General features: G+C 48.0%; 2 protein-coding genes and 1 long non-coding RNA gene across 3 annotated transcripts in view; all 3 read right to left on the bottom strand.

Moving 5' to 3' along the window:
• Positions 1–15,789: 15,789 nt before the first annotated feature.
• On the bottom strand, positions 15,790–74,697 carry LOC139415462 (protein phosphatase 1 regulatory subunit 14C-like). The gene is made up of 4 exons (XM_071163555.1): positions 74,464–74,697; positions 44,350–44,433; positions 35,724–35,756; positions 15,790–18,661 (listed from the first exon to the last, which is right to left on the bottom strand). The coding sequence occupies exons 1-4, from the start codon at positions 74,695–74,697 to the stop codon at positions 18,587–18,589; spliced, it is 426 nt and encodes a 141-aa protein (XP_071019656.1). The 3' UTR covers positions 15,790–18,586.
• Positions 74,698–83,351: 8,654 nt separating this feature from the next.
• On the bottom strand, positions 83,352–84,367 carry LOC139415463 (uncharacterized). The gene is made up of 2 exons (XR_011634961.1): positions 84,307–84,367; positions 83,352–83,529 (listed from the first exon to the last, which is right to left on the bottom strand). It is a non-coding gene; the product is annotated as an uncharacterized lncRNA (long non-coding RNA).
• A 3,251-nt stretch (positions 84,368–87,618) lies between these two features.
• Positions 87,619–105,000, bottom strand: part of LOC139415464 (ensconsin-like) — a 59,476-nt gene continuing 42,094 nt past the window's right edge. The window contains exons 6-19 of the mRNA XM_071163556.1: positions 104,409–104,522; positions 103,413–103,508; positions 99,089–99,205; positions 97,290–97,447; positions 95,224–95,366; positions 93,584–93,864; positions 92,009–92,159; positions 91,814–91,931; positions 91,393–91,497; positions 89,549–89,599; positions 89,427–89,460; positions 89,149–89,290; positions 87,810–87,967; positions 87,619–87,659 (exon numbers count right to left, since the gene is read on the bottom strand). Of these exons, the coding sequence (XP_071019657.1) occupies positions 87,652–87,659; positions 87,810–87,967; positions 89,149–89,290; positions 89,427–89,460; positions 89,549–89,599; positions 91,393–91,497; positions 91,814–91,931; positions 92,009–92,159; positions 93,584–93,864; positions 95,224–95,366; positions 97,290–97,447; positions 99,089–99,205; positions 103,413–103,508; positions 104,409–104,522 (1,676 nt within the window). The 3' untranslated portion in view covers positions 87,619–87,651. The remainder of the gene's footprint in view (positions 87,660–87,809; positions 87,968–89,148; positions 89,291–89,426; positions 89,461–89,548; positions 89,600–91,392; positions 91,498–91,813; positions 91,932–92,008; positions 92,160–93,583; positions 93,865–95,223; positions 95,367–97,289; positions 97,448–99,088; positions 99,206–103,412; positions 103,509–104,408; positions 104,523–105,000) is intronic.

Genomic DNA, 105,000 nt, shown 5'->3' on the forward strand with positions numbered 1-105,000 from the left:
CTCTCTCTCTCCCCTATCTCTATCCCTCTCTCTCTATCCCTCTCTTTCTCCCCTCTCTCTCCTCTCTCTCTCTCCCCCCCTCTCTCTCTCCTCTCACTCCCCTCTCCTCTCCTCTCTCCTCTCCCTCCCCTCTCTCTCTCTATCCCTCTCTCTCTATCCCTCTCTTTCTCCCCTCTCTCTCCTCTCTCTCTCCCCCCCTCTCTCTCTCCTCTCCCTCCCCTCTCCTCTCCCTCCCCTCCCCTCTCTCTCTATCCCTCTATCCCTCTCTCTCTCCCCTCTCTCTCCCCTCTCTCTCTCTCTCTCCTCTCTCTATCCTAAATCCAAGCATACATGATCCACCATAGAGGAAAAACAGAGGGAGAGAGGAGGGAGGATGGAGAGAGAGGATGGAGAGAGAGGAGGGAGAGAGAGGAGGGAGAGAGAGGAGGGAGAGAGGATGGAGAGAGAGGAGGGAGAGAGAGGAGGGGGAGAGAGGATGGAGGGGGGAGAGAGGATGGAGAGAGAGGAGGGAGAGAGAGGAGGGAGAGAGAGGAGGGGGAGAGAGGATGGAGGGGGGAGAGAGGATGGAGAGAGAGGAGGGAGAGAGAGGAGGGAGAGAGGATGGAGAGAATGGGGGAGTAATTCTCCTCACATTCACCTTGCAGTCTCAATTATTTAGCTCGTGTCCGCACTCCCCGAAAGCCTCACTCCCCGAAAGCCTCACTCCCCGAAAGCCTCACTCCCAGAAAGCCTCACTCCCAGAAAGCCTCACTCCCCGAAAGCCTCACTCCCCGAAAGCCTCACTCCCCGAAAGCCCAGCCCCAAGAAAGTGGGTCACTGGGTTAAAGGCACAGCTACACGGTTCCCCCCCCTTCAAGCATCTACCGCTCCCCCACTGCACCACAGAGAGCAGTATCACTACACCCCCATCACAGAGAGCAGTATCACTCCTACACCGCACCACAGAGAACAGTATCACTCCTCCCCCACCACAGAGAGCAGTATCACTCCTCCACCGCACCACAGAGAGCAGTATCACTACACCCCCACCACAGAGAGCAGTATCACTCCTCCACCGCACCACAGAGAACAGTATCACTCCTCCCCAACCACAGAGAGCAGTATCACTCCTCCTCCCCACAGAGAGCAGTATCACTCCTCCCCACCACAGAGAGCAGTATCACTCCTCCTCCACACCACAGAGAGCAGTAGCACTCCTCCTCCTCCCCACAGAGAGCAGTATCACTCCTCCTCCTCACCACAGAGAGCAGTATCACTCCTACTCCTCCCCACAGAGAGCAGTAGCACTCCTCCTCCCTCCTCCCCACAGAGAGCAGTATCACTCCTCCTCCTCACCACAGAGTGCAGATTCACTCCACCTCCCCACCACAGAGAGCAGTATCCCTCCTCCTCCCCACCACAGAGAGCAGTATCCCTCCTCCTACTCACCACAGAGAGCAGTATCACTCCTCACCACAGAGAGCAGTATCACTCCTCCCCCACCACAGAGAGCAGTACCACTCCTCCCCCACCAAAGAGAGCAGTATCACTCCTCCCCCACCAGAGAGCAGTAACACTCCTCCTCCCCACCACAGAGAGCAGTATCCACCACAGAGAGCAGTAACACTCCTCCTCCCCACCACAGAGAGCAGTAACACTCATCCTCACCACTGAGAGCAGTATCACTCCTCCCCCACCACAGAGAGCAGTATCACTCCTCCTCCCCACCACAGAGAGCAGTACCACTCCTCCCCCACCAAAGAGAGCAGTATCACTCATCCACCACCACAGAGAGCAGTATCACTCCTCCCAAACCACAGAGAGCAGTATCACTCATCCACCACCACAGAGAGCAGTATCACTCCTCCCCAACCACAGAGAGCAGTATCACTCCTCCTCCCCACAGAGAGCAGTATAACTCCTCCTCCACACCACAGAGAGCAGTATCCCTCCTCCTCCCCACCACAGAGAGCAGTATCCCTCCTCCTCCCCACCACAGAGAGCAGTATCACTCCTCACCACAGAGAGCAGTGTCACTCCTCCCCCACAACAGAGAGCAGTACCACTCCTCCCCCACCAAAGAGAGCAGTATCACTCATCCACCACCACAGAGAGCAGTATCACTCCTCCCCAACCACAGAGAGCAGTATCACTCCTCCTCCCCACAGAGAGCAGTATCACTCCTCCCCACCACAGAGAGCAGTATCACTCCTCCTCCCCACCACAGAGAGCAGTATCCCTCCTCCTCCCCACCACAGAGAGCAGTATCCCTCCTCCTACTCACCACAGAGAGCAGTATCGCTCCTCACCACAGAGTGCAGTATCACTCCTCCACCTCACCACAGAGAGCAGTATCACTCCTCCTCACCACAGAGAGCAGTATCACTCCTCCTCACCACAGAGAGCAGTAACACTCCTCCCCACCACAGAGAGCAGTATCACTCCTCCCCCTCCCCACAGAGAGCAGTATCACTCCTCCTCCTAACCACAGAGAGCAGTATCACTCCTACTCCTCCCCACAGAGAGCAGTAGCACTCCTCCTCCCCACAGAGAGCAGTATCACTCCTCCTCCTCACCACAGAGTGCAGATTCACTCCTCCTCCCCACCACAGAGAGCAGTATCCCTCCTCCTCCCCACCACAGAGAGCAGTATCCCTCCTCCTACTCACCACAGAGAGCAGTATCACTCCTCACCACAGAGAGCAGTATCACTCCTCCCCCACCACAGAGAGCAGTACCACTCCTCCCCCACCAAAGAGAGCAGTATCCCTCCTCCTCCCCACCACAGAGAGCAGTATCCCTCCTCCTCCCCACCACAGAGAGCAGTATCCACCACAGAGAGCAGTAACACTCCTCCTCCCCACCACAGAGAGCAGTAACACTCCTCCTTACCACAGAGAGCAGTATCACTCCTCCCCCACCACAGAGAGCAGTATCACTCCTCCTCCCCACCACAGAGAGCAGTACCACTCCTCCCCCACCAAAGAGAGCAGTATCACTCATCCACCACCACAGAGAGCAGTATCACTCCTCCTCCCCACAGAGAGCAGTATAACTCCTCCTCCACACCACAGAGAGCAGTATCCCTCCTCCTCCCCACCACAGAGAGCAGTATCCCTCCTCCTACTCACCACAGAGAGCAGTATCACTCCTCACCACAGAGAGCAGTGTCACTCCTCCCCCACAACAGAGAGCAGTACCACTCCTCCCCCACCAAAGAGAGCAGTATCACTCATCCACCACCACAGAGAGCAGTATCACTCCTCCCCAACCACAGAGAGCAGTATCACTCCTCCTCCCCACAGAGAGCAGTATCACTCCTCCCCACCACAGAGAGCAGTATCACTCCTCCTCCCCACCACAGAGAGCAGTATCCCTCCTCCTCCCCACCACAGAGAGCAGTATCCCTCCTCCTACTCACCACAGAGAGCAGTATCGCTCCTCACCACAGAGTGCAGTATCACTCCTCCACCTCACCACAGAGAGCAGTATCACTCCTCCTCACCACAGAGAGCAGTATCACTCCTCCTCACCACAGAGAGCAGTAACACTCCTCCCCACCACAGAGAGCAGTATCACTCCTCCCCCTCCCCACAGAGAGCAGTATCACTCCTCCTCCTAACCACAGAGAGCAGTATCACTCCTACTCCTCCCCACAGAGAGCAGTAGCACTCCTCCTCCCCACAGAGAGCAGTATCACTCCTCCTCCTCACCACAGAGTGCAGATTCACTCCTCCTCCCCACCACAGAGAGCAGTATCCCTCCTCCTCCCCACCACAGAGAGCAGTATCCCTCCTCCTACTCACCACAGAGAGCAGTATCACTCCTCACCACAGAGAGCAGTATCACTCCTCCCCCACCACAGAGAGCAGTACCACTCCTCCCCCACCAAAGAGAGCAGTATCCCTCCTCCTCCCCACCACAGAGAGCAGTATCCCTCCTCCTCCCCACCACAGAGAGCAGTATCCACCACAGAGAGCAGTAACACTCCTCCTCCCCACCACAGAGAGCAGTAACACTCCTCCTTACCACAGAGAGCAGTATCACTCCTCCCCCACCACAGAGAGCAGTATCACTCCTCCTCCCCACCACAGAGAGCAGTACCACTCCTCCCCCACCAAAGAGAGCAGTATCACTCATCCACCACCACAGAGAGCAGTATCACTCCTCCCCAACCACAGAGAGCAGTATCACTCCTCCTCCCCACAGAGAGCAGTATCACTCTTCCCCACCACAGATAGCAGTATCACTCCTCCTCCCCACCACAGAGAGCAGTATCCCTCCTCCTCCCCAACACAGAGAGCAGTGTCCCTCCTCCTACTCACCACAGAGAGCAGTATCACTCCTCACCACAGAGAGCAGTATCACTCCTCCTCACCACAGAGAGCAGTAACACTCCTCCCCACCACAGAGAGCAGTATCACTCATCCTCCTCCCCACAGAGAGCAGTATCACTCCTCCTCCTAAGCACAGAGAGCAGTATCACTCCTCCTCCTAACCACAGAGAGCAGTAGCACTCCTCCTCCCCACAGAGAGCAGTATCACTCCTCCTCCTCACCACAGAGTGCAGATTCACTCCGTCCTCCCCACCACAGAGAGCAGTATCCCTCCTCCTCCCCACCACAGAGAGCAGTATCCCTCCTCCTACTCACCACAGAGAGCAGTATCACTCCTCCTCACCACAGAGAGCAGTATCACTCCTCCCCACGACAGAGAGCAGTATCACTCCTCCTCCCCACCACAGAGAGCAGTATCACTCATCCTCCTCACCACAGAGAGCAGTATCACTCCTCCTCCTCACCACAGAGAGCAGTATCACTCCTCCTCCCCACCACAGAGAGCAGTATCACTCCTCCTCCCCACCACAGACAGCAGTACCACTCGTCCTCCTCACCACAGAGAGCAGTATCCACCACAGAGAGCAGTATCACTCCTCTTCCTCACCACAGAGAGCAGTATTCACCACAGAGAGCATTATCACTCCTCCTCCACCACAGAGAGCAGTATCACTCCTACTCCTCCCCACATAGAGCAGTAGCACTCCTCCTCCCCACAGAGAGCAGTATCACTCCTCCTCCTCACCACAGAGAGCAGTATCACTCCTCCTCATCGCATAGAGCAGTATCACTCCTCCTCCCCACAGAGAGCATTACCACTCCTCCTCCTCACCACAGAGAGCAGTATCACTCCTCTTCCCCACCACAGAGAGCAGTACCACTCCTCCTCCCCACCACAGAGAGCAGTACCACTCCTCCCCACCACAGAGAGCCGTATCACTCCTCCTCCCCGCCACAGAGAGCAGTATCACTCCTCTTCCCCACCACAGAGAGCAGTACCACTCCTCCTCCCCACCACAGAGAGCAGTACCACTCCTCCCCACCACAGAGAGCAGTATCACTCCTCCTCCCCGCCACAGAGAGCAGTATCACTCCTCTTCCCCACCACAGAGAGCAGTACCACTCCTCCCCACCACAGAGAGCAGTATCACTCCTCCTCCCCGCCACAGAGAGCAGTATCACTCCTCTTCCCCACCACAGAGAGCAGTACCACTCCTCCTCCCCACCACAGAGAGCAGTACAACTCCTCCCCACCACAGAGAGCAGTATCACTCCTCCTCATCACCACAGAGTGCAGATTCACTCCTCCTCCCCACCACAGAGAGCAGTATCCCTCCTCCTACTCACCACAGAGAGCAGTATCACTCCTCAACACAGAGAGCAGTATCACTCCTCCTCCTTACCACAGAGAGCAGTATCACTCCTCCTCACCACAGAGAGCAGTATCAGTCCTCCTCACCACAGAGAGCATTAACACTCCTCCCCACCACAGAGAGTGGTATCACTCCTCCTCCCCACAGAGAGCAGTATCACTCCTCCTCCCCACCACAGAGAGCAGTATCACTCATCCTCCTCACCATAGAGAGCAGTATCACTCCTCCTCCTCACCACAGAGAGCAGTATCAATCCTCCTCCCCACCACAGAGAGCAGTATCACTCCTCCTCCCCACCACAGACAGCAGTACCACTCCTCCTCCTCACCACAGAGAGCAGTATCCACCACAGAGAGCAGTATCACTCCTCCTCCTCACCACAGAGAGCAGTATTCACCACAGAGAGCAGTGTCACTCCTCCCCCACCACAGAGAGCAGTATGACTCCTCCTCCTCAACACAGAGAGCAGTATCACTCCTCCCCCACCACAGAGAGCAGTATCACTCCTCCTCCTCACCACAGAGAGCATAATCACTCCTCTCCCACCAAAGAGAGCAGTATCACTCCTCCCCCACCAGAGAGCAGTAACACTCCTCCTCCCCACCACAGAGAGCAGTATCCACCACAGAGAGCAGTAACACTCCTCCTCCCCACCACAGAGAGCAGTAACACTCCTTCTCACCACAGAGAGCAGTATCACTCCTCCTCCCCACCACAGAGAGCAGAATCACTGCTCCTCCTCACCAGAGAGAGCAGTATCACTCCTCCTCCCCACCACAGAGAGCAGTACCACTCCTTCTCCCCACCACAGAGAGCAGTACCACTCCTCCCCACCACAGAGAGCAGTATCACTCCTCCTCCCCACCACAGAGAGCAGTATCCACCACAGAGAGCAGTAAAACTCCTCCTCCCCACAGACAGCAGTATACCTCCTCTTCCCCACCACAGAGAGCAGTATCACTCCTCCTCCCCACCACAGAGAGCAGTATCACTCCTCCTCCTAACCACAGAGAGCAGTATCACTCCTACTCCTCCCCACAGAGAGCAGTAGCACTCCTCCTCACCACAGAGAGCAGTATCACTCCTCCTCCTCAACACAGAGTGCAGATTCACTCCTCCTCCCCACTACAGAGAGCAGTATCCCTCCTCCTCCCCACCACAGAGAGCAGTATCCCTCCTCCTACTCACCACAGAGAGCAGTATCACTCCTCACCACAGAGAGCAGTATCACTCCTCCTCCTCACCACAGAGAGCAGTATCACTCCTCCTCACCACAGAGCGCAGTAACACCCCTCCCAACCACAGAGGGCAGTATAACTACTCCTCCCCACCACAGAGAGCAGTATCACTCCTCCTCCTCCCCACAGAGAGCAGTATCACTCCTCCTCCTAACCACAGAGAGCAGTATCACTCCTACTCCTCCCCACAGAGAGCAGTAGCACTCCTCCTCCCCACAGAGCAGTATCACTCCTCCTCCTCACCACAGAGAGCAGTATCCCTCCTCCTCCCCACCACAGAGAGCAGCATCCCTCCTCCTACTCACCACAGAGAGCAGTATCACTCCTCACCACAGAGAGCAGTATCACTCCTTCTCCTCACCACAGAGAGCAGTATCACTCCTCCTCACCACAGAGAGCAGTATCACTCCTCCTCACCACAGAGAGTGGTATCACTCCTCCTCCCCACAGAGTGCAGTATCACTCCTCCTCCCCACCACATAGAGCAGTATCACTCATCCTCCTCACCACAGAGAGCAGTATCCCTCCTCCTACTCACCACAGAGAGCAGTATCACTCCTCACCACAGAGAGCAGTAGCACTCCTCCTCCTCACCACAGAGAGCAGTATCACTCCTCCTCACAACGAAGAGCAGTAACACTCCTCCTCCCCACCACAGAGAGCAGTATCACTCCTCCCAACCACAGAGAGCAGTATCACTCCTCCTCCTCACCACAGAGAGCAGTATCACTCCTCCTCCTCCCCACAGAGAGCAGTATCAGAGAGCAGTATCACTCCTCCTCCCCACCACAGAGAGCAGTATCACTCCTCCTCCCCACCACAGAGAGCAGTATCACTCCTCCTCCTCACCACAGAGAGCAGTATCCCTCCTCCTCCTCCCCACAGAGAGCAGTATCACTCCTCCTCTCCACAGAGAGCAGTAGGTCTCCTCCTCCCCACAGAGAGCAGTATCACTCCTCCTCCCCACCACAGAGAGCAGTATCACTCCTCCCCCACAACAGAGAGCAGTAACACTCCTCCCCACCACAGAGAGCAGTATCACTACACCCCACCACAGAGAGCAGTATCACTCCTCCCCACCACAGAGAGCAGTATCACTACACCCCACCACAGAGAGCAGTATTCCTCCTCCCCACCACAGAGAGCAGTATTCCTCCTCCCCACCACAGAGAGCAGTAACACTACACCCCACCACAGAGAGCAGTATCACTCCACAAAGGAATGATCATGATGCTCCCCAGGTCTTACAGACTGGAATGATCATGATGCTCCCCAGGTATTAAACAGAGGAATGATCATGATGCTCCCCAGGTATTACACAGAGGAACGATCATGATGCTCCCCCGGTATTAAACAGTGGAATGATCATGATGCTCCCCAGGTATTAAACAGAGGAATGATCATGATGCTCCCCAGGTATTAAACAGAGGAATGATCATGATGCTCCCCAGGTATTAAACAGAGGAATGATCATGATGCTCCCCAGGTATTAAACAGAGGAATGATCATGATGCTCCCCAGGTATTAAACAGAGGAATGATCATGATGCTCCACAGGTATTAAACAGAGGAATGATCATGATGCTCCCCAGGTATTAAACAGAGGAATGATCATGATGCTCCCCCGATATTAAACAGAGGAATGATCATGATGCTCCCCAGGTATTAAACAGAGGAATGATCATGATGCTCCCCAGGTATTAAACAGAGGAATGATCATGATGCTCCCCAGGAATTAAACAGAGGAATGATCATGATGCTCCCCAGGTCTTACAGACTGGAATGATCATGATGCTCCCCAGGTATTAAACAGAGGAATGATCATGATGCTCCCCAGGTATTAAACAGAGGAATGATCATGATGCTCCCCAGGTATTAAACAGAGGAATGATCATGATGCTCCCCAGGTATTAAACAGAGGAATGATCATGATGCTCCCCAGGTATTAAACAGATGAATGATCATGATGCTCCCCAGGTATTAAACAGAGGAATGATCATGATGCTCCCCAGGTATTAAACAGAGGAATGATCATGATGCTCCCCAGGTATTAAACAGAGGAATGATCATGATGCTCCCCAGGTCTTACAGACTGGAATGATCATGATGCTCCCCAGGTATTAAACAGAGGAATGATCATGATGCTCCCCAGGTATTAAACAGAGGAATGATCATGATGCTCCCCAGGTATTACACAGAGGAATGATCATGATGCTCCCCAGGTATTAAACAGAGGAATGATCATGATGCTCCCCAGGTATTACACAGAGGAATGATCATGATGCTCCCCAGGTATTACACAGAGGAATGATCATGATGCTCCCCAGGTATTAAACAGAGGAATGATCATGATGCTCCCCATGTATTAAACAGAGGAATGATCATGATGCTCCCCAGGTATTAAACAGAGGAATGATCATGATGCTCCCCAGGTATTAAACAGAGGAATGATCATGATGCTCCCCAGGTATTAAACAGAGGAATGATCATGATGCTCCCCAGGTATTAAACAGAGGAATGATCATGATGCTCCCCAGGTATTAAACAGAGGAATGATCATGATGCTCCCCAGGTATTAAACAGAGGAAAGATCATGATGCTCCCCAGGTATTAAACAGAGGAATGATCATGATGCTCCCCAGGTATTAAACAGATGAATGATCATGATGCTCCCCAGGTATTAAACAGAGGAATGATCATGATGCTCCCCAGGTATTAAACAGAGGAATGATCATGATTCTCCCCAGGTATTAAACAGAGGAATGATCATGATGCTCCCCAGGTATTAAACAGAGGAATGATCATGATGCTCCCCAGGTATTAAACAGAGGAATGATCATGATGCTCCCCAGGTCTTACAGACTGGAATGATCATGATGCTCCCCAGGTATTAAACAGAGGAATGATCATGATGCTCCCCAGGTATTAAACAGAGGAATGATCATGATGCTCCCCAGGTATTAAACAGAGGAATGATCATGATGCTCCCCAGGTATTAAACAGAGGAATGATCATGATGCTCCCCAGGTATTAAACAGAGGAATGATCATGATGCTCCCCAGGTATTAAACAGAGGAATGATCATGATGCTCCCCATGTATTAAACAGAGGAATGATCATGATGCTCCCCAGGTATTAAACAGAGGAATGATCATGATGCTCCCCAGGTATTAAACAGAGGAATGATCATGATGCTCCCCAGGTATTAAAAAGAGGAATGATCATGAGAGAAAGAACAACAGTTCAAAAGTATTTATGTCTCTTTATTGTAACACCACAAATACAGTTAAAAATCAAACAGTCTTGGTGTGAAATAGCAGTATAATCTTCATAATAATGTATAACAAAAGGAAAACTCATTTTGATCAAATAAAATGGTTCTGGGTCATCAAAATGTGTCCTGGATCTTGCTAATAAAACATGCACACTGAAAGCTGGACAGCGGATATCAAGTCTGTACATTGGCTGGCTGGGCTGATGAGACAGTGGAGATCTAGTTTATAAATTGGCTGGCTGGGCTGATGAGACAGTGGAGATCTAGTTTATAAATTGGCTTGCTGTGCTGATGAGACAGTGGAGATCTAGTTCATAAATTGGCTGGCTGGGCTGATGAGACAGCGGATATCAAGTCTATAAATTGGCAGGCTGGGCTGATGAGACAGTGGAGATCTAGTTCATAAATTGCCTGGCTGGGCTGATGAGACAGTGGATATTTATAAATTGCCTGGCTGGGCTGATGAGACAGCGGATATCAAGTCTATAAATTGGCTGGCTGGGCTGATGAGACAGTGGATATTTATAAATTGCCTGGCTGGGCTGATGAGACAGCGGATATCAAGTCTATAAATTGGCTGGCTGGGCTGATGAGACAGTGGAGATCTAGTTTATAAATTGGCTGACTGGGCTGATGAGACAGTGGATATTTATAAATTGCCTGGCTGGGTGGATGAGACAGCGGATATCAAGTCAATAAATTGGCTGGCTGGGCTGATGAGACAGTTAGGAACTAGTTTATAAATTGGCTGGCTGGGTTGATGAGACAGTTGAGAACTAGTATATACATTGGCTGGCTGGGCTGATGAGACAGTGGATATTTATAAATTGCCTGGCTGGGTGGATGAGACAGCGGATATCAAGTCAATAAATTGTCTGGCTGGGCTGATGAGACAGTGAGGAACTAGTTTATAAATTGGCTGGCTGGGCTGATGAGACAGTGGATATTTATAAATTGCATTGGCTGGGTGGATGAGACAGCGGATATCAAGTCAATAAATTGGCTGGCTGGCTGGGCTGATGAGACAGTGAGGAACTAGTTTATAAATTGGCTGGCTGGGTTGATGAGACAGTTGAGAACTAGTATATACATTGGCTGGCTGGGCTGATGAGACAGTGGATATTTATAAATTGCCTGGCTGGGTGGATGAGACAGCGGATATCAAGTCAATAAATTGGCTGGCTGGGCTGATGAGACAGTTAGGAACTAGTTTATAAATTGGCTGGCTGGGTTGATGAGACAGTTGAGAACTAGTATATACATTGGCTGGCTGGGCTGATGAGACAGTGGATATTTATAAATTGCCTGGCTGGGTGGATGAGACAGCGGATATCAAGTCAATAAATTGTCTGGCTGGGCTGATGAGACAGTGAGGAACTAGTTTATAAATTGGCTGGCTGGGCTGATGAGACAGTGGATATTTATAAATTGCATTGGCTGGGTGGATGAGACAGCGGATATCAAGTCAATAAATTGGCTGGCTGGCTGGGCTGATGAGACAGTGAGGAACTAGTTTATAAATTGGCTGGCTGGGCTGATGAGACAGTGGGATCTAGTTTATAAATTGGCTGGCTGGGCTGATGAGACAGCGGATATCAAGTCTATAAATTGGCTGGCTGGGCTGATGAGACAGTGGAGATCTAGTTTATAAATTGGCTGGCTGGGCTGATGAGACAGTGGAGAACTAGTTTATAAATTGGCTGGCTGGGGTGATGAGACAGTGGAGATCTAGTTTATAAATTGGCTGGCTGGGCTGATGAGACAGTGCATATTTATAAATTGGCTGGCTGGGATGATGAGACAGTGGATTGCGCACTCAGATGTAATAGTGAATAGGCTATTCAACGTCATAGCCTTATCCGGTGGTACCTTAAACAATCAGCATCCAGGATTAGACCCACCCAAAAAAATACTACAATAAATAACACTAAAATCCTCCACTATAGAAATCTGAGCTTATTTCACTCTGGATAAGAGAGTCTGCTAAATGACTCACTACTGTAGTGGCTCTGGATAAGAGAGTCTGCTAAATGACTCACTACTGTAGTGGCTCTGGATCAGAGAGTCTGCTAAATGACTCACTACTGTAGTGGCTCTGGATCAGAGAGTCTGTTAAATGACTCACTACTGTGGTGGCTCTGGATCAGAGAGTCTGCTAAATTACTTAATAAATGTAAAAAGTGATTGAACCAGGCATTTAAAAATATCACCTCAGAGTTCTGATAATGTTGTGCTTGAGCTCGCCACAAACCCCATACTGTGGATAAACTCTCAATGACATCAACTATCAACAGGGAATAGCTGTGGAGGAAACAGTGGATGTGACGTGACCAGCTCAGGACCACCAATCATACAGGTACCCTTCAGGAAGAACTAAAGAACTACAGTACCCATCATGCCTCGTGTCAACAAGGACAGTTCTAGAACAGATGACTCTTCAGAACTCCAGTGTGTTCTGAAAGCCCATCTCCCCTTGTGTTTCTGAAGGGGCTGGATAGGTGTTTGTGTTAACGTGTCCAACGTGCTTCTGGTACCCAGTTCCTCTAGATCAGACGTTAAAGGGGCTAGGAGCTTTTCAGACTGAAGACTGGAACGTCCCCCTGGCTTGAGTTAGAACAGGGCATACTGTATATACATCAAAATGGCAAATAAACAACATATATTGTTTGTTTTTTTAGTTTTAGTTTTTTTTAAACACAGGAAAAACAAAACTATGAAGCAGTGTATATTTTCTGTAGCTCCCCAAGCTAGGGCATCGTCTACATACATCCTAATAACAACAGAGGTTTAAAGCCCTTTGGGGGATCTACTAAGAGACCGTAGTTGGATCATGTCTGCTGGGTTACAGTGGAGAGAGAAGTTGACGTGGATATAACGTGGTGTGTTATGGTGTGTTATGGTGTGTTATGGTGTGTTATAGTGTGTTATGGTGTGTTATGGTGTGTTATGGTGTGTTATAGTGTGTTATGGTGTGTTATGGTGTGTTATGGTGTGTTATGGTGTGTTATGATGTGTTATGGTGTGTTATGGTGTGTTATGGTGTGTTATGGTGTGTTATGGTGTGTTATGGTGTGTTATGGTGTGTTATAGTGTGTTATGGTGTGTTATGGTGTGTTATGGTGTGTTATAGTGTGTTATGGTGTGTTATAGTGTGTTATAGTGTGTTATGGCGTGTTATGGTGTGTAAATGGTGCGTTATGATATTCAGTTACGGCTGTAGTGTAGAGATACGGCTGTAGTGTAGGGATACGGCTGTAGTGTGGAGATACGGCTGTAGTGTAGAGATACGGCTGTAGTGTAGAGATACGGCTGTAGTGTAGAGTAGAGTTACGGCTGTAGTGTAGAGTTATGGCTGTAGTGTAGAGTAGAGATACGGCTGTAGTGTAGAGTTACGGCTGTAGTGTAGAGTAGAGATACGGCTGTAGTGTAGAGTAGAGATACGGCTGTAGTGTAGAGATACGGCTGTAGTGTAGAGATACGGCTGTAGTGTAGAGTTACGGCTGCAGTGTAGGGATACGGCTGTAGTGTGGAGTTACGGCTGTAGTGTAGAGTTACGGCTGTAGTGTAGAGATACGGCTGTAGTGTAGAGATACGGCTGTAGTGTAGAGTAGAGTTACGGCTGTAGTGTAGAGATACGGCTGTAGTGTAGTGTAGAGTTACGGCTGTAGTGTAGAGATACGGCTGTAGTGTAGAGTTACGGCTGTAGTGTAGAGATACGGCTGTAGTGTAGAGATACGGCTGTAGTGTAGAGATACGGCTGTAGTGTAGAGATACGGCTGTAGTGTAGAGATACGGCTGTAGTGTAGAGTAGAGATACGGCTGTAGTGTAGAGTTACGGCTGTAGAGCAGTGATACGGCTGTAGTGTAGAGTAGAGATACGGCTGTAGTGTAGAGTTACGGCTGTAGTGTAGTGATACGGCTGTAGAGTAGAGATACGGCTGTAGTGTAGAGATACGGCTGTAGTGTAGAGTTACAGCTGTAGTGTAGAGTTACGGCTGTAGTGTAGAGTTACGGCTGTAGTGTAGAGTTACGGCTGTAGTGTAGGGATACGGCTGTAGTGTGGAGTTACGCTGTAGTGTAGAGTTACGGCTGTAGTGTAGAGATACGGCTGTAGTGTAGAGTAGAGTTACGGCTGTAGTGTAGAGATACGGCTGTAGTGTAGAGTTACGGCTGTAGTGTAGAGATACGGCTGTAGTGTAGAGTTACGGCTGTAGTGTAGAGATACGGCTGTAGTGTAGAGTTACGGCTGTAGTGTAGAGATACGGCTGTAGTGTAGAGATACGGCTGTAGTGTAGAGATACGGCTGTAGTGTAGAGATACTGCTGTAGTTTAGAGTTACGGCTGTAGAGTAGAGATACGGCTGTAGAGTAGTGATACGGCTGTAGTGTAGAGTAGAGATACGGCTGTAGTGTAGAGTTACGGCTGTAGAGTAGTGATACGGCTGTAGTGTAGAGTAGAGATACGGCTGTAGTGTAGAGTTACGGCTGTAGTGTAGTGATACGGCTGTAGAGTAGAGATACGGCTGTAGTGTAGAGTTATGGCTGTAGTGTAGTGATACGGCTGTAGTGTAGAGATACAGCTGTAGAGTAGTGATACGGCTGTAGTGTAGTGATACTGCTGTAGTGTAGAGTAGAGATACGGGTGTAGAGTAGAGATACGGCTGTAGTGTAGTGATACTGCTGTAGTGTAGAGTAGAGATACGACTGTAGTGTAGAGTAGAGATACAGCTGTAGTGTAGAGATACGGCTGTAGTGTAGAGTTACGGCTGTAGTGTAGAGTTACGGCTGTAGTGTAGAGATACGGCTGTAGTGTAGAGATACGGCTGTAGTGTAGAGTTACGGCTGTAGTGTAGAGATACGGCTGTAGTGTAGAGTTACGGCTGTAGTGTAGAGATACGGCTGTAGTGTAGAGATACGGCTGTAGTGTAGAGATACGGCTGTAGTGTAGAGATACTGCTGTAGTTTAGAGTTACGGCTGTAGAGTAGAGATACGGCTGTAGAGTAGTGATACGGCTGTAGTGTAGAGTAGAGATACGGCTGTAGTGTAGAGTTACGCTGTAGAGTAGTGATACGGCTGTAGTGTAGAGTAGAGATACGGCTGTAGTGTAGAGTTACGGCTGTAGTGTAGTGATACGGCTGTAGAGTAGAGATACGGCTGTAGTGTAGAGTTACGGCTGTAGTGTAGTGATACGGCTGTAGTGTAGAGATACAGCTGTAGAGTAGTGATACGGCTGTAGTGTAGTGATACTGCTGTAGTGTAGAGTAGAGATACGGCTGTAGTGTAGAGTAGAGATACGGCTGTAGTGTAGAGATACGGCTGTAGTGTAGAGATACAGCTGTAGTGTAGAGATACGGCTGTAGTGTAGAGTTACGGCTGTAGTGTAGAGTTACGGCTGTAGTGTAGAGTTACGGCTGTAGTGTAGAGATACGGCTGTAGTGTAGAGTTACGGCTGTAGTGTAGTGATACGGCTGTAGTGTAGAGATACAGCTGTAGAGTAGTGATACGGCTTTAGTGTAGTGATACTGCTGTAGTGTAGAGTAGAGATACGGCTGTAGTGTAGAGTAGCGATACGGCTGTAGTGTAGAGTTACGGCTGTAGTGTAGAGATACGGCTGTAGTGTAGAGATACGGCTGTAGTGTAGAGACACGGCTGTAGTGTAGAGACACGGCTGTATTGTGAAATTATAGTTAGCAGCATTTTAGTCACATAAAGACTGTTAAACTAGCTGTTTAGTCTGTGTTTATTAAGTATGCAATAAACATGAACAATTTCTATCAGGAATTGGCAACTCGTTCTCATTCTGAGAAAATAAGGACGACCACTTGATTTCAACATCTGAACAAAGTGGACAGGCTAACATGCTGTTTAAACGGAAAACGGAAGGCAGGGTCATAACAAATCAACTACTGAATGTAGAGCTGGTAAAATTATACCGAGATCCAAGATGGCTGAACTTGGACTGGACTATCACGTGGGCTTGTGGTTGAGAGAGAGTTGATGAGACCAGTGAATGTGCATTATGCAACAACAACAAAAGAAGGGCTATTTTTATAGTCAGTGCTGAAAAGACAGATCAGTGATTATTGCAACAACAAACAAATGAAAGCAGGGACAACTATATTTTTGATAAAATAATTAAATTATTAGTGGGTCTTGTGGTTGTGGAAGGCTTATATTTATCCTGGGTATAATTTCACCAAACCTGAATTCATTACATTATTGCTGACTGTTTTAAATGCAGTGGATTTGAACTTTAATTGCACAACAAAGCGTATTTGTGAATCTCCCTACTAGAAGTTATTGTACAGAGGTGTTGTATCTCAGCTGTAGAGGTGCTGTATCTCAGCTGTAGAGGTGCTGTATCTTAGCTGTAGAGGTGCTGTATCTCAGCTGTAGAGGTGCTGTTTCTCAGCTGTAGAGGTGCTGTATCTCAGCTGTAGAGGTGCTGTATCTCAGCTGTAGAGGTGCTGTATCTCAGCTGTAGAGGTGCTGAGAGGTGCTGTATCTCAGCTGTAGAGGTGATGTATCTCAGCTGTAGAGGTGATGTATCTTAGCTGTAGAGGTGCTGTATCTCAGCTGTAGAGGTGATGTAGAGGTGCTGTATCTCAGCTGTAGAGGTGATGTATCTTAGCTGTAGAGGTGCTGTATCTCAGCTGTAGAGGTGCTGTTTCTCAGCTGTAGAGGTGCTGTATCTCAGCTGTAGAGGTGCTGAGAGGTGCTGTATCTCAGCTGTAGAGGTGCTGAGAGGTGATGTATCTCAGCTGTAGAGATGCTGAGAGGTGATGTATCTCAGCTGTAGAGGTGCTGTATCTCAGCTGTAGAGGTGCTGTATCTCAGCTGTAGAGGTGCTGTATCTCAGCTGTAGAGGTGATGTATCTCAGCTGTAGAGGTGCTGTATCTCAGCTGTAGAGGTGATGTATCTCAGCTGTAGAGAGGTGCTGTATCTCAGCTGTAGAGAGGTGCTGTATCTCAGCTGTAGAGGTGCTGTATCTCAGCTGTAGAGAGGTGCTGTATCTCAGCTGTAGAGGTGCTGTATCTCAGCTGTAGAGGTGATGTATCTCAGCTGTAGAGGTGATGTATCTCAGCCGTAGAGGTGCTGTATCTCAGCTGTAGATAGGTGCTGTTTCTCAGCTGTAGAGAGGTGATGTATCTCAGCTGTAGAGGTGATGTATCTCAGCTGTAGGGGTGCTGTATCTCAGCTGTAGAGAGGTGCTGTATCTCAGCTGTAGAGGGGTGCTGTATCTCAGCTGTAGAGGGGTGCTGTATCTCAGCTGTAGAGAGGTGCTGTATCTCAGCTGTAGAGGTGCTGTATCTTAGCTGTAGAGGTGCTGTATCTCAGCTGTAGAGGTGATGTATCTCAGCCGTAGAGGTGCTGTATCTCAGCTGTAGAGAGATGCTGTATCTCAGCTGTAGAGGTGCTGTATCTTAGCTGTAGAGGTGCTGTATCTCAGCTGTAGAGGTGCTGTATCTCAGCTGTAGAGGTGCTGTATCTCAGCTGTAGAGGTGCTGTATCTCAGCTGTAGAGGTGATGGATCTCAGCTGTAGAGAGGTGATGGATCTCAGCTGTAGATGTGCTGTATCTCAGCTGTAGAGGTGCTGAGAGGTGCTGTATCTCAGCTGTAGAGGTGCTGTATCTCAGCTGTAGAGGGGTGCTGTATCTCAGCTGTAGAGAGGTGCTGTATCTCAGCTGTAGAGAGGTGATGTATCTCAGCTGTAGAGGTGCTGTATCTCAGCTGTAGAGGTGCTGAGAGGTGCTGTATCTCAGCTGTAGAGGTGATGTATCTCAGCTGTAGAGGTGCTGTATCTCAGCTGTAGAGGTGCTGTATCTCAGCTGTAGAGAGGTGATGTATCTCAGCTGTAGAGGTGCTGTATCTCAGCTGTAGAGGTGCTGAGAGGTGCTGTATCTCAGCTGTAGAGGTGATGTATCTCAGCTGTAGAGGTGCTGTATCTCAGCTGTTGAGAGGTGCTGTATCTCAGCTGTAGAGAGGTGCTGTATCTCAGCTGTAGAGAGGTGCTGTATCTCAGCTGTAGAGGTGATGTATCTCAGCTGTAGAGAGGTGCTGTATCTCAGCTGTAGAGAGGTGCTGTATCTCAGCTGTAGAGGTGCTGTATCTCAGCTGTAGAGAGGTGCTGTATCTCAGCTGTAGAGGTGATGTATCTCAGCTGTAGAGGTGCTGTATCTCAGCTGTAGAGGTGCTGTATCTCAGCTGTACTGTTGTAAAGTGATTTAGGGGTAATGGTCACAAAGCTACTGGGTAGCTAAATCCATGTTGACACTAGCAGTTGAGTCCAGTCTGTACTTGTCCATTTGCGGTCTAGCTGCAGTCGTTGTGGATGAACTGCAGCTGGGTCATGGCCGATCCACAGCAGAGTGGGTAGACGACCATTATAGGCCCTTCTTGGTGGGCGCACTGAGTTTCCTCATCCCTCGTATCCTCCCTAACAACTCCCTGACAAAGACCTGCAGAGACAGAGACAGAGACAGATAGATAGACAGACAGACAGAGAGAGAGAGAGAGAGAGAGAGAGAGAGAGAGAGAGACAGAGAGAGAGAGAGAGAGAGAGAGAGAGAGAGACAGATAGACAGAGAGAGAGAGAGAGAGCGAGAGAGACAGATAGACAGAGAGGCAGAGAGAGTGGGGTGTCATTAAAAATGGCCACTCTGAATGGGGTGTCTTTTAGAGTGGACAGTCAGAATGGGGTGTCCTTTAGGGTGGACAGTCAGAATGGAGTGTCCATTAGAGTGGACAGTCAGAATGGGGTGTCCATAAGAGTGGACAGTCAGAATGGGGTGTCCTATAGGGTGGACAGTCAGAATGGGGTGTCCTTTAGGGTGGACAGTTAGAATGGGGTGTCCTTTAGGGTGGACAGTTTGAATGGGGTGTCCTGGTGTCCTTTAGAGTGGACAGTCAGAATGGGGTGTCCTTTTTTAGGGTGGACAGTCAGAATGGGGTGTCCTTTAGGGTGGACAGTCAGAATGGGGTGTCCTTTAGAGTGGACAGTCAGAATGGGGTGTCCTGTAGGGTGGACAGTCAGAATGGGGTGTCCTGATTTCCTTCAGAGTGGACAGTCAGAAGGGGTGTCCTTCAGAGTGGACAGTCAGAATGGGGTGTCCTGATGTCCTTCAGAGTGGACAGTCAGAATGGGGTGTCCTTTAGAGTGGACAGTCAGAATGGGGTGTCCTGTAGGGTGGACAGTCAGAATGGGGTGTCCTGGTGTCCTTCAGAGTGGACAGTCAGAATGGGGTGTCCTGATGTCCTTCAGAGTGGACAGTCAGAATGGGGTGTCCTGATGTCCTTCAGAGTGGACAGTCAGAATGGGGTATCCTTTAGAGTGGACAGTCAGAATGAGGTGTACTTCAGAGTGGACAGTCAGAATGGGGTGTCCTGATTTCCTTCAGAGTGGACAGTCAGAAGGGGTGTCCTTCAGAGTGGACAGTCAGAATGGGGTGTCCTGATGTCCTTCAGAGTGGACAGTCAGAATGGGGTGTCCTTTAGAGTGGACAGTCAGAATTGGGTGTCCTTTAGGGTGGACAGTCAGAATGGGGTGTCCATTAGGGTGGACAGTCAGAATGGGGTGTCCATTAGAGTGGACAGTCAGAATGGGGTGTCCATTAGAGTGGACAGTCAGAATGGGGTGTCCTGGTGTCCTTTAGAGTGGACAGTCAGAATGGGGTGTCCATTAGAGTGGACAGTCAGAATGGGGTGTCCTTTAGGGTGGACAGTCAGAATGGGGTGTCCTTTAGGGTGGCCAGTCAGAATGGGGTGTCCTTTAGGGTGGAAAGTCAGAATGGGGCGTCCTTTAGGGTGGCCAGTCAGAATGGGGTGTCCTTTAGAGTGGACAGTCAGAATGGGGTGTCCTTTAGAGTGGACAGTCAGAATGGGGTGTCCATTAGAGTGGACAGTCAGAATGGGGTGTCCTGGTGTCCTTTAGGGTGGACAGTCAGAATGGGGTGTCCATTAGAGTTGACAGTCAGAATGGGGTGTCCTGGTGTACTTCAGAGTGGACAGACAGAATGGGGTGTCCTGGTGTCCTTCAGAGTGGACAGACAGAATGGGGTGTCCTCTAGAGTGTACAGTCAGAATGGGGTGTCCTATAGGGTGGACAGTTAGAATGGGGTGTCCTTTAGGGTGGACAGTTTGAATGGGGTGTCCTGGTGTCCTTTAGAGTGGACAGTCAGAATGGGGTGTCCTTTTTTAGGGTGGACAGTCAGAATGGGGTGTCCTTTAGGGTGGACAGTCAGAATGGGGTGTCCTTTAGAGTGGACAGTCAGAATGGGGTGTCCTGTAGGGTGGACAGTCAGAATGGGGTGTCCTGGTGTCCTTCAGAGTGGACAGTCAGAATGGGGTGTCCTGATGTCCTTCAGAGTGGACAGTCAGAATGGGGTGTCCTGATGTCCTTCAGAGTGGACAGTCAGAATGGGGTATCCTTTAGAGTGGACAGTCAGAATGAGGTGTACTTCAGAGTGGACACTCAGAATGGGGTGTCCTTCAGAGTGGACAGTCAGAATGGGGTGTCCTGATGTCCTTCAGAGTGGACAGTCAGAAGGGGTGTCCTTCAGAGTGGACAGTCAGAATGGGGTGTCCTGATGTCCTTCAGAGTGGACAGTCAGAATGGGGTGTCCTTTAGAGTGGACAGTCAGAATTGGGTGTCCTGTAGGGTGGACAGTCAGAATGGGGTGTCCTGGTGTCCTTCAGAGTGGACAGTCAGAATGGGGTGTCCTTTAGAGTGGACAGTCAGAATGAGGTGTACTTCAGAGTGGACAGTCAGAATGGGGTGTCCTGATTTCCTTCAGAGTGGACAGTCCGAAGGGGTGTCCTTCAGAGTGGACAGTCAGAATGGGGTGTCCTGATGTCCTTCAGAGTGGACAGTCAGAATGGGGTGTCCTTTAGAGTGGACAGTCAGAATGGAGTGTCCTTTAGAGTGGACAGTCAGAATTGGGTGTCCTTTAGGGTGGACAGTCAGAATGGGGTGTCCTTTAGAGTGGACAGTCAGAATGGGGTGTCCTTTAGGGTGGACAGTCAGAATGGGGTGTCCTTTAGGGTGGACAGTCAGAATGGGGTGTCCATTAGGGTGGACAGTCAGAATGGGGTTTCCATTAGAGTGGACAGTCAGAATGGGGTGTACATTAGAGTGGACAGTCAGAATGGGGTGTCCTGGTGTCCTTTAGAGTGGACAGTCAGAATGGGGTGTCCATTAGAGTGGACAGTCAGAATGGTGTGTCCTTTAGGGTGGACAGTCAGAATGGGGTGTCCATTAGAGTGGACAGTCAAAATGGGGTGTCCTTTAGAGTGGACAGTCAGAATGGAGTGTCCTTTAGGGTGGACAGTCAGAATGGAGTGTCCTTTAGAGTGGACAGTCAGAATGGGGTGTCCTTTTTTAGGGTGGACAGTCAGAATGGGGTGTCCTTTAGGGTGGACAGTCAGAATGGGGTGTCCTTTAGAGTGGACAGTCAGAATGGGGTGTCCTGTAGGGTGGACAGTCAGAATGGGGTGTCCTGGTGTCCTTCAGAGTGGACAGTCAGAATGGGGTGTCCTGATGTCCTTCAGAGTGGACAGTCAGAATGGGGTGTCCTTTAGAGTGGACAGTCAGAATGGAGTGTCCTTTAGAGTGGACAGTCAGAATTGGGTGTCCATTAGGGTGGACAGTCAGAATGGGGTGTCCTTTAGAGTGGACAGTCAGAATGGGGTGTCCTTTAGGGTGGACAGTCAGAATGGGGTGTCCTTTAGGGTGGACAGTCAGAATGGGGTGTCCATTAGGGTGGACAGTCAGAATGGGGTGTCCATTAGAGTGGACAGTCAGAATGGGGTGTCCATTAGAGTGGACAGTCAGAATGGGGTGTCCTGGTGTCCTTTAGAGTGGACAGTCAGAATGGGGTGTCCTTTAGGGTGGACAGTCAGAATGGGGTGTCCATTAGAGTGGACAGTCAGAATGGGGTGTCCTGGTGTCCTTTAGGGTGGACAGTCAGAATGGGGTGTCCATTAGAGTTGACAGTCAGAATGGGGTGTCCTGGTGTACTTCAGAGTGGACAGCCAGAATGGGGTGTCCTGGTGTCCTTCAGAGTGGACAGACAGAATGGGGTGTCCTCTAGAGTGGACAGTCAGAATGGGGTGTCCTGGTGTCCATTAGAGTGGACAGTCAGAATGGGGTGTCCTTTAGGGTGGACAGTCAGAATGGGGTGTCCTTTAGAGTGGAAAGTCAGAATGGGGTGTCCTTTAGGGTGGACAGTCAGAATGGGGTGTCCTTTAGGGTGGACAGTCAGAATGGGGTGTCCTGGTGTCCTTTAGGGTGGACAGTCAGAATGGGGTGTCCTGATGTCCTTTAGAGTGGACACTCAGAATGGGTTGTCCTGATGTCCTTCAGAGTAGACAGTCAGAATGGGGTGTGCTGGTGTCCTTCAGAGTGGACAGTCAGAATGAGGTGTCCTGATGTCTTTCAGAGTGGACAGTCAGAATGGGGTGTGCTGGTGTCCTTCAGAGTGGAAAGTCAGAATGGGGTGTCCTTTAGAGTGGACAGTCAGAATGGAGTGTCCTTTAGGGTGGACAGTCAGAATGGAGTGTCCTTTAGGGTAGACAGTCAGCATGGGGTGTCCTTTAGGGTAGACAGTCAGCATGGGGTGTCCTTTAGAGGGGACAGTCAGAATGGAGTGTCATTTAGGGTGCACAGTCAGAATGGGGTGTCCTTTAGGGTGGACAGTCAGAATGGGGTGTCCTTTAGAGTGGACAGTCAGAATGGGGTGTCCTTTAGAGTGGACAGTCAGAATGGGGTGTCCTTTAGGGTGGACAGTCAGAATGGGGTGTCCTTTAGGGTGGACAGTCAGAATGGGGTGTCCATTAGGGCGGACAGTCAGAATGGGGTGTCCATTAGGGTGGCCAGTCAGAATGGGGTGTCCTTTAGGGTGGACAGTCAGAATGGGGCGTCCTTTAGGGTGGCCAGTCAGAATGGGGTGTCCTTTAGAGTGGACAGTCAGAATGGGGTGTCCTTTAGGGTGGACAGTCAGAATGGGGTGTCCATTAGAGTGGACAGTCAGAATGGGGTGTCCTGGTGTCCTTTAGGGTGGACAGTCAGAATGGGGTGTCCATTAGAGTTGACAGTCAGAATGGGGTGTCCTGGTGTACTTCAGAGTGGACAGACAGAATGGGGTGTCCTGGTGTCCTTCAGAGTGGACAGACAGAATGGGGTGTCCTCTAGAGTGGACAGTCAGAATGGGGTGTCCTGGTGTCCATTAGAGTGGACAGTCAGAATAGGGTGTCCTTTAGAGTGGACAGTCAGAATTGGGTGTCCATTAGAGTGGACAGTCAGAATGGGGTGTCCTTTAGGGTGGACAGTCAGAATGGGGTGTCCATTAGAGTGGACATTCAAAATGGGGTGTCCTTTAGAGTGGACAGTCAGAATGGAGTGTCCTTTAGGGTGGACAGTCAGAATGGAGTGTCCTTTAGAGTGGACAGTCAGAATGGGGTGTCCTTTTTTAGGGGATGGACAGTCAGAATGGGGTGTCCTTTAGGGTGGACAGTCAGAATGGGGTGTCCTTTAGAGTGGACAGTCAGAATGGGGTGTCCTGTAGGGTGGACAGTCAGAATGGGGTGTCCTGGTGTCCTTCAGAGTGGACAGTCAGAATGGGGTGTCCTGATGTCCTTCAGAGTGGACAGTCAGAATTGGGTGTCCATTAGGGTGGACAGTCCGAATGGGGTGTCCTGGTGTACTTCAGAGTGGACAGACAGAATGGGGTGTCCTGGTGTCCTTCAGAGTGGACAGACAGAATGGGGTGTCCTCTAGAGTGGACAGTCAGAATGGGGTGTCCTGGTGTCCATTAGAGTGGACAGTCAGAATGGGGTGTCCTTTAGAGTGGACAGTCAGAATGGGGTGTCCTTTAGGGTGGACAGTCAGAATGGGGTGTCCATTAGAGTGGACAGTCAAAATGGGGTGTCCTTTAGAGTGGACAGTCAGAATGGAGTGTCCTTTAGGGTGGACAGTCAGAATGGAGTGTCCTTTAGAGTGGACAGTCAGAATGGGGTGTCCTTTTTTAGGGTGGACAGTCAGAATGGGGTGTCCTTTAGGGTGGACAGTCAGAATGGGGTGTCCTTTAGAGTGGACAGTCAGAATGGGGTGTCCTGTAGGGTGGACAGTCAGAATGGGGTGTCCTGGTGTCCTTCAGAGTGGACAGTCAGAATGGGGTGTCCTGATGTCCTTCAGAGTGGACAGTCAGAATGGGGTGTCCTTTAGAGTGGACAGTCAGAATGGAGTGTCCTTTAGAGTGGACAGTCAGAATTGGGTGTCCATTAGGGTGGACAGTCAGAATGGGGTGTCCTTTAGAGTGGACAGTCAGAATGGGGTGTCCATTAGAGTGGACAGTCAGAATGGGGTGTCCATTAGAGTGGACAGTCAGAATGGGGTGTCCTGGTGTCCTTTAGAGTGGACAGTCAGAATGGGGTGTCCTTTAGGGTGGACAGTCAGAATGGGGTGTCCATTAGAGTGGACAGTAAGAATGGGGTGTCCTGGTGTCCTTTAGGGTGGACAGTCAGAATGGGGTGTCCATTAGAGTTGACAGTCAGAATGGGGTGTCCTGGTGTACTTCAGAGTGGACAGACAGAATGGGGTGTCCTGGTGTCCTTCAGAGTGGACAGACAGAATGGGGTGTCCTCTAGAGTGGACAGTCAGAATGGGGTGTCCTGGTGTCCATTAGAGTGGACAGTCAGAATGGGGTGTCCTTTAGGGTGGACAGTCAGAATGGGGTGTCCTTTAGAGTGGAAAGTCAGAATGGGGTGTCCTTTAGGGTGGACAGTCAGAATGGGGTGTCCTTTAGGGTGGACAGTCAGAATGGGGTGTCCTGGTGTCCTTTAGGGTGGACAGTCAGAATGGGGTGTCCTGATGTCCTTTAGAGTTGACACTCATAATGGGTTGTCCTGATGTCCTTCAGAGTAGACAGTCAGAATGGGGTGTGCTGGTGTCCTTCAGAGTGGACAGTCAGAATGAGGTGTCCTGATGTCTTTCAGAGTGGACAGTCAGAATGGGGTGTGCTGGTGTCCTTCAGAGTGGAAAGTCAGAATGGGGTGTCCTTTAGAGTGGACAGTCAGAATGGAGTGTCCTTTAGGGTGGACAGTCAGAATGGAGTGTCCTTTAGGGTAGACAGTCAGAATGGAGTGTCCTTTAGGGTAGACAGTCAGCATGGGGTGTCCTTTAGGGTAGACAGTCAGCATAGGGTGTCCTTTAGAGGGGACAGTCAGAATGGAGTGTCATTTAGGGTGGACAGTCAGAATGGGGTGTCCTTTAGGGTGGACAGTCAGAATGGGGTGTCCTTTAGAGTGGACAGTCAGAATGGGGTGTCCTTTAGGGTGGACAGTCAGAATGGGGTGTCCATTAGGGTGGACAGTCAGAATGGGGTGTCCATTAGGGTGGCCAGTCAGAATGGGGTGTCCTTTAGGGTGGACAGTCAGAATGGGGCGTCCTTTAGGGTGGCCAGTCAGAATGGGGTGTCCTTTAGAGTGGACAGTCAGAATGGGGTGTCCTTTAGGGTGGACAGTCAGAATGGGGTGTCCGGGTGTACTTCAGAGTGGACAGACAGAATGGGGTGTCCTGGTGTCCTTCAGAGTGGACAGACAGAATGGGGTGTCCTCTAGAGTGGACAGTCAGAATGGGGTGTCCTGGTGTCCATTAGAGTGGACAGTCAGAATGGGGTGTCCTTTAGAGTGGACAGTCAGAATTGGGTGTCCTTTAGAGTGGACAGTCAGAATGGGGTGTCCTTTAGGGTTGACAGTCAGAATGGGGTGTCCTTTAGGGTGGACAGTCAGAATGGGGTGTCCTGGTGTCCTTCCGAGTGGACAGTCAGAATGGGGTGTCCTGATGTCCTTTAGAGTGGACATTCAGAATGGGGTGTCCTTTAGAGTGGACAGTCAGAATGGGGTGTCCTGTAGGGTGGACAGTCAGAATGGGGTGTCCTGGTGTCCTTCAGAGTGGACAGTCAGAATGGGGTGTCCTGTAGGGTGGACAGTCAGAATGGGGTGTCCTGGTGTCCTTCAGAATGGACAGTCAGAATGGGGTGTCCTGATGTCCTTCAGAGTGGACAGTCAGAATGGGGTGTCCTGATGTCCTTCAGAGTGGACAGTCAGAATGGGGTATCCTTTAGAGTGGACAGTCAGAATGAGGTGTACTTCAGAGTGGACAGTCAGAATGGGGTGTTCTGATTTCCTTCAGAGTGGACAGTCAGAAGGGGTGTCCTTCAGAGTGGACAGTCAGAATGGGGTGTCCTGATGTCCTTCAGAGTGGACAGTCAGAATGGGGTGTCCTTTAGAGTGGACAGTCAGAATTGGGTGTCCTTTAGGGTGGACAGTCAGAATGGGGTGTCCATTAGGGTGGACAGTCAGAATGGGGTGTCCATTAGAGTGGACAGTCAGAATGGGGTGTCCATTAGAGTGGACAGTCAGAATGGGGTGTCCTGGTGTCCTTTAGAGTGGACAGTCAGAATGGGGTGTCCATTAGAGTGGACAGTCAGAATGGGGTGTCCTTTAGGGTGGACAGTCAGAATGGGGTGTCCATTAGGGTGGCCAGTCAGAATGGGGTGTCCTTTAGGGTGGAAAGTCAGAATGGGGCGTCCTTTAGGGTGGCCAGTCAGAATGGGGTGTCCTTTAGAGTGGACAGTCAGAATGGGGTGTCCTTTAGGGTGGACAGTCAGAATGGGGTGTCCATTAGAGTGGACAGTCAGAATGGGGTGTCCTGGTGTCCTTTAGGGTGGACAGTCAGAATGGGGTGTCCATTAGAGTTGACAGTCAGAATGGGGTGTCCTGGTGTACTTCAGAGTGGACAGACAGAATGGGGTGTCCTGGTGTTCTTCAGAGTGGACAGACAGAATGGGGTGTCCTCTAGAGTGGACAGTCAGAATGGGGTGTCCTATAGGGTGGACAGTTAGAATGGGGTGTCCTTTAGGGTGGACAGTTTGAATGGGGTGTCCTGGTGTCCTTTAGAGTGGACAGTCAGAATGGGTTGTCCTTCTTTAGGGTGGACAGTCAGAATGGGGTGTCCTTTAGGGTGGACAGTCAGAATGGGGTGTCCTTTAGAGTGGACAGTCAGAATGGGGTGTCCAGTAGGGTGGACAGTCAGAATGGGGTGTCCTGGTGTCCTTCAGAGTGGACAGTCAGAATGGGGTGTCCTGATGTCCTTCAGAGTGGACAGTCAGAATGGGGTATCCTTTAGAGTGGACAGTCAGAATGAGGTGTACTTCAGAGTGGACAGTCAGAATGGGGTGTCCTTCAGAGTGGACAGTCAGAATGGGGTGTCCTGATGTCCTTCAGAGTGGACAGTCAGAAGGGGTGTCCTTCAGAGTGGACAGTCAGAATGGGGTGTCCTGATGTCCTTCAGAGTGGACAGTCAGAATGGGGTGTCCTTTAGAGTGGACAGTCAGAATGGGGTGTCCTGTAGGGTGGACAGTCAGAATGGGGTGTCCTGGTGTCCTTCAGAGTGGACAGTCAGAATGGGGTGTCCTTTAGAGTGGACAGTCAGAATGAGGTGTACTTCAGAGTGGACAGTCAGAATGGGGTGTCCTGATTTCCTTCAGAGTGGACAGTCAGAAGGGGTGTCCTTCAGAGTGGACAGTCAGAATGGGGTGTCCTTTAGAGTGGACAGTCAGAATTGGGTGTCCTTTAGTGTGGACAGTCAGAATGGGGTGTCCTTTAGAGTGGACAGTCAGAATGGGGTGTCCTTTAGGGTGGACAGTCAGAATGGGGTGTCCTTTAGGGTGGACAGTCAGAATGGGGAGTCCATTAGGGTGGACAGTCAGAATGGGGTGTCCATTAGAGTGGACAGTCAGAATGGGGTGTACATTAGAGTGGACAGTCAGAATGGGGTGTCCTTTAGAGTGGACAGTCAGAATGGGGTGTCCATTAGAGTGGACAGTCAGAATGGGGTGTCCTTTAGAGTGGACAGTCAGAATGGAGTGTCCTTTAGGGTGGACAGTCAGAATGGAGTGTCCTTTAGAGTGGACAGTCAGAATGGGGTGTCCTTTTTTAGGGTGGACAGTCAGAATGGGGTGTCCTTTAGGGTGGACAGTCAGAATGGGGTGTCCTTTAGAGTGGACAGTCAGAATGGGGTGTCCTGTAGGGTGGACAGTCAGAATTGGGTGTCCATTAGGGTGGACAGTCAGAATGGGGTGTCCTTTAGAGTGGACAGTCAGAATGGGGTGTCCTTTAGGGTGGACAGTCAGAATGGGGTGTCCATTAGGGTGGACAGTCAGAATGGGGTGTCCATTAGGATGGACAGTCAGAATGGGGTGTCCATTAGAGTGGACAGTCAGAATGGGGTGTACATTAGAGTGGACAGTCAGAATGGGGTGTCCTTTAGAGTGGACAGTCAGAATGGGGTGTCCATTAGAGTGGACAGTCAGAATGGGGTGTCCTTTAGAGTGGACAGTCAGAATGGAGTGTCCTTTAGGGTGGACAGTCAGAATGGAGTGTCCTTTAGAGTGGACAGTCAGAATGGGGTGTCCTTTTTTAGGGTGGACAGTCAGAATGGGGTGTCCTTTAGGGTGGACAGTCAGAATGGGGTGTCCTTTAGAGTGGACAGTCAGAATGGGGTGTCCTGTAGGGTGGACAGTCAGAATTGGGTGTCCATTAGGGTGGACAGTCAGAATGGGGTGTCCTTTAGAGTGGACAGTCAGAATGGGGTGTCCTTTAGGGTGGACAGTCAGAATGGGGTGTCCATTAGGGTGGACAGTCAGAATGGGGTGTCCATTAGGATGGACAGTCAGAATGGGGTGTCCATTAGAGTGGACAGTCAGAATGGGGTGTCCATTAGAGTGGACAGTCAGAATGGGGTGTCCTGGTGTCCTTTAGAGTGGACAGTCAGAATGGGGTGTCCTTTAGGGTGGACAGTCAGAATGGGGTGTCCATTAGAGTGGACAGTCAGAATGGGGTGTCCTGGTGTCCTTTAGGGTGGACAGTCAGAATGGGGTGTCCATTAGAGTTGACAGTCAGAATGGGGTGTCCTGGTGTACTTCAGAGTGGACAGACAGAATGGGGTGTCCTGGTGTCCTTCAGAGTGGACAGACAGAATGGGGTGTCCTCTAGAGTGGACAGTCAGAATGGGGTGTCCTGGTGTCCATTAGAGTGGACAGTCAGAATGGGGTGTCCTTTAGGGTGGACAGTCAGAATGGGGTGTCCTTTAGAGTGGAAAGTCAGAATGGGGTGTCCTTTAGGGTGGACAGTCAGAATGGGGTGTCCTTTAGGGTGGACAGTCAGAATGGGGTGTCCTGGTGTCCTTTAGGGTGGACAGTCAGAATGGGGTGTCCTGATGTCCTTTAGAGTGGACACTCAGAATGGGTTGTCCTGATGTCCTTCAGAGTAGACAGTCAGAATGGGGTGTGCTGGTGTCCTTCAGAGTGGACAGTCAGAATGAGGTGTCCTGATGTCTTTCAGAGTGGACAGTCAGAATGGGGTGTGCTGGTGTCCTTCAGAGTGGAAAGTCAGAATGGGGTGTCCTTTAGAGTGGACAGTCAGAATGGAGTGTCCTTTAGGGTGGACAGTCAGAATGGAGTGTCCTTTAGGGTAGACAGTCAGCATGGGGTGTCCTTTAGGGTAGACAGTCAGCATGGGGTGTCCTTTAGAGGGGACAGTCAGAATGGAGTGTCATTTAGGGTGGACAGTCAGAATGGGGTGTCCTTTAGGGTGGACAGTCAGAATGGGGTGTCCTTTAGAGTGGACAGTCAGAATGGGGTGTCCTTTAGAGTGGACAGTCAGAATGGGGTGTCCTTTAGGGTGGACAGTCAGAATGGGGTGTCCTTTAGGGTGGACAGTCAGAATGGGGTGTCCATTAGGGTGGCCAGTCAGAATGGGGTGTCCTTTAGGGTGGACAGTCAGAATGGGGCGTCCTTTAGGGTGGCCAGTCAGAATGGGGTGTCCTTTAGAGTGGACAGTCAGAATGGGGTGTCCTTTAGGGTGGACAGTCAGAATGGGGTGTCCTGGTGTACTTCAGAGTGGACAGACAGAATGGGGTGTCCTGGTGTCCTTCAGAGTGGACAGACAGAATGGGGTGTCCTCTAGAGTGGACAGTCAGAATGGGGTGTCCTTTAGAGTGGACAGTCAGAATTGGGTGTCCTTTAGAGTGGACAGTCAGAATGGGGTGTCCTTTAGGGTTGACAGTCAGAATGGGGTGTCCTTTAGGGTGGACAGTCAGAATGGGGTGTCCTGGTGTCCTTCCGAGTGGACAGTCAGAATGGGGTGTCCTGATGTCCTTCAGAGTGGACAGTCAGAATGGGGTATCCTTTAGAGTGGACAGTCAGAATGAGGTGTACTTCAGAGTGGACAGTCAGAATGGGGTGTCCTGATTTCCTTCAGAGTGGACAGTCAGAAGGGGTGTCCTTCAGAGTGGACAGTCAGAATGGGGTGTCCTGATGTCCTTCAGAGTGGACAGTCAGAATGGGGTGTCCTTTAGAGTGGACAGTCAGAATGGAGTGTCCTTTAGAGTGGACAGTCAGAATTGGGTGTCCTTTAGGGTGGACAGTCAGAATGGGGTGTCCTTTAGGGTGGACAGTCAGAATGGGGTGTCCTTTAGGGTGGACAGTCAGAATGGGGTGTCCATTAGGGTGGACAGTCAGAATGGGGTGTCCATTAGAGTGGACAGTCAGAATGGGGTGTCCTGGTGTCCTTTAGAGTGGACAGTCAGAATGGGGTGTCCATTAGAGTGGACAGTCAGAATGGGGTGTCCATTAGAGTGGACAGTCAGAATGGGGTGTCCTTTAGGGTGGACAGTCAGAATGGGGTGTCCATTAGGGTGGCCAGTCAGAATGGGGTGTCCTTTAGGGTGGACAGTAAGAATGGGGCGTCCTTTAGGGTGGCCAGTCAGAATGGGGTGTCCTTTAGAGTGGACAGTCAGAATGGGGTGTCCTTTAGGGTGGACAGTCAGAATGGGGTGTCCATTACAGTTGACAGTCAGAATGGGGTGTCCTGGTGTACTTCAGAGTGGACAGACAGAATGGGGTGTCCTGGTGTCCTTCAGAGTGGACAGACAGAATGGGGTGTCCTCTAGAGTGGACAGTCAGAATGGGGTGTCCTGGTGTCCATTAGAGTGGACAGTCAGAATGGGGTGTCCTTTAGGGTGGACAGTCAGAATGGGGTGTCCTTTAGAGTGGACAGTCAGAATGGGGTGTCCTTTAGGGTTGACAGTCAGAATGGGGTGTCCTTTAGGGTGGACAGTCAGAATGGGGTGTCCTGGTGTCCTTCTGAGTGGACAGTCAGAATGGGGTGTCCTGATGTCCTTTAGAGTGGACACTCAGAATGGGTTGTCCTGATGTCCTTCAGAGTAGACAGTCAGAATGGGGTGTGCTGGTTTCCTTCAGAGTGGACAGTCAGAATGAGGTGTCCTGATGTCTTTCAGAGTGGACAGTCAGAATGGGGTGTGCTGGTGTCCTTCAGAGTGGACAGTCAAAATGGGGTGTCCTTTAGAGTGGACAGTCAGAATGGAGTGTCCTTTAGGGTGGACAGTCAGAATGGAGTGTCCTTTAGAGTGGACAGTCAGAATGGGGTGTCCTTTTTTAGGGTGGACAGTCAGAATGGGGTGTCCTTTAGGGTGGACAGTCAGAATGGGGTGTCCTTTAGAGTGGACAGTCAGAATGGGGTGTCCTGTAGGGTGGACAGTCAGAATGGGGTGTCCTGGTGTCCTTCAGAGTGGACAGTCAGAATGGGGTGTCCTCTAGAGTGGACAGTCAGAATGGGGTGTCCTGGTGTCCATTAGAGTGGACAGTCAGAATGGGGTGTCCTTTAGGGTGGACAGTCAGAATGGGGCGTCCTTTAGGGTGGCCAGTCAGAATGGGGTGTCCTGGTGTCCTTTAGGGTGGACAGTCAGAATGGGGTGTCCATTACAGTTGACAGTCAGAATGGGGTGTCCTGGTGTACTTCAGAGTGGACAGACAGAATGGGGTGTCCTGGTGTCCTTCAGAGTGGACAGACAGAATGGGGTGTCCTCTAGAGTGGACAGTCAGAATGGGGTGTCCTGGTGTCCATTAGAGTGGACAGTCAGAATGGGGTGTCCTTTAGGGTGGACAGTCAGAATGGGGTGTCCTTTAGAGTGGACAGTCAGAATTGGGTGTCCTTTAGAGTGGACAGTCAGAATGGGGTGTCCTTTAGGGTTGACAGTCAGAATGGGGTGTCCTTTAGGGTGGACAGTCAGAATGGGGTGTTCTGGTGTCCTTCTGAGTGGACAGTCAGAATGGGGTGTCCTGATGTCCTTTAGAGTGGACACTCAGAATGGGTTGTCCTGATGTCCTTCAGAGTAGACAGTCAGAATGGGGTGTGCTGGTTTCCTTCAGAGTGGACAGTCAGAATGAGGTGTCCTGATGTCTTTCAGAGTGGACAGTCAGAATGGGGTGTGCTGGTGTCCTTCAGAGTGGACAGTCAGAATGGAGTGTCCTTTAGGGTGGACAGTCAGAATGGAGTGTCCTTTAGAGTGGACAGTCAGAATGGGGTGTCCTTTTTTAGGGTGGACAGTCACAATGGGGTGTCCTTTAGGGTGGACAGTCAGAATGGGGTGTCCTTTAGGGTGGACAGTCAGAATGGGGTGTCCATTAGGGTGGACAGTCAGAATGGGGTGTCCATTAGAGTGGACAGTCAGAATGGGGTGTCCATTAGAGTGGACAGTCAGAATGGGGTGTCCTGGTGTACTTCAGAGTGGACAGACAGAATGGGGTGTCCTGGTGTCCTTCAGAGTGGACAGACAGAATGGTGTGTCCTCTAGAGTGGACAGTCAGAATGGGGTGTCCTGGTGTCCATTAGAGTGGATAGTCAGAATGGGGTGTCCTTTAGGGTGGACAGTCAGAATGGGGTGTCCTTTAGGGTGGACAGTCAGAATGGGGTGTCCTTTAGAGTGGACAGTCAGAATGGGGTGTCCTGTAGGGTGGACAGTCAGAATGGGGTGTCCTGGTGTCCTTCAGAGTGGACAGTCAGAATGGGGTGTCCTGATGTCCTTCAGAGTGGACAGTCAGAATGGGGTGTCCTGATGTCCTTCAGAGTGGACAGTCAGAATGGAGTGTCCTTTAGAGTGGACAGTCAGAATTGGGTGTCCTTTAGGGTGGACAGTCAGAATGGGGTGTCCTTTAGAGTGGACAGTCAGAATGGGGTGTCCTTTAGGGTGGACAGTCAGAATGGGGTGTCCTTTAGGGTGGACAGTCAGAATGGGGTGTCCATTAGGGTGGACAGTCAGAATGGGGTGTCCATTAGAGTGGACAGTCAGAATGGGGTGTCCATTAGAGTGGACAGTCAGAATGGGGTGTCCTGGTGTACTTCAGAGTGGACAGACAGAATGGTGTGTCCTCTAGAGTGGACAGTCAGAATGGGGTGTCCTGGTGTAAATTAGAGTGGACAGTCAGAATGGGGTGTCCTTTAGGGTGGACAGTCAGAATGGGGTGTCCTTTAGAGTGGAAAGTCAGAATGGGGTGTCCTTTAGGGTGGACAGTCAGAATGGGGTGTCCTTTAGGGTGGACAGTCAGAATGGGGTGTCCTGGTGTACTTCAGAGTGGACAGACAGAATGGGGTGTCCTGGTGTCCTTCAGAGTGGACAGACAGAATGGTGTGTCCTCTAGAGTGGACAGTCAGAATGGGGTGTCCTGGTGTCCATTAGAGTGGACAGTCAGAATGGGGTGTCCTTTAGGGTGGACAGTCAGAATGGGGTGTCCTTTAGAGTGGAAAGTCAGAATGGGGTGTCCTTTAGGGTGGACAGTCAGAATGGGGTGTCCTTTAGGGTGGACAGTCAGAATGGGGTGTCCTGGTGTCCTTCAGAGTGGACAGTCAGAATGGGGTGTCCTGCTGTCCTTCAGAGTGGACAGTCAGAATGGGGTGTCCTGGTGTCCTTCAGAGTGGACAGTCAGAATGGGGTGTCCTGGTGTCCTTCAGAGTGGACAGTCAGAATGGGGTGTCCTGGTGTCCTTTAGGGGGGACAGTCAGAATGGGGTGTCCTTTAGGATGGACAGTCAGAATGGGGTGTCCTTTAGAGTGGACAGTCAGAATGGGGTGTCCTGGTGTCCATTAGAGTGGACAGTCAGAATGGGGTGTCCTTTAGGGTGGACAGTCAGAATGGGGTGTCCTTTAGGGTGGACAGTCAGAATGGGGTGTCCATTAGGGTGGACAGTCAGAATGGGGTGTCCATTAGAGTGGACAGTCAGCATGGGGTGTTCTTTAGAGTGGACAGTTAGAATGGGGTGTCCTTTAGAGTGGACAGTCAGAATGGGGTGTCCTGTAGGGTGGACAGTCAGAATGGGGTGTCCTGGTGTCCTTCAGAGTGGACAGTCAGAATGGGGTGTCCTGCTGTCCTTCAGAGTGGACAGTCAGAATGGGATGTCCATTAGAGTGGACAGTCAGCATTGGGTGTCCTTTAGAGTGGACAGTTAGAATGGGGTGTCCTTTAGAGTGGACAGTCAGAATGGGGTGTCCTGTAGGGTGGACAGTCAGAATGGGGTGTCCTGGTGTCCTTCAGAGTGGACAGTCAGAATGGGGTGTCCTGCTGTCCTTCAGAGTGGACAGTCAGAATGGGATGTCCATTAGAGTGGACAGTCAGCATTGGGTGTCCTTTAGAGTGGACAGTTAGAATGGGGTGTCCTTTAGAGTGGACAGTCAGAATGGGGTGTCCTGTAGGGTGGACAGTCAGAATGGGGTGTCCTGGTGTCCTTCAGAGTGGACAGTCAGAATGGGGTGTCCTGCTGTCCTTCAGAGTGGACAGTCAGAATGGGGTGTCCTTTAGAGTGGACAGTCAGAATGGGGTGTCCTTTAGGGTGGACAGTCAGAATGGGGTGTCCTTTAGAGTGGACAGTCAGAATGGGGTGTCCTGGTGTCCATTAGAGTGGACAGTCAGAATGGGGTGTCCTTTAGGGTGGACAGTCAGAATGGGGTGTCTTTTAGGGTGGGCAGTCAGAATGGGGTGTCCTTTAGAGTGGACAGTCAGAATGGGGTGTCCTGGTGTCCATTAGAGTGGACAGTCAGAATGGGTTGTCCTTTAGGGTGGACAGTCAGAATGGGGTGTCCTGGTGTCCATTAGAGTGGACAGTCAGAATGGGGTGTCCTTTAGGGTGGACAGTCAGTATGGGGTGTCCTTTAGAGTGGACAGTCAGAATGGGATGTCCTGAGATGAAATTTAGGTGTGTTCTCCTTTTCACAAAACAGCTTAACCCCTGTTCCACCCAAACACTCACCACCTAAACACACACAAGTCAACTGGGAGATTAACTCACACTCAGTGTGAGTGTTTTGAGGTTATGAACGTATAGAGAGAGGATATGTTCAGTGTGTGTGCGTTATCCATTCAGCACTTGTGTGTATTCAGGTCAGCAGAGAGAGAGGGTGTGTCTGGTTGCCTGTGCGTTGAGCCCGACATCCACCCCCTCCAGTAGCCACCCCCACCAGACCCTCAGGGTGCCGTCCTAGCGAATCCAAAAACCAACATCTAATGGGATTTATTTGGTGCCATTCAGCATTCATGCGCCATCGACAGTTTTCCATAGGAATTCATGGATAACGTCAGCGCTAACAGGAACACACAGGGTCCCTACTCACCTCCGTGGGTTTATAGCAGTCTATTAAGGATTCCTAGAGAGACAGAGAGACACAGACACAGAGACAAAGAGAGACAGACACAGAGAGAGACAGACACAGAGAGAGACAGACACAGAGAGAGAGAGAGAGAGAGAGAGAGAGAGAGAGATACAGAGAGACAAGGAGACAGAAAGACACAGACAGAGGCACAGAGACAGAGACACAGAGACAGAGAGACACAGAGAGACACCAACACAGAGAGACACAGACACAGAGACAGAGAGACAAAGAGACAGAGAGAGACACAGAGACAGAGAGAGAGACACAGAGACAGAGAGAGAGACACAGAGAGACAGAGAGAGAGACACAGAGACAGAGAGAGAGACACAGAGACAGAGAAACACAGACACAGAGAGACACAGAGAGACACAGAGACACAGATACAGAGAGAGAGATACAGAGAGACAGAGAGAGAGACACAGAGACAGAGAGAGGGAGACACAGGGACAGAGAGACAGGGACAGAGAGACAGACACAGAGAGACACAGAGACAGACACAGAGACACAGATACAGAGAGAGACAGAGAGACAGAGAGACACAGAGACACAGAGAGAGAGAGAAAGAGAGAGAGATAGAGAGAGAGAGAGAGAGAGAAAGGGAGGGAGAGAGAGACGTAGATTGTTTACAACGTAAGTGATTAACATTCCATATCAATAAAGTGTATTGAACTAAATAGAGACCAGAGATATTAAGCACAACTGTATATAAACAGCCAGGCACCAAGAGAGCCAGCAAATTACGATAAATTAGTATAATGTTGTTTAAGAAGTATAATGAAGGTCTAGTGAGATATAGATGGTTTAATATCCTGACCTAGTGAGATATACATGGAGGTTTAATATCCTGACCTAGTGAGATATACATGGAGGAGGTTTAATTCCCTGACCTAGTGAGATATACATGGAGGTTTAATATCCTGAGCTAGTGAGATATACATGGAGGAGGTTTAATATCCTGACCTAGTGAGATATACATGGAGGTTTTAATATCCTGACCTAGTGAGATATATACATGGAGGTTTAATACCCTGACCTAGTGAGATATACATGGAGGAGATTTAATATCCTGACCTAGTGAGATATACATGGAGGAGGTTTAATATCCTGACCTAGTGAGATATACATGGAGGTTTAATATCCTGAGCTAGTGAGATATACATGGAGGAGGTTTAATATCCTGACCTAGTGAGATATACATGGAGGTTTTAATATCCTGACCTAGTGAGATATATACATGGAGGTTTAATACCCTGACCTAGTGAGATATACATGGAGGAGGTTTAATATCCTGACCTAGTGAGATATACATGGAGGAGGTTTAATATCCTGAGATATACATGGAGGAGGTTTAATATCCTGACCTAGTGAGATATACATGGATGAGGTTTAATATCCTGACCTAGTGAGATATACATGGAGGAGGTTTAATACCCTGACCTAGTGAGATATACATGGAGGTTTAATATCCTGACCTAGTGAGATATACATGGAGGTTTAATATCCTGACCTAGTGAGATATACATTGGGGCAAAAAAGTATTTAGTCAGCCACCAATTGTGCAAGTTCTCCCACTTAAAAAGATGAGAGGCCTGTAATTTTCATCATAGGTACACTTCAACTATGACAGACAAAATGAGAAAAAAATCCAGAAAATCACTTTGTAGGATTTTTAATGAATTTATTTATGACAGAGGAGCCTCTTAAAGAAGAAGTTACAGGTCTGTGAGAGCCAGAAATCTTGCTTGTTTGTAGGTGACCAAATACTTATTTTCCACCATAATTTGCAAATAAATTCATTAAAAATCCTACAATATGATTTTCTGGATTGTTTTTTCTCATTTTGTCTGTCATAGTTGAAGTGTACCTATGATGAAAATTACAGGCCTCTCATCTTTTTAAGTGGGAGGACTTGCACAATTGGTGGCTGACTAAATACTTTTTTGCCCCACTGTATATATATATATATATGTGTGTTTTTTAGTACCAGTCAAAAGTTTGAATACACCTACTCATTCCAAGGTTTTTCTTTATTTTTACAATTTTCTACAGTGTAGAATGATAGTGAAGAAATCAAAATTATGAAAATAACACATTATGGAATCATGTAGCAACCAAAAAAGTGTTAAATTAAAAAATACATTTTATATTTGAGATTCCTAAAAGTAGCCACCCTTAGCCCTTGATGATAGCTTTGCATACTCTTGGCATTCTCTCAACCAGTTTCCTGAGGTAGTCACCTGGAATGCATTTCAATTAACAGATGTGCTTTGTTAAAAGTGAATTTGTGGAATTTCTTGCCCTATTTGGTAAAAGTCCATATTATGTCAAGAACAGCTCAAATTAGCAGAGAGAAACTTCAGTCCATCATTACTTTAAGACATGAAGGTCAGTCAATTTCAAGAACTATGAAAGTTTCTTCAAATGCAGTCGCAAAAACCATCAAGAGCTATGATGGAACTGGCTCTCATGAGGACCGCCACAAAAATGAAATACCCAGAGTTCCCTTTGCTGCAGAGGATACGTTCATTAGAGTTACGAGCCTCAGAAATTGCAGCACAAATAAAAGTTACACGAGTTCAAGAAACAGACACATCTCAACATCAACTGTTCAGAGGAGACTGTGTGAATCAAATCAAATTTTATTTGTCACATACACATGGTTAGCAGATGTTAATGCGAGTGTAGCGAAATGCTTGTGCTTCTAGTTCCGACAATGCAGTTATAACCAACAAGTAATCTAGCTAACAATTCCAAAAATACTACCTTATAGACACAAGTGTACGGGGAAAAAGAATATGTACATAAAGATATATGAATAAGTGATGGTACAGAGCGGCATAGGCAAGATACAGTAGATGGTATTGAGTGCAGTATATACATATGAGATGAGTATGTAAACAAAGTGGCATAGTTAAAGTGGCTAGTGATACATGTATTACATAAAGATGCAGTAGATGATATAGAGTACAGTATATACATATACATATGAGACGAATAATGTAGGGTATGCAAACATTATATTAGGTAGCATTGTTTAAAGTGGCTAGTGATATATTTTACATCATTTCCCATCAATTCCCATTATTAAAATGGCTGGAGTTGAGTCAGTGTGTTGGCAGCAGCCACTCAATGTTAGTGGTGGCTGTTTAACAGTCTGATGGCCTTGAGATAGAAGCTGTTTTTCAGTCTCTCGGTCCCAGCTTTGATGCACCTGTACTGACCTCTCCTTCTGGATGATAGCGGGGTGAACAGGCAGTGGCTCGGGTGGTTGTTGTCCTTGATGATCTTTATGGCCTTCCTGTGACATCGGGTGGTGTAGGTGTCCTGGAGGGCAGGTAGTTTGCCCCCGGTGATGCGTTGTGCAGACCTCACTACCCTCTGGAGAGCCTTACGGTTGTGGGCGGAGCAGTTGCCGTACCCGGCGGTGATACAGCCCGACAGGATGCTCTCGATTGTGCATCTGTAGAAGTTTGTGAGTGCTTTTGGTGACAGGCCGAATTTCTTCAGCCTCCTGAGGTTGAAGAGGCACTGCTGCGCCTTCTTCACGATGCTGTCTGTGTGGGTGGACCAATTCAGTTTGTCTGTGATGTGTACGCCGAGGAACTTAAAACTTACTACCCTCTCCACTACTGTTCCATCGATGTGGATAGGGGGGTGTTCCCTCTGCTGTTTCCTGAAGAGCACAATCATCTCCTTAGTTTTGTTGACGTTGAGTGTGAGGTTATTTTCCTGACACAACAATCCGAGGGCCCTCACCTCCTCCCTGTAGGCCGTCTCGTCGTTGTTGGTAATCAAGCCTACCACTGTTGTGTCGTCCGCAAACTTGATGATTGAGTTGGAGGCGTGCGTGGCCACACAGTCGTGGGTGAACAGGGAGTACAGGAGAGGGCTCAGAACGCACCCTTGTGGGGCCCCAGTGTTGAGGATCAGCGGGGTGGAGATGTTGTTGCCTACCCTCACCACCTGGGGGCGGCCCGTCAGGAAGTCCAGTACCCAGTTGCACAGGGCGGGGTCGAGACCCAGGGTCTCGAGCTTGATGACGAGCTTGGAGGGCACTATGGTGTTAAATGCCGAGCTGTAGTCGATGAACAGCATTCTCACATAGGTATTCCTCTTGTCCAGATGGGTTAGGGCAGTGTGCAGTGTGGTTGAGATTGCATTGTCTGTGGACCTATTTGGGGGGTAAGCAAATTGGAGTGGGTCTAGGGTGTCAGGTAGGGTGGAGGTGATATGGTCCTTGACTAGTCTCTCAAAGCACTTCATGATGACGGAAGTGAGTGCTACGGGGCTTGGAGGGTAGTCGTTTAGCTCAGTTACCTTAGCTTTCTTGGGAACAGGAACAATGGTGGCCCTCTTGAAGCATGTGGGAAAAACAGACTGGGATAGGGATTGATTGAATATGTCCGTAAACACACCTGCCAGCTGGTCTGCGCATGCTCTGAGGGCGCGGCTGGGGATGCCGTCTGGGCCTGCAACCTTGCGAGGGTTGACACGTTTAAATGTTTTCCTCACGTCGGCTCCAGTGAAGGAGAGTCCGCATGTTTTAGTTGCGGGCCGTGTCAGTGGCACTGTGTTGTCCTCAAAGCGGGCAAAAAAGTGATTTAGTCTGCCTGGGAGCAAGACATCCTGGTCCGTGACGGGGCTGGTTTTCTTTTTGTAATCCGTGATTGACTGTAGACCCTGCCACATACCTCTTGTGTCTGAGCCGTTGAATTGAGATTCTACTTTGTCTCTATACTGACGCTTAGCTTGTTTGATTGCCTTGCGGAGGGAATAGTTACACTGTTTGTATTCGGTCATGTTTCCGGTCACCTTGCCCTGATTAAAAGCAGTGGTTCGGGCTTTCAGTTTCACGCGAATGCTGCCATCAATCCACGGTTTCTGGTTTGGGAATGTTTTAATCGTTGCTATGGGAACGATATCTTCAACGCACGTTCTAATAAACTCGCTCACCGAATCAGCGTATTCGTCAATGTTGTTGTCTGACGCAATACGAAACATATCCCAGTCCACGTGATGGAAGCAGTCTTGGAGTGTGGAATCAGATTGGTCGGACCAGCGTTGAACAGACCTCAGCGCGGGAGCTTCTTGTTTTAGTTTCTGTCTGTAGGCAGGGATCAACAAAATGGAGTCGTGGTCAGCTTTTCCGAAAGGAGGGCGGGGCAGGGCCTTATATGCGTTGCGGAAGTTAGAATAGCAGTGATCCAAGGTTTTTCCAGCCCTGGTTGCGCAATCGATATGCTGATCAAATTTAGGGAGTCTTGTTTTCAGATTAGCCTTGTTAAAATCCCCAGCTACAATGAATGCTGCCTCCGGATAAATGGATTCCAGTTTGCAAAGAGTCAAATAAAGTTCGTTCAGAGCCATCGATGTGTCTGCTTGGGGGGGAATATATACGGCTGTGATTATAATCGAAGAGAATTACCTTGGTAGATAATGCGGTCGACATTTGATTGTGAGGAATTTTAAATCAGGTGTACAGAAGGACTTGAGTACCTGTATGTTGTTATGATCACACCACGTCACGTTAACCATGAAGCATACGCCCCCGCCCCTCTTCTTACCAGAAAGATGTTTGTTTCTGTCTGCGCAATGCGTGGAGAAACCAGCTGGCTGCACCGACTCCGATAGCGTCTCTCCAGTGAGCCATGTTTCCGTGAAGCAAAGAACGTTACAGTCTCTGATGTCCCTCTGGAATGCTACCCTTGCTCGGATTTCATCAACCTTGTTGTCAAGAGACTGGACATTGGCGAGAAGAATGCTAGGGAGTGGTGCACGATGTGCCCGTCTCCGGAGTCTGACCAGAAGACCGCTCTGCTGGGATCCATTCCGTTGTCCTGGGTGAAAGGCAGAACACAGGATCCGCTTCGCGAAAGTCATATTCTTGGTCGTACTGATGGTGAGTTGACGCTGCTCTTATGTTCAGTAGTTCTTCTCGACTGTATGTAATGAAACCTAAGATGACCTGGGGTACCAATGTAAGAAATAACACGTAAAAAAACAAAAAACTGCATAGTTTCCTAGGAACGCGAAGCGAGGCGGCCATCTCTGTCGGGCCTTCAATGGTTGAATTGCTGAAAAGAAACCATTACTAAAGGACACCAATAATAAGAAGAGGCTTGCTTGGGCCAAGAAACACAAGCAATGGACATTAGGCCGATGGAAATCTATCCTTTGGTCTGATGAGACCAAATTGGAGATTTTTGGTTCCAACCGCCTGTCTTTGTGAGACGCGGTGTGAGTGAACGGATGATCTCCGCATGTGTATTTCCCACTGTGAAGCATGGAGGAGGAGGTGTTATAGTGTGGGGGTGCTTTACTGTTGACAATGTCTGGGATTTATTTTGAACGCATGCTACCACAGCATTCTACAGCGATATGCCAGCCCATCTGGTTTGCGCTTAGTGGGACTATCATTTGTTTTTTAACAGGACAATGACCCAACACACCTCCAGGCTGTGTAAGGGCTATTTGACCAAGAAGGAGAGTGATGGAGTGCTGCATCAGATGACCTGGCCTCCACAATCACCCCGACCTCAACCCAACTGAGATGGTTTGGGATGAGTCGGAACGCAGAGTGAAGAAAAAGCAGCCAACATGAGCTCAGCATATATAGGAACTTGTTCAAGACTGTTGGAAAAGCATTCCAGGTGAAGCTGGTTGAGAGAATGCCAAGAATGTGCAAAGCTGTGGGGTGACTTTACCTTCATTAATCTGATGACTGTTATTCAATTAATCCACTAGCTAGGTTTAACTGACCTCATTTAATCCACTAACTAGGTTTAATTTTACCCGATTAAAGGATTGATTCTCTTATCCCTCCTAAAATCACATTCATATCTCATCAAAAATATTTTAATCAGTGTTCATATTGTCTTATTGTTTAATTTTACCCGATTAAAATAATAATGTAATCATGCAGAGGTTGGTTGTTTAAAGAGTTAAAAATGAATTAAACTATCTCTTGAATTAAACTCTATAAAAAGGTATCTATTATATACATTAATAAACCGTCATCTTATTAATCATATCTTATCATATCATCATTCTGAACAGTCGTAACCTCATGCATCTGCAAAAACCCTAGCCTTACTCGTGATTCAGTACTACACCAATTGGTTTAACAACTGATTTACTAGCTAACTAAATAATAACATAGAATAACACTTACTACATGAGACAAAGGTTTGACAAAATATGATGGCTTGTTACAACATAGATGGAGGGGGGGGGGGGGGGGTGAGTTCACCGTTCGTCGAGACATTTCAGAATTATTCTCACAGTAACGGAAGTCATATAGTTTCCCCATGAACCCCCGGCTGTTTGGAGTAAGAAATCATGAATGCTTTTACGTGTGAAATGCCTTCGATCATCATCTATCTCCGTCGAAACCTCTTCTTGGAAAGTATTTTGGCTGAGTCACCTGTAGGTGTAAGGCTCTGATTGTCCAGAAGAGGTCACAATGTCCATCTTAGTTGTCTGGTCTCTAGTGAGTGTCCATTCCTCAGAACAGCTACTTAACGTCCTCTCGCCACCTCGGGTAGATAGTCAAAGTTCCAAACCACTTTACACACACAGCTGCAGACTGGCAGTGTCTTGCTCTGGTAGGTGAGTTCATTTCTTCACCTTGTGTTGAGGTTGGTTTCAACCATTTCAAACGTACATCACTCACGTTTCCTTGTCTAATGTTAATTTCGTCGGCAATGCTTTATATGCACTCTCATCAAAGGGGGCGGCTTCATCCGACTGACATGCTCGCCGACCTCACTCAGGGCGTGGCTACTTACTTATGTACAGTTCATAGGATATTGATTCTCTTATCCCTCCTAAAATCACATTCATATCTCATCAAAAATATTTTAATCAGTGTTCATATTGTTATTCACAACATACTTGACAGATAAAGGGGTATCCTTTCCAAGTTACAGTATTTGATCAATACAGTTTTTAATGACATCACAAAATTTGTTTTCCATAGTTCCCCACTAACCGGTCCCCACATTCTTCATGTTATAATTATTTTTCCATTATCCATGTTTGGAAGATAGCGTTTTGGGCAGGCAAAAGTCTCTCTAGACTCTAGACTATTCCTTTGATTGATACTAAAGGGTAAAGAGAGAGCTCTCTCCTGCCTAAATTTACTACCAGGTGTAGAGGTGTCAAAAACCCTGCAGTTCCCTCCACAGTTCCCCCTTTACGGGTGAGAGAGCGTCTGCTATTGTCAGCAATATCCAAGCTGATCTGACCCATTGTGATCCTCACAGGACAGTCATGACACCTGTCAACAAGGCAAAGGGTTGGCTAATTTGAAGAATCTAAAATATATATTTGATTTGTTTAACACTTTGTTGGTTACTACATTATTCCAAATGTGTTATTTTATAGTGTTGATGTCTTCACTATTATTCTACAATGTAGAAAATAGTAACAAAATATATAAAGAAAAACCCTTGAATGAGTAGGTGTGTCCAAACTTTTGACTGTGTATATTTACAAAATAAATATATGGGGGGTTGGAAATGATGCAGAAAATTGCACCCCCCCCCCCCCCCCCCGCCCAAAATATTAATAAATAAATACAATTTACCTGTAGTTTTACAGCTCTGTCATCTTCACTGTTGACTTCCAGCAGGTCATCAATATCTATCTCTACCTCCGGCATCTCCTCTTCCTGCAACACAAGACACACACACACAGTCAGTGATACACACACCAGAAAGTATTACATATGGAGATCAAGCACGACAATGGGAGGACGTCGTCACGGCATCTCTGTTCATTCACATTGTGTTCCTTGTCCGTAGCTTCATGCCTGCTCATACCAGAACCCCCACTGCCACCATGGGGTACTACTCTGTTCAAAACTTTGACATCAGAAAACCGCTTGCCCACACCATCTGCCCGGGAACAGTTGAAACTGGGATTCATCCGTGAAGGGCAAACTTCTCCAGCATGTGCAGAAATTCGTTGGTTGTGTAAACCCAGCTTCTATTAGCTTGTTGTAGCCAGCCTGTTGCTAGCTAGCATCACTGGTAAACACATGGATGTAATGTTAGCTAGCAAGCTAAGGATGTTGGGTAATGCACTGATAAACACCATGTAGCTTGTCACTTATTTAGGAGAGTTTGACAGATTTCTGATGAAGTTGTAGACATGTTCCCATCAGTCGGATCGTACTTCAGCATGTTTCCAAAGCACCAATCACTACGTTGTAACATTGGGTCAGCTAAATGTGCAGCATCAGATGTATATGTCTGCATTGCGTTGTCTTCATTTTGGCAGATTAACTCAAGTTTATTTCTGAACATTAACTCTTGTTTTTGCTCCTTTTATCTTCTCAGGAATGCAGGCAACAACCAATAGTATTCTGTTGCATAAAGAAGTCAGCCAACAACCCATACTATTCTGTTCCATAAAGAAGTCAGACAACAATACATACTATTCTGTTCCATAAAGAAGACAGACAACAACCCATACTATTCTGTTCCATAAAGAAGTCATCCAACAACCCATACTATTCTGTTCCATAAAGAAGACAGACAACAACCCATACTATTCTGTTCCATAAAGAAGACAGACAACAACAACCCATACTATTCTGTTCCATAAGGAAGACAGCCAGACAACAACCCATACTATTCTGTTGCATAAAGAAGTCAGCCAACAACCCATACTATTCTGTTCCATAAAGAAGACAGACAACAACCCATACTATTCTGTTCCATAAGGAAGACAGCCAGACAACAACCCATACTATTTTGTTCCATAAAGAAGACAGACAACAACCCATACTATTCTGTTCCATAAAGAAGACAGACAACAACCCATACTATTCTGATCCATAAAGACAGACAACAACCCATACTATTCTGTTCCATAAGGAAGACAGCCAGACAACAACCCATACTATTCTGTTGCATAAAGAAGTCAGCCAACAACCCATACTATTCTGTTCCATAAAGAAGACAGACAACAACCCATACTATTCTGTTCCATAAGGAAGACAGCCAGACAACAACCCATACTATTCTGTTCCATAAAGAAGACAGACAACAACCCATACTATTCTGTTCCATAAAGAAGACAGACAACAACCCATACTATTCTGTTCCATAAAGAAGACAGACAACAACCCATACTATTCTGTTCCATAAAGAAGACAGACAATAACCCATACTATTCTGTTCCATAAAGAAGACAGACAACAACCCATACTATTCTGTTCCATAAAGAAGACAGACAACAACCCATACTATTCTGTTCCATAAAGACAGACAACAACCCATACTATTCTGTTCCATAAAGAAGACAGACAACAACCCATACTATTCTGTTCCATAAAGAAGACAGACAACAACAACCCATACTATTCTGTTCCATAAAGAAGACAGCCAACAACCCATAGTATTCTGTTCCATAAAGAAGACAGACAACAACAACCCATACTATTCTGTTCCATAAAGAAGACAGCCAACAACCCATACTATTCTGTTCCATAAAGACAGACAGACAACAACCCATACTATTCTGTTCCATAAAGAAGACAGACAACAACCCATACTATTCTGTTCCATAAAGAAGACAGACAACAACCCATACTATTCTGTTACATAAAGAAGACAGACAACAACCCATACTATTCTGTTCCATAAGGAAGACAGACAACAACCCATACTATTCTGTTCCATAAAGAAAGACAACAACCCATACTATTCTGTTCCATAAGGAAGACAGACAACAACCCATACTATTATGTTCCATAAAGAAGACAGACAACAACAACCCATACTATTCTGTTCCATAAAGACAGACAACAACCCACACTATTCTGTTCCATAAGGAAGACAGACAACAACCCATACTATTCTGTTCCATAAGGAAGACAGACAACAACCCATACTATTATGTTCCATAAAGAAGACAGACAACAACAACCCATACTATTCTGTTCCATAAAGACAGACAACAACCCACACTATTCTGTTCCATAAGGAAGACAGACAACAACCCATACTATTCTGTTCCATAAAGACAGACAACAACCCATACTATTATGTTCCATAAAGAAGACAGACAACAACCCATACTATTCTGTTCCATAAGGAAGACAGACAACAACCCATACTATTCTGTTCCATAAAGACAGACAACAACCCATACTATTCTGTTCCATAAAGAAGACAGACAACAACCCATACTATTCTGTTCCATAAGGAAGACAGACAACAACCCATACTATTCTGTTCCATAAAGAAGACAGACAACAACAACCCATACTATTCTGTTCCATAAAGACAGACAGACAACAACCCATACTATTCTGTTCCATAAAGAAGACAGACAACAACCCATACTATTCTGTTCCATAAAGACAGACAACAACCCATACTATTCTGTTCCATAAAGAAGACAGACAACAACACATACTATTCTGTTCCATAAAGAAGACAGACAACAACCCATACTATTCTGTTCCATAAAGAAGACAGACAACAACCCATACTATTCTGTTCCATAAAGAAGACAGACAACAACCCATACTATTCTGTTCCATAAAGAAGACAGACAACAACCCATACTATTCTGTTCCATAAAGAAGACAGACAACAACCCATACTATTCTGTTCCATAAAGACAGCCAGACAACAACCCATACTATTCTGTTGCATAAAGAAGTCAGCCAGACAACAACCCATACTATTCTGTTCCATAAAGAAGACAGACAACAACCCATAGTATTCTGTTCCATAAAGAAGACAGACAACAACAACCCATACTATTCTGTTCCATAAAGAAGACAGACAACAACACATACTATTCTGTTCCATAAAGAAGACAGACAACAACCCATACTATTCTGTTCCATAAAGAAGACAGACAACAACCCATACTATTCTGTTCCATAAAGAAGACAGACAACAACCCATACTATTCTGTTCCATAAAGAAGACAGACAACAACCCATACTATTCTGTTCCATAAAGAAGACAGACAACAACCCATACTATTCTGTTCCATAAAGACAGCCAGACAACAACCCATACTATTCTGTTCCATAAAGAAGACAGACAACAACCCATACTATTCTGTTCCATAAGGAAGTCAGCCAGACAACAACCCATACCATTCTGTTCCATAAAGAAGACAGACAACAACCCATACTATTCTGTTCCATAAGGAAGACAGACAACAACCCATACTATTCTGTTCCATAAAGAAGACAGACAACAACCCATACTATTCTGTTCCATAAAGAAGACAGACAACAACCCATACTATTCTGTTCCATAAAGACAGCCAGACAACAACCCATACTATTCTGTTCCATAAAGAAGACAGACAACAACCCATACTATTCTGTTCCATAAGGAAGTCAGCCAGACAACAACCCATACCATTCTGTTCCATAAAGAAGACAGACAACAACCCATACTATTCTGTTCCATAAGGAAGACAGACAACAACCCATACTATTCTGTTCCATAAAGAAGACAGACAACAACCCATACTATTCTGTTCCATAAAGACAGACAGACAACAACCCATACTATTCTGTTCCATAAAGAAGACAGACAACAACCCATACTATTCTGTTCCATAAAGACAGACAACAACCCACACTATTCTGTTCCATAAGGAAGACACACAACAACCCATACTATTCTGTTCCATAAAGAAGACAGACAACAACCCATACTATTCTGTTACATAAAGAAGACAGACAACAACCCATACTATTCTGTTCCATAAGGAAGACAGACAACAACCCATACTATTCTGTTCCATAAAGAAAGACAACAACCCATACTATTCTGTTCCATAAGGAAGACAGACAACAACCCATACTATTATGTTCCATAAAGAAGACAGACAACAACAACCCATACTATTCTGTTCCATAAAGACAGACAACAACCCACACTATTCTGTTCCATAAGGAAGACAGACAACAACCCATACTATTCTGTTCCATAAGGAAGACAGACAACAACCCATACTATTATGTTCCATAAAGAAGACAGACAACAACAACCCATACTATTCTGTTCCATAAAGACAGACAACAACCCACACTATTCTGTTCCATAAGGAAGACAGACAACAACCCATACTATTCTGTTCCATAAAGAAGACAGACAACAACCCATACTATTCTGTTCCATAAAGAAGACAGACAACAACCCATACTATTCTGTTCCATAAGGAAGACAGACAACAACCCATACTATTCTCTTCCATAAAGACAGACAACAACCCACACTATTCTGTTCCATAAGGAAGACAGACAACAACCCATACTATTCTGTTCCATAAGGAAGACAGACAACAACCCATACTATTATGTTCCATAAAGAAGACAGACAACAACAACCCATACTATTCTGTTCCATAAAGACAGACAACAACCCACACTATTCTGTTCCATAAGGAAGACAGACAACAACCCATACTATTCTGTTCCATAAAGAAGACAGACAACAACCCATACTATTCTGTTCCATAAAGAAGACAGACAACAACCCATACTATTCTGTTCCATAAAGAAGACAGACAACAACCCATACTATTCTGTTCCATAAGGAAGACAGACAACAACAACCCATACTATTCTGTTCCATAAAGACAGACAACAACCCACACTATTCTGTTCAATAAGGAAGACAGACAACAACCCATACTATTCTGTTCCATAAGGAAGACAGACAACAACCCATACTATTATGTTCCATAAAGAAGACAGACAACAACAACCCATACTATTCTGTTCCATAAAGACAGACAACAACCCACACTATTCTGTTCCATAAGGAAGACAGACAACAACCCATACTATTCTCTTCCATAAAGACAGACAACAACCCATACTATTCTGTTCCATAAAGAAGACAGACAACAACCCATACTATTCTGTTCCATAAGGAAGACAGACAACAACCCATACTATTCTGTTCCATAAAGAAGACAGACAACAACAACCCATACTATTCTGTTCCATAAAGACAGACAGACAACAACCCATACTATTCTGTTCCATAAAGACAGACAACAACCCATACTATTCTGTTCCATAAAGAAGACAGACAACAACCCATACTATTCTGTTCCATAAAGACAGACAACCCATACTATTCTGTTCCATAAAGAAGACAGACAACAACACATACTATTCTGTTCCATAAAGAAGACAGACAACAACCCATACTATTCTGTTCCATAAAGAAGACAGACAACAACCCATACTATTCTGTTCCATAAAGAAGACAGACAACAACCCATACTATTCTGTTCCATAAAGAAGACAGACAACAACCCATACTATTCTGTTCCATAAAGAAGACAGACAACAACCCATACTATTCTGTTCCATAAAGACAGCCAGACAACAACCCATACTATTCTGTTCCATAAAGAAGACAGACAACAACCCATACTATTCTGTTCCATAAGGAAGTCAGCCAGACAACAACCCATACCATTCTGTTCCATAAAGAAGACAGACAACAACCCATACTATTCTGTTCCATAAGGAAGACAGACAACAACCCATACTATTCTGTTCCATAAAGAAGACAGACAACAACCCATACTATTCTGTTCCATAAAGAAGACAGACAACAACCCATACTATTCTGTTCCATAAGGAAGTCAGCCAGACAACAACCCATACCATTCTGTTCCATAAAGAAGACAGACAACAACCCATACTATTCTGTTCCATAAGGAAGACAGACAACAACAACCCATACTATTCTGTTCCATAAAGACAGACAACAACCCACACTATTCTGTTCAATAAGGAAGACAGACAACAACCCATACTATTCTGTTCCATAAGGAAGACAGACAACAACCCATACTATTATGTTCCATAAAGAAGACAGACAACAACAACCCATACTATTCTGTTCCATAAAGACAGACAACAACCCACACTATTCTGTTCCATAAGGAAGACAGACAACAACCCATACTATTCTCTTCCATAAAGACAGACAACCCATACTATTCTGTTCCATAAAGAAGACAGACAACAACCCATACTATTCTGTTCCATAAGGAAGACAGACAACAACCCATACTATTCTGTTCCATAAAGAAGACAGACAACAACAACCCATACTATTCTGTTCCATAAAGACAGACAGACAACAACCCATACTATTCTGTTCCATAAAGACAGACAACAACCCATACTATTCTGTTCCATAAAGAAGACAGACAACAACCCATACTATTCTGTTCCATAAAGACAGACAACCCATACTATTCTGTTCCATAAAGAAGACAGACAACAACACATACTATTCTGTTCCATAAAGAAGACAGACAACAACCCATACTATTCTGTTCCATAAAGAAGACAGACAACAACCCATACTATTCTGTTCCATAAAGAAGACAGACAACAACCCATACTATTCTGTTCCATAAAGAAGACAGACAACAACCCATACTATTCTGTTCCATAAAGAAGACAGACAACAACCCATACTATTCTGTTCCATAAGGAAGTCAGCCAGACAACAACCCATACCATTCTGTTCCATAAAGAAGACAGACAACAACCCATACTATTCTGTTCCATAAGGAAGACAGACAACAACCCATACTATTCTGTTCCATAAAGAAGACAGACAACAACCCATACTATTCTGTTCCATAAAGAAGACAGACAACAACCCATACTATTCTGTTCCATAAAGACAGCCAGACAACAACCCATACTATTCTGTTCCATAAAGAAGACAGACAACAACCCATACTATTCTGTTCCATAAGGAAGTCAGCCAGACAACAACCCATACCATTCTGTTCCATAAAGAAGACAGACAACAACCCATACTATTCTGTTCCATAAGGAAGACAGACAACAACCCATACTATTCTGTTCCATAAAGAAGACAGACAACAACCCATACTATTCTGTTCCATAAGGAAGTCAGCCAGACAACAACCCATACCATTCTGTTCCATAAAGAAGACAGACAACAACCCATACTATTCTGTTCCATAAAGAAGACAGACAACAACCCATACTATTCTGTTCCATAAGGAAGTCAGCCAGACAACAACCCATACCATTCTGTTCCATAAAGAAGACAGACAACAACCCATACTATTCTGTTCCATAAGGAAGACAGCCAGACAACAATACATACTATTCTGTTCCATAAAGAAGACCAACAACCCACACTATTCTGTTCCATAAAGAAGACAGACAACAACCCATACTATTCTGTTCCATAAAGAAGACAGACAACAACCCATACTATTCTGTTCCATAAGGAAGACAGACAACAACCCATACTATTCTGTTCCATAAAGAAGACAGACAATAACCCATACTATTCTGTTCCATAAAGAAGTCAGACAACAACCCATACTATTCTGTTCCATAAAGAAGACAGACAACAACCCATACTATTCTGTTCCATAAAGAAGTCAGACAACAACCCATACTATTCTGTTCCATAAAGAAGTCAGACAACAACCCATACTATTCTGTTCCATAAAGAAGACAGACAACAACCCATACTATTCTGTTCCATAAGGAAGACAGACAACAACCCATACTATTCTGTTCCATAAAGAAGACAGACAATAACCCATACTATTCTGTTCCATAAAGAAGTCAGACAACAATACATACTATTCTGTTCCATAAAGAAGACAGACAACAACCCATACTATTCTGTTCCATAAAGAAGACAGACAATTACCCATACTATTCTGTTCCATAAAGAAGTCAGGCAGAGTTGGTACAAAGATTGAACTGGGTCATCATTCCTCACTGGCCACCTGGGAATATTTACAAACTATGTTTGCACATAATGATTTCATTGTGTATTACGTCATATTCTTAGCTAGGAATATGACTATTAGCATCAGCCATAATTCATCAATGGCACCATACAGGGTTCTATATGGAACACATTTTGGCTCAGTGAAGAGGAACTCTTGGGGTTTTCTATTTGGTTCAGTGAAGCGGAACTCTTGCGGTTCTATATTTGGTTCAGTGAAGAGGAACTCTTGGGGTTTTATATTTGGTTCAGTGAAGAGGAACTCTTGGGGTTCTATATTTGGTTCAGTGAAGGGGAACTCTAGGGGTTCTATATTTGGTTCAGTGAAGAGGAACTCTAGGGGTTCTATATTTGGTTCAGTGAAGAGGAACTCTTGGGGTTTTATATTTGGTTCAGTGAAGAGGAACTCTTGGGGTTCTATATTTGGTTCAGTGAAGAGGAACTCTAGGGGTTCTATATTTGGTTCAGTTCAGTGAAGAAGAACCCCTAGGGTATATGAAGCAAGCGATAGAACATTCTTGCAACCAAAACGGGTGCACGTGCACAGTCCTGCAATATGTATAATATAGAACACACAGCAGAATGAGAGAGAGATAAGTGGGTCATGGTGATTATATGAGGTCTGTGGGGCTGAGGACATGATGATGATGATGAGGAGGAGTAACAGGAGGAGGAGGAGTGGGCGTCGGGAAATGTCAAAGCTCAGCCCTCTAATCTGCTGCGCAACAAGGTGAGCGAGAAGGGAAGATCCCTCCCCCATTGAGACAGAGAGAGTGGTAGAGGAAGGGAAAGGTTAAAGATGAGAAAAGAGAGAAGCTCTCCCTCTCCCTCTCCCTCCCCTCCCTCTATATTCCCTAAATACATCCTGTAGCTGTAGTGCTCCTTAGATGGAGGAAGGGACACGGTGAGCTGTGGAATGAAGAAACAGCTAAGTGAATCATACTGAACAGGCTTAAAGAACAGTGAAGGGATACAGTGAATTGTGGAATGAAGACACAGCTAACAGCTAAGAACCTTTCCCTTCCTCTACCACTCTCACGGCTCTCTATCCACCGGATGTGTACCAAACTCACTAAAAGTGGCAGTAATAAAGCCTCTCTTGAAAAAGCCAAACCTTGACCCAGAAAATATAAAAAACTATCGGCCTATATCGAATCTTCCATTCCTCTCAAAAATTTTAGAAAAGGCTGTTGTGCAGCAACTCACTGCCTTACTGAAGACAAACAATGTATACGAAATGCTTCAGTCTGGTTTTAGACCCCATCATAGCACTGAGACGGCACTTGTGAAGGTGGTAAATTACATTTTAATGGCATCGGACCGAGGCTCTGCATCTGTCCTCGTGCTCCTAGACCTTAGTGCTGCTTTTGATACCATCGATCACCACATTCTTTTGGAGAGATTGGAAACCCAAATTGGTCTACATGGACAAGTTCTGGCATGGTTTAGATCTTATCTGTCGGAAAGATATCAGTTTGTCTCTGTGAATGGTTTGTCCTCTGATAAATCAACTGTAAATTTTGGTATTCCTCAAGGTTCCGTTTTAGGACCACTATTGTTTTCACTATATATTTTACCTCTTGGGGATGTTATTCGAAAACATAATGTTAACTTTCACTGCTATGCGGATGACACACAGCTGTACATTTCAATGAAACATGGTGAAGCCCCAAAATTGCCCTTGCTAGAAGCATGTGTTTCAGACATAAGGAAGTGGATGGCTGCAAACGTTCTACTTTTAAACTCGGACAAAACAGAGATGCTTGTTCTAGGTCCCAATAAACAAAGAGATCTTCTGTTGAATCGGACAATTAATCTTAATGGTTGTACAGTCGTCTCAAATAAAACTGTGAAGGACCTCGGCGTTACTCTGGACCCTGATCTCTCTTTTGAAGAACATATCAAGACCATTTCAAGGACAGCTTTATTCCATCTACGTAACATTGCAAAAATCAGAAACGTTCTGTCCAAAAATGATGCTGAAAAATTAATCCATGCTTTTGTCACTTCTAGGTTAGACTACTGCAATGCTCTACTTTCCGGCTACCCGGATAAAGCACTAAATAAACTTCAGTTAGTGCTAAATACGGCTGCTAGAATCCTGACTAGAACCAAAAAATGTGATCATATTACTCCAGTGCTAGCCTCTCTACACTGGCTTCCTGTCAAAGCAAGGGCTGATTTCAAGGTTTTACTGCTAACCTACAAAGCATTACATGGGCTTGCTCCTACCTATCTCTCTGATTTGGTCCTGCCGTACATACCTACACGTACGCTACGGTCACAAGACGCAGGCCTCCTAATTGTCCCTAGAATTTCTAAGCAAACAGCTGGAGGCAGGGCTTTCTCCTATAGAGCTCCATTTTTATGGAACGGTCTGCCTACCCATGTCAGAGACTCAAACTCGGTCTCAACCTTTAAGTCTTTACTGAAGACTCATCTCTTCAGTGGGTCATATGATTGAGTGTAGTCTGGCCCAGGATTGGGAAGGTGAACGGAAAGGCTCTGGAGCAACGAACCGCCCTTGCTGTCTCTGCCTGGCGGGTTTCCCTCTTTCCACTGGGAGTCACTGGCTTACTGGGGCTCTCTCATGCCGTCCCTGGAGGGGGTGCGTCACCTGAGTGGGTTGATTCACTGATGTGGTCATCCTGTCTGGGTTGGCAGCGCCCCCCCCGGGTTGTGCCGTGGCGGAGGTCTTTGTGGGCTATACTCAGCCTTGTCTCAGGATGGTAAGTTGGTGGTTGAAGATATCCCTCTAGTGGTGTGGGGGCTGTGCTTTGGCAAAGTGGGTGGGGTTATATCCTTCCTGTTTGGCCCTGTCCGGGGGTGTCCTCGGATGGGGCCACAGTGTCTCCTGACCCCTCCTGTCTCAGCCTCCAGTATTTATGCTGCAGTAGTTTATGTGTCGGGGGGCTAGGGTCAGTTTGTTATATCTGGAGTACTTCTCCTGTCCTATTCGGTGTCCTGTGTGAATCTAAGTGTGCGTTCTCTAATTCTCTCCTTCTCTCTTTCTTTCTCTCTCTCGGAGGACCTGAGCCCTAGGACCATGCCCCAGGACTACCTGACATGATGACTCCTCGCTGTCCCCAGTCCACCTGGCTGTGCTGCTGCTCCAGTTTCAACTGTTCTGCCTTATTATTATTCGACCATGCTGGTCATTTATGAACATTTGAACATCTTGGCCATGTTCTGTTATAATCTCCACCCTGCACAGCCAGAAGAGGACTGGCCACCCCACATAGCCTGGTTCCTCTCTAGGTTTCTTCCTAGGTTTTGGCCTTTCAGGGAGTTTTTCCTAGCCACCGTGCTTCTACACCTGCATTGCTTGCTGTTTGGGGTTTTAGGCTGGGTTTCTGTGCAGCACTTTGAGATATCAGCTAATAGGGCTATATAAATAAATTTGATTTGATTTGATTTGAAAGAAGGCTGTGCGTCTTTAAAATAATGGTGTTAATGTTTAAAACCCATAAACTAATGATGTTAATGTTTATAACCCATTCAGAAATCTTAAACAAGCTGCATATTGACTGGCTGGCCTAACTGTCAGGTCTCTCTCTAGTCATGTCTCTATAAAGGCTCCTAGCTGGCCTGACAATACACATTCTCTCTATTAAGGGTCCTAGCTGGCCTGACAATACACATTCTCTCTAGTGAGGTCTCTATAAGGGGTCCTAAGCTGGCCTGACAATACACATTCTCTCTATTAAGGGTCCTAGCTGGCCTGACAATACACATTCTCTCTAGTCATGTCTCTATTAAGGGTCCTAGCTGGCCTGACAATACACATTCTCTCTAGTCATGTCTCTATTAAGGGTCCTAGCTGGCCTGACAATACACATTCTCTCTAGTGATGTCTCTATAAAGGGTCCTAAGCTGGCCTGACAATACACATTCTCTCTAGTCATGTCTCTATAAAGGGTCCTAGCTGGCCTGACAATACACATTCTCTCTAGTGATGTCTCTATAAAGGGTCCTAAGCTGGCCTGACAATACACATTCTCTCTAGTGATGTCTCTATAAAGGGTCCTAGCTGGCCTGACAATACACATTCTCTCTAGTGATGTCTCTATAAAGGGTCCTAAGCTGGCCTGACAATACACATTCTCTCTAGTCATGTCTCTATAAAGGGTCCTAAGCTGGCCTGACAATACACATTCTCTCTAGTGATGTCTCTATAAAGGGTCCTAAGCTGGCCTGACAATACACATTCTCTCTAGTGATGTCTCTATAAAGGGTCCTAGCTGGCCTGACAATACACATTCTCTCTATTAAGGGTCCTAGCTGGCCTGACAATACACATTCTCTCTAGTGATGTCTCTATTAAGGGTCCTAGCTGGCCTGACAATACACATTCTCTCTAGTCATGTCTCTATTAAGGGTCCTAAGCTGGCCTGACAATACACATTCTCTCTAGTGAGGTCTCTATAAGGGGTCCTAAGCTGGCCTGACAATACACATTCTCTCTAGTGAGGTCTCTATAAAGGGTCCTAAGCTGGCCTGACAATACACATTCTCTCTAGTGATGTCTCTATAAAGGCTCCTAGCTGGCCTGACAATACACATTCTCTCTAGTGAGGTCTCTATAAAGGGTCCTAAGCTGGCCTGACAATACACATTCTCTCTAGTGATGTCTCTATAAAGAGTCCTAGCTGGCCTGACAATACACATTCTCTCTATAAAGGCTCCTAGCTGGCCTGACAATACACATTCTCTCTAGTGATGTCTCTATAAAGGGTCCTAAGCTGGCCTGACAATACACATTCTCTCTAGTGATGTCTCTATAAAGGGTCCTAAGCTGGCCTGACAATACACATTCTCTCTAGTGATGTCTCTATAAAGGGTCCTAAGCTGGCCTGACAATACACATTCTCTCTAGTGATGTCTCTATAAAGGGTCCTAAGCTGGCCTGACAATACACATTCTCTCTAGTGATGTCTCTATAAAGGGTCCTAAGCTGGCCTGACAATACACATTCTCTCTATTAAGGGTCCTAGCTGGCCTGACAATACACATTCTCTCTAGTCATGTCTCTATAAAGGGTCCTAGCTGGCCTGACAATACACATTCTCTCTATTAAGGGTCCTAGCTGGCCTGACAATACACATTCTCTCTATAAAGGGTCCTAAGCTGGCCTGACAATACACATTCTCTCTAGTGATGTCTCTATAAAGGGTCCTAGCTGGCCTGACAATACACATTCTCTCTATTAAGGGTCCTAGCTGGCCTGACAATACACATTCTCTCTAGTGATGTCTCTATTAAGGGTCCTAGCTGGCCTGACAATACACAATCTCTCTAGTGATGTCTCTATAAAGGGTCCTAAGCTGGCCTGACAATACACATTCTCTCTAGTGAGGTCTCTATAAAGGGTTGTATCTTCCTGGTCTCTCTGGGGAGGAATAGGAACATTTGAGGAGAGAGGAGAGAGAGAGAAAGGGAGAGAGAGAGAACGCGAGACAGAGAGGGAGGGTGAGAGAGGGCGAGAGAGAGAGAGCGAGAGAGAGAGAGAGAGAGAGAGAGAGAGAGGAGTCTAAACAACCTCTGACATTTTCTCCTTGTTTTAAGTCAGATATCTGGCACTGGGCCAGCTGTGTGTTGTAATATACACACTTATCTGTGTATGTTTTGAATCTATTCCAGTCAGCATCTAGCACTATCTAGCTATCCATCTATAATTGGGGACAGATTTTAGCGGCTGAGCCGTTGTTGCTTCTAGACCTTTCCGCTTCACAAAATCAGCACTTACAGTTGACCAGGGGAGGCTTGAGCAGATTTGACGAGCTGACTTGTTGGAAAGGTGTGCATCCTGTGACGGTGCCATGTTGAAAGTCACTGAGCTCTTCAGTACGGGTCATTCTACTGACAATGTTTGTCTATGGAGATCGCATGGCGGTGGGCTTGATTTTTATACACCCGTCAGCAACGAAATAGTGTCCACATACTTTGGGCCAAGTAGTGTATCATGCGTGAATCCAAGTTCACTTCGATATGATGGTTTTTAGGTTAATATTTGTGCATAAATAAGTGTTTCGACCGCCATTTCCCCTCATAATTAATTTTACCGACACAAAAAGATCCCACCAATGTTGAATGAACAAATTACCTGTCAACATTTAGAAAAATGGTACCAGAAACGTCCTGTTTCCATCACAGCTGTCATTACTATATTTTTATACGGTATGATGTGAAAATGAAGAATGGAAACGTGGTTTGTTCTCTACAGCGGCTAGTAAATAAATCACACAGAGGAAGACTAGGAGAAAAAATACCTATAAAACCCCTCCCCCCTCAGCCAGGGGAAAAACCCTTTACTTAGCTACGGGGGGAAGGGGGATTTAAAAAAATCAGGGTCAGTCGTTTAAACAGCCGTTATCATTTATAGTGTTTCGAGGAGCTCGTTCCCCTCAGGCCTGACCTGTCAGTCAGTCAGTCTGGGGAACCTGCAGGGCCTAATGATCAATGGCAATCTGTTCAATGATGGACGGAAAGTGCACATATGATGGCTGGTAGTCTACACGTGTTTGTTGGTTAGTCTGACCTAGAACTACTGTAATCATTAGTGCATTACTAATAATGTGTTTATGTGTGGTCTGTCTGTCCATGGTAATAATGTGGTCTGTCTGTCCATGGTAATAATGTAGCCTGTCTGTCCATGGTAATCATGTAGCCTGTCTGTCCATGGTAATAATGTAGCCTGTCTGTCCATGGTAATAATGTAGCCTGTCTGTCCATGGTAATAATGTAGCCTGTATGTCCATGGTAATAATGTGTTTATATGTAGCCTGTCTGTCCATGGTAATAATGTAGCCTGTCTGTCCATGGTAATAATGTAGCCTGTCTGTCCATGGTAATAATGTAGCCTGTATGTCCATGGTAATAATGTAGCCTGTCTGTCCATGGTAATAATGTAGCCTGTCTGTCCATGGTAATAATGTGTTAATATGTAGCCTGTCTGTCCATGGTAATCATGTAGCCTGTCTGTCCATGGTAATAATGTAGCCTGTCTGTCCATGGTAATAATGTAGCCTGTCTGTCCATGGTAATAATGTAGCCTGTCTGTCCATGGTAATAATGTAGCCTGTCTGTCCATGGTAATAATGTAGCCTGTCTGTCCATGGTAATAATGTAGCCTGTCTGTCCATGGTAATAATGTAGCCTGTCTGTCCATGGTAATAATGTAGCCTGTCTGTCCATGGTAATAATGTAGCCTGTCTGTCCATGGTAATAATGTAGCCTGTCTGTCCATGGTAATAATGTAGCCTATACTGACAGATGTAACCATGGAAATACGCAGGTCTAATGGCTTAGTGAAGACCGATAATATAATAACAATGTCTTCTGAGATTTAGTTGGACAACATGGCTGTTGTCCAGTGTTACTTTAATTCAAGGTCGCCTTTGAGGTCAAATGAAACCAGACTTGACTTCTGTACATTCATTCTATAAAAAGGTCAATAGGCCAGACCTTTTCAATCGATTACAGAGACAGATCACATACACTCCAACCAGGACCGAATGAAGCACAGGCCAGACCTGTTCAATCGATCACAGAGACAGATCACATACATTAACAAAACACTCCAACCAGGACAGAATGAAGCACAGACCAGACCAGGAAATCGAGCTCCCAGTCAAATGTATTTTATAAAGCATCAACAGTGGCTAGGAAACCTCCCTAGAAAGACAGGAACCGGAAGGAACTGGGGCTGGGATGGGACCAGTATTGTGACAAAATTAAAACAGGAAGCAGACCAAACTCTAAAATCCTGCTGTGTGTTATAATATAGTGTGCTACAGCTTGGAAAATAAATACATGAGACTCTGGATAACAACATAATGTTTGTTTTCAACATCAGGGCTGTTTTCCTAAAGAAGTTACATCCACTTTGTGTTTTGTTTCCTTGCCACGATACTAACGAATATCGTCATACTGGTAGCGTCTCAGCCCTAGAAGAAACAGGCTCTGAGGGGTGACCAGTCCTCTACTGGCTGTACTGGGTAGACCAGAGGAACAAGGCTCTGAGGGGTGACCAATCCTCTACTGGCTGTACTGGTAGAGAGGAACCAGGCTCTGAGGGGTGACCAGTCCTCTACTGGCTGTACTGGGTAGACCAGAGGAACCAGGCTCTGAGGGGTGACCAGTCCTCTACTGGCTGTACTGGGTAGACCAGAGGAACCAGGCTCTGAGGGGTGACCAGTCCTCTACTGGCTGTACTGGGTAGAGAGGAACCAGGCTCTGAGGGGTGACCAGTCCTCTACTGGCTGTACTGGGTAGACCAGAGGAACCAGGCTCTGAGGGGTGACCAGTCCACTACTGGCTGTACTGGGTAGAGAGGAACCAGGCTCTGAGGGGTGACCAGACCTCTACTGGCTGTACTGGGTAGAGAGGAACCAGGTTCTGAGGGGTGACCAGTCCTCTACTGGCTGTACTGGGTAGAGAGGAACCAGGCTCTGAGGGGTGACCAGTCCTCTTCTGGCTGTACTGGGTAGAGAGGAACCAGGCTCTGAGGGGTGACCAGTCCTCTACTGGCTGTACTGGGTAGACCAGAGGAACCAGGCTCTGAGGGGTGACCAGTCCACTACTGGCTGTACTGGGTAGAGAGGAACCAGGCTCTGAGGGGTGACCAGACCTCTACTGGCTGTACTGGGTAGACCAGAGGAACCAGGTTCTGAGGGGTGACCAGTCCTCTACTGGCTGTACTGGGTAGAGAGGAACCAGGTTCTGAGGGGTGACCAGTCCTATACTGGCTGTACTGGGTAGAGAGGAACCAGGCTCTGAGGGGTGACCAGTCCTCTTCTGGCTGTACTGGGTAGAGAGGAACCAGGTTCTGAGGGGTGACCAGTCCTCTACTGGCTGTACTGGGTAGAGAGGAAGCAGGTTCTGAGGGGTGACCAGTCCTCTACTGGCTGTACTGGGTAGACCAGAGGAACCAGGCTCTGAGGGGTGACCAGTCCTCTACTGGCTGTACTGGGTAGAGAGGAACCAGGCTCTGAGGGGTGACCAGTCCTCTACTGGCTGTACTGGGTAGAGAGGAACCAGGCTCTGAGGGGTGACCAGTCCTCTACTGGCTGTACTGGGTAGAGAGGAACCAGGTTCTGAGGGGTGACCAGTCCTCTGCTGTACTGGGTAGACCAGAGGAACCAGGCTTCCAGGGGTGACCAGTCCTCTGCTGGCTGTACCGAGTAGAGATTATAGGAGGGCATTGCCATTTAGGCCAGATCGTTCTTCAAGATGGTCAAACATAGATAACCAGTAGGGTCAAATTATAACTACTTTGGGTGCAGCAGTTCAACACTTCAGGAGTAAATGTCAGTTGGCTTTTCCCAAACCTTCAAGGACATAGGGGATTCAGTGTTCAATCAATAGACTGTAGCCACAGTAGAGGACAGTCTTCACAGTACTGTATAACATATTGACCAACGCATCAGCTTCATTTTCATGAATGATCTGTTCTCCGTTTGTCTAACATTGAGCTTCACATGATAGTGTGGATCTGGTTCTAACAGAGGAAAAGGAAGAGAGGGGGAGGAGACGTGTTGTTGACAAGGTCATAGGAGACACAGACAGAGAGAGAGAGATAGAAGCTAGGACTTATAGTTAAGCTCTGAAAACCAGACTGTATAATGTGTATAAGTGGAAGTAGAAGCCTAAGTGTTGTTGTTCATTAGTTTACTGTAATTAGGGGAGGGGTGGTAGGGTGAGGGGAGGGGTGGTAGGGTGAGGGGAGGGGTGGGAGAGTGAGGGGAGGGGTGGTAGGGTGAGGGGAGGGGTGGGAGGGTGAGGGGAGGGGTGGTAGGGTGAGGGGAGCATAATAAAATTAACATTTAAAAATACCAAACCCTAACCACACTGCTAACCTCATGCCTAACCCTAACCACACTGCTAACCTCATGCCTAACCCTAACCACACTGCTAACCTCATGCCTAACCCTAACCACACTGCTAACCTCATGCCTAACCCTAACCACACCGCTAACCTCATGCCAAACCCTAACCACACTGCTAACCTCATGCATAACCCTAACCACACTGCTAACCTCATGCCTAACCCTAACCACACTGCTAACCTCATGCCTAACCACACTGCTAACCTCATGCCAAACCCTAACCACACTGCTAACCTCATGCCTAACCCTAACCACACTGCTAACCTCATGCCTAACCCTAACCACACTGCTAACCTCATGCCTAACCCTAACCACACTGCTAACCTCATGCCTAACCCTAACCACACTGCTAACCTCATGCCTAACCCTAACCACACTGCTAACCTCATGCCTAACCCTAACCACACTGCTAACCTCATGCCTAACCCTAACCACACTGCTATCCTCATGCCTAACCCTAACCACACTGCTAACCTCATGCCTAACCCTAACCACACTGCTAACCTCATGCCTAACCCTAACCACACTGCTAACCTCATGCCTAACCCTAACCACACTGCTAACCTCATGCCTAACCCTAACCACACTGCTAACCTCATGCCTAACCCTAACCACACTGCTAGCCTCATGCCTAACCCTAACCACACTGCTAACCTCATGCCTAACCCTAACCACACTGCTAACCTCATGCCTAACCCTAACCACACTGCTAACCTCATGCCTAACCCTAACCACACTGCTAACCTCATGCCTAACCCTAACCACACTGCTAACCTCATGCCAAACCCTAACCACACTGCTAACCTCATGCCTAACCCTAACCACACTGCTAACCTCATGCCTAACCCTAACCACACTGCTAACCTCATGCCAAACCCTAACCACACTGCTAACCTCATGCCTAACCCTAACCACACTGCTAACCTCATGCCTAACCCTAACCACACTGCTAACCTCATGCCTAACCCTAACCACACTGCTAACCTCATGCCTAACCCTAACCACACTGCTAACCGTAATGCATAACCCTAACCACACCGCTAACCTCATGCCAAACCCTAACCACACTGCTAACCTCATGCCTAACCCTAACCACACTGCTAACCTCATGCCTAACCCTAACCACACTGCTAACCTCATGCCTAACCCTAACCACACTGCTAACCTCATGCCAAACCCTAACCACACTGCTAACCTCATGCCTAACCCTAACCACACTGCTAACCTCATGCCTAACCCTAACCACACTGCTAACCTCATGCCTAACCCTAACCACACTGCTAACCTCATGCCTAACCCTAACCACACTGCTAACCTCATGCCTAACCCTAACCACACTGCTAACCTCATGCCTAACCCTAACCACACTGCTAACCTCATGCCTAACCCTAACCACACTGCTATCCTCATGCCTAACCCTAACCACACTGCTAACCTCATGCCTAACCCTAACCACACTGCTAACCTCATGCCTAACCCTAACCACACTGCTAACCTCATGCCTAACCCTAACCACACTGCTAACCTCATGCCTAACCCTAACCACACTGCTAACCTCATGCCTAACCCTAACCACACTGCTAGCCTCATGCCTAACCCTAACCACACTGCTAACCTCATGCCTAACCCTAACCACACTGCTAACCTCATGCCTAACCCTAACCACACTGCTAACCTCATGCCTAACCCTAACCACACTGCTAACCTCATGCCTAACCCTAACCACACTGCTAACCTCATGCCTAACCCTAACCACACTGCTAACCTCATGCCTAACCCTAACCACACTGCTATCCTCATGCCTAACCCTAACCACACTGCTAACCTCATGCCTAACCCTAACCACACTGCTAACCTCATGCCTAACCCTAACCACACTGCTAACCTCATGCCTAACCCTAACCACACTGCTAACCTCATGCCTAACCCTAACCACACTGCTAACCTCATGCCTAACCCTAACCACACTGCTAGCCTCATGCCTAACCCTAACCACACTGCTAACCTCATGCCTAACCCTAACCACACTGCTAACCTCATGCCAAACCCTAACCACACTGCTAACCTCATGCCTAACCCTAACCACACTGCTAACCTCATGCCTAACCCTAACCACACTGCTAACCTCATGCCAAACCCTAACCACACTGCTAACCTCATGCCTAACCCTAACCACACTGCTAACCTCATGCCTAACCCTAACCACACTGCTAACCTCATGCCTAACCCTAACCACACTGCTAACCTCATGCCTAACCCTAACCACACTGCTAACCGTAATGCATAACCCTAACCACACTGCTAACCTCATGCCTAACCCTAACCACACTGCTAACCTCATGCCTAACCCTAACCACACTGCTAACCTCACTGCTAACCTTTCTCTCTCTCGGAGGAACTGAGCCCTAGGACCATGCCCCAGGACTACCTGACATGATGACTCCTTGCTGTCCCCAGTCCACCTGGCTGTGCTGCTGCTCCAGTTTCAACTGTTCTGCCTTATTATTATTCGACCATGCTGGTCATTTATGAACATTTGAACATCTTGGCCATGTTCTGTTATAATCTCCACCCGGCACAGCCAGAAGAGGACTGGCCATCCCACATATGCTCTCTCTAATTCTCTCTTTCTTTCTCTCTCTCGGAGGACCTGAGCCCTAGGACCATGCCCCAGGAATACCTGACATGATGACTCCTTGCTGTCCCCAGTCCACCTGACTGTGCTGCTGCTCCAGTTTCAACTATTCTGCCTTATTATTATTCGACCATGCTGGTCATCTATGAACATTTGAACATCTTGACCATGTTTTGTTATAATCTCCACCCGGCACAGCCAGAAGAGGACTGGCCACCCCACATAGCCTGGTTCCTCTCTATGTTTCTTCCTAGGTTTTGGCCTTTCTAGGGAGTTTTTCCTAGCCACCGTGCTTCTACACCTGCATTGCTTGCTGTTTGGGGTTTTAGGCTGGGTTTCTGTACAGCACTTTGAGATATCAGCTGATGTACGAAGGGCTATATAAATAAATTTGATTTGATTTTGATGCCTAACCCTAACCACACTGCTAACCTCATGCCTAACCCTAACCACACTGCTAACCGTAATGCATAACCCTAACCACACTGCTAACCTCATGCCTAACCCTAACCACACTGCTAACCTCATGCCTAACCCTAACCACACTGCTAACCGTAATGCATAACCCTAACCACACTGCTAACCTCATGCCTAACCCTAACCACACTGCTAACCTCATGCCTAACCCTAACCTCATGCCTAACCCTAACCACACTGCTAACCGTAATGCATAACCCTACCGATAATGTTGCTGCTACCCTCTCTTATGACCGAAAAGAGCTTCTGGATATCAGAACAGCGATTACTCACCTCGAACTGACAAATATTTTACTTTAATGAGTCCGACGAGAAGGATACACTGCTATCCGGAGAACAGGCCCAAATCCCCGTCATTCGCGTGAAGAAAAGACAGAAGTACAGGGGGCGGAAATCAGGGTGCCTCGTCGGTGAGTGGGTAACCCCGCCTCTACCATCCGTTCTATCGGACAACATGCAATCACTGGAGAATAAACTGGATGATCTCCGTTCCAGACTATCCTACCAACGGGATATTAAACTGTAATATCTTATGTTTCACCAAGTCGTGGCTGAACGACGACATGGATTGGCTAGGTCTTCTGTGCATCATAAGGCCACTCAACCAGCTGTATAAGGCCACTCAACCAGCTGTATAAGGCCACTCAACCAGCTGTATAAGGTCACTCAACCAGCTGTATAAGGTCACTCAACCAGCTGTATAAGGTCACTCAACCAGCTGTATAAGGTCACTCAACCAGCTGTATAAGGTCACTCAACCAGCTGTATAAGGTCACTCAACCAGCTGTGTAAGGTCACTCAACCAGCTGTGTAAGGTCACTCAACCAGCTGTATAAGGTCACTCAACCAGCTGTATAAGGCCACTCAACCAGCCGTATAAGGCCATTCAACCAGTTATATAAGGTCACTCAACCAGCTGTATAAGGCCACTCAACCAGCTGTATAAGGTCACTCAACCAGCTGTATAAGGTCACTCAACCAGCTGTATAAGGCCACTCAACCAGCTGTATAAGGTCACTCAACCAGCCGTATAAGGCCACTCAACCAGTTATATAAGGTCACTCAACCAGCTGTATAAGGTCACTCAACCAGCTGTATAAGGCCACTCAACCAGCTGTATAAGGTCACTCAACCAGCCGTATAAGGTCACTCAACCAGTTATATAAGGTCACTCAACCAGCTGTATAAGGTCACTCAACCAGTTATATAAGGTCACTCAACCAGCTGTATAAGGCCACTCAACCAGCTGTATAAGGCCACTCAACCAGTTATATAAGGTCACTCAACCAGCTGTATAAGGTCACTCAACCAGTTATATAAGGTCACTCAACCAGCTGTATAAGGTCACTCAACCAGCTGTATAAGGCCACTCAACCAGCTGTATAAGGTCACTCAACCAGCCGTATAAGGTCACTCAACCAGTTATATAAGGTCACTCAACCAGCTGTATAAGGCCACTCAACCAGCTGTATAAGGCCACTCAACCAGCTGTATAAGGCCACTCAACCAGCTGTATAAGGTCACTCAACCAGCTGTGTAAGGTCATAAACAAAGAAGAAAATGCTGATCCAGAAGTGGTGCTCCTAGTGGCCGGAGACTTTAATGCAGGGGAACTCAAATCGGTTTTACCTAACTTCTACCAGCATGTCACGTGCAAACAGAGGGGGAAAAATCTAGACCCCACACACAGAGACACCCTCCATTTGGCAAATCTGACCATAAATCTATCCTCCTCATTCTTGTTTACAAGAAAAAACTAAGCAGGAAGTACCAGTGGCTCACTCAATACGGAAGGGGTCTGGACTGTTTAGCTAGCACAGACTGGAATATGTTCCGGGATTCATCCAATGACGTTGAGGAGTACACCACCTCAGTCACTGGCTTCATCAATAAGAACATCGACGACGTCATCCCCACAGTGACCGTATTTACATATCCCAAACAGAAGCCATGGATTACAGGCAACATCCGCACCGAGCAAAAGGCTAGAGGAGCGGGACACTAAATCCTGCTATGCCCTCAAACGAACCATCAAACAGGCAAAGCGTTAATACAAGTCTAAGATTGAATCCTACTTACACGGCTCTGATGCCCGTTGGACATGGCAGGGTGAGCTGCCCAGTGATGCAAGCTTTCCATATGAGCTATAATGGCTTTTATGATCGCTTCGAGGCAAGCGAGACTGAAGCATGCATGAGAGCCCCAGCTGTTCCGGACGACTGTGTGATCATGCTCTCAGTAGCCAATGTGAGCAAGACCTTTTTAAACAGGTCGACATTCACAAGGACATCCTGCCGGGCCGCCCTCCCCGGGCAACAACACATCTGCCACGCTGATCCTCAACATGGGGGTCCTTCAGGGGTGCGTGATTAGCCCCCTCCTGTACACCCCTGTTCACCCATGACTGCGTGGCCAAGCACGACTCCAACACCATCATTAAGTTTGCTGATGACAACAGTGGTAGGCCTGATCACCGACAACGAGGAGACAGCCGATAGGGTTAACTCTACCTACATGTAAATATTACCTCAATTACCTCGACTAACCACATCTGTATTGGTACCCCCTGTATATAGTCTCCACATTGACTCTGTACCGGTACCCCCTGTATATAGCCTCCACATTGACTCTGTACCGGTACCCCCTGTATATAGCCTCCACATTGATTCTGTACCAGTACCCCCTGTATATAGCCTCCACATTAACTCTGTACCGGTACCCCCTGTATATAGTCTCCACATTGACTCTGTACCGGTACCCCCTGTATATAGCCTCCACATTGACTCTGTACCGGTACCCCCTGTATATAGCCTCCACATTGACTCTGTACCAGTACCCCCTGTATATAGCCTCCACATTGACTCTGTACCGGTACCCCCTGTATATAGCCTCCACATTGACTCTGTACCAGTACCCCCTGTATATAGCCTCCACATTAACTCTGTACCGGTGCCCCCTGTATATAGCCTCCACATTGACTCTGTACCGGTACCCCCTGTATATAGCCTCCACATTGACTCTGTACCAGTACCCCCTGTATATAGCCTCCACATTAACTCTGTACCGGTGCCCCCTGTATATAGCCTCCACATTGACTCTGTACCGGTACCCCCTGTATATAGCCTCCACATTGACTCTGTACCAGTACCCCCTGTATATAGCCTCCACATTGACTCTGTACCGGTACCCCCTGTATATAGCCTCCACATTGACTCTGTACCGGTACCCCCTGTATATAGCCTCCACATTAACTCTGTACCGGTGCCCCCTGTTTATAGCCTCGTTATTGTTATTTGTGTTAATTTTTTACTTTAGTTTATTTAGTCAATCATAATTGGTTAAGGGCTTGTAAGTAAGCATTTCACTGTAAATATGATTGAATTTGTTTGACATTAGAGAAGCTTCCATTTAAGAAGAGACCCTCTGAGTAAAGTTAGTGTGGGAGAGGTGGGAAAATGTTTGTTAACGATCAATAATGACAAACTCCTTGACAACTTAGATGGAAAGCTACTGAGGATGGTAGCTGACTCTATAGCCACTCCTATCTGTCATATCTTTAATCTGAGCCTAGAGGAAAGTCTTTGTCCTCAGGCCTGGTGGGAAGCCAAAGTCATTCCGCTACCCAAGAGTGGTGAAGTGGACTTTACTGGTTCTAACAGCAGACCTATCAGCTGCCAGCTCTTAGGTAACTGTTGGAAAAAAATGTGTTTGACCAAATACAATGCTATTTCTCTGTAAACAAATTAATAACAGACTCTCAGCATGCTTATGGAGAAGGGCACTCAACATGTACTGCACTGACACAATTCACTGATTGGTTGAAAGAAATTGATAATAAGACTCAAATTCAAAACGTACAATTATTTTTTCATTATTATTATTTGTAATCTAAATTGTCAGTACGATGGCTCACTGTTCGTTGTTGGCATTTCCTGCATAAGTTTGCCCACCTTGCCAATGACATAATATTAAAATGTAATACATTAAAATAATTGGCAACATCAAATGAATATGCCATCTTTTACAGTTTCTTCTTCTTCTTGTTGAGTTTAGTCACATCATTTCTCAATTTGCAGTAAGTCAGTCAGATGTGCAGCCAGACTTACTAGCCACTCCTGTTGCCCCATCTCATTCAACCATACAGTTTTTAAATTCCTCATCGCCCTGCCTTCCCAGCCCCTCCCATGGCCATGTCTTCCCAGCCCCTCGCATGGCCATGCATTCCCAGCCTCTACCATGGCCATGTCTTCCCAGCCCCTCCCATGGCCATGTCTTCCCAGCACCTCCCATGGCCCTGCCTTCCCAGCCCCTCCCATGGCCATGTCTTCCCAGCCCCTCCCATGGCCATGTCTTCCCAGCCCCTCCCATGGCCATGTCTTCCCAGCCCCTCTCATGGCCCTGCCTTCCCAGCCCCTCCCATGGCCCTGCCTTCCCAGCCCCTCGCATGGCCCTGCCTTCCCAGCCCCTCCCATGGCCATGTCTTCCCAGCCCCTCCCATGGCCATGTCTTCCCAGCCCGTCCCATGGCCATTTCTTCCCAGCCCCTCCCATGGCCCTGCCTTCCCAGCACCTCCCATGCCCCTGCCTAGTCATGTGAAATCCATAGATTGATCTGAATACTTTCTGAATGTTTGATTTAGCTGATGGCTTTAGGAGTTCAATACAGGACAGTAACATAAGCTTGCTAATTTCCTTAGTCCAGCTAGGCTAGCAAGCTAGCTAACGTTACGTTACCTCTAAACGAGAGTCTTCAGTTCTGAAGGGAGAAAAACTATAGTTTCGCATCACTTCCCAACTGTCGTCGAAATGGATGCCCCGTCTGTTCATCCTGAAACTTCCTCTGATAATCCCTGGTCACCGTAAGCATCATTCTTGATAGCCGCAAGCCTCTGGCAGCGTTGGAGTAAACACCACCCCAGTCGCCCTCTCCCCTCCCTCTCCTCTCTCAAATGCAATATTCTGTAGTGGCATGAAGGGCAAGGTCAATGTTGCCAAGTGATACACATAACAAATATGAAAACAACAGCGACAACAATAGTAGATATAATACTAATGTAGTAACATAATACTAATGTAGTACCATAATATATATTTTTTACCTTTATTTAACTAGGCAAGTCAGTTAAGAACAAATAACAAATTCTTATTTTCAATGACGGCCTAGAAACAGTTAATGTAGTACCATGATACTAATGTAGTCGGACGGAGAGGACAGACGGACAGACAGGCATGGCTACAGACAAGGGATAACCAGCTACAGCCAGGAGGGTCTGGCATGGCTACAGACAAGGGATAAACAGCTACAGCCAGGAGGGACTGGCATGGCTACAGACCAGGGATAACCAGATACAGCCAGGAGGGACTGGCATGGCTACAGACCAGGGATAACCAGCTACAGCCAGGAGGGTCTGGCATGGCTACAGACCAGGGATAACCAGCTAAGGCCAGGAGGGTCTGGCATGGCTAAGGACCAGGGATAACCAGCTACGGCCAGGAGGGTCTGGCATGGCTACAGACCAGGGATAACCAGCTACAGCCAGGAATGTCTGGCATGGCTACAGACCAGGTCTAACCAGCTACGGCCAGGAGGGTCTGGTATGGCTACAGACCAAGGATAACCAGCTACAGACAGGAGGGTCTGGCATGGCTACAGACCAGGGATAACCAGCTACAGCCAGGAGGGTCTGGCATGGCTACAGACCAGGGATAACCAGCTACAGCCAGAAGGGACTGGGATGGCTACAGACCAGGCATAACCAGCTACAGCCAGGAGGGTCTGGCATGGCTACAGACCAGGGATAACCAGCTAAGGCCAGGAGGAACTCGGATGGCTACAGACCAGGGATAACCAGCTACAGCCAGCGGGGACTGGCATGGCTACAGAACAGGGATAACCAGCTACAGTCAGGAGGGACTGGCATGGCTACAGACCAGGGATAACCAGCTACAGCCAGGAGGGACTGGCATGGCCATAGACCAGGGATAACCAGCTACAGCCAGGAGGGTCAGGCATGGCTACAGAACAGGGATAACCAGCTACAGCCAGGAGGGACTGGCATGGCTACAGACCAGGGATAACCAGCTACAGCCAGAAAGGGTCTGGCATGGCTACAGACCAGGTCTAACCAGCTACAGCCAGGAGGGTCTGGCATGGCTACAGACCAGGTCTAACCAGCTACAGCCAGGAGGGACTGGCATGGCTACAGACCAGGGATAACCAGCTACAGCCAGGAGGGACTGGCATGGCTACAGACCAGGTCTAACCAGCTACGGCCAGGAGGGTCTGGCATGGCTACAGACCAGGGATAACCAGCTACAGCCAGGAGGGACTGGCATGGCTACAGACCAGGGATAACCAGCTACGGCCAGGAGGGTCTGGCATGGCTACAGCCCAGGGATAACCAGCTACGGCCAGGAGGGACTGGCATGGCTACAGACCAGGGATAACCAGCTACAGCCAGGAGGGACTGGCATGGCTACAGACCAGGGATAACCAGCTACAGCCAGGAGGGATTGGCATGGCTACAGACCAGGGATAACCAGCTACGGCCAGGAGGGACTGGCATGGCTACAGACCAGGGATAACCAGCTGAGGTTAGGAGGGACTGGCATGGCTACAGACCAGGGATAACCAGCTACAGCCAGGAGGGTCTAGCTGGGGCCAGTTGTACTGTTAGAGGGGCCAGGCTGGGGCCAGTTGTACTGTTAGAGGGGCCAGGCTGGGGCCAGTTGTACTGTTAGAGGGGCCAGGCTGGGGCCAGTTGTACTGTTAGAGTGGCCAAGCTGGGGCCAGTTGTACTGTTAGAGGGGCCAGGCTGGGGCCAGTTGTACTGTTAGAGGGGCCAGTTACATGATTAACTGATGTAAAAAAAGAACGATAGCAGAAATTAGTTATGTAAAAATTATTTCATACTCCACATTTAGGGGGGCCACAAGGGGGGCAGAAATTGTTGTCACAGGGGCACTGCCCCACCCCCACCTCCCCACCCACCCCACCTCAGAACCGCTAGTGGATACAGCTAACACAGTTCCTATCAGTCTGCGCAGGGTCTGTACCTCTGGAGCCCTGCCCTCTCCTCATCTCATTGGTTAGCCCACTGCCCTGCTCTCCTCATCTCATTGGTTAGCCCACTGCCCTGCTCTCCTCATCTCATTGGTTAGCCCACTGCCCTCCTCGCATTGGTTAACCCACTGCCCTGCTCTCCTCATCTCATTGGTTAACCCACTGCCCTGTCCTCCTCATCTCATTGGTTAACCCACTGCCCTGTCCTCCTCATCTCATTGGTTAACCCACTGCCCTGTCCTCCTCATCTCATTGGTTAGCCCACTGCCCTGTCCTCTTCATCTCATTGGTTAGCCCACTGCCCTGCTCTCCTCATCTCATTGGTTAGCCCACTGCCCTGCTCTCCTCATCTCATTGGTCAGCCCACTGCCCTCCTCTCATTGGTTAACCCACTGCCCTCTCCTCCTCATCTCATTGGTTAACCCACTGCCCTCCCCTCCTCCTGTCATTGGTTAACCCACTGCCCTCCCCTCCTCCTGTCATTGGTTAACCCACTGCCCTCCCCTCCTCCTGTCATTGGTTAACCCACTGCCCTCCCCTCCTCCTGTCATTGGTTAACCCACTGCCCTCCCCTCCTCCTGTCATTGGTTAACCCACTGCCCTCCCCTCCTCCTGTCATTGGTTAACCCACTGCCCTCTCCTCCTGTCATTGGTTAACCCACTGCTCTGTCCTCATCTCATTGGTTAACCCACGGTCCTCTCCTCCTCCTGTCATTGGTTAACCCACTGCTCTGTCCTCATTTCATTGGTTAACCCACTGATCTGTCCTCTCCTCTCCTCTCTAGCAGCATCCTGCATGATATGGATCACACAGCACTGTGGAGAAGCTCTCAGCTCTTCAAATGTTAAATTATGTACCGACCACCGCAGAGCGAGTGAGAACGCATTCCAATGTCTCGGTCAATACCATGTCTCAGGGAAAGACACAGACTTGCCTGTGATCAGAAGGGTTAAGAATATTCCCGACTCGACACATCACAGGCAGATGGCAACATGAATGGAATCACATACCAGACAACCAATCATTATCTAGACCAGCAGTTTGCCCTTGCTTCAAGCATTATTTTGAATCAATAGAAAACACAAGCTATTCGGGTCAACATTATGAATTAATGAAACAGATTGTGTATTCTGGTAAAGAGCGCAGATTATTTAATGCCTTTCCCGGAAAGAAAAAATAGTGTCAGACAATGTTTGTCTGTCTGTAGGCCTGTTAACAAATCAGCCCTCTAGAGCCGACTGTGAACGCAGCAGTTAAAGGAGACGGGACTCGTCTACAAAAAGAGTCTGATGCTTAAAGCGCAGCTGCGTGGTGTGTTTTACGACCTCAAAACAGTCATTTTCCACTGGGCACAGACTTCAGTTCAATGTCTACATTTGGTTGGGTTGTCAACTAACGTGAATTCAACGTGAACTCAACACATGTCACAATGTCATTGGATTTAGGTTAAAAGTTCGGTGGAAAAATTACGAAATGCCCTAACATTGATAACATATTTGGTTGAAATGACGTGGAAACGTTGATTCAAACCGTTTCTGTCCAGTGGTTCATCTGTTCTGTGCGAGCCTCTCTTGGAAGCTGCCTGCCCAGGGGAGAGACAATGTAGCCGGGGAGAGAGGGGACAATAGACCGGCGTGACCCGCGGATTTACAGTTAACCAAACCACCTCGATGTCCCCTTCCCCGGGCATTACGCACCACCACTGCAAACATACCAAAACACACTCCAAACTCTAAAGGTAACATTTTAAACACTGATTATCTTGGCAATTAATGATTCATCCCGAATCCTCCAAGAACAACCGACAAAAAGCGCCAATAAAACCTCCTCTCCTCACCTCACAGTCGTACAGATCGCTGAGTTGTTCAATGATCCACTCCTCCAGTATCAGTCTCTTCCGCAGCTCCTTCCTGTCGTACTTCACCGTCACTTTTCCCTGCTTCCTTTGGACCGGGTCATCCCGCGGAATGGGGCCGGAACCAGCGCACCCAACCCCGGCCGGCGGCTGGAAGAACACCCGGCTGGCGGACGCGGGCAACTGGGCGCTCGTCTCGGTGCTGGCGGCTGACATCGCGTGTGTTTTGACGGAGTTAAAGAGAGAGGGACGCAGCAGGCAGACCTACAGTAGTGACAGGCTGAGCATGAACAGTTTTCAAACACCTGCTATTTAAAGCGCAGCGCGTCCAGTGGAGTACAGCCGAGGGGGGCGCGGCGTGCCAGCAGAATTCCATCAACGGACCTGAAGACCGTTCCTCTCTGTCAGATTATGTGATTAGTGCTGGGATGAAACGAAACCCTGCTCTCTACAGAAGGTGGCACCACAGGTTCAAAAGTTGAGTGGCAAAATTCGTACATCTTTACTGGGTCCTGGAGTTTTTCCTGATCTCATGACATGGTCAGGTAAAAGTCTACTGTACATGGTGGAGAAACAACCATAACTATAACTACTATAACCAGTCACTACCACTACTATAACCAGTCACTACCATAACTATAACCAGTCACTACCACTACTATAACCAGTCACTACCATTACTACTGTAGACACTACCACTACTATAACCAGTCAATAACACTACTATAACCAGTCACGACCATTACTACTGTAGACACTACCACTACTATAACCAGTCACTACCATTACTACTGTAGTCACTACCACTACTATAACCAGTCACTACCATAACTATAACCAGTCACTACCACTACTATAACCAGTCACTACCATTACTACTGTTAGACACTATCACTACTATAACCAGTCACTACCACTACTATAACCAGTCACTACCATAACTATAACCAGTCACTACCACTACTATAACCAGTCACTACCATTACTACTGTAGACACTACCACTACTATAACCAGTCAATAACACTACTATAACCAGTCACTACCATTACTACTGTAGACACTACCACTACTATAACCAGTCACTACCATTACTACTGTAGTCACTACCACTACTATAACCAGTCACTACCATAACTATAACCAGTCACTACCACTACTATAACCAGTCACTACCATTACTACTGTAGACACTACCACTACTATAACCAGTCAATAACACTACTATAACCAGTCACTACCATTACTACTGTAGACACTACCACTACTATAACCAGTCACTACCATTACTACTGTAGACACTACCACTACTATAACCAGTCAATAACACTACTATAACCAGTCACTACCATTACTACTGTAGACACTACCACTACTATAACCAGTCACTACCATTACTACTGTAGTCACTACCACTACTATAACCAGTCACTACCATAACTATAACCAGTCACTACCACTACTATAACCAGTCACTACCATTACTACTGTAGACACTACCACTACTATAACCAGTCAATAACACTACTATAACCAGTCACTACCATTACTACTGTAAACACTACCACTACTATAACCAGTCACTACCATTACTACTGTAGTCACTACCACTACTATAACCAGTCACTACCATAACTATAACCAGTCACTACCACTACTATAACCAGTCACGACCATTACTACTGTAGACACTACCACTACTATAACCAGTCACTACCACTACTATAACCAGTCACTACCACTACTATAACCAGTCACTACCATTACTACTGTAGACACTACCACTACTATCACTATAACCAGTCACGACCATTACTACTGTATTCACTACCACTACTATAACTATAACCAGTCACTACCACTACTATAACCAGACACTACCATTACTGCTGTTAGACACTATCACTACTATAACCAGTCAATAACACTACTATAACCAGTCACGACCATTACTACTGTAGACACTACCACTACTATAACCAGTCACTACCATTACTACTGTAGTCACTACCACTACTATAACCAGTCACTACCACTACTATAACCAGTCACTACCATTACTACTGTAGACACTACCACTACTATAACCAGTCACTACCACTACTATAACCAGTCACTACCACTACAATAATCAGTCACTACCATTGCTACTGTAGACACTACCACTACTATCACTATAACCAGTCACAACCATTACTACTGTATTCACTACCACTACTATAACTATAACCAGTCACTACCACTACTATAACCAGACACTACCACTACTATAACCAGTCACTACCACTACTATAACCAGTCACTACCACTACTACTGTAGTCACTACCACTACTATAACCAGTCACTACCATTATTTCTGCAGACACTACCACTACTATAACCAGTCACTACCACTACTTTAACCAGACACTACCATTACTACTGTATTCACTACCACTACTATAACCAGTCACTACCACTACTATAACCAGTCACTACCACTACTACTGTATTCACTACCACTACTATAACTATAACCAGTCACTACCATTACTACTGTAGACACTACCACTTCTATAACTTATTTCACAACTGTCATGACTGTACTGTCAGGAGTCGAATGGGTCAGGTGATCTTGGCTGACGGTTGACAGTAACCAGACTTCTCTCACCCACAGAAGTGGGACGGTTTGGCAGCTCAGCTCCGTGTCGTACATTAATGGAGAAGAGATGCAGAGAGATCTTCCACCAAAGAGTGTTCTTTGTTAACATACCTTTTTCCTGCTGAATCTCTGTTCAAAAAACAAATACGATACAATATTTCTAACTGAATGTGTGGAATGGTCAGTGATGATCTATAGAACACTAATTAATTGTTATTTTGTGATGCCATTAAAAAGGTTATCAAGGAAATACTGTAACTTGAAAAGTATTTACACCACAGGTATGAAGTCTCCATGAATAATAATCAGATGAATTGCAAAGCTGGAGATCACTCTGTCATGCTGATTGAGTTTGAATAACAGACTGGAAGCTTCAAAAGGAGGGGTGGTGCTTGGAATCCTTGTTCTTCCTTTGTCAACCATGGTTACCTTACCTGCCAGTAAGATTGCACCTAAATCAACCATAAATCGGATGATCAAGAACTTCAAGGAGAGCGGTTCAATTGTTGTGAAGAAGGCTTCCGGGTGCCCAAGAAAGTCCAGCAAGAGCCAGGGCCATCTCCTACAGTTGATTCAGCTGCGGGATCGGGGCACCACCAGTACAGAGCTTGCTCAGGAATGGCAGCAGGCAGGTGTGAGTGCATCTGCATGCACAGTGAGGCGAAGACTTTTGGAGGATGGCCTGGTGTCAAGAAGGCCAACAAAGAAGCCACTTCTCTCCAGGAAAACATCAGGGACAGACTGATACTCTGCAAAAGGTACAGGGATTGGACTGCTGAGGACTGGGGTATAGTCATTTTCTCTGACGAATCCCCTTTCCGATTGTTTGGGGCATCCGGAAAAAAAGCTTATCCGGAGAAGACAAGGTGAGCGCTACCATCAGTCCTGTGTCATGCCAATATTAAAGCACCCTGAGACCACTCATGTGTGGGGTTGCTTCTCAGCCAAGGGAGTGGACTCACTCACAATTTTGCCTAAGAAAACAGCCATGAATAAAGAATGGTACCAACACATCCTCCGAGAGCAACTTCTCCCAACCATCCAGGAGCAGTTTGGTGACAAACAATGCCTTTTCCAGCATGATGGAGCACCTTCCCATAAGGAAAAAGTGATAACTAAGTGGCTCGGGGAACAAAAGATAAATATTTTGGGTCCATGGCCAGGAAACTCCCCAGACCTTAATCCCATTGAGAACCTGTGGTCAATCCTCAAGAGGCGGGTGGACAAACAAAACCCCACGAATTCTGACAAACTCCAAGCATTGATTATGCAAGAATGGGCTGCCATCAGTCAGGATGTGGCCCAGAAGTTAATTGACAGCATGCCAGGGCGGATTGCAGAGTTCTTGAAAAAGAAGGGTCAACACCGCAAATATTGACTCTTTGCATCAACTTCATGTAATTGTCAATAAAAGCCTTTGACACTTATGAAATGATTGTAATTATACTTCAGTATTCCATAGTAACATCTGACAAAAATATCTAAAGACACTGAAGCAGAAAACTGTGGAAATGAATTTTTGTGTCATTCTCAAAGCTTTTGGTCACGACTGTACATAGCTCACCTGTAAATAGTACGGGGATGAGGTAGTTGGATGGGCTGTTATTTCACTTATTTTGCTCCAGTTGTAAATGAGAAGTTGTTCTCAACTGTCCAACCTGGTTAAATAAAGGTGCAAAAAATAATCATTTAAAACTCAGGCGAGCAGAACCGAGTAATTCCTTAATATTAGAGAACAGTTCTTGTTAAAGAGACACACCCCCCTCCCCTAAAAAAAAACAGGCTAGATATATATTTACATTAGATTTCATCAGATCACGTTGACAGGATAGTCTCAAACAGAGCTCATCCAGTTTATTCTCCAGTGATGACTAGCCTGTACTGTCCCACCGTTCAGTAGCAGAGTGTCGTCTGACTAGCCTGTACTGTCCCACCGTTCAGTAGCAGAGTGTCGTCTGACTAGCCTGTACTGTCCCACCGTTCAGTAGCAGAGTGTCGTCTGACTAGCCTGTACTGTCCCACCGTTCAGTAGCAGAGCGTCGTCTGACTAGCCTGTACTGTCCCACCGTTCAGTAGCAGAGTGTCGTCTGACTAGCCTGTACTGTCCCACCGTTCAGTAGCAGAGTGTCGTCTGACTAGCCTGTACTGTCCCACCGTTCAGTAGCAGAGTGTCGTCTGACTAGCCTGTACTGTCCCACCGTTCAGTAGCAGAGCGTCGTCTGACTAGCCTGTACTGTCCCACCGTTCAGTAGCAGAGTGTCGTCTGACTAGCCTGTACTGTCCCACCGTTCAGTAGCAGAGCGTCGTCTGACTAGCTTGTACTGTCCCACCGTTCAGTAGCAGAGTGTCGTCTGACTAGCCTGTACTGTCCCACCGTTCAGTAGCAGTGTCGTCTGACTAGCCTGTACTGTCCCACCGTTCAGTAGCAGAGCGTCGTCTGACTAGCCTGTACTGTCCCACCGTTCAGTAGCAGAGCGTCGTCTGACTAGCCTGTACTGTCCCACCGTTCAGTAGCAGAGTGTCGTCTGACTAGCCTGTACTGTCCCACCGTTCAGTAGCAGAGTGTCGTCTGACTAGCCTGTACTGTCCCACCGTTCAGTAGCAGAGTGTCGTCTGACTAGCCTGTACTGTCCCACCGTTCAGTAGCAGAGTGTCGTCTGACTAGCCTGTACTGTCCCACCGTTCAGTAGCAGAGTGTCGTCTGACTAGCCTGTACTGTCCCACCGTTCAGTAGCAGAGTGTCGTCTGACTAGCCTTTACTGTCCCACCGTTCAGTAGCAGAGCGTCGTCTGACTAGCCTGTACTGTCCCACCGTTCAGTAGCAGAGCGTCGTCTGACTAGCCTGTACTGTCCCACCGTTCAGTAGCAGAGTGTCGTCTGACTAGCCTGTACTGTCCCACCGTTCAGTAGCAGAGTGTCGTCTGACTAGCCTGTACTGTCCCACCGTTCAGTAGCAGAGTGTCGTCTGACTAGCCTGTACTGTCCCACCGTTCAGTAGCAGAGTGTCGTCTGACTAGCCTGTACTGTCCCACCGTTCAGTAGCAGAGTGTCGTCTGACTAGCCTGTACTGTCCCACCGTTCAGTAGCAGAGTGTCGTCTGACTAGCCTGTACTGTCCCACCGTTCAGTAGCAGAGTGTCGTCTGACTAGCCTGTACTGTCCCACCGTTCAGTAGCAGAGTGTCGTCTGACTAGCCTGTACTGTCCCACCGTTCAGTAGCAGAGTGTCGTCTGACTAGCCTGTACTGTCCCACCGTTCAGTAGCAGAGTGTCGTCTGACTAGCCTGTACTGTCCCACCGTTCAGTAGCAGAGTGTCGTCTGACTAGCCTGTACTGTCCCACCGTTCAGTAGCAGAGTGTCGTCTGACTAGCCTGTACTGTCCCACCGTTCAGTAGCAGAGTGTCGTCTGACTAGCCTGTACTGTCCCACCGTTCAGTAGCAGAGCGTCGTCTGACTAGCCTGTACTGTCCCACCGTTCAGTAGCAGAGCGTCGTCTGACTAGCCTGTACTGTCCCACCGTTCAGTAGCAGAGTGTCGTCTGACTAGCCTGTACTGTCCCACCGTTCAGTAGCAGAGCGTCGTCTGACTAGCCTGTACTGTCCCACCGTTCAGTAGCAGAGCGTCGTCTGACTAGCCTGTACTGTCCCACCGTTCAGTAGCAGAGCGTCGTCTGACTAGCCTGTACTGTCCCACCGTTCAGTAGCAGAGTGTCGTCTGACTAGCCTGTACTGTCCCACCGTTCAGTAGCAGAGTGTCGTCTGACTAGCCTGTACTGTCCCACCGTTCAGTAGCAGAGTGTCGTCTGACTAGCCTGTACTGTCCCACCGTTCAGTAGCAGAGTGTCGTCTGACTAGCCTGTACTGTCCCACCGTTCAGTAGCAGAGTGTCGTCTGACTAGCCTGTACTGTCCCACCGTTCAGTAGCAGAGTGTCGTCTGACTAGCCTGTACTGTCCCACCGTTCAGTAGCAGAGTGTCGTCTGACTAGCCTGTACTGTCCCACCGTTCAGTAGCAGAGTGTCGTCTGACTAGCCTGTACTGTCCCACCGTTCAGTAGCAGAGTGTCGTCTGACTAGTGAGTCGTCTAAAAGGTGTGGTTCATTTAAAGTGCTGTATAATTTGGGCCTGTTGTGTTCCAAATGACACCCTATTCCCTATACGGTGCACTACATGGCACCCTATTCCCTATACGGTGCACTACATGACACCCTATTCCCTATACGGTGCACTACATGACACCCTATTCCCTATACGGTGCACTACATGACACCCTATTCCCTATATAGTGCACTACATGACACCCTATTCCCTATACGGTGCACTACATGGCACCCTATTCCCTATATAGTGCACTACATGACACCCTATTCCCTATACGGTGCACTACATGGCACCCTATTCCCTATATAGTGTGCTAGTGCATGCAGGATATACAGTAGGGTCCATTTGGAACATCCCTGTAGGTCTGACTTGGACCTATTGTCTCCCAGAGCCCCTCAGACAGACACCTTATCCACCATTAACACCACAACATCTATAAAGATGATCACACTAACTGAGGAGCTCCGGCCCAAATCAAGAGGCCTGTGCTGCTTCTCACCACCCAGGCTATATAACCACACACACATATCCATTTATTTCATCCACTTCCAGATTGTACCAGTAGACGAGGCTGTTGCAGGCTGTGGTATAGTCTGCCCTCTGCTGGTCAGATGTGTATTAACAATCAGAAAAACAGTCAGAAACATCCTCCAGACACAATGTGTTTTATTGACATGCTATACAGATGGAACAGTTGGGAAACGACTTGACAGAAGCTCTGACAAGCAGTTACTATGAAGCCAGACAGGAGCACGGAGTCAGAAGAACCCTAGAACCACTAGAGTTCTCTTACAGAACCAACCCTATGGTTCAGAACCATTAGAGTTCTATTATAGAACCCACCCTATGGTTCAGAACCATTAGAGTTGTATTATAGAACCCACCCTATGGTTCAGAACCATTAGAGTTGTATTATAGAACCCACCCTATGGTTCAGAACCATTAGAGTTCTATTATAGAACCCACCCTATGGTTCAGAACCATTAGAGTTCTATTATAGAACCCACCCTATGGTTCAGAACCATTAGAGTTGTATTATAGAACCCACCCTATGGTTCAGAACCATTAGAGTTCTATTATAGAACCCACCCTATGGTTCAGAACCAGAGTTCTATTATAGAACCCACCCTATGGTTTAGAACCATTAGAGTAATATTATAGAACCCATTCTGTTTTCAGCCTTCTCCGTCTCAGTGAAGGACCGTTTATTTGTGGTCAGTCTTAGTAAAATATATACATAATATATAATATATGTATTAATGTTCTTCATGTAGTTACCCCCTTCAAACCTTCATTTGAAAGAAATGTAGACCGCATCCCAAATGTGCACTATGTAATGGCTAGGGTGCCATTTGGGAAGCGATGGTAGTAATGCCTACGTGCTTTTAAAAGATCATAGAACAGAAAGGTCAATCAAGTCCCAACCGTGTCATGACTGCCCCACCCGTTGCCCAGGATAGGACAGCATGCCGGCCATGGAACATCAAGTCACAGACGACCTAAGATCATTCCATATCTACGTTTTATGGTTCTGTGACAGTTCAGAGGGTTCTAACAGAACATGGAACTATTGGTGCTAAGCTAACAGTTCAGAGGGTTCTGACATAACATGGAACTACTGGTGCTAAGCTAACAGTTCAGAGGGTTCTGACATAACATGGAACCATTGGTGCTAAGCTAAGAGAACCGAGAGCTGAAGAGTAGTAGAATATGGGAATTAGTTTACTATGTGCAGACTGTGTTTACGGTCTTTGGAATTAGTTTACTATGTGCAGACTTCACGGTCTTTGAGATCAACTGCGTTGCAGTCAGACTTCACAGCATTACTGATTTATACATCTCCTTGCATATCAAATAACTATGTATTCAAGTTATTTTCAACTATTATTTGATCAAGATGAGTGATTCTGTGCCTCGCCTTGCTCAAACTAATCCCCTGAAACACTATTGACATGTTGGGAATGCATATCATTACTTTACTGTGTGTTTACCATTGAATTCAATGGAACATCTTTGAATGTATCTCTCTATGGTGCAGACTCTCTGACAGTCTCTGAACTGCCCCTCTCTCTCTCTCTCTCTCTCTCTCTCTCTCTGTGTGAAATGATAAGGCAAAGGAAAGTCAAATAGCAGCAGCATCAACTTCATTTAATAAACCCTTGATAGTGATCATAAGACGATTCAAATCTATCGGATAAGGTTATTTTAGAATTCATAGAAATGCCAGGGGTCAACGATTGAACAGTATTGAATATTGAACTATCTGTTGGCTGTGTGGCCGAAACAACAACCACCCACCCTTCCTTCATCTACAGAGTCATCTAGAGGAGGAGGAGGTGTCTGTTACAGGGGGAAACCACCCCTTCCTTCATCTAGAGGAGGAGGAGGTGTCTGTTACAGGGGGAAACCACCCCTTCCTTAATCTAGAGGAGGAGGAGGTGTCTGTTACAGGGGGGAACCACCCCTTCCTTCATCTAGAGGGAGTCATCTAGAGGAGGAGGAGATGTCTGTTACAGGGGGGAACCACCCCTTCCTTCATCTAGAGGGAGTCATCTAGAGGAGGAGGAGATGTCTGTTACAGGGGGGAACCACCCCTTCCTTCATCTAGAGGGAGTCATCTAGAGGAGGAGGTGTCTGTTACAGGGGGGAACCACCCCTTCCTTCATCTAGAGGGAGTCATCTAGAGGAGGAGGTGTCTGTTACAGGGGGGAACCACCCCTTCCTTCATCTAGAGGGAGTCATCTAGAGGAGATGTCTGTTACAGGGGGGAACCACCCCTTCCTTCATCTAGAGGGAGTCATCTAGAGGAGGAGGTGTCTGTTACAGGGGGGAACCACCCCGTCCTTCATCTAGAGGGAGTCATCTAGAGGAGATGTCTGTTACAGGGGGGAACCACCCCTTCCTTCATCTAGAGGGAGTCATCTAGAGGAGGAGGAGATGTCTGTTACAGGGGGGAACCACCCCTTCCTTCATCTAGAGGGAGTCATCTAGAGGAGGAGGAGATGTCTGTTACAGGGGGGAACCACCCCTTCCTTCATCTAGAGGAGGAGGTGTCTGTTACAGGGGGGAACCACCCCTTCCTTCACTACAGAGTCATCTAGAGGAGGAGGAGATGTCTGTTACAGGGGGGAACCGCCCCTTCCTTCATCTAGAGGAGGAGGAGATGTCTGTTACAGGGGGGAACCACCCCTTCCTTCACTACAGAGTCATCTAGAGGAGGAGGAGGTGTCTGTTACAGGGGGGAACCACCCCTTCCTTCATCTAGAGGGAGTCATCTAGGAGGAGGAGATGACTGTTACAGGGGGGAACCACCCCTTCCTTCATCTAGAGGGAGTCATCTAGAGGAGGAGATGACTGTTACAGGGGGGAACCACCCCTTCCTTCATCTAGAGGGAGTCATCTAGAGGAGGAGATGTCTGTTACAGGGGGGAACCACCCCGTCCTTCATCTAGAGGGAGTCATCTAGAGGAGGAGATGACTGTTACAGGGGGGAACCACCCCTTCCTTCATCTAGAGGGAGTCATCTAGAGGAGGAGATGTCTGTTACAGGGGGGAACCACCCCTTCCTTCATCTAGAGGGAGTCATCTAGAGGAGGGGGAGATGTCTGTTACAGGGGGGAACCACCCCTTTCTTCATCTAGAGGGAGTCATCTAGAGGACGAGATGTCTGTTACAGGGGGGAACCACCCCTTCCTTCATCTAGAGGGAGTCATCTAGAGGAGGAGATGTCTGTTACAGGGGGGAACCACCCCTTCCTTCATCTAGAGGGAGTCATCTAGAGGAGGAGGTGTCTGTTACAGGGGGGAACCACCCCTTCCTTCATCTAGAGGGAGTCATCTAGAGGAGGAGATGTCTGTTACAGGGGGGAAACACCCCTTCCTCCACTACAGAGTCATCTAGAGGAGGAGGAGGTGTCTGTTACAGGGGGGAACCACCCCTTCCTGCTGACTGGCTTTGAGAGAGGAGCCAATCAAATCACTGACACGATGTGAATTTGGCGGGATCTTTGGGTTCGGAGGTTAATCAATCACTAAATCTGATCGTCATAGAAAAAATAGCAAAAACAGAAAGGAAATGTTTTTAAGCTCTACAGAAGAAACGCAAGAGTGAGAAAAATCCCATTTCATCTTTACAGCGATGAGGATCAAACTAAAACATGAATCAGTAGTGTACACTATTCTTTACAGCAATAAGTATCAAACTAAAACATGAATCAGTAGTGTACACTATTCTTTACAGCAATAAGTATCAAACTAAAACATGAATCAGTAGTGTACACTATTCTTTACAGCAATAAGTATCAAACTAAAACATGAATCAGTAGTGTACACTATTCTTTACAGCAATAAGTATCAAACTAAAACATGAATCAGTAGTGTACACTATTCTTTACAGCAATAAGTATCAAACTAAAACATGAATCAGTAGTGTACACTATTCTTTACAGCAATAAGTATCAAACTAAAACATGAATCAGTAGTGTACACTATTCTTTACAGCAATAAGTATCAAACTAAAACATGAATCAGTAGTGTACACTATTCTTTACAGCAATAAGTATCAAACTAAAACATGAATCAGTAGTGTACACTATTCTTTACAGCAATAAGTATCAAACTAAAACATGAATCAGTAGTGTACACTATTCTTTACAGCAATAAGTATCAAACTAAAACATGAATCAGTAGTGTACACTATTCTTTACAGCAATAAGTATCAAACTAAAACATGAATCAGTAGTGTACACTATTCTTTACAGCAATAAGTATAAAACTAAAACATGAATCAGTAGTGTACACTATTCTTTACAGCAATAAGTATCAAACTAAAACATGAATCAGTAGTGTACACTATTCTTTACAGCAATAAGTATCAAACTAAAACATGAATCAGTAGTGTACACTATTCTTTACAGCAATAAGTATCAAACTAAAACATGAATCAGTAGTGTACACTATTCTTTACAGCAATAAGTATAAAACTAAAACATGAATCAGTAGTGTACACTATTCTTTACCTCCCCTTCCACCCCTGTAGAAACCTCTAGGTTTACCTCCTCACCTTCCACCCCTGTAGAAACCTCTAGGTTTACCTCCTCACCTTCCACCCCTGTAGAAACCTCTAGGTTTACCTCCTCACCTTCCACCCCTGTAGAAACCTCTAGGTTTACCTCCTCACCATCCACCCCTGTAGAAACCTCTAGGTTTACCTCCTCACCTTCCACCCCTGTAGAAACCTCTAGGTTTACCTCCTCACCATCCACCCCTGTAGAAACCTCTAGGTTTACCTCCTCACCATCCACCCCTGTAGAAACCTCTAGGTTTAACTCCTCACCTTCCACCTCTGTAGAAACCTCTAGGTTTACCTCCTCACCTTCCACCCCTGTAGAAACCTATAGGTTTAACTCCTCACCTTCCACCCCTGTAGAAACCTCTAGGTTTACCTCCTCACCATCCACCCCTGTAGAAACCTCTAGGTTTACCTCCTCACCTTCCACCCCCGTAGAAACCTCTAGGTTTAACTCCTCACCATCCACCCCTGTAGAAACCTCTAGGTTTACCTCCTCACCTTCCACCCCTGTAGAAACCTCTAGGTTTACCTCCTCACCTTCCACCCCTGTAGAAACCTCTAGGTTTACCTCCTCACCTTCCACCCCCTTAGAAACCTCTAGGTTTACCTCACCTTCCACCCCTGTAGAAACCTCTAGGTTTACCTCCTCACCTTCCACCCCTGTAGAAACCTCTAGGTTAACCTCCTCACATTCCACCCCTGTAGAAACCTCTAGGTTTACCTCCTCACCTTCCACCCCTGTAGAAACCTCTAGGTTTACCTCCTCACCTTCCACCACCGTAGAAACCTCTAGGTTTACCACATCATCCACCCCCGTAGAAATCTCTAGGTTTATTATCCCCTTCACCCCTGTAGAAACCTCTAGGTTGAGTTGGGAACAGATCCTCTCCAGGCCAGAAGATGCAGTGAGAAGTCTTGAGAAGGAGGGCAGCGTTGAGTTGGGAACAGATTCTCTCCAGGCCAGAAGATGCTGTGAGAAGTCTTGAGAAGGAGGGCAGCGTTGAGTTGGGAACAGATTCTCTCCAGGCCAGAAGATGCTGTTAGAAGTCTTGAGAAGGAGGGCAGCGTTGAGTTGGGAACAGATTCTCTCCAGGCCAGAAGATGCTGTGAGAAGTCTTGAGAAGGAGGGCAGCGTTGAGTTGGGAACAGATTCTCTCCAGGCCAGAAGATGCTGTTTGAAGTCTTGAGAAGGAGGGCAGCGTTGAGTTGGGAACAGATTCTCTCCAGGCCAGAAGATGCTGTTTGAAGTCTTGAGAAGGAGGGCAGCGTTGGAAGGAGGTTCTGGTAACATGGGGAGAAACCTGGACACCAGGAGGCCCTGTCCATGGCTCCACCTCTCACCATCTCCTGTTTTCCAGCCATCAGACATCTGTGAGCCAAGGAGAAGAGTCACTATTAAACTGACGTTTTAAAATCTAATTCCATTACAAAGTGGAGATGGAAATAGTGAAGAGTAAATTGTTTATTGCAATGTGAAAATGATATACAAGCTGAAGAGAGGAAGATGATGTCTATTGACCTGCTGTGTGTTGTGTTGGAGGGTCATCTACTCCTTCACGCAGCGGCTTCACGATCCCGTTCTCCTGGAACGCAGTGGTAGGTACATGCTGCTCCTCACCAGGAGGAAGTCTGGAGTCAGCAGGGAGAACAATCACCTCCTCAAACAACCCGTTCTCCCTGACACAGAGACACAGAGAGAGAGAGACAGAGACAGAGAGAGAGATGTTGTGGAATAATCAGAATTAGTTGGTAACATATATGTTTTATATTCATCATATGTTTGTAAGTTACTTCTCATCAGAATGTGTTTGTATAATACTGTGGCGAGGTTGCAGTATCTGTTCTCTGTTAGGACTAAGTTACTTCTCATCAGAATGTGTTTGTATAATACTGTGGCGGGGTTGCAGTTATCTGTTCTATGTCAAGACTAAGTTGCTTGGGCCGCAGAGAGGGGAGAGGTCAAAGTATCATCATGTGTAAACATATCTCTTGGCTCCACAATGTCTGTGTGCCAGTCAGTGTGTCTCTGTGATCTTGTCAAGATAGGATTGGTTGTATTTAGGATTGGTTGTATTTAGGATTGGTTGTATTTAGAATTGGTTGTATTTAGAATTGGTTGTATTTAGAATTGGTTGTATTTAGAATTGGTTGTATTTAGAATTGGTTGTATCGAAATGACAATTTGATATATGCCTGTTGATATGGAGGGTTGGTTTATGGTTCTGGGGTTTGAGAAAGGAGACAAAGCTGAACGATGAATTATGCCGATGCTGTCTTATCCTGTGTGTGTCTTTGCTATAAAGGACCTCATTTGAAATGTAGAAGGGGCTCTCAGAGAATTCATTTATAGACACTGAATTTATCTGAGAGTCACAGGATTGTGATAGAGCTGATATAATTAAAGATGGACTTTGATAACCAACTCTGACTTGTGTGTGGTTTGCTCCCATGATTTGGTAAATAGAGGAAATTTCCACGACAGAGAGAGAGAGAGAGAGAGAGAGACAGAGACAGAGAGAGACAGAGAGAGAGAGACAGAGACACGGAGAGAGAGAGACAGAGAGAGACAGAGAGAGAGAGACAGAGAGACACGGAGAGAGAGAGACAGAGAGAGAGAGACAGAGACAGAGAGACAGAGACAGAGAGAGAGAGAGAGACAGAGACAGGGAGAGAGACAGGGAGAGAGACAGAAACAGAGAGACAGAGACAGACAGAGACAGACACACAGAGAGACAGACACACAGAGAGACAGACACACAGAGAGACAGACACACAGAGAGACAGACACACAGAGAGAGAGGAATATCCTTTATTAGATGTTCTAGTTGCAGTGTATTATTAGTAGTAGTGTGTCCTACCTCTCGTCAGCAAGTGGCAGCAGTGCTGTGCTGGGGTCAGTGTTGAGGCTGGGGTCAGTGTTAGGGTTGGAGGCTCCGTTGCGGTCGCTGTGCTCGGCCCCTGACAGGCGCACTGAGGGGCCCGGAGAATCACAGTTTGACGCTGGAGAAAAACACACGCAACCAATCACAAAAACACAGAGATACTCATTATAAAAAGAACTGTGAATATGGGACTGAACCTATACTATGGTATTATAAGAATTGACCACTGAGAGGACAGATATGTAAGGAGTTACCTGATTCGTCTATGTTCTTTTGAGGAGTGGCTTTCTAGAGAGAGGGGAGAGAGAGAGTGGGATCATTTGAATCCTGGTAAAACACATACCCTATCCAGTTATATAGCAATAGTGGTTCGTACCTTCTCCACTTGATCTGAGCGACGCGTCCTCTTCATGATCTCCTCCAGCCGCTGGGAGAGGATAGAGGTAGGAGAGAAATGACACTCAACACACCATAATGAACAGCTTTGGGTAGAATCGTAAACACAGGGTGCCTGTGTCAGTCTGATGTGTCCAGTCTGATGTGGAACAGTCTGATGTGGAACAGTCTGATGTGGAACAGTCTGATGTGGAACAGTCTGATGTGAGTGTTTGAACAACAGTATGAACACCCAGTAGCGCTCCAGGAAGGGGAATATTAGATGTTGTAGCCTATTTCATGACCCTGCAACCAGAACATGGTATAAACCAGTGTCCTCCTTCAGTGTCAGTGTCCTCCTTCAGTGTCCTCCTTCAGTGTCCTCCTTCAGTGTCCTCCTTCAGTGTCCTCATTCAGTGTCCTCATTCAGTGTCCTCATTCAGTGTCAGTGTCCTCATTCAGTGTCAGTGTCCTCATTCAGTGTCAGTGTCCTCATTCAGTGTCAGTGTCCTCATTCAGTATTACATATCTGTACTTTTGTCTGCATGGGAGGCATGTGTCCATTATGTTCCTATAAAAATCTCTCTCTGGTTATCAGAAAGACAGGTTTTAAACGGTGCCAAATGTATTTCTTAAATCACAATATTGATCGATCAAAAGAAGCGATTAAAAACAGAGTAAATATGGTTTAAAAAAGCACCCGTTCATGAGTGTCGGCCATTCGTGGATACGAGTGCGTGTCGGCCATTCGTGGATACGAGTGCGTGTCGGCCATTCGTGGATACGAGTGCGTGTCGGCCATTCGTGGATACGAGTGCGTGTCGGCCATTCGTGGATACGAGTGCGTGTCGGCCATTCGTGGATACGAGTGCGTGTCGGCCATTCGTGGATACGAGTGCGTGTCGGCCATTCGTGGATACGAGTGCGTGTCGGCCATTCGTGGATACGAGTGCGTGTCGGCCATTCGTGGATACGAGTGCGTGTCGGCCATTCGTGGATACGAGTGCGTGTCGGCCATTCGTGGATACGAGTGCGTGTCGGCCATTCGTGGATACGAGTGCGTGTCGGCCATTCGTGGATACGAGTGCGTGTCGGCCATTCGTGGATACGAGTGCGTGTCGGCCATTCGTGGATACGAGTGCGTGTCGGCCATTCGTGGATACGAGTGCGTGTCGGCCATTCGTGGATACGTGTGCGTGTCGGCCATTCGTGGATACGAGTGCGTGTCGGCCATTCGTGGATACGAGTGCGTGTCGGCCATTCGTGGATACGAGTGCGTGTCGGCCATTCGTGGATACGAGTGCGTGTCAGCCATTCGTGGATACGAGTGCGTGTCAGCCATTCGTGGATACAGGTGCGTGTCAGCCATTCGTGGATATTCGCGAGAACCGCTGGAAGTTTTTTTTTAGGACATGACATGAATTTATGCTAATAATAGCTGGCTAAATAGTAAACTATTGAGATAACTAGCCAAGCTACAAGCTGTTTTGAATTGGCTATGTACTCTAGCATCTCTAAAGTGTAGATACCGTAGCTCTAGCATCTTGAAAGTGTAGATACCGTAGCTCTACCATCTTGAAAGTGTAGATACCGTAGCTCTACCATCTTGAAAGTGTAGATACCGTAGCTCTACCATCTTGAAAGTGTAGATACCGTAGCTCTAGCATCTTGAAAGTGTGCCTCGGTAGGAGTATCATTTGACGTTTTAGTTGTCGCCATGGCGCCAACTTAGCAGCGGCACAATATAACGGAAACACCAAACACCATCTCCGGTTTTAGTTGTCGCCATGGAAACACCATCTCCGGTCGCATTCTGTTAAGACGGGAAACCCTGTAACGTGTTACCTTCTTCCTCTCCAACCTTTCAGCCTCTTCTTTCTGAAAATGTTTCTCTCTCTCCTTCCTCAGTCTGTCTGCATCATCCCTCTGACGACATTCCTCCTCCTCTCTCTGAGAACACACACAGAGAGAGACAGAGAAATATGAGTAAAGATCATAACGTCAACACCTCTACAGGCCGGGCGACCCCTCTACAGGCCGGGCGACCCCTCTACAGGCCGGGCGACCCCTCTACAGGCCGGGCGACCCCTCTACAGGCAGGGCGACCCCTCTACAGGCCGGGCGACCCCTCTACAGGCCGGGCGACCCCTCTACAGGCAGGGCGACCCCTCTACAGGCAGGGCGACCCCTCTACAGGCAGGGCGACCCCTCTACAGGCAGGGCGACCCCTCTACAGGCAGGCAGAGTGTGAGAGAGAGAGTCTGACCTGTTTCTGCTGTCGCTCTGCCTCCTCTCTATCCTGCTGGGCTCTCTCCTCCTCCTCCTCCTCCCTCCTTCTCTCCTCCTCCTCCTCTCTCCTCTGTCTCTCCTCAGCCTTACCACACCTGGATACACACAGAGTAAGTACACACACACAGTACACACACAGTACACAGAACACACACAGAACACACAGTTGTACCTCTCTGCCTCCTCCTGTATCTCTCTCCTCTCCTCCCCTCTCTCCCTCTGTTCCCGGGCTTGTCTGCGTTTCTCTGCCAGGACTCGTGTGGCCTCCTCTGGGTCTGTGGTGCCTGCAGTAGACTTATGGGCTGGGGAACTGCCCACACTCTCTATACACACACACACACACACACACACACACACGTCATGTGGCTGTACAATGCTGTGATGTGGAATATCCAAAAGCTGCTGAGTATCCAACTAGCTGCAGTAACAGACCAGCTGCAGTAACAGACCAGCTGCAGTAACAGACCAGACCAGCTGCAGTACCAGACCAGCTGCAGTAACAGAACAGCAGCATTAACCGACCAGCTGCAGTAACAGACCAGACCAGCAGCAGTAACAGACCAGACCAGCAGCAGTAACAGACCAGACCAGCAGCAGTAACAGACCAGACCAGCAGCAGTAACAGACCAGACCAGCAGCAGTAACAGAACAGACCAGCTGCAGTAACAGAAACAGACCAGCAGCAGTAACAGAAACAGACCAGACCAGCAGCAGTAACAGAACAGCAGCAGTAACAGAATACACCAGCAGCAGTAACAGAATACACCAGCAGCAGTAACAGAACACACCAGCAGCAGTAACAGAACAGCAGCAGTAACAGAACAGACCAGCAGCAGTAACAGAACAGACCAGCAGCAGTAACAGACCAGACCAGCAGCAGTAACAGAACAGACCAGCAGCAGTAACAGAACAGACCAGCAGCAGTAACAGAACAGACCAGCAGCAGTAACAGAACAGACCAGCAGCAGTAACAGAACAGACCAGCAGCAGTAACAGAACAGACCAGCAGAAGTAACAGAACAGCAGCAGTAACAGAACAGACCAGCAGCAGTAACAGAACAGACCAGCAGCAGTAACAGAACAGACCAGCAGAAGTAACAGAACAGCAGCAGTAACAGAACAGACCAGCAGCAGTAACAGAACAGACCAGCAGAAGTAACAGAACAGCAGCAGTAACAGAACAGACCAGCAGCAGTAACAGAACAGACCAGCAGCAGTAACAGAACAGACCAGCAGCAGTAACAGAACAGACCAGCAGCAGTAACAGAACAGACCAGCAGAAGTAACAGAACAGCAGCAGTAACAGAACAGACCAGCAGCAGTAACAGAACAGACCAGCAGCAGTAACAGAACAGACCAGCAGCAGTAACAGAACAGCAGCAGTAACAGAACAGCAGCAGTAACAGAACAGACCAGCAGCAGTAACAGACCAGCAGCAGTAACAGAACAGACCAGCAGCAGTAACAGAACAGCAGCAGTAACAGAACAGACCAGCAGCAGTAACAGAACAGACCAGCAGCAGTAACAGACCAGCAGCAGTAACAGAACAGACCAGCAGCAGTAACAGACCAGCAGCAGTAACAGACCAGCAGCAGTAACAGACCAGCAGCAGTAACAGACCAGCAGCAGTAACAGACCAGCAGCAGTAACAGACCAGCTGCAGTAACAGACCAGCTGCAGTAACAGACCAGCTGCAGTAACAGAACAGAACGCTAGCTGTTGATGTGTGTGTGTGGCCTCCACTCACCGCTGACTGCTGACAGTGTGTCCTTCGTGTCTGTGCTGGGGCAGGCTTTGGGTTGGCCTAGGCTCTGGGGGCGGGGCTGGGAGGGGGTCACAGCCCCCTGGTCTCCCTCAGGTCCTCCTGCCTGTAGTCCAATCAGAGACAGGCTCTCTGGCACTGTCCTACTGGGCCTGAGGTTCCCCAAGTCCTCTCCCCTGGGAGACCGTAGCTGCTTGGGGGTGGATGGGCGAGGGGACAGCTTCTGGGGGGGTCTGGAGGGAGGAAGGGACAGCTTCTGGGTGGGTCTGGAGGGAGGAAGGGGAGAGCGTATTTGGCTACTCTGAAATGGCACCCTATTCGCTATATAGTGCACTACTTTTATTTATATTTAACCTTTATTTAACTAAGTCTGTAAATAACAATGTGTTCTTAACCATGACGGTCTAGGAACAGTGGGTTAACTGCCTTGTTCAGGGGCAGAATGACAGATTATTACCTTGTCAGCTCAGTTATTCGATCTAGCAACCTTTTGGTTACTGGCGCAACGCTCTAACCACTAGGCTACCTGCCGGCCCAACGCTCTAACCACTAGGCTACCTGCCGGCCCAACGCTCTACCCACTAGGCTACCTGCCGGCCCAACGCTCTAACCACTAGGCTACCTGCCGGGCCAACGCTCTAACCACTAGGCTACCTGCCGGCCCAACGCTCTAACCACTAGGCTACCTGCCGGCCCAACGCTCTAACCACTAGGCTACCTGCCGGCCCAACGCTCTAACCACTAGGCTACCTGCCGGCCCAACGCTCTAACCACTAGGCTACCTGCCGGCCCAACGCTCTACCCACTAGGCTACCTGCCGGCCCAACGCTCTAACCACTAGGCTACCTGCCGCCCTTACGCTCTAACCACTAGGCCACCCTGCCGCCTCTACACTCTAACCACTAGGCTACCTGCCGCCTCTACACTCTAACCACTAGGCTACCTGCCGGCCCAACGCTCTAACCACTAGGCTACCTGCCGGCCCAACGCTCTAACCACTAGGCTACCTGCCGGCCCAACGCTCTAACCACTAGGCTACCTGCCGGCCCAACGCTCTAACCACTAGGCTACCTGCCGGCCCAACGCTCTAACCACTAGGCTACCTGCCGGCCCAACGCTCTAACCACTAGGCTACCTGCCGGCCCAACGCTCTAACCACTAGGCTACCTGCCGGCCCAACGCTCTAACCACTAGGCTACCTGCCGGCCCAACGCTCTAACCACTAGGCTACCTGCCGGCCCAACGCTCTAACCACTAGGCTACCTGCCGGCCCAACGCTCTAACCACTAGGCTACCTGCCGGCCCAACGCTCTAACCACTAGGCTACCTGCCGGCCCAACGCTCTAACCACTAGGCTACCTGCCGGCCCAACGCTCTAACCACTAGGCTACCTGCCGGCCCAACCAGAGCCTTTAACCAGAGCCTTTAACCAGAGCCTTTAACCAGAGCCTTTAACCAGAGCCTTTAACCAGAGCCTTTAACCAGAGCCTTAGAGCAATGTTAGTGGGTCAGAACCTAACAGTTACTAACACTAGATAAGGTAGTTCAGGAGACGGTCCATAGAATGACATACAAAGTCATAGTAGTACAACTCTAGGATCTCTATGAGCTGCTATTCCACCAACCTGCCAGGTGAGGGCGCTGTCACTCTACTCTGCTGTTTCCCTGGTGACCGGAACCTCTTGGCAGTAGGCGTGGTCAGAGGCGGCGTGGTCAGAGGCAGGGAGAGGTTGCTCCAAGACTTCCTGACAAAGTCCTTATGTTTATCCTTAAACACACACAGACACACATACGGATGAAACGATCTTCAAATAATGTGGAACTGCCTCCTCTTCCTATGACACCACATGACTGAAGGGGGTCCAAACTGACTGACGGTAGCGTACTGATGCTAACATGGGACAGTGTGGGGGTCCTGACGGTAGCGTATTGATGCTAACATGGAACAGTGTGGGGGTCCTGACGGTAGCGTATTGATGCTAACATGGAACAGTGTGGGGGTCCTGGCGGTAGCGTATTGATGCTAACATGGGACAGTGTGGGGCTCCTGACGGTAGCGTATTGATGCTAACATGGGACAGTGTGGGGGTCCTGACGGTAGCGTATTGATGCTAACATGGAACAGTGTGGGGGTCCTGGCGGTAGCGTATTGATGCTAACATGGGACAGTGTGGGGCTCCTGACGGTAGCGTATTGATGCTAACATGGGACAGTGTGGGGGTCCTGACGGTAGCGTATTGATGCTAACATGGAACAGTGTGGGGGTCCTGGCGGTAGCGTATTGATGCTAACATGGGACAGTGTGGGGCTCCTGACGGTAGCGTATTGATGCTAACATGGGACAGTGTGGGGGTCCAAACTGACTGACGGTAGCATATTGATGCTAACATGGGACAGTGTGGGGGTCCTGACGGTAGCGTATTGATGCTAACATAGGACAGTGTGGGGGTCCTGACGGTAGCGTATTGATGCTAACATGGGACAGTGTGGGGGTCCAAACTGACTGACGGTAGCGTGTTGATGCTAACATGGGACAGTGTGGGGGTCCAAACTGACTGACGGTAGCGTATTGATGCTAACATGGAACAGTGTGGGGGTCCTGAAGTTAGCGTATTGATGCTAACATGGGACAGTGTGGGGGTCCTGACGGTAGCGTATTGATGCTAACATGGAACAGTGTGGGGGTCCTGACGGTAGCGTATTGATGCTAACATGGAACAGTGTGGGGGTCCTGATGGTAGATTATTGATGCTAACATGGAACAGTGTTGGGGTCCTGATGGAAGCGTATTGATGCTAACATGGGACAGTGTGGGGGTCCTGACGGTAGCGTATTGATGCTAACATGGAACAGTGTGGGGGTCCTGAAGTTAGCGTATTGATGCTAACATGGGACAGTGTGGGGCCCTGACGGTAGCGTATTGATGCTAACATGGAACAGTGTGGGAGTCCAAACTATGATCGTTTTACATTAAAATGCCCCCACCCCCCCCCCAAAAAAGCTGGATTTGCAAAATAAATGTGCACACACATGTAATTCAATCCCTGGGCCCACACTGCTCAAGCACGTTTGCACAGCCAGAACTTGGTTCTATTTGTGAATCTTGACGTTCTGCAAGTCCGGCCTCTCCCGTCTCCTCATTGACTGGACTGGGCCTTTAAAAGCTGCACTGTCACTTTTTGGGCGACCTGATCAAATTCACATAGAACTATGGGTTATAGATATGTCGATCTCAATGAAAGCAAGTCTAAGAAGTGGTATATCTGTTCTATGTACGTTATTTCTATGCTTCACATTCTTAATTTGTTTTTGTGTCTTTTACTTTTAGATTTGGAACATCAGCTTTGAAAAATACATTTCTCAGCGGATTAGATGGTTAAATGATACTTTATACTGAAATGAGGTATTAGAATGGAGGGATTTCTGCATAGTTCAGCTTTAATAATGTCATAATCCATCACAGACAAACAGACAGATGGGTGCAGAGCCCACAGTCTGACTGATCTTTTGTGTCTGACTGACCTGGTTTTCACCGATGCACGCATCAAGTCTTACCGGCGCGGGTTGTTGTCGTCATGTGATATCTTACCGGCGCGGGTTGTTATCGTCATGTGATATCTTACCGGCGCGGGTTGATGTCGTCATGGGATATCTTACCGGCGCGGGTTGTTGTCGTAATGGGATATCTTACCGGTGCGTTGCCGGTGGTCCTCCTGCGGTTGGTCATGTCCCTGGGGAGGCGTGGCTCTTGGCTGCGGCAGACGGTCAGAGGCTGGGACTGGATGGACTTGAAGGACATAGATCCCATAGGGTGGCAGGACACTGAGCGAGGACATACAGGCATGGCTCCTGTCACACGGTGAGGAGAGAGAGAGGTGGTGAGGGAGAGAGAGAGGTGGTGAGGGAGAGAGAGAGGTGGTGAGGGAGAGAGAGAGGTGGTGAGGGAGAGAGAGAGGTGGTGAGGGGAGAGAGAGGTGGTGAGGGAGAGAGAGGTGGTGAGGGGAGAGAGAGGTGGTGAGGGAGAGAGAGGTGGTGAGGGGAGAGGTGGTGAGGGGAGAGAGAGGTGGTGAGGGGAGAGAGAGGTGGTGAGGGAGAGAGAGGTGGTGAGGGGAGAGAGAGGTGGTGAGGGAGAGAGAGGTGGTGAGGGGAGAGGTGGTGAGGGGAGAGAGAGGTGGTGAGGGAGAGAGGTGGTGGTGAGGGAGAGAGAGGTGGTGGTGAGGGAGAGAGAGGTGGTGAGGGAGAGAGAGGTGGTGAGGGAGAGAGAGGTGGTGAGGGAGAGAGAGGTGGTGAGGGAGAGAGTGGTGGTGAGGGAGAGAGAGGTGGTGAGGGAGAGAGAGGTGGTGAGGGAGAGAGAGGTGGTGAGGGAGAGAGAGGTGGTGAGGGGAGAGAGAGGTGGTGAGGGAGAGAGAGATGGTGAGGGGAGAGAGAGGTGGTGAGGGGAGAGAGAGGTGGTGAGGGAGAGAGAGGTGGTGAGGGAGAGAGAGGTGGTGAGGGAGAGAGAGAGGTGGTGAGGGGAGAGAGAGGTGGTGAGGGGAGAGAGAGGTGGTGAGGGAGAGAGAGGTGGTGAGGGGAGAGAGAGGTGGTGAGGGGAGAGAGAGGTGGTGAGGGGAGAGAGAGGTGGTGAGGGGAGAGAGAGGTGGTGAGGGAGAGAGAGGTGGTGAGGGGAGAGAGAGGTGGTGAGGGGAGAGAGGTGGTGAGGGGAGAGAGGTGGTGGTGAGGGAGAGAGGTGGTGGGGAGGGAGAGAGGTGGTGGTGAGGGAGAGAGAGGTGGTGAGGGAGAGAGAGGTGGTGAGGGAGAGAGAGGTGGTGAGGGAGAGAGAGGTGGTGAGGGAGAGAGAGGTGGTGAGGGGAGAGAGAGGTGGTGAGGGAGAGAGAGGTGGTGAGGGAGAGAGAGGTGGTGAGGGGAGAGAGAGGTGGTAAGGGGAGAGAGAGGTGGTAAGGGGAGAGAGAGGTGGTAAGGGGAGAGAGAGGTGGTGAGGGGAGAGAGAGGTGGTGAGGGGAGAGAGAGGTGGTGAGGGGAGAGAGAGGTGGTGAGGGGAGAGAGAGGTGGTGAGGGGAGAGAGAGGTGGTGAGGGGAGAGAGAGGTGGTGAGGGGAGAGAGAGGTGGTGAGGGGAGAGAGAGGTGGTGAGGGGAGAGAGGTGGTGAGGGGAGAGAGAGGTGGTGAGGGGAGAGAGAGGTGGTGAGGGGAGAGAGGTGGTGAGGGGAGAGAGAGGTGGTGAGGGAGAGAGAGGTGGTGAGGGAGAGAGGTGGTGAGGGGAGAGAGGTGGTGAGGGAGAGAGAGGTGGTGAGGGAGAGAGAGGTGGTGAGGGAGAGAGGTGGTGAGGGATGGAGCAGAGGGAGAGAGAATAAGAGAAGGAGGATTTGTTGATACTGGTCAGGACCTAAACCCATCAGTAGATCAGACAGGTTAGTGATGTAAACAATCAGAGCTCACTGCACCCATCAGTGAGATATAGTTGGTGTGTGTGTGTGTGTGTTCAGGTGTGTTACCTGTGTCTCCAGACAGGCTCATGGCGCTGCGGCTGCGTGCCAGGTAGGAGTGTGTGGGCTGTAGCAGACGATTGACCACTGTGTTCTCCCACGGGGTCAGCGGCATACAACGCATGCCTGGAACGAACACACACACAGATCGTTAGTCGAGATGCAAATGCAGTAAGGGGAGGATCGCCATAGTAACAAGCGTTAAGGGGAGGATCGCCATAGTAACGTGCGTTAAGGGGAGGATAGCCATAGTAACGTGCAGTAATGGGAGGATCGCCTTAGTAACGTACGGTAAGAGGGGAATCGCCATAGTAACATGCGGTAAGGGGGAAATCGCCATAGTAACTGCGATACAGGGAGGATCGCCATAGTAACGTACGGTAAGGGGGGAATCGCCATAGTAACTGCGGTACAGGGAGGATCGCCATAGTAACGTGCAGTAATGGGAGGATCGCCATAGTAACATGCGGTAAAGGGGGGAATCGCCATAGTAACGTGCGGTAAGGGGGAATCGCCATAGTAACGTGCGGTAAGGGGGAATCGCCATAGTAACATGCGGTAAGGGGGAAATCGCCATAGTAACTGCGGTACAGGGAGGATCGCCATAGTAACGTGCGGTAAGGGGGAATCGCCATAGTAACGTGCGGTAAGGGGGAATCGCCATAGTAACGTGCGGTAAGGGAATGATCGCCATAGTAACATGCAGTAAGGGGAGGATCGCCATAGTAACATGCAGTAAGGGGAGGATCGCCATAGTAACATGCAGTAAGGGGAGGATCGCCATAGTAATGTGCAGTAAGGGGAGGATCGCCATAGTAACGTGCGTTAAGGGGAGGATAGCTATAGTAACGTGCGTTAAGGGGAGGATAGCCATAGTAACGTACAGTAATGGGAGGATCGCCTTAGTAACATGCGGTAAGGGGGGAAATCGCCATAGTAACTGCGGTACAGGGAGGATCGCCATAGTAACGTACGGTAAGGGGGGAATCGCCATAGTAACTGCGGTACAGGGAGGATCGCCATAGTAACGTGCAGTAATGGGAGGATCGCCTTAGTAACGTACGGTAAGAGGGGAATCGCCATAGTAACATGCGGTAAGGGGGAAATCGCCATAGTAACTGCGGTACAGGGAGGATCGCCATAGTAACGTGCGGTAAGGGGGGAATCGCCATAGTAACGTGCGGTAAGGGGGAATTGCCATAGTAACATGCGGTAAGGGGGAAATCGCCATAGTAACTGCGGTACAGGGAGGATCGCCATAGTAACGTGCTGTAATGGGAGGATCGCCATAGTAACGTGCGGTAAGGGAAGATCACCATAGTAACGTGCGGTAAGGGAAGGATCACCATAGTAACATGCAGTAAGGGGAGGATCGCCATAGTAACATGCAGTAAGGGGAGGATCGCCATAGTAATGTGCAGTAAGGGGAGGATCGCCATAGTAACATGCGGTAAAGGGAGGATCGCCATAGTAACATGCAGTAAGGGGAGGATCGCCATAGTAACTGAGAAAACGTGCAAAAGAACATGGTGAATTAAGTGAACCGTTCTGTGCTTTAACCAGTGTGACAGGATCCGTGTCCTTATGGGTTTCATTTGAGATGCAGACATCATGGGGGATAGATCCACATCCTAGAGTCCCTTTCATTCATTATCCAATTACTCAATACATGATTTACTGAAAGACAGAGCTGGTGTGAGTGTGAGAGATCTGGTGTGTGCACACGGTGAAGCCACCAAGCCATGCTGAAGCTCTTAGCGGCGCGCCGGCGACCGACGGGACCTTAGCGTCTGGGACCGACGGGACCTTAGCGGCGCGCCTGGGACCGACGGGACCTTAGCGGCGCGCCTGGGACCGACGGGACCTTAGCGGCGCGCCTGGGACCGACGGGACCTGAGCGGCGCGCCTGGGACCGACGGGACCTGAGCGGCGCGCCTGGGACCGACGGGACCTGAGCGGCGCGTCTGGGACCGACAGGACCTTAGCGGCGCGTCTGGGACTCGACAGGACCTTAGCGGCGCGTCTGGGACAGACAGGACCTTAGCGGCGCGTCTGGGACAGACAGGACCTTAGCGGCGCGTCTGGGACAGACAGGACCTTAGCGGCGCGTCTGGGACAGACAGGACCTTAGCGGCGCGTCTGGGACAGACAGGACCTTAGCGGCGCGTCTGGGACAGACAGGACCTTAGCGGCGCGTCTGGGACAGACAGGACCTTAGCGGCGCGTCTGGGACAGACAGGACCTTAGCGGCGCGCCTGGGACAGACAGGACCTTAGCGGCGCGTCTGGGACAGACAGGACCTTAGCGGCGCGTCTGGGACAGACAGGACCTTAGCGGCGCGTCTGGGACAGACAGGACCTTAGCGGCACGTCTGGGACAGACAGGACCTTAGCGGCGCGTCTGGGACAGACAGGACCTTAGCGGCGCGTCTGGGACAGACAGGACCTTAGCGGCGCGTCTGGGACAGACAGGACCTTAGCGGCGCGTCTGGGACAGACAGGACCTTAGCGGCGCGTCTGGAACCGACAGGATCTTAGCAGCGCGTCTGAGACCGACAGGATCTTAGAGGAGCGTCTGGGACCGACAGGATCTTAGCGGCGCGTCTGGGACCAACAGGACTTTAGCGGCTCGTCTGGGACCGACAGGACCTTAGCGGCGCGTCTGGGACCGACAGGATCTTAGCGGGGCGTCTGGGACAAGACAAGACGTTAGTGTCTGGGACAAGACAGGATCAGTGGACAGAGGGATAACAGTGTGACATGCAGGATTCAGAACAAGCTTCCCAGACAAAACACCTCTGAACAGATGCACACAGGCTGGAAACTATCCAGTCAACTGCATAGGCCTGCTTCCCCTGATGATCCAGGCCCGGTCTCAACTGCATAGGCCTGCTTCCCCTGATGATCCAGGCCCGGTCTCAACTGTATAGGCCTGCTTCCCCTGATGATCCAGGCCCGGTCTCAACTGCATAGGCCTGCTTCCCCTGATGATCCAGGCCCGGTCTCAACTGTATAGGCCTGCTTCCCCTGATGATCCAGGCCCGGTCTCAACTGCATAGGCCTGCTTCCCCTGATGATCCAGGCCCGGTCACAACTGCATAGGTCTGCATTATCGTCAGTATCCTAGACCACCTAGAACTACATTACTGTCTCCTAGAACTACATTATCGTCAGTATCCTAGAACTACATTATCATCTGTCTCCTAGACCACCTAGAACTACATTATCGTCTGTCACATAGAACTACATTATCGTTGGTCTCCTAAAACTGCATTATCGCCAGTCTCCTAAAACTGCATTATCACCCGTCTCGTAAACTGCATTGTCACCCGTCTCATAAACTGCATTATTGTCCGTCTCCTGAAGCTGCATTTTCGTCCGTCTCCTAGTGCTGCATTATCGTCCGTCTCCTAGCGCTGCATTATCGTCCGTCTCCTAGCGCTGCATTATCGTCCATCTCCTAGCGCTGCATTATTGCCCGTCTCCTAGCGCTGCATTATTGCCCGTCTCCTGGCGCTGCATTATTGTCTGTCTCCTGGTGCTACATTATCGTCCGTCTACTGGCGCTGCATTATCACCCGTCTCATGGCGCTGCATTATCGTCCGTCTCCTAGCGCTGCATTATCACGTCTCCCAGCGCTACATTATCGTCCGTCTCCTAGCGCCGCATTATCGTCCGTCTCCTAGCGCCGCATTATCGTCAGTCTCCTAGCGCCGCATTATCGTCAGTCTCCTAGAACCACATTATCTTCAGTCTCCTAGAACTACATTATCAGTCTCCTAGACCACCTAGAGCTACATTATCGCCTGTCTCCGAGACCACCTAAAATTACATTATCGTCTGTCTCCTCGACCACCTATAACTACATTACCTTCAGTATCCTTGAACTACATTATCGTCAGTCTCCAAGACCTCCTTGAACTACATTATCAGCTGTCTCCTAGACCACCAAGAACTACATTGTCAGTCTCCTAGACCATCTTGTGTGTAAATTATAATAAATGCAACAGATTGATTTTCATATAAACATTGTAGCAAAAAGGAGATTTAAACGTTTCAAGAACATGTAATGTGGTCTGTATTAAAAACCTTTAACGGAATAATGACTGAGAACTAATGTGTTTGTAGAATGTTATAGTACAGTGTTGGGATAACTGATTTTAATGATTGAAAAATGTCCATCCTCAGATAAATAAATGTAAATAATAATAAATAAATTACAATAAAGTTATATTGTAATTTGAAGAGATCAGTTTCCAGCCTGTGATGTGATGTGATAGGTGGGAGTGAGGTTGATTACAGAGTAAAAATTCCCTATTTTTCCCAGAACCACCTTGGGGTTTGTAGTGGGCGGTCTTTCCCCCTGGTAGGCGGAGTTTGGACTGTGATTTGTTAAGTAAGGGTGAAGAGGAGGTCCTTTTCTGTAACACTGAGGAGCAATGACAAATCACCACACTTTCTATAATATATACATTAAAACACACCACACAGCCGAAATTAGAATATCAAATATCATGCCACAACACGGCAGGAAGCCTACATGTAAACACTGTGAACATGCAACATTTAGTCAGATTATGGCACATTTACACAACAATTTTTACCACGACGTTAGCCAATGTAAACTTTACTCGACAAACCAACCAACGAGAACTTAGAGATGAAACAAACACTGTAGTAACAGCAATAGTTTATTAATACCTTCTTCTGTACAATATGATCATCTGCGTGCACACCTAAAATATAAACCCAACACGCAACAATTAAACATATTTTACTGAGTTACATATAAAGGAAATCAGTTAATTAAATGAAATTCATTAGGTCTTTATCTATGGATTCCACATGACTGGGCAGGGGTTCAGCTATGGGGAATACTCCTCAGCCCCCCTGCTTCCAAAATGTCCTAAAATTATATTGGAGGCGGCTTATGGTAGAGAAATTAACATTTAATTCTCTGGTTGACATTCCTGCAGTTTTCATGCCAATAGCACGCTCCCTCAAAACTAGAGACATCTGTGGCATTGTGTTGTGTGACAAAACTGCACATTTTAAAGTGGCCTTTTATTGTTCCCAGCACAAGGTGCACCCGTGTAATGATCATGCTGTTTAATCAGCTTCTTGATATGCCACACCTGTCAGGTGGATGGATTGTCTTGGTAAAGGAGAAATGCTCACTAACAGGGATGGAAACACATTTTTTGTACAATTTCCGGGATTTGTTTTTGAGATCATGAAACACGTTACATGTTGCGTTTATATTTTTGTTTAGTGTATATATACACACACGCGTGTGTGTGCGTGTGCGTGTGCGTGTGTGTGCGTTTACCTCGGTCTGGAGAATGTAAGAGTGTGGCAGAGGAGTAGGACAGTCTCTTGGTTATAACTGGATCAGCTGCATGTTTAGAAAGGTTCATGGTCGACACAGACCGCCTGTCAGCATCTACAGACACAGATACACAGACAGAACAGACATCAGATAACAGACTGACAGACAGAGCTGAGAGAGAGAGGGGGGAGAGCTGACAGAGAGAGGGGGGAGAGCTGACAGAGAGAGGGGGGGAGAGCTGACAGAGAGAGGGGGGGAGCTGACAGAGAGAGGGGGGAGAGCTGACAGAGAGAGGGGGGAGAGCTGACAGAGAGAGGGGGGAGAGCTGACAGAGAGAGGGGGGAGAGCTGACAGAGAGAGGGGGGAGAGCTGACAAAGAGAGGGGGGAGAGCTGACAAAGAGAGGGGGGGAGAGCTGACAAAGAGAGGGGGGAGAGCTGACAGAGAGAGGGGGGAGAGCTGACAGAGAGAGGGGGGAGAGCTGACAGAGAGAGGGGGGAGAGCTGACAGAGAGAGGGGGGAGAGCTGACAGAGAGAGGGGGGAGAGCTGACAGAGAGAGGGGGGGCTGACAGAGAGATGGGGGAGAGCTGAG

The sequence above is a fragment of the Oncorhynchus clarkii genome, chromosome 8 (genome assembly GCF_045791955.1).
Source record: "Oncorhynchus clarkii lewisi isolate Uvic-CL-2024 chromosome 8, UVic_Ocla_1.0, whole genome shotgun sequence".
Classification (NCBI taxonomy): Eukaryota; Metazoa; Chordata; class Actinopteri; order Salmoniformes; family Salmonidae; genus Oncorhynchus; species Oncorhynchus clarkii.

Excerpts from the sequence above, each read along its gene's own strand:
- LOC139415462 (XM_071163555.1), bottom strand. The coding sequence starts at position 74,697 with ATGTCAGCCGCCAGCACCGAGACGAGCGCCCAGTTGCCCGCGTCCGCC. Across the intron at positions 44,434-74,463 it reads GCGATCTGTACGACTGTGAG|GAAGAGGAGATGCCGGAGGT; the intron begins GTGAGGAGAGGA and ends CTTGTGTTGCAG. Across the intron at positions 18,662-35,723 it reads ACTGCTATAAACCCACGGAG|GTCTTTGTCAGGGAGTTGTT; the intron begins GTGAGTAGGGAC and ends CTGTCTCTGCAG.